Genomic DNA, 144,179 nt, shown 5'->3' with positions numbered 1-144,179 from the left:
GAAAAGTAGAACGTGGTCTATGCATGGCTGATAAATAATTGAATGCAGTGCCCAATACATGACAATGTGCATGCAGAAGGTGACAGGTCTGTGCTATGACACATAACCAGCCGGTTTATGTATGGTGTAGGCCCTGCATGTTTGTTTGTTATGGGAAAGGCCTCAATATAGGCCTAAAGCCTTTTGTTTATCTACTAAGTTATCTTGGTTGATTTATAAACTGCCTATCTTCTCTAGCGTATATTCAGTCTTGGTACTATATAAAGAGAATACCCTTTGACATATAATAATGTTTTTGATCCCCACCTTTCTTTTCACCCGCCAGTCTGTCCGATCAAATGTACGGTGGAAAGTTTGGGACACAATAACTCTTTATTCACAACACGTCTCCGCCATTTTGAATTTTGACATCACAGTGACGTCACAGTTCCGCCATTTTGTATTCTGACGTCACGGTGACGTCGTACATTACTTTTTACATCATTTCTGGAATCCTTGGTATCACTTTCCTATATGTTGATAATACATTTCTAGGATGTAAAATTGATATTTTTGAAGTTATAAATGGTTTTCAGTTTCATTATGTTGACCCAGGGGGTCAAAATTTCAAAATGCTGTAAAAAAAATTTGCTCAACTCCGGTCGGCGGGGAAAATTTTTCTCGAACACTAGGGACATAGTTGTTTCAGAAAATGAAGAAATCATTTGGGTAGGAATTTCTTCCCACAAAGCTGGATTTGTCACCTTCTCCAACCAGCCTATTATTCAAGAGCTGTATTCAATGACTGTATTCAATGATATTTGCTTGTCTTTGCATGTAGTTATATAATATAGTTGTTTACACTAATGTATATCAAATATTTATATTCTAAAATGTTTAATTATCATTCAGATAGTTAGTAAGTTGGCGATAGCGACTGGGTACAACAATATAGCCGAAGCAATACGGAGAATAACATTCATTCATTACTAAACCCAGCTCGACTTTTAAATAATTCTAGGTTTTATAAATGAGTTATAGTTTTTATTTTCGTCGCTTAGTAATTGATTATGCATATGACCTTTTTAAATACATACTATTATATTGTGAAATATGTTATTTATAATACCCCTGTTTATTATATTGGGAAATAGTTTAATAGTATGTATATGATTTTCTTTATGTATACTATTATAATGTAAAATAGTTAATTAGTAGTCTTGTTCAAATAATGTGTTTCTTTTATACAAAATACTATTATAATGTGAAATAGTTAATTAGTGCCCTTGTTCACATAATGTATGTGTTTCTTTTATGCATACTATTATAATGTAACATAGTTCATTAGAACTCTTGTTCACATAATCTATGTGTTTTTTAAATACATACTTTTATAATGGGAAATAGTTAATTAGTACTCTTGTTCACATAATCTATGTGGTTTTTTTATTCATACTATTATAATATGAAATAGTTGATTATATCTCTTGTTTACATAATCTATGTGTTTCTTTTAATACATAATATTATAATGTGAATAGTCAATTAGTACACTTGTTCACATTATACTTGCTAATATATTTTATATTCAATTATTAATTAATAGATATTTATATGTTATGTGTTAATTGTGATTTCAATGTATTCTGATGATCTGTTGGGTTTTTTTTTTTTAATAAACTCAGTTAATTATACTAATATTTCTTATACATGAACGCTATGATTTGACCTATTTCAAAACATATTCTTTGAATGGCGTTTAGTAATTGGAAAATAATCAAATAACGCACTATTTATAGATAACAATTACTATGGTTTATTTCACTGCGACGTTTTCACAAGTCGTTTTCAAGCATAAAACACAAAAAAAAAATGCTTATATGTTTGAAAACGACTTGTAAAATCTTGTTGAAACGTCGCAGTGAAATAAACCATAGTAATTTTTATCTATAAATAGTGTGTTATTTGACTATTTCAAAACAACAGCTCTAACGGAACGTCTGGTTCCTAATCCTGTTTCACTTCACGTAGGTGTTTACGGGCTGTCTGGTCTGAGATTCTACGCCGTCCAAGAATTGCTGCTGCAGTAGAGGTCGCTGTGGTGCAGCGTTTCCACAAATGACGTAACCGGATGTGGCGATCCAGGGCAGGTGGGTCACTCTTGTTTGGCCTGCACTTGGGCAGTCACGTGTTGAACTTCGCTGTCGGCACCTATCCCAAAGGCGAGAAATGGTACTCAGGAAAACATTCAGCAACTTGTCTGGGATTCACCTGCTCGTAACGTATGTTCTATATAGATCTATATAATCTTAGTAACCGGATAGAGCAATGCACAATAACACATAATTATGGAAAAACAGCTAGTTATTTATTTGGGCGAAGATTTGAAGAATATTCTCCCAACGTTATCAAGCTAATACAGTGATACAAAAATTGTGAGCAAAATATATATGCGGAAAGCTATAACAACAAAACTGTATGGCGTACGCCAGTCTTCATTTGCCCAGTTCGGAGTAGAACAGTAGGACGTTAAACCCCATTTCATTTTGAAGATCTTGTAACACAGGGCGGTGACCACATAATTATTGTCGGTAGTCCCACATACCCGTATATCTGTGGTAATATATGTAAATACACGATCATTCAGCTTTCCGCGAAAATATATTAACAGTAGAGTCACGTGATGCATATTATAGGTTCATATCTTTTCGGTCTATCGTTATGTCTATTATATAAATTGACGTGTATAAAATCGCCTTCAGTGAAATATATAGAGACATGTCTATTGTGAATCATAGTATACAGATATCAATGTGTTGTGTCATGGTGCCTTTACCCGTCAATCTACTAGAAATGTATTGATCCCTATGCTATTCCATTGTTAACGTGTTTTGACAACCATTCAAATATTGCATATACAGGTTACTGCTTATTACTAAGCGACGGGTTGACTTAGCTCATCTAGCCATTGTGAATTGTCAATCATTAATATTTATACCAGTAACGACGCCAGTTATTGAGCTGACAGAATATAAAACAGTTACAAATGACTGGTGGGTGATCGTGGACGATTGGGTTGCCGAGTGGAGCAAAATATTTGGTAAGAATAATACACTTTCATTAATTTTACATCACATGGAATCTGCAAAGATGTTCCCACGTGGTTTCATTGTCATTGGTGCAGGACGGATGGGACGAAAAACTGAGGTCCCATGTATATATTGGCATGCACGTAAAAGATCCTTTAACGAACTGGGCTAATAAAGACGGGCATATGTCATACAGTGTGCTATGAGGAGAATTTTGCCCTGACAATAGCACTATGGCCTACTCTTATATCGAGTTCCAACTGTGAAGGGATCTTTTACGTGCACGTCAATGTATACACGGGACCTCGGTTTTAAGTTCCCATCCGATCGACTAGACAGCTGACCTTGTCGGGCCCTCGGACTTGCTCGTACTAATATGTACTCCGCCCCCTTGACCGCCTGGGGCGTTTTGCTCCAGGCATTTTTTTAAATTAGGATTAATTTCAGTGCATCTGAGACAATTTAAGCAGCGATTTCCTGGGCCCCCGAAAATCTGTTGGTATCTAGCAGTCCCGGGAGCCCCTAATATCCCTTACTGCCCAGGGCCCCAATCCTCGCCCCCTCAGCCCAGGTACTGGTTGGCTCCGTCCGGGATAAAATATTAGTATGACCTAGAATTGTGGGGGGGGGGGCTAAATGTGGGGGGCCCGGGACCCCACTTTGCCCCCCTAGATCCGATACTGACACGAGCCACCTTTCTCTAATAAACAATAAGATCTGTCTTCCAAGAGACGAAATGAAATGAAATGGGGTTTAACGTTCTTATATTTTTCCACCAATCGGTTGTAGTTTTGACATTGCAACCAAAAATATTATTTCATTAAATTAAATATTTGTGGTGTCCGGTGAATAAAACCTCGGCCTATATTTCTATTTATATGAACAATATTTATTTAATAAATTGAAAGTGCTTTTAGCTAATCTAAAACAATTTTCTTAGAGAGAGAGAGAGGGGGGTTTAACGTCCACTCGACACAAACTAGGTCATTTCGGAACTAACATAGTTGCGAAAACACCGGAGGACCCGGACAAAACCCACGAGGTTGGACAGGCACCCCTAATCCTTGTCACGTACAACCGGGGATTCGAAACCACGCCCGTTGACTCAACCATTCGGCCATCCAACCCCCCATTCTTAGAATGAGTCTTCAAGATCATATTCAATAGAAGGCTTGATCTCACCTTAACTACGTACATCTTATCAAGCCCTTCACGTAATACCCCGCATATTTTAGTACTAATTTCGATTGGGTATAAGCACAGCTTGTGATTTTTCGTTAAAAATATGGTTACGATTATCAAGTCTCGCGCTTCTAGCTAAAATGTCTACATGTGACAATCGAGTTGCAAAGTTCAAGGTTCGATCAATGTCAAGGTTGCTGGAAATCATGGTTGATCAAAAAAAGTTGTAAACTTGTCTATTTCTTTTTCTATGGAGGCCGTCATATTTGTTTACAGTGTGTTATGTGCCACGACCTCTGATTGGACAATGCTAATTAGTCACGTGTAAACACAACGAGCACAAAAATTCGGGAATTGTTGAGTATTGAAGCAACGACTAGATGTCGTAAAACTCGCGGTCGTTGCTTCAGGAACATGCTTCAAGATATGCAACTGACAATCTTAAACATGCATTATGTAAGAGCTAAATCTGCCTATAGCAGGTCTTTCTTTAGGTCTGAAATGTTATATAAATTATTAATTAGACATTAATTACCATACCATAATCAACCCTCGATGACATCGCTAGCCTCCGATTTACTGCATAACTTTCCTTTGCGATTTAATCATTAAATGGATAATCGAGATTATGCTTTTTATCGTAGAGACTTTAGTAATAGTAATGATGATCGAGGCTAAGCGGAAATATCAATCGCTCAATTCTCGGTTCATAGTGGATCAATTTGAATGAAATTTTCAGCATATATCCTTTACATTATCTATATTTTTAACTATTATAGTGAGAACTGCCAACTCCTTATCTAATCTCCCATAATGTAGTTTTATATGAACACGTCAATTTAAATACATGTAGTATTGAACGTACAATTTAGATGGCCATCAGGCGCACATCAAGAGGTGGCGGGGGGGAGACCCTTCGCACGCCCCCCCCCCCACTTTTTTTGCGGTGGCGAATTGTTTGCCCCATATGGTCTCGCGGGAAAGGAGAACAAAAATACTTAAAAATGGTAGTGATCCCCGTCGTAATTTACTCCGAAACGAGTCGGTTGGTGATTTGGTTGATTGCCCGTCAGTCCGCTAACCGAGGGCCGGGCTTCGCACTCCCAAATGGGGGCAGCAAGCCCCGCCCCTTCTGAAAATCCTGGATCCGCCCCTGGCAATTTATATAGTATATAAGATATTAACAGTTCGTTCAGAATAAAGTAATTTGAATAGGGCGGGCCAATACCATATTTAGGTAAGTGTTTCATTGGGACACCCATTTACGTCAGTCTTATTTCATAGAATTGGGCTAATCTGTACTATACTAGATGGCCAGAGACCCCACCCTTGATGTCTGGCCATTAGCGTGATAGAATGTCATTTTTATCGACATGTGGCAACTGTAATCCACTTTCAGACATAGATGGTGGCAGGAAGTGTCAGTGAGTTAGTCCAAGAAAGTTGTAGAATAATACAAGTTACCTAATTAGCCTAAATAATACCTGTCGTTCATTTGTTGGTAATAGGTACCATTCGCAACGGTACGAAAACGAAAACTAAAACGAACATATGTTCGTTTACGTTTTCATTTTCGTATCCTCTAACACGCGGTTTCGCAATCCGACGTACGATAATAGCTAGATGGCGATAATTTCCACTTCATGAACTTCTCGGTCAAGGTAAAGTTTTCAATTGATTTTTTGGCAGATGTACAACAAATCAAGCAGAATATTGCTGTTGAGCACATTCTACGAACTCTATAAAATGAACAATATACACAAAGCCTCGAAAATGGTGGAAAATTCAATATATGAGACAAGAAACATATTCGTTTGCATACCTACGTAAATCCAGCTCCATACGCGTTACGTTTTTCACTGGCCTAACACTCATTACGGATTGACGTCACAAGTACACACGAATCGATGACGTTTTCGTTTTCGTATTCGTTTTTGTACCGATGCGAAAGGTCCCTATTGACCTTCCTATATTAAGACGAACACCAACATAGAACTTAAAGATACATTATGGGAGATCAGATAAATGGCTGGCAGTTCTCACTATAATAGTTAAAGACTAGATAATGTAAAGGGAATCTGCTAAAAAAAACAGTCAAATCGATCCACCCTGAATCGAGAATTAAGCGATTGAATTTTGGGCCTTGCCTCGATCATCATTACTAAAGTCGGCAGGATAAAAAAAACTTAGTCTCGGTTATCCATTTTTCGATTTAATCAGCAGCAGCAGACCGGGTTCTAATCCAGTAAAGTAGAGATGCCGTCGAGAGTTGATTATGGTCTGGATAAGTTAATTAATGTCAAATTAATCATTAAGATAACATTTAATGCCTAAAGAAAGACCTGCAGTTGGCGGATTTAGCTCTTGAATAATGTATGTTTAAATGACCTCTATAGCAAATATCTTCAAACAAGTAGGGGATATTCAGAAACAATACAAAACTGCGGAAATGCACTGCTGTTTTTATTAGAGGTAACCAGTGTTAATAACAGGCCAACTGCCTACACAAGGACATAAACAGTTCATATGGGCGGCTTATCTGACGGGCCATTTGACCCACGCCTCTTGCAGTGCCACGGCCAATTCTTGCACTGTTGTCGGTTAACGTAAGATACGCTAAACAGTAAATCTTATGCAAGAACCGATACGAAAGCAAACATGGATAGGATAAACCAGCAAGCGGCAGTTTTCATCAACCCTTCCTTGAAGTGTCAAATTTGACAATGAACCCCTCCCGCGTGTATGGCGCTATTGCGTGTCGCACATGCAGCTCAGTGCTTCTGTTGGAGCGATAAGTTCTTCATCTGTGAACATACTCTCAAAGCATGCCAAGTGTCTATGACTATTTATCATATGACAACCTGCATAGGTATTTGCATTTCTGAAGAGTATATTATACTTATTAACGCAGTGATTCCAGAACCGATAGCAGCATGGAAATAAGTTGGAATGTATTAATTGATCTTTTCGGTTTTTATTCTCAAAAATACTCGGCCAAATTAAAAACTTGACACTCGGGATTTTGGGGACTAGATTTTTAATATTTGGTTTAAGGCAACTATTTTAGTGTTATGTTGTGCACAGACGACCTTGACATCAACAGAAAGCAAGAATACGTCTCGCCGAAAGTCCTTGACATTGATAACGTTCGTGATGTCACAGTACCCCCCAAAATGAAATTCACAGACTTAATTGTCATACTTAATTTTTAATATTAACGAAGCAACATTTTTAATTATCATAATTAATCGTTAATTTTAACGAACAATATCTTAATTATCATAATTAATTGTTAATATTAACAAACCATATATTTAATTATCATAATTAATTGTTAATATTTACCCATCAAATCTTTAATTATCACAATTAACTGTTGATATTAACAAACTATATCTTTAATTATCATAATTAATCGTTAATATTAACAAACTAAATCTTTAATTATAATAATTAATTGTTAATATTAACAAACTGTTTCTTTAAAATTTAGTAATTCATCGTTAATATTAACAAACAACATCTTTAATTATCACAATTCACTGTTAATGTTAACGTAATTAATTGCTAATATTAACAAATTATAATTAATTGTTAATATTAGCAAACTAAATCTTTAATTATCATAATTAATCGTTAATATGAACAAACTATTTCTCTAATTATCATAATTGATTGTTAATATTAGCAAACTAAATCTTTAATTATCATAATTAATTAGTAATGTTAAAAACCTTTATCGTTAATTATCATGATTAATCGTTCATATTAACAAACTTTATCGTTAATTATCATAACAAACTATTTCTTTAATTATCATAATTAATTGTTAATATTAACAAATTATTTCTTTAATTATCATAATTAATTGTTAATATTAACAAATTATTTCTTTAATTATCATAATTAATCGTTAATATGAACAAACTTTATCGTTAATTATCATAATTAATCGTTCATATTAACAAACTTTATCGTTAATTATCATGATTAATCGTTCATATGAACAAACTTTATCGTTAATTATCATGATTAATCGTTCATATTAACAAACTATATTTTAAAAAATACTATATCATTCTCAACGTACTGAACTTTTTTCCTATGATTTTGTGGTGTGTATTTCAGCTTTGCATGGTCTAATTTCTTATATGTCTCGTTTTTGTAGCCTATTCTCATATACATACACACGCCCAAGAACGAAACATGGTTATATTTGAGACTTGATAATCGTTCCTGTGATCTAAACTATGTATCGTCAATGTTATATGAAGGACTGGATAATTGTTCCTATCGTATTATTAAATAAAAGTTAGTCTGACATGAGTTACGCATGAGTCGACAGAATATATTATATTATTATGATACAGCGAACAGATAACACAGGTAGACAGGATGTATTATATAACTATCTTGCCCTACTAATATTCACTGACATATTTTAAGTATCTCATTAAGTATCAAAAAATGCCTTATTATGAAGATGATGTGGGACTTGTTTACATCGTGTTGTATCTGAAGAAGTTTAACAGATATGTGTGTATATAGGTGTGGTTATTTTCCTGGTAGCTAAACACCCTAACGGGGATGCTTTACCTTGGCAGGTTGAAGTCTAGGACCTCGAGAGCTAGCAGGACTCCGGCCGAGGTGTAGAATATTTTTGACACTGTCATAAACCTGTCTTACAATCCCCGCAGTCTCAACCATAGCCCGTTTTTCGACATACGCCAGTATTAAGAAAATAAGGAGAAAGAGCAGTTTTTATGTGAATCCACTGCTCAGGCATCATCATTTATGATGTATTTAGTTCGTTTTAGAAAAGGTATTTAATCAAATGTGTTTTGGGGACATTTTGTAACTGTACGTCCATCAAATCTAGGGGTTTTTTTTAGATTCAAGTCTGAATATCGAAAAACAAGTAGCTGGTTTTTCGACATACGCCTATATAAAAAAAACAAGGTGAAAGAGCAGTTTTTATGTGAATCCACTGCCCAGGCATCCTCATTTATGATGTATTTACTGTGTGAACCATCGTAAATTTTAAACGGGATTTCTTCGATTATGAACAAACTACTTAACTTTAGTTATTATAAACTTACATGTGTGTTTGTAATCAACTCCCGTTCGATAAAATCCATTGCACAACTAATTATCACAACGATGAAAACAAGTTCTCTCTTGAAAAATTTGAAAATTTACTTGTACTTCTTTAAGTAGCATTTAGTAATTAAACAGTAAAACACTAACACTATTTATGGAATAACAATCACTGGTTTAGTAATTGAACAGTAACACACTAACACTATTTATGGAATAACAATCACTGGTTTATTAACATGCAACGTTTCCACGATCATACTCTCATCTTTATCAAGCAAACGATTCGTTCGTTCGTTTCTGGAGTTTTACGTCCACTTCCACCTAAGGTGATATCTTAGACAAGGATGTTTCCTAAGAAACTTACTGGAGGAAGTATAAATGATAACATATATGTAAAACATCAAGTATTTATATACAGTATAAAATGATAAGATATATGTAAAACATCAAGTATTTATATACAGTATAAATGATAAGATATATGTAAAACATCAAGTATTTATATACAGTATAAATGATAAGATATATGTAAAACATAAAGTATTTATATACAGTATAAATGATAAGATATATGTAAAACATAAAGTATTTATATACAGTATAAATGATAACATATATATAAAACATCAAGTATTTATATACAGTATAAATGATAACATATATGTAAAACATCAAGTATTTATATACAGTATAAAAAGAAGCCATAAATATAGATCTTATATATAACTAGCACTGATCAAAGCGATGATGATAAAACCCTAAGTGGTTACAATGTACCGAAGCCATAATTAATTACATATCTATAAAGCAGGAGTAAGCCTAATTACTGTCTGTTCCAAGAGATACTCTGACTCTCAAATTCCTTGCCATTTCTTCAGTTTTTAATTTAAACGGCCAAAAATTGGTGACATACCTGAAATTGTCACCCCGTTGCTCTCTTCGTCGAGCCCCAACGCCTAAAAGTTCGATAAGATCCACTCTCCTCTTGGAAATTTCACATATTTCGACATCGTTTCTTTCTCAAAACATCAACATTACGAGTGCGTCTGCGTAATGGGAGACTTGCATTTTGCGTATAGGGTAGACAGGTATCTCCTAATCGGGTACATTCGGTTAGAAATATATAGTGAAGGAAAATTCGCCCTTTCTTTTGCGGCAGTAATACTTAGGTTTCAGACTGTGGATCATGTTTTTTGGTCGGATTAATATTATGTTCTGTTTTAACCCGCTTATTTTGCAGAAACTGCGTATTAAGCCACTCGGTTTTTGGGAGTAAGGTCCAGAGATATGACATTTTTATAAACACTTTATTATTTTTCCAAGGTTCTGATTAGCTGTATATAAATATTCATAATATATTTGTCCAGATTATTTCCCTTTGGCCTTGCAGTTTTAGCCTATAAACTAAATAATAATTATCCGATTGACACAGAATCAACGGCATGGTATACATGTTGGCACTATCTATAATAATAATCAATACAAAATATTATCTTATCGCAAATTAGCTGATATATATCTGGATAGTCCTCGTAAATATGCAGAGCAAGGCGGGAATCGATTTTCGTACTCCGTTTTCCCGCAAATGTTATTTAACTTTTTTATTTTATAATATGTGTATTCTAATCATTTATCTACACGTAGGGTTGATATATAAGATCAACCAAATATCCATGAATCATTTTGAATTTTTGCTATTTCTGAGAAATAGGCAGTTTTGTTGGAGTCACTTTTCAAATGAATAAAATATTGTTCTATTTTAATGACATTTGCTCGATTTGATACTGCAACTGTTCATTATTGTAACATTCTTGTCATTAGAAATGGCATCATTTTGGCAAAATTGGTACTTTTAGCCCTTATTAAACAAACTTTAATTTCTTTTATACCTGTTTGTTCATAATTAAATTTTAAAACTTTAATTCCACATATCGAAAAGCACAAACCACTGCGAACATATGAATATATCAAAAGATAGTTTGTAACTTTATGCAATTGTCCAAAGTACCTTTTTACGTTGTTTGCCCAAACACATCTACAGTGATTTTGAAAAAAAACCCAACATATTTTCAACCCTTAAAGCAAACATGTTTTTTTTCTAAAGAGTGTTATTCAGTGCCATTTAATAATGATGTTTACTAATTACCTTTAAGTAATATTGTGTAGATATACGACCAAGCATTGGTCATTTTGTAAGGGTTCCACACGTTAACATGATATCATAAATGGCAATTTCGCCTAAATAGTTAACACGTGTAACATGCTCATGGGAATATGTTAAGTGACGTCCGTTAAAGGATTACGGGCACCGGTGAAACCCGTCATGACCGCATCGCAGTTAAAGTTTTCCAGAATTTTCTGAGCTCTTTCTAAACCCCCTTTTTGCAACATAAATACCGTTATTTTGATATTCCTCACAGTTCACTGCTGGATCTTAGATATTCATAGTATTGTTATTTGACAACAGTTCAGATCTATTTCAGATATTCAGTTAGAAAAGACCAAAAAAAACCGAATCTTCGAAAATATAACCCCTTGAATAATTGATTATTGTTATCTACAGTTTATTATTTGAAGATGAAAATTACGCGAGATGTCAAGGAATGAACCAAACTATTATGTAGTTATTTCGAGAAACAGAATTATTTACTCCTCGCAGTGTTTCATTTGAATAGATCTGATCCCACTTAACACTGCTGTGATGGAAGCAAATTTCTGTTCCAAATTATGACTGGTCAATAGTCCGATTAACAACCAATAGCTAACTGCGTAACAATTTCATTAGGCTTTAAACAGAGCTCCAAATTGGACCAAATATCTTTACATAACGTTACGTCATGACTCAAGAAATTTACGCCCAATTAACCAGTACATAGCCAAAATTGCAGAAAAACTTAATTATTTGCGTGACAAACGAGGCTCTCAAAACGGATACAATATAAACAATACTGTTTGGGGACGAATAATACTTTCGCCGTTTTTAATACCTTAAATCACTGTCCAAAGTTTCAGGGAAGACCCCAGATTAAACGAAGCGCTGCGATGTTGCTGTACGTGAACGGGAAGAATAGACACACTCTCGCAAAAGCTCAAGTATCAGAAGTCAATCCCGCAATGGCCAGAAATTGATTTCTCGAGACAATAGCTTCAGGAATATGTGTTCTGCGTTGCATAACCTTGATTGAAGATATGAAATGAAATGATGTAATTGATGTTTAATGGCACGCCAGCATCAACCGGGTGATAATACGCCAGACATAATTATTATATAAAAATCGTTTTACTTTTGTTGTAGGCTTCACGAGAAATTATGTTACATATACATTTAGTCTAATCATTACTCCAGCCTAAATCCAACTTTAAGTTGTCTAAAGGCAAAGTCGTAAGCAAGGGAATAACTTATATTAACTATGCAATCCGCGATTACTTTTGCATATTGTGTACGCCTATAGCACCCTTCAAAATTTCCATCACATGCAGTTCAGGGTAAAATTTGTACGCAGTTTATATGAATATCAAAACGCTACAGCCCTCGGGGCCAATTAAATATTCAACTCAGTTGGACAAACTGCGGTGGTCTTGGATTCCGTAAAAATAAAAGTTATATTCTACTGGGTCGAAACAACTTCCTTGACATCCAAGTAGACCGAAACGACTCGAGCCAAACCAACGCCCCCTCCCTCTTCGACTCTTCCGGATAGCTAGGTCAAACATGGCCGATGTTCAACAGCGGGATGTAAACAAACTATGATTTTTCACGAGAGAGAGGTTATATAGCTCGATCTGAATTTGGTTTCCTCGTGTAAGAAAGTAATGGGGTGGCAATTCCGGGTATGTCACTAAGTTTTAGTCGTCTAAATTAAAATTTGAAGAAATGGCAAGCAATTTTCGTGTCGTAGTGACACCTGGAACAGACAGTAGTGTTATTACAATGATACAAATAGGTGTGAAGCATTCATTAGGTGTGCAATAACACACATAGACTATTATTTTAATACCATTGATGTTTAATTTTTGATAATGGCGGATGTTAGATAGTATATGTAGCACTGGATCATATATATACTTAAATATTAAAGTAATAATTAATATTAAGGGCTAATCATTAAGCATGATTCTGAATGTTATGAATAATAATAATAATGAAAAAGTAATCAGTAACCAATCCGATATATAATAATATATTGAATACAATAAGTGAGAATGGAAAAACAATCCTGATAACAAAATGAATAACTGGAAAATTATTGTATCGTATGCGTGGGGAAGATAGACTCCTACATCTCTGTTAAGGGCCGGCTTGTGTCGTCGGATCTGAATACTTTCCATGATTTTCCTTGTCTTCTTAACATGTTGGTTCGCGTTCATCACATCTACTTTAGACCATTGAATTCTGTGTTTCTTATTGTTTCGCAAGTGTTCAGCGACTGCGGATTGGTTATCTTTGGATAGCGATTGGTGTTCCTTAATTCTAATGCTTAACGGTCTTTTAGTTTCTCCTATGTACTGGTTTTTACACGAGCAGGTCAGTTTGTATATGCATCCTGTTGGTAGTGGAGGGTTTGATGGGGGGGGGGGGTTCTTCCCGTTAGCCTTTAGCAGCTGTTTGATTGTGGGTGCCGTGGTATAACTAGCGTCAGTCCCTGCTCGGCTTAGTAATCTTCTTATTTCATATGATGTCTTGCCTATGAACGGAGGGGATCACGTGGCTAAGTGGGTAAGACGCCGAGCTAGCCTGGAGGTCGGGTGTTCGATCCCTGCATTGGCCGAGAAAGTTCATCCAGATTTTCCGGCGTGGTTCTCCCTTGTCAGTGATGCAGGACGGAGGGGCTGACAAGGAAAGCTGTCTAGTCGTTCGGATGGGACGAAAAACCGAGGTCCCGTGTACACATTGGCGTGCACGTAAAAGATCCCTTGGCAGTTGGAATTCGATATAAGAGTAGGCCGTAGTGCCGCTGTCCGGGCAAAATTTCCCTCATGGTAAACCGAGATGTTGGATCAAATTCGTTGGCTTAAATATGTTGTCATTAATGCATTTCCGACTAGGCTACAAACTGATAATGGGTCAACAATATGGTAATATTATCTGATGTACTGACACCAGTGTCTCCCCCCAAAAAGAATGAATGGTAGATGAGGGTTGTATTGTTTTTATAATTAAATGAAATGAAATGGGGTTTAACGTCCTACTGTTCTGCTCCTAAACTGGGCTAATGAAGACGGGCATACACCATACAGTGTGCTATGAGGGAAATTTTGCCCGGGCAGCGGCGCTACGGCCTACTCTTATATCGAATTCCAACTGCCTAGGGATCTTTTACGTGCACGCCAATGAACGATTAGACAGCTATCCTTGTCAGGCCCTCCGTCCTGCATCACTGACAAGGGGAAACATTCTCCGCCAATGCAGGGATCGAATACCAGACTAGCGAGCCAGCATCTTACCCACTGTGTCCCCCATATCGTTCTTATAGATCTGACAGATCATGGGGTTGATTTACCAACACAGTGGAGAGTATAAACTAAAACATCTTTAATTCCTTTTTAGCTCACCAAAGTGGTAATATATCCGATGTACTGGCAATATTAATGTTGTCACTCCAAGAACAAGAAATGAAAAAATCTATAATTAAAGCTGCTAGGAGTGGACAGTATAAAGTTCTTATAGATCTAATAGATCAAGATTTTCCGCTACAGTATATTGATCACAAGGGGAACAATTTATTACACTTGGTATTATTTGGTTATTCTTCACCTTACCGTGAAAGCAGAGATGAGTTGTTACAGTGTGTGATTAAATTGGTTGAAGCCGGTTTAGATGTGAATCATTTTAATCACGACCACCAAACACCTGTATATTTAGCCGCCGGTCAAGCATTGTATAAAGTTGTGATATATTTGTTAGAGCATGGTGCAGATTCCCATTACACCGATAAGTACCATGACAATCTACTACACACAGTTTTATTTTCATATGAAAAAGAGACGGATGAGGTGGCTGGGTTGCTACACTGTGTAAATAAACTAGTTGAAGCTGGTGTATATATCAACCAATTGAATAAACGGAAACAGACACCTATATTTATAGCTGCCTGTCAAGCATTGTATAAAATTGTGATATATTTGTTAGAGCATGGTGCTGAAGTACATTACATTGACGCGTACCAGTACAATCTACTACACAGAATTTTATATGGATATGTGAAGTATGATATTGATAATGAAACTGATGAGTTGTTGCACTGTATAACTAAATTAGTTGAAGCTGGTGTAGATATCAACCATCCGAATGAAGATGGACAGACTCCTATATTTATTGCTACGAGGACAGGGTCTTATAAAGTCGTGAAATATTTCTTAGAACATGGTTCACATGTACATGATAGTGATACAGAGAAGTGCAATCTACTACACAGAGTTATGTTGAATTTTAATAGTTTTCTTTGTGATTCCGATCCGGATGCTTTTGCAAACTGTATCTCTAAATTAGTTGAAGCTGGTGTAGATGTCAATCATTTGAATAAAGATAACCAGACACCAATATTTATAGCTGCTGGCAAATGTCAATATGACACTGTGAAATATCTATTAAATCATGGTGCTCATGTAAAGTACGTTGATGTTGAAGACCGGAACATTCTTCACATTTTATTATCTAATATATTCGATGTAGATCTTATTGACAATAGTGGCGAGGGATTTATAGATGGGTATTCAGCTGGTTATTTTGAGGCTGTTGAAAATGTGATAAACATGAAAGTAGATGTAAACAAGACCGACAAGCATGGTAACACACCGCTGTTCTACATAGTACGCCAAAAAACCGAGTCAGACTTATTTTCATTACAAAAATATAGTATATTGTTCAAATTACACTATAATTGTATCACTGCATTGGTCAAAGCTGGCTGTAATGTGAATCATCAAAATAAAGAAGGACAAACGGCTTTAATGTACTATACAAGAAACCAAGCTGATATCCGTATCTTAAAGTTGATGATTCAACATTCTGATGTAAATCTAACAGATAATAATGGCGATACAGTATGTAGCTATTGTGTTCAATATCACGCGTTTAATTGTACTAATATATTTAAACTTTATTCTCGCGGTGTACTGTTGTCACCTAACAACGGATTGAAATTATATCACCAGATCCTTGCTTGTAAGAGGTTGGGGCTGTTTAATTATTACATTGGATTAAAGTTGATTGTTAATGGTGTTACAACAGAAGGAGAAAATATGCTACATCTGTTAGCTAGAGTAAACTATGATTATTCTCTAAAGAAGTTTAACTGGTTATTTAATAAAGAGCTAGACATAAATCATCCATGTTTTAAAACCAATACACCTATTATGGTAGCTGCTCTGCTATTGAATAGTAAGTATTTAGAAGTATTCACACGCCATCCTAGAATAGACATCAATGCACAGAATAACCAAGGTCACACAGCGCTACATCTGTGTATCATTGGATTTACCATTGTTAAAGATGGCTTGCATAAGAGACTGGACAATCCGTTTGTTGGCTTGAATGAGAGACTGGAAAATGACGTTATTGAGAATTATTGTAGACGGATATATCCAATCTACATGGAGTGTGTTGATATTTTACTAGCTGCTGTTGGTATAGATGTAAATATTGCAGATGGAGGAGGTAAAACTGCTTTAATGATGGCGGCAATGAAAAACGATAGATTTCTTATTAGGAAATTACTTAATGCTGGTGCAATGGTTAATTACAATGGAAGATCTGCTTTACATCTTCTAGATATTTATGAGAGTGTGTTTGATCAAAGTTTTAAATTGCTTGCTTCTGCTGCAGATAATAGGCTTCTCAATTCACCATGTATTAATGGTAACACACTGATCCAAGCGGCATTGCGTTTCCCACGTTTTTGGGATCCACGTACAGCTGTTAGTTTTATTAAATACCTAGTCGGTGAAAACTGTTGTCTTCAGTCTCTTGTTACACCTTCAGTTGAAAGTAGTTATACTGAGATTGAGATGAGAGAACTTAGCAGTAACGAGAGAGATAAACTGAGAAAACTGTTATATCTCAGTGGAGCTCCAGAAAAAGAAATTGTAGCAACTTTAAATTTTGAGACGGAAGATTCAAATGTAGAGGGAGATGAAATGAAAAGACAAAGACTATTATATCTTAGAGGGGCATCAGATGAAGAAATAAATTTTCAGGATGAAGATAAAGGTGGTGCAGAAGACGGAATCCACTCACGACACCAAGCAATATTCACTAACTACTGCTGTAATATATCACTCAAGTCTCAGTGTAGGAGAATCATCAGACAGAAGCTAGGGTTGGGTATAAAGGAGAAGGTTATGGATCTAGAACTGCCTAGAGAATTAAACGACTTTCTTCTCTTAAAACATGTTCTTCATCCTAAAGATAACAGCATAGATAATATTGATGATGATTGTAATGATTTTGATGATGATGATGGTTATGGTGGATATGATATAGATAAAGATAAAGCTGTTGATTATAGTTTATATAACTACCAGTCATTTACACTCCTTACTGACGTTCAGATCCGACAGGAAATGGGTATAAAGGAGAGGGTTGTGAATCTAGATCTGCCTACACTCCTTACTGATGTTCAGACCCGACGGGTATCGATTGAAGAGGAGAGGGATGTGAATCTAGGCCGGTGTGTACTCATCACGGACTGCTTATGTAATACATTAAGCGGGTATTGAGTATAAAAGAGAGGATTGTGAATCTAGACCTAGCCCCAAGTTCACAAAACATTCTCAGATTTAAGTTAAGAATTTACTCAACTTTCAATCACTGTTTATGAGAGATATCTTTGATCCAGAAACACAAAACTTTGCACTTCGTTTCTTATTGATGTATTTGATACGTTAAAACAACAAAAGTTTTATAAAAGGCTGTATTTTAGTTAAAATAAGGTGAACAATTTTGAGTAAATTCTTAACTTAAGTCTGAGAATGCTTTGTGAACTTGGGGCCTGTTTACACTGATGGTATATTCAATACAGCCTAAATCTCTTCTCTACATGAGCAAATTTATACAAGCGAAACTATCAAAACATCCGAATTGCATGTTTTGCACACCCAATATAATTGAAGATTTGTATCATATATTCTTTGTGTGTAAGACATATCATAAACTATGAGTTCAATATTTAAGTGACTATATTAGCGAAGAGAATGGATTTTATAATTTACTATTAACATGCGATGAAAAACTTTTGTTACCACTATCCACGTATATAGATAAGATATTGGTATTATGAAACAAATTATTAAAACCCCTGTCCTAAATCCTTTTTATTGACCATCTTACTATAGAAGGATCTCTATACACCAAGGCCCTTGAAAAGTAGCCTACCTCCACGTATTATTTATTATATTGTTATAGTTATATATATTTATATGTAATATTATCAATCCATACCATACCAATGACTTACCTGACCACTTTATTGTATTATGATTTTGATCTATGGGTCTTTGACCTAAATCCTTAATAAACAATACCATTATTAGGCGGGTATTGGGTATAAAGGAGATGGATGTGCATCTACACCTGTTACACTCAACACTGATGGTTAATATAATGTTTTAAGTTGACAATTCAGTGGTTAATGAAAGATTATTTTACGCTCACGGGCTGGCAAAATTAGCTAAAATAAAACCATAACGCAAAATAAAATTGCACTGCAAAAGTTATCTTTAGATTTTCATTCAGTAGGATATTCTACGTGTGTGCACGAAAGTCGTCGGGAGGGCGGGGGTGGGGAGCAGTTGGCGCGCACTAAAGTCGTGGGCGGGGAGGGGGAGGGAGATAGTCACAACTTTCCGTCAATAAACAATCCGTGACGTCATTGTAGTCCTTCTGCTCATAGAAATGTAGAGATAATTACTTGCGTTATTTAAAAGAATTGAAGCTTTTCTGGTGGCCTTTACGCTCGTAAGATATTGAATTAGTAGGTATATATATATATTGATTCAGTAGTTAATATAGTTGTTTATAATAATGTATATCAGATATATTTATATTCTAAAATGTTTAACTATCATTTAAATAGTTAATAAGGTGGCGATAGCGACTAGTTAGGCAGTCATAGCGACTAGTTAGGTAGTCATAGCTATTAGTAAGGTAGTCATAGCGACTGGTAAGGTAGTCAAAGCGACTGGTAAGGTAGTCATAGCGACTAGTAAGGTAGTCATAGCGACTGGGTACAACAATATTACCGAAATAATACGGAGAATAACGTTCATTCGCTAATAAACCCAATTCGACCCAGTTTTATAGTCTAGTGGCTGAAGGAGGGGATGGGGATCGCCACCCGAGCTGTGAATTTATGAGACCAAGTTTTTCTAGACCAGTTTTTTTGCGTAGATTGCGAATCTGGGTGGTGATCAGGCGTTTGAGGGGGCGTTTTCGAGATATGTGGGGGGGGGGGGTCAAATGTCTACAATGGGGGTGGGGGATGTCATTATGATGACATAATATATTAATAAAGCATAAATTTCTAGGACCGTCCATCTATGAATAGGTGTTTATGATGCCCCTGGACAACTGTTTTGATTTGTGGGGAGGTGTGGTGGGGGTAGCAGGTGTGCGCGTGTGGAGGGGTAGGGTGGGGATAAAATTGGCGGGAAATGATGATTTTCTAAGAGCTTGGTGAAACATCTCTAAACATGTTTATGAGATTCCCATTGTGTAGGGTTGGACACCGGGGTGTGCGCCTGGGTGGGGGGGTGCCTGGGTGGGGGGGCGGGTGTGGGGGTGATGGCATGTGACAACATGTATTTTTGTCGACAGAAATCATTTCGTTCATAATTGAGCTTAAAGTGGTATCTCGTTAGCGTTTTCTTTCAAAATATTAAATTATAATGGTAATTTTCAAGAGATCTAGAAATGTAAATCAAAGACACAGTAACCCAGAGATATGTTAGTTTACTCTTAGTCTTCATCAGAAGATTCAAAATCAAAAGTTCATAATATGAGCGAGATAAATATTTTCTTGGTTGCTGGCCAACAGCTCGCATATCCTTTGAATATGCGTCAGAAACCAATTCACATTGTAAATCTTCATTCCAGCCATGCAGCAAAATAAGACCGCGTATCCGGCAAGGTGGTAATAAAGAACGGTCTGTGATTTTTTCACCCTGAAAATCTTTTTTGTAGCGTCATCTACTGATGTAAGTCGCCTAACGCGATATTTTCTACCTTTGCCCGTCCTATTATCGATCAAAATTTGTATATTTGGATCATCGTTTACGAAGAGAATGATTGGGATGTCTTTTTCGCCCGTGCAAGAACGCAAAATACAATTTGTTTCAGCACCTCCAATAATTTGCAATGTGAAGAGGAGTAGGTAAGATATTTAGGTGTGCCCCTGGTTGCTGTCAGTTCTAGGATATTCTCGACACTTTCAATACTACTCTTGATATTTTTGATCCAACCAAGATTAGCATTGAAAGTGTCGAGAATATCTCGGCCTACGGTACATGCTTTCAGTGGTAATGACTATCTGTCTTTCTTTTTCAAGATAATCCCAACTTTCTAACAATTTTTAAAGAGCTGGGATAGACAAATGATGTTTCTGATGACGTAATTGCTGGTTTAGAAAAAAAATTGTTTGTACATGCACCTTGTACAGTGAAAACCGACTTACATCAGTAGATGACACTAGAAGAAGGATCTTCTAGAGAAATTTTAATTGTGATGAAAAATAACAAAACTTTCTTTCTTTATTACCATCTTGCCTGAGTAGTTTTTTTGGTGTACATTAAATGCGGCAATTATGTTGCAACAATATGGAGACAAGCTACAAAACCAGTGATCGACGAGATGACTCTGCAATGCATGGATGGATATCAGAAGCATATCCAAAGTATATATACAAGCTGTTGATCAGCCATCAAGAAGATATCTATCCCGCTCAGAAGAATAAACTAATATCTAAACATGTGTTTTTTAGGTACATTTCCAGATATCTCGAAAAGAATTATAATGTGAAATAGGTTATTAGTAATCTTGTTCCCATAATCTATGTGTTTTTTAACACATACTATTATAATGTGAAATTGTTAATTAGCACACTTTTTACATAATCTATGGGTTTCCTTCATGCATACTATTATATAATGTTAAATAGTTGATTTGTACATTTTTTATACGCCCAGATTTTCCTGTGGACGTATATGGTCGTCGTCCCTGTCCGTCTGTCCGTCCGTCCACAATTGTTTGTGAACAGTCTACAGGTCACAATTTTTATCCGATTTCATGAAACTTGAAATAATGGTTTATCACCCTAAGATCTCGGTTCCTTTCGATATTGGCATGTATTGGACTGTAACTTCATGGATTATGACCCCTGATTGTACGAAAAATCACGTTTGTAGCTTGTGAACACTGTAGAGGTCACAATTTTTATCCGATTTAGTTTAAACTTGAAATGTATGATTATAACCCAAAGATCTTGGTTCCTTTCGATATTCGCGCATATCGGAACGTAACTTCCTGAATTATGGCCCCTGATTGTACGGGACAGCTGAGTTCGAATTTCGTAAAAATCGGCCCAAAACTGACTGACAAAATGGCCGCCCCTCTTTCTCAAATAGCGTAAAAATATGGTATATCAAGGTTGTGGACCCTATAGAGGTCACAATTTTTAGCCGATTTTGTTGAAACTTGAAATGTAAGTTTATAACCCAAAGTTCGTGGTTCCTTTCGATATTCGCTCATATCGGACCGTAACTTCCTGAATTAATGGCCCCTGATTGTACGAAAAATCGCGTTTTTAGCTTGTGGACCCTATAGAGGTCATAATTTTTATCCGATTTAAAAAAACATATTATTATATCACCGTTACACCCTAAGGACGACTGAGTTCGAATTTCGTGACAGACAAAATGGCCGCCCTTCGTTCTTAAATAGCGTAAAAATATGGTTGGTATATGAAGGTTGTGGACCCTATAGAGGTCACAATTTTAATCATATTTTGATGAAACTTGAAATGTAAGTTTATAACTGTCGATATTCGCGCATATCGGAACGTAAGTTCCTGAATTATGACCCCTGATTGTACGAAAAAATCGCGATTTTAGCTGGTGGAGCCCATAGAGGTCATAATTTTTATCCGATTTAAAAAAAAACGTATTATTATATCGAATTTCGTGAAAATCGGCCCAAAACTGACAGACAAAATGGCCGCCCTTCGTTCTCAAATAGCGTAAAAATATGGTTGGTATATGAAGGTTGTGGACCCTATAGAGGTCACAATTTTAATCCTATTTTGATGAAACTTGAAATGTAAGTTTATAACCCAAAGATCTCGGTATCGGAACGTAACTTCCTGAATTATGACCCCTGATTGTACGAAAAAAATCGCGATTTTAGCTTGTGGAGCCCATAGAGGTCATAATTTTTATCCGATTTAAAAAAAACGTATTATTATATCACCGTTAGACCCTAAGGACGACAGAGTTCGAAATTCCTGAAAGTCGGCCCAAAACTGACAGACAAAATGGCCGCCCTTCGTTCTCAAGTAGCGTAAAAATATGATATATCATGGTTGTGGACCCTATAGAGGTCACAATTTTTATCCGATTTTGTTGACACTTGAAATGTAAGTTTATAACCCAAAGATCTCGGTTCCTTTCGATATTCGCGCATATCGGATCCTAACTTCCTGAATAATGGCCCCTGATTGTACGAAAAATCACTTTCTTTTTAGCTTTAGCTTGTTCTCTACCCATCTCTCGAAAATGTGGGCGTATCCTGCCTGGCAGCCGCTGGTTATATAATCTATGTGTTTTTTTATGCATATTATTATAATGTGAAATAGATAATTAGTACACTTGTTCACAAAATATATGTGTTTCTTTTATGCATACTATTATAAAGTAAAATAGTTAATTATAATTACACTTGTACACTTGTATAATTACACTAGTACACTTGTTCAGATGTGTTTCTTTTGTGTATACCATTGTATGAAATGAAATGAAATGGGGTTTAACGTCCTACTGTTTTGCTCCGAACTGGGCTAATGAAGACGGGCATACGCCATACAGTGTGCTATGAGGGAAATTGTGCCCGGACAGCGGCACTACGGCCTACTCTTATATCGAATTCCAACTGTCAAGGGATCTTTTACGTGCACGCCAATGTGTACACGGGACCTCGGTTTTTCGTCTCATCCGAATGACTAGACAGCTGTCCTTGTCAGGCCCTCCGTCCTGCATCCCTGACAAGGGGGAACCACGCCGGAAAATCGGGATGAACTTTCTCGGCCAATGCAGGGATCGAACACCCGACCTCCAGGCTAGCGAGCCAGCGCCTTACCCACTAAGCCACCGTGATCCACCGTATACTATTGTTTACATAATGTATGTGTTTATAATGTGTTTTTAATGTGAAATAGGTTATTAGTACACTTTTTACATAATACATGTGTTTTGTTTATGCATATTATTATAATGTGAAATAGTTGATTAGTTCTAGGGGTGGGCAAATGGGGGTCCATTTTAGGTGACGAGTGTTTTCTTAGGCCATTTCGGCTGCTGAATCCGAATCCGATTAGATTTTTGATATGTGATGTCATTTTATGGACTTTTTTCGTCATTATAGTAAGGAAATATTGAAAATAGTCTTCGAAAATGTGCTAATGTATGTTTTTATAGGTCGGGCATACCGAATAAGACGAACTTAAATACAAAGGAATAATTGTCATACTACAATATGGTACCTTTTGTCATTTGTTTTCAGAAAAATCTGCATTTATGCAGAATAATCGCCCATAATTTGTTAATATCTGTGATGTCGGGTTATTCCCAACAGGGAAAGGCAACACCCTGAACATCAACCAACCTATTCCATCTTATGGCAAAACTGACCATGACATAGTTCTTCTAGATATGTACTCTACGGCTTAGTGACCAAAACCCATTCGCAGAAAGCTATACCTCTGAAAACGAGCAGACATACAAGTATCAAAGAGGATCTCACTGACCTTACCGATTCAGTTATAGTCCCGGAGAACGTTGACATAACATGGGAGAACCTCAAAGGGCAGACCATCGAGACCATCCCCAAAAGAGTCCCCTCCAAGATGATGACGTCTCGTTACACAAATCTCTGGATAAACACAGATATTAATAGAGCCATTAGACGGTAACTGAGGGTTTACAAGAAGTCACGCCTTACTAAGAAGAGTCAAGACAAGGACCTTTACAAGAAGCTACAGAATTACCTTGAAACCACGATCAGCAGCGACTATAAGGAAGACTCCAAGAAATTTTGGACTTACATCAAGAGTAAAGGCCAAGAAGCCACTGGAGTGACGCCCAGTAAAGAGCCAACATACTGAATTCACAGTTTGAATCAACTTTCACTGCAGTGTTCCCACCATGGCATCCATCAAACTTGATTGGAAAGTGTACATACACTTGAAACTTCTGATGAATTTGAAGCTCTATTATGCAACTGGACCAAACACAGTCCCCTCCTTCGTCATCAAAGCCGTAGTCACCAAATTAGCACCTGTTCATACACAACTCTTCCAGATGTCACTCGACTCAGGCATAGTCCCCAAGGATTGGAAAGAAGCCAATATTCAAGAAGAGAGACATACATCAGCCAGGGAACTACACACCTGTAAGATACTGGAGCATATATTGCATAACAGTATAATGCAGCACTTCGACAAGAACAACATCTTGTGTGATAGTAGGGTTTCTCTACCATACAGTAAACAGGCTCACCTGTAGCCAAGGGAAAACAATTGAATGTCATACTCCTGACCTCGCCAAAGCGTTTGACAAGTGCCCCATGAAAAGCTCCTTTATAAGTGTGAACGTTACGGAGTAAGAGGCACACTCACTGAAGTGGACCAGATCCTTCCTCAGTAAAAGACACCAACAAGTCCTACACGACAGAGCAACATCTGACATGGCTCAGGTTACACCACAGTTCCACGGTGCACTGTGCTTGTATTGGTCCATAGCCCCCATAAACGATCTTCCAGAATCCATAAAGTCGGGTCCGATTCCAAGCTTATTGTTGATGACAGTCTCTGGTAGTGGGAAACCAGACAGTTTCGGACCTTCTCCAGAAAGATATCGCTGCATTGGAAACATAGGAAAATACCTGACAGATCCATCCAAATGTACAGTCATCCGCATTGCTCCAAAGAACAAGAGGATACTATTCAGCACGGCTTAGTCCATATACCCCACCAGAAGTACTTACGAAACGGTGACTCTCGCACCCGAGACCAAGACAGATTCTACCAGGAGAGAATGTAAGACTTCCATTGAATTATTTATGGTCTGGTAAGATCCCAGTTCAGTATCAGTACAAAGAAATCTGAAATAGAATAACCCGACATCACAGATATGAACAATTATCTGAAAAAAATGCAGATTTTTCTGGAAGCAAACGACAGAAAGCACGATTGCTGTATAACCATTATTCCTTTGCTGATTACACTATTTTGCTTGAATACACTATTTTGCCTATAACGTTTTTTAGGACTTCGAATTCTGTCTTATAGTTTGGATTGTTCGTACTTGGTTTTATTTTATTTGTATCTAAGTTCGTCTTATTTTGTATCCCCGACCTATAAAAACATACATTTGCACATATTAGAGGACTAGTTTCAATATTTCCTTACTTTTACGATGAAAAAGGTCCATTTTTGGCGGCCATTTTGAAAATGGCCACTGAACCAACCTAAAATGACGTCACATACCAAAAATATCATAATGGCCTTAGAAAACACTCGTCACGTGGGATATCGATATATGTTGATGTCATTTGCCCACCCCTATTATTACTCTTGTTCACATAATCTATGTGGGTTTTTTTAAATACATACTATTATAATGTGAAATAATTAATTAGTACTCTTGTTCCCATAATCTATGTGTTTTTTTAACACATACTATTATAATGTGAAGTAATTAATTAGTACTCTTGTTCCCATAATCTATGTGTTTTTTTAACACATACTATTATAATTTGAAATAGGTTATTAGTACTCTTGTTTACATATTCTATGTGTTTTTTTATGCATACTATTATAATGTGAAATAGGTTATTAGTACTCCTGTTTACATATTCTATGTGGGGTTTTTATGCATACTATTATAATATGAAATAGGTTATTAGTACTCTTGTTCATATAATCTATGTGTTTCCTTCATGCATACTATTATGATGTGAAATAGTTGATTAGTACTCTTGTTCACATCTATATGTTTTTTAACCATACTATTATAATGTGAAATAGTTGATCAGTATTCTTGTTCTATTTGGGGTTTTTTTAATACATATTATTATGATGTGAAATAGTTGATTAGTACACTTGTTCACATAATGTGTTTTTTAAATACATACTTTTATAATGTGAAATTGTTAATTAGTATTCTTGTTCCCATAATGTATGTGTTTTTTATACATACTATTATAATGTGAAATAATTAATTAGTACTCTTGTTCACATAATCTATGTGTTTCTTTTGTGTATACCATTGTAATGTGAAATAGTTAATTAATACTATTGTTTACATATTCTATGTGTTTCTTTTATGCATACTATTATAATGTGAAATAGGTTATTAGTACACTTTTTACATAATCTATGTGTTTTTTTATGCATATTATTATAATGTGAAATAGTTTTTAGTACTCTTGTTCCCATAATATATGTGGGTTTTTTTATATAATATTATAATGTGAAATAGATCATTAGTAATCTTGTTCACATAATGTATGTGTTTATAATGTGAAATAGGTTATTAGTACACTTTTTACATAATCCATGTGGGTTTTTTTATGCATATTATTATAATGTGAAATGAAATGAAAATGAAATGAAATGGGGTTTAACGTCCTACTGTTTTGCTCCGAACTGGGCTAATGAAGACGGGCATACGCCATACAGTGTGCTATGAGGGAAATTTTGCCCGGACAGCGGCACTACGGCCTACTCTTATATCGAATTCCAACCGTCAAGGGATCTTTTACGTGCACGCCAATGTGTACACGGGACCTCGGTTTTTCGTCTCATCCGAATGACTAGACAGCTGTCCTTGCCAGGCCCTCCGTCCTGCATCACTGACACGGGGGAACCACGCCGGAAAATCTGGATGAACTTTCTCGGCCAATGCAGGGATCGAACACCCGACCTCCAGGCTAGCTAGCCAGCGCCTTACCCACTTAGCCATCGTGATCCCCATAATGTGAAATAGTTATTAGTACTCTTGTTCACATAATCTATGTGTTTTTCATGCATACTATTATAATGTGAAATAGTTGATTAGTAGTCATGTTTACATAATGTATGTGTTTCTTTTATGCATACTATTATAAAGTGAAATAGTTAATTAGGACACTTGTTCATACCATCTATGTGTTTCCTTCATGCACACTATTATAATATGGAATTGTTAATTAGTACTCTTGTTCACATTTTATATTCAATTATTAAACATACACTATGCAAGAGCTAAATCTGTCCATTGCAGGCCTTCCTTTGGGCGTGAAATATTATATAAACTATTAATTAGACATTTATTAACATGAAAAGACCTTAATCAACTCCCGATGCAATCTTATATGTCGGATTTACACTGGATTTGAATCTGATCTGCTGCTTAACGCTCTTTGATAATTATTTTCAAAAATGGATAACCGAGACTATTTTTTTTTTATCGTAGCCACTTTAGTTATGATGATTGAGGCTAGGCCTAAAATTCAATCGCTATTATCTCGGTTCAGAGTTTATCAATTTGACTGATATTCCCTTTACATTATCTAGTTTTTAACTATTATGGTGAGAACTGTCAGCTCTTTATCTAATATCCGATAATACGCCTTTAATTGATAAATGTTTTAATTGTGATTTTAATGTACATGTATTCTGATGATCTGTTTGTTTTGTTTTTTTTAATAAACTCAGTTAATTAGACTAATATTTCTTATATAAAAGCTTGTTAATTAATATTTTTTAGAAAGCTATAATTCGACGTATTTGAGCTGCACAGCCACAGCATTCGATAGTCCTAATGAAAATCCATCCACGCTTACGTCTTGAGTAGTATACGGAGGCCGGCCATCAATTCCGTCCACCTGGTGGGAGGTGGATGGCTGAATGGTTAGCTTGTGCACGCTGTATCATTGAGTCAGCTGGCGTGGTTTCGGTTCCCTTGTTATACGTGACAAGGAGTAGGGTCGCCTGTCCAACCTCCTGGGTTTTCTCCGGGTCCTCCGGTTTCCTCCCACTGCTAAAGACACCTACGTGCAAGCGAAATAATTGAAATAAAATTAAACCGTATATTAGTCCCGAAATGACCTGGTTTGTATCGAGTGGACGTTAAACCCCATTTCTCTCTCTCTCTCACCATACATCTATAGATGTATGGTATATATTACTTTAAAATACAGATGTGACGTCATCCTTTGATGTTGGAGTACCATTATTTCAAATAATCGTACGGGCAATGTGCCAAGCGTAACTTGGTAAAATATTGAACTCGAGTGACGTATTTCATTGCAAAGCACGTGCAAGTGTCTGTATTTTAAGTTGTTTAATGGTCTCGAGCTTAAGACATTGCGTAATATATTGTAAAAACATTCGGGCCTCACGGCCCTCATGTTGTTACAATATATTACTTAATGTCTCGCTCTCGACCATTAAACAATACATAGTATACACAGTTCTATACTGTGTCAATAGTCAAGTATTCAATACAATATATAGATCTATAAATACTTATAGAAAAACAGCTTTATATCGCTGTATTACATCATATAGAAATGTAAATAGTCACACCTCCACAGCGTGTAGTGGAAGGTGATTGCGGCGGCCTAGTAAATATTCACTGCTGATCAGTGTGTGGACAAACTAGCCGAATGATTCGGCCGAACCCATTGGCGTCGAGATTTGCCTAGTGTGTCTGTCCACTGTCATTCGGCCAAATTTCTATGAGTCGAATGGTTAACCCGAATGAAACAGGTTTGATTTTAATTCAGCAAAATTATATCCGCCTATTGTGCCGCTTCGCCGAAGCATTCGCCTGATTGTAGAATTCATTAGCCAATCACCACTCATCATCCAGTCATATCAAGAAGTCACGTAATTATTTGAAGACAAGGTCGCCGCCATGTTTAATCATAGGGTGATGCAATCGACTGGTAAAGCAGGCGGAAGATTCGCCTAGAGTGTCCACGCATTCGGCCGAATAAAATTCGGCGCCGATTGACTCGTTTTTCGACATTCGCCAATATCAAAATCATGGAGAAAGAGCAGTTTTTATGTGAATCCACTGCTCAGACATCCTCATTTATGATATTAATAGTTCGTTTTAGAAAACTTATTTAATCAAATGTGTTTTGGAGACATTCTTTGGATATACGCCCATCAAATCTTCTTGTTTTCCGTTGTTCGTTAATATTGTAAAACGTCGATATTCACCAATATCGAAAAACGAGCTAACTTCACACTGCCCCCGACCCCTGGTAGTTGTGATATATTAGTAAACCTAATAGACCTAAAGAGAATTCGGCGTTCGTGCCATCATAGGTCCCAGCACACGCAGCATACAAAAGCACTATTTAGGCCCGTAACTAATGGAGGGGGGGGGGGTCGGGGAACGAGTTTCGCTACAGCCCCCCTCCTCCCCCCTCCCCGTGTAAAAGTTGTCGACCATAGATATACATTGTCTGTCAATCTTACAGCACCCCCGAGAACACTTCCCCCACCCCCTACCCCCTCGTTGCTCTAAGCTAGTTACGGCCCTGGCACTATGCCACTCCGAACTCACCATTCATAATTACTGCCAAAGTTAAAATAAAGATTGGAGATGGGATGAATTGTATTATATATAGGTAATATTTTATTTACAGAGTTGCTTTTATACAGTTAAATTATATAACAAGTCATATGGCAACAATTTTATTTATACAATATATCAAGGCACGTGACTGGCATTAATGGATATATTAAAATACACGTGACAAGCTAGAATGTTGAATAAAAGAACAGCCCACAGAGAGCGAGATATCCAGATGGGGACAGGGTTTATGGTGTGTGTGAGAATGAAGAGGTGGAGAGAGAGAGAGAGAGAGAGAGAGAGCGAGCGAGAGAGAGAGAGAGATGGTGTAATCTTGTAGGACAAGTATGTTCTGTAATATTGTAAAAGCTGATACTGTGAATATAATTACATTTCATTTCGACACAATTAAATACAATTAATTAAAATTCAATACAATCAAGTACAATTAATCCAATTAAATATAATTAATCGTATTAAATAAAATTAATCGTATTAAATAAAATTAAATCAATCACATTTAAATAGAATTAAATTAATTACATTTAAATAGAATCAAATCAATTACATTTAAATACAATCTAATTACATTATATTATTTATATTTAAATACAATCATTTCAATTACATTGACATATAATTAATTACATTACATTGAGATAATTCAATTAAATACAAATAATTCAATTAAATACAAATAATTCAATTAAATACAAATAATTCAATTAATTATATATAATTCAATTAATTATATATAATTCAATTAATTATATATAATTCGATTACATTGAAATATAATCTAATTCAGTTACGTTTTATACCATCTAATAACATTATATTTACATGTAATTGAATCGTTTTCTTTGAATTCTAAATTGGGCCCCTGTGTTTGGATCAAGGCAATTATTGTCGAGGAGAGTAATACGTCCATTTTTTAAATACGTTGGTGAGAGAGAGAGAGAGAACTGGGGGTTAACGTCCACTCGACACAAACTAGGTCATTTCGGGACAAACATATGGTTTAATTTTATTTCAATAATTCGCTTGCGCGTAGGGGTCTTTAGCAGTGGGAGGAAACCGGAGGACCCGGAGAAAACCCACGTGGTTGGACAGGCGACCCTACTCCTTGCCACGTACAACCGGGGATTCGAAACCACGCCAGTTGACTCAATGACAGGCTTTATGATACAGCGCGCGCACGCTAACCATTCAGCCATCCAACCACCCAAATACGTTAAGTATAAGATATAGTCAAATACGTCAAGTTTAAGATATCGTTAGATATTACTGTAGTGTAAATATAACGATGTTGTTAGATCTTACATAAAGAAGTTGTTAAATCTTCCTGCAGTATAAATATAAAGATTGTGTAAATATCAACATTTTAACGATGTAATTAGCCTTACTATAGTATAAATAAATATCAACAACAGAAGAAAAGAAAAAGGGATTTTACCCAGAGGAGGTTAAGATAGATTCCATTACAATTTCGTTTCGTTAATTTTACAATCATTGTAAGACATATTAGAAATAAAACGAAACGATTATCTGATTCTAAAGCCATGTCAGTCGCCTCAAGATTATTTTCAAACTTAATGTCACAATTTGAATCTTTCGGTAAACATCAAAGGGTTCGATGAAATTGCATATACAATAATCAAGGAATTATGGAATGATATACTTGACATATTAGCAATCTATTGTACAAGAAAATTATGGCATGGTACAGCCGACAAATTATCAATCTGTCTTATAAAACAAATATATTATATCGGTATACAGTAATAACTAATAGTGAGTGCAGTAGGACCGCACTACACACAAAACAAAAACTTACAAGATAAACCCGTGAATAAGACAGAATATACAGACATTGCAAAAAATAACAAATATCAAATTAAATGAATGTATCCGGGGGTCAGCCGTAAGCGTCCACTGTGCTGTACAATCCTGGGCCCTTATTCACGAAAACTTAAACTAAGTTACAACTGAAATTTTAAGAAATACTGCAACTTCATTGGATATATGCAAGTTGATTTTACTGGTCAGCCAATCAAATTGCAGTATTTCTTAAAATTTCGATTGTATCTTAGTTTAAGTTTTCGTGAATAAGGGCCCTGGATCTGTAATGGTACTACTATCTTCTAATCTACAAGATAAACCAGTGGACAAGACAGAATGCAGAGATATTGTTACACAATAGGAGAATAGTATCTAAACGATATCATACCATTTTTGACCAATTACATGTAAATATCCGGTCATGTCAGCTGTCATGTATGACAGATACTTGATTCATTAAACACCAGGGCCCTGTTTCACGAAATTTTAACTAAAGATAAAATCCAAATTTTAGTAGATAGTTCAATTTTGATTGGCTAAGCACTAAAATCAATATAATATTATCCAATCAAATTACTAAAATTTGGATTTTATCTTAGTTAAAATTTCGTGAAACAGGCACCTGGCCAGTTAGTGTTATGTGACTTGTACGGAAAGCTAATCTAGCATTACGTAATAGCCAGTCTGTAACAATATTGCAAGAAATAAACAAATATCACATCAAGTGAATGGATCCGGTGGCCAGCCATAAGCGTCCACTGCGCTGTATAGTCCCGGGCCTGTTATGGTACAGGCTTCACTCAAATTGAAAAAAAAATAAATGATTTACAAAAAGACGTAACAGAAATAATGCGACCGATCTTGACAGCGGTCATCTCTTCAATGGCGATAGTCTGCCAGTTGACGTCATGAATTAGAACCTCAAAAAATTTCAACAATAAGGGAGATAACCGGATAGAAAACGCTAAAAAAAATAATAATAATTAAGTGTAGTGAGCAAACCGGAGTGTTGGGGCGGAGTGGAGGGTATACTTACTCCTTTCCAAATAACATAAATATATTTGACACATTATAATGTGTTTATATATTACTTATATACAATAAAACAAACCCTTCGTATCTACTCCATATGTAGGAAATTGACTCTTCGTGTCTACTCCATCTCGAGGAAATAATGACGTCGTTTGTATTCAACAATGATTAAAACGAGCGATAATGAAATAATGACATCGTTGGTATTCAACAATGACTAAAACGAGCGATAATGAAATAAAACGAAATGGGGTTTAACGTCGTACTGATCTGCTAATCAAGGTGGGGGCGATAGGGACTTCTTTTCCAATAACGTAAATAAAAGAAGAAATTAAAATCATTTTGAGCAGAGTGAGTGATTAACCTAACATTAGAACATTCCAAGTGGCACATTAGAACATTCCAAAGGGCACATTAGAACATTCCAAGTAGCACATCAGAACATTCCAAGTGACACATCAGAACATTCCAAGTGGTCCATTAGAACATTCCAAGTGGCACATTAGAACATTCAAAGTGGTACATTAGAACATTCCAAGTGGCACATTAGAACATTCCAAGTGGTACATTAGAACATTCCAAGTGGCACGTTAGAACATTCCAAGTGGTACATTAGAACATTCCAAGTGGTACATTAGAAAATTCAAAGGGCCCATTGCACCATTCTAACTGGCACTTCGTGCTTTTAGAATAAAAACCAGTGATTAATTTCCTATAAAAAATTGAGTTCTGTTTTAATAATATTGTTATTAATCATTGACCAGTCTTAATTCGATGTTTCAAACATGCATGCTGTACTAATTTTATGTTAAAATTGACGTTTAAAATAAATTACAAATACATGAACCTTTAATAATATTGTTAGTTTTACGGTTTTCGGTAAAGTTTTAATTTTTAAAAACTGACTGAGATTTTTGATAATGTTGCTATTAAACGTCAATCTGATTAAAACACAGATCCCATTTCGTTTCATATTTTATAGTTCAAAATTTCGTTTTACTTGTCTTGACAGCACTCGGATCTGGAAGAGTTGTTATATAACATGCGTTCTGGTTAATGTGAGGGATGAGCCAATGGGACGATCTGTTACGGCGAGTTATTGGCTTGCACGGAACTGTGGGTAAACCACTAGAAAGGTCAACGCTGGTTAATTAATCAATGTCACCTTAAACTACAACTGGTCAGATCTTCATGTAATGTAGACCCTCGAGAGTATTAAAAAAAAACGAAACGAAATATAGATCTGCTTTTTAATCATATTGACCAGCCTGGATTCGACATTTCAAATATACATACTATACTAGTTATTTGTTAAAATTTGACTTTATATAAAAAATAAAAATACGGGAGGTCCTTTAAAGGGACAATAACACTCTTGCTGGCTTGAAAGCTCCAGAAAATAAATATCTCTATCTAAGTACTAGATGTTTAAGTGTCCTACCTGTTGTGTAAATTATCCATTACATCCTATTTTACTTGTCCAGAGGGTTCGAAAATATTTTTAAATCGAAGTTTCATTTGAAAAGGTTTACGTTAGACGTTTCAAACCATTATGTTGAATATTTCAAAATTTTTAAATAAGGTGTGTTAAGATGAAATTTGTATCATCAATTAATTAAAATATTCTAAAATAGTACAATTTGTTGACCAGAATAAAGATTGGGACATATTATTCAGTTACAACAAGAGTGGTATTGAGCCTTTAAAAATGTTGTTATAAAGCTAGATATGTTAATCACTAGCGATAGACAACTTCCGTTTCTCTGTGGCGTCGATATCTATGGTACTATATTGGGTAGGTGGCGCTTTCTCTCCAATAATCGTCGTTTTATTAGACGGCTGTATGTCGACCTCAACATAGTTTAATGGCGGGTCCTACAACATAAAAATAAATACTCTTACATCACTTTATTTAAAAGAAATGAAATGAAATGTGGGTTTAACGTCCTACTGTTCTGCTCCTACTGGGCTAATCAAGACGGGCATACGCCATACAATGTGCTTGCTATGGGGGAACTTTTGCCCGGGCAGCGGCACTATGGACTACTCAAATATCGATTCCAACTGCCAAACCATCTTTTACGTGCATGCCAATATATACACGGGACCTTCCAACTGCCAATGTGTACACGGGACCTCGGTTTTTCGTCGCATCCGATCGACTAGACAGTTGCACATGGACGAGAGAGAGAAAGAGAGAGAGATGGGTTGAACGTCCGCTCGACACAATAATTCACTTGCGAGTAGGAGACATTAGCAGTGAGAAGAAACCGGAGGACCAGGAGAAAGCCCACGAGGTTGGACAGGCGACCCTACTCCTTGCCACGAACAACCGGGGAATCGAAACCACGCCAGTTGACCCATTGACAGACCTTATGATACAGCGCGCACGTGCTAACCATTCGTCCCCCCCCCCTCCAATGTTGCTCGAGACTCGAACAACAATTAAAATCCAACTGTTAAGTGTCCTTTATGTGGGTACCAACATGTTTACGGGACTCAAGATTTTTGTCCCATACAACCAGATGCTACACCGAACAGGGGCGGATCCAGGAATTTTTGAGAAATACATGGTCTCTATCGTGATTTTGGCCTATATACATACACACTGAGCTTTTTAAACAGAGAAATCAAACACCAAAAATTGTTATTATAAATTAATACGATGACATTAATTGTGATATCACATATGTCTATATCATTATCTCGCGCTTTGAGTGCCCATCCCGTCCCACCATCTGACGATAAAGGATAAAGCACACAACCGTCACACTTTTCTCATAAAAAGTGTTATTTTTTTATAGGACCTCTAAATTAGGGAGCCTCAGTAAAAACGACAACATATTATGAAGGCAGACAAGAAATGGGGTTTAACGTCCGACTGGGCTAATAAATACGGGCATACGCCATACAGTGTGCTATGAAGGAAATTTTGCCGGGACAGCATGTCCTATGCTTATATCGAATTCCAACTGCCATGGGTTCTATTACTTGCACAGCAATTTGTGCACGGGACCTCGGTTTTTCGTCCCGTCAACTCAGGGATCGAACACGTGGCCTCCAGGTTAGCGAGAGAGAGAGAGAGAGGTGGGGGGGGGCATAGAGAGAGAGGGGGACCTCCAGTTTAGCGAGAGACAGACAGAGACAGAGAGACAGACGGAGACAGGGGTGGGGAGACAGAGAGAGGGGATGTAACAATTGTCGTCTTGCCGTAGTGTTGCGATTGAATGAATGCATAGTCAAGTATAGACCGTATGACTTCCTAGAGGGGTATCTATTGGGAGCATCAATTGTTTACATTCTATGGTTTCCTAATTATATTTTATATCCGAAGTATAGATATGTTTATTAGTATATTCTATATATTAGAGTAAATATTAAATACGTACATAATTGTTCAGTTAATCAAATTATGATTATAAATATTTGGTTCGAATTTGTATGTGTACTTTATTAGTTACTCCTATAAATCGTGGTCTTTCGTCTGGGATCAAGCATGGCAGCCAAATTTGTGCGTTGCGGAAAGGGGTGAAGTCAAAAAGGTATTGTGTTATAAACATATATTTTTGGTTGTAATTATCAGTTAATATGTCCATCACATAACTAAGTATATGTCAGTATTCTTATTTGATATGTTATAATTGCGTTTTGGGTTTGAAATCTTGTGTATTGTATTAGCTGTCATGCAGGCACTGTCAAATGCCGTTTCCTAGCTAACAATATTACGTAGTTTGTACGTTGTGCTATAGTTAATATCGTATATCAATTAGTACCGTTTAGTAATTCTGTTAACTTTTGTTATTTCAGTTTTCACATATGTGTATGTGTGTGTATATTCAACTTGATATTCAACTTAGAATTGTCTGTCAATTAAATGATGATATAAAGATAATTCATTGAACCCTAAAACTTGTATGTTGAATTTGTTGATTATTCCTGTACACATTTAGTAAAAGATTTGCGACTTAATCCCAGAAGATTGGGCAGAGCATCACACCTCTGTTCATTTGTGTTTGGCTGCCTGCGTAACGAGGTGTGCTGTTACAGTGAAAACTTTATTCACATCTTTGCGAGTGATGGTATTTTTTGTGCGAACATTTTATTGTAAAACATTTGCGTGCGTAGGCCAATATATAAGCCTATTTATTTTGCGAACTCTTTGAATCTAGCCCTGTGTGTAAACTTGTTGCTGTTTCTCCTAATTTGCGTATATTGCGGTACAGAAAAGATTTTTGCGATGGAGTCAAGTCATTCAAGTAGAAGATCACACAGCCAATCAAAATCAAAGTCAAGTTCTTCGTATAGAACAAGAAGTTTTGCGTCAAGTTCATCAAGTTATTCTAAGAAGATAGATCTTGCTGCGGAGGCTGCTGCGTTAAAGTCAAAGTTGAAATTTATTGATGTACTTTCTCAAAAACAAATTGAATTGAATCAGAAACAGTCAGAATTAAACCGTTTAGAAACAATTAGAGATATTGAAATTGCTGAAGCCAAGTTAGATGCTATTGCGAAGATACAACATGAGAATGATAGATCAAGTCGTGTCATTGATTCTGCATTGTCTGCAGATAAAACTGAATACGTTCAAGATTATGTGAACACTTTGCACAATTCTGAGCCTGAACCGGTCAAATTGAATAACTCATCAAATCTACCTGTAACTCCAAGTGCTACCACTGCGACAAATTGCGATAACAGACCTACTAATTTTGCGTCAACACCTGTCTGCGAAGCTCAACATGACTTGGTGCGTGCGACCTCCAGCGATATTGAACATACAAAACGTGCGTCTGCGTTAGATAGAGATACTGACAAGAATAATTGTTCACCTGTAACTTGTGTTGAAGATAATAACTTTGCGTTTGCGAGAGTTTATGATACAGGAGTTAATAATTCTGCGTTTGCGTCATCCTGTAGCGTTGAACTTAGTCATTCTGTGTCTCATCCTCTTTATACCCCTTCAACACCTCAAATTAACCCTTATGCGTTGCGTTCTCAAGAAACCTGTTCAACAGTTTATTCAAGTCAACAACCGAATCCTGTAATGTCAACAAAGCCAGCTTATTACATTCCTACAAGGTCAACTAATGAAGATGATCCGTTAGTCAGAGTAGCACAAGTTTTTGCGGAACATGCGAGTTTCAGTCGTTTACCCCCTCCTGAGCCTGGTACATTCTCTGGAGACCTGTTAAAATACCCAAGTTGGAAAAGCGCGTTTCAAACTTTGATAGACCAGAAAGACATTCCTGTTTCAGAACGAATGTATTATCATAAGCGTTATTTAAGTGGATCTGCGAGAGAGTGCGTTGAGAATTATTTCCTGTTGTCGACAGAAGATGCGTACGATGAAGCCAAGAAACTTCTTGATGATAGATTTGGTAATTCATTTGTCATTGCCAATGCGTTTCACGATAAACTTGATGCTTGGCCTAAAATTCATTACAGAGATGGAATAGGTTTGCAGAAATTTTCTGATTTTTTGCGTCAGTGTGAAGTAGCGATGCGGACTACTAGAAGTATGTGTTTTGAACGATGATAGGGAAAATAAGAAATTACTTAAGAAACTTCCTGATTATTTAGTATCACGATGGGCACGTATTGTCCATGACTGGAGAATTGAGAGAATGACATTCCCTCCCTTTGTTGAATTTGCGAAATTTATTGATAAAGAATCAAACATTGCTTGCGATCCTGTAACGTCTTTACAACAACCTGGAAAGGAGTTGAATCAACCAGATTCGTTAAGGTACAATAATAAATCAAGCTGGTCATCAGATAAGTCACATTTTAGGAGACCTCCTGGAAATGTTGGTTCATTTGCAACAAACTCGTCAGAAAACTATATACCCTCAAGGTCGAAAGTTTATGAAAATGCGCCAAGGCAACCTGTTTGTTTCTTCTGTAAAGATCCACACATTTTGGATAGATGTTCTGTTTTTCTGAAGAAAAGAATTGATGATAGAAAAGACTTTCTAAGAAACAACAAATTATGTTTTAGTTGCTTAAATCCTGGACATTATTACAAGTTTTGTCGTAGAAGAAAAACATGCGATATATGTAACATGTATCATCCAACAGCTTTACACGGTGATGTGCATGGAAGAACTGATACATCAGAAAGGCCTGCAACTACAAGTCATAATTGTAAGTTGGACATTAGCGATAAATCAAATCATTGTTCGATGATTCTTCCTGTGTGGATTTCCCATATGTCAAATCCAGAATTAGAATGACTTGTATATGCCCTTTTAGATACTCAGACTCTAGTTTCATTTCAGATACGACTTGCGATCGGTTAGGTATCGATGGACACAAATACAGTTATCATTATCAACAATGTTTGCAAAAGATATGCGAGTAGATAGTCGTAAAATAACTGGTTTAATTATCAGAGGACATAACTGTGACATTAGAATTCCTTTGTCAACTGCGTATACAAGAAACGAAATACCTGCTAATCGTTCTCATATCCCTACACCTGAAATAGCAAATAGGTGGCCTCACCTTGAAACAATTGCGAATGAATTAATGTCACTGAACTCTTGTGAGATTGGTTTGCTTATTGGTTATAATTGTTCCTGTGCGTTATTACCTCGTGAAGTTATCCCCCCTGTATTGAATGAACCCTTTGGTCAGAAGACAGATCTTGGATGGGGAATTATTGGTAATGTTGATCCAGACATAAATAATGAACTTAAATGCGATGAGTTTATGTTTTGTAGTCATAAAACTGAGAGTAATGTTCAACCACTTCATTCGATTAGAGAAGTCTCCGATCAAAACATTCGAACACGACATGCGTTTATTTCATTTAAAACTCAAGTTAAAGAAATCGTAAGCCCTTTTAATATTCTCAAGATTTTAGAAACTGACTTTAGTGATCTCCACTCTTGCAGTAATCAAACATAATCACGTGAAGATAAACAGTTTTTGAATAAAATGTCAGAAAGTATACATTTAACATCTGATAATCACTATGAGATGCCCTTGCCATTTAGAGATAGGGAACCTACACTTCCTAACAACCGAACTCATGCGTTACAAAGACTTTTACCATTGCGTAATACATTTAAGAAGGATGAAAATTATCGACATGATTATCGTCAGTTTATGTCAGATATTATAAGTAAAGGATATGCAGAAAAAGTTCCTGCGGATGAACTTCATCAAGATATCGGTAGAGTATGGTATATCCCTCACCACGCGGTTTACCACCCGAAGAAGCCTAACAAAATACGTGTAGTATTTGATTGCAATGCCAGATTTAAAGAACAGTCAATAAACGACCATCTTCTTAAAGGCCCAGATCTTACTAACACGCTAACTGGTGTTCTCTGTAGATTTAGAAAAGAGTCCATAGCTGTGATTTGCGACATAGAACAGATGTTCTATCAGTTTGTGTAAATACAGAACATCAATGATGAGGAAGAGCCTACGGATTTAAGGATGACAGTACACTTATTTGGTGCTGGGTCATCACCTGGTTGCACAAACTTTGGTATGAAACAGGCTGCTATCGATAACAAAGAGGAATTCGGTTCTGAAGTAACAGATTTTTTGAAACGAGATTTCTACGTAGATGATGGTTTAAAGTCTCTTCCTACTGAAAGAGAAGCGATGAATCTAATAGATGGAAGTAGAAACTTGTTAGCTAAGTGCGGACTCCGATTACATAAGTTTGTATCAAATTCTAAAACAGTTGTTAATTCAATAGATCCAGAAGACCGAGCTAAGGAGATACGAGATCTCGATTTATTCAATGATGAACTTCCGATGGAACGTGTATTAGGTATACAATGGTGTATTGAGTCGGACTGTTTTCAATTTCATATAACTTTAAATGACAAGCCATTGACTAGACGTGGAATACTTTCCACAGTATGTTCTATATATGATCCATTAGGTTTTATTGCGCCGTTTTTACTATTAGGAAAACAGATACTCCAAGAACTTTGTAGAAGTCGTATTTAAATATTTAAATTCTGATGGAAAATGTGTAATTCCGCCTGTATATTTAGAACGTCCAGTACAGAAATTAGTTTTACTTCTTGGACTTGAAGACCAGGGAAATCCCCGCCAAGGAGCCAACTGAACTGTCTTTTTAAAATTAGAACTCTCTTTATTAAGTTCGTTGAAATATTGAATATGTAATAGTTAGGTTGTTATGTTTTTTGTTGAAAATTAGCATACTAATTTTGAGGAGCCATGTAACAATTGTCGTCTTGCCGTAGTGTTGCGATTGAATGAATGCATAGTCAAGTATAGACCGTATGACTTCCTAGAGGGGTATCTATTGGGAGCATCAATTGTTTACATTCTACGGTTTCCTAATTATATTTTATATCCGAAGTATAGATATGTTTATTAGTATATTCTATATATTAGAGTAAATATTAAATACGTACATAATTATTCAGTTAATCAAATTATGATTATAAATATTTGGTTCGAATTTGTATGTGTACTTTATTAGTTACTCCTATAAATCGTGGTCTTTCGTCTGGGATCAAGCATGGCAGCCAAATTTGTGCGTTGCGGAAAGGGGTGAAGTCAAAAAGGTATTGTGTTATAAACATATATTTTTGGTTGTAATTATCAGTTAATATGTCCATCACATAACTAAGTATATGTCAGTATTCTTATTTGATATGTATAATTGCGTTTTGGGTTTGAAATCTTGTGTATTGTATTAGCTGTCATGCAGGCACTGTCAAACGCTGTTTCCTAGCTAACAATATTACGTAGTTTGTACGTTGTGCTATAGTTATTATCGTATATCAATTAGTACCGTTTAGTAATTCTGTTAACTTTTGTTATTTCAGTTTTCACATATGTGTATGTGTGTGTATATTCAACTTGATATTCATCATATAATCAACTTAGAATTGTCTGTCAATTAAATGATGATATAAAGATAATTCATTGAACCCTAAAACTTGTGTGTTGAATTTGTTGATTATTCCTGTACACATTTAGTAAAAGACTTGCGACTTAATCCCAGAAGATTGCGCAGAGCATCACACCTCTGTTCATTTGTGTTTGGCTGCCTGCGTAACGAGGTGTCCTGTTACAGGGGGAGACCCCCAGGTTAGCGCGAGAAAGAGACCTCCAGGGGACGTATAGGTTGTATAATAGACATGAAATAATATGTTACAATAATTACCGATGTCATGTTATTGTCATGGTTTTCATGGTTTCCATCTTTATCTTTTAACTCTATTTCATCATATTCACGTGGACGTTTCACATAAACCATTGATGGCGCTGTGTTTTCCTCTTCTTTTTTCACTAAAACAAGAAATGAATAGCAAAATATTAACAACCGGACTTAAAGGGGAAGGGGATAAAGGAATATAAGATAGGTTGCCAGGCAACAAAACATTTTCCCACAGCAGCTAAATCTTCCGGCAAGTCGACAAGGGTTGTCGCATATTTATTCTTTTGCAGGTAATTAGGTGCATTTAATAGACAATTTCATACAGATGACATTATAATTTTCGTCGTTTGAGGGTTCACAAGGTTCTAAAAACTAAAACAAGGGCTAGAACTCTGGAAGTAATCTCCAGAAATTGTTGAAATTCGACAGGCTTTTTCGTTTTACTAATTCAAATGATGCATATAAATTCCATACAGACCGGATGATAACTTTTGTCATTCGAACGTTCACAAGGTTCAACAAAGTAAAACAAGGGCCATAACTCTAGAAGTAATTGATGGAAAATGCTGACATTCAATAGGCTTCTTCATTTCACTAATTTAAATGATGCATATGAATTTCATACAGATTGGGTGATAACTTTTGTCGTTCAAGCGTTCACAAGATTCAACAAAGTGAAACAAGGGACATAACTCTAGATGTAATTAACGGAAATTTGCTGAAACTAAATAGGCTTGTTCGTTTTACTAATTTAAACGATACATATAAATTCCATACAGATTGGATAATAACTTTTGTCGTTAAAGAATTCACAAGGTACAACAAAGTGAAACAAGGGCCATAACTCACGGCGTAATAAACGGAAATTACTGAAATTCAATAGGCTTCTTCGTTGCACTAATCTAAATGATGCATATCAATTTCAAACAGATCGGATGATAACTGTTGTCATTAGAGCGTTCACAAGATTCAACAAAGTGAAACAAGGGTCATAACTCTAGATGTAATTAACGGAAATTGCTGAAATTCAATAAGCTTCTCTGTTTTACTAATTTAAATGACGCATATAAATTTCTTATAGACGGGATAATAACTTTTGTCGTTAGAGCATTCACAAGGTACAACAAAGTGAAACAAGGGCTATAACTCACGGAGTAATTAACAGAAAGGCTAACAATAGGCTTCTTCGTTTCACTAATTTAAATGATGCTTATCAATTTCAAACAGATCGGATGATAACTGTTGTCATTAGAGCGTTCGCAAGATTCAACAAAGTGAAACAAGTGCCATAACTCACGGCGTAATTAACGGAAATTGCTGAAATTCAATAGGCTTGTTTGTGTTATTAATTTAAATGATGCATATAAATTTCATACAAATCGGATAATAACTTTTGTCGTTAGAGCATTCACAAGGTACAACAAAGTGAAACAAGGGAAATAACTCACAGCCTAATTAACGGAAATTGTTGAAATTCAATAGGCTTCTTTTTTTTACTAATAAAAATGATGCATATAAATTTCATACAGATCGGTTGATAACTTTTGTCGTTAGAACGTTCACAAGGTGCAACAAAGTGAAACAAGGGCCATAACTCCAGAAGAAAATAATGGAAGTCATTGAAATCAAATAGGCTTCTTCATCTCACTAATGCAAACAACATATATCAATTTTAAAAGTATCAGATGATAAATGTAGTCTGTAGAGTGTTCACAAGAAATTGTGGACGACGGACGGACCGACAGACGGACGGACGGGGCGACGACAATATACGACCACATTTCAATGTGGACGTATTAAAAGTAGGGGATATTCAGAAAGCATACGAAACTGCGGAAATGCACTGCTGTTTTTATTAGAGGTAACCAGTGTATGTTAATAACAGGCCAATTGCCTACACATGAAGATAAACAGTTCATATGGACGGCTTATCTGACGGCCCCATTTCACTCTCAAAGAGATACACCGTCAAAAGTGAAAATGGACGTTTTTGATTTTTGTCTTAATAATGAGTAATTGCTCCAACAATCCATAGACATTCAGCAATTCGTCGTGGCATGCTCCGAATCAACCGTCCAATCACGATTTGTGGCAATCTAACCCACTCCTCTCGCAGTGCACACGGCCCATTCGTGCATTGTTGTCCGTTGACGTCGACGAACACGTCTCCCGATCAAATTAAACGAAACACACTAAAGCAAAGATATGCTAAACAGTAAATCTTATGCAAGAACCGATAGGAAAGCAAACATGAATAGATAAACCAGCACGCGGCAGTTTTCATCAACCCTTCCCTGAAGTGTCAAATTTGACAATGAACCTCTACCACGTGTATGGTGCTATTGCGTGTCGCATGTGTAGCTTAGTGGTTCTGTTGAGGCGATAAGTTCATCTGTGAACATACTCTCAAAGCATGTCAAGTGTCCATGACTATTTATCATATCACAACCTGCATAGGTATTTGGGCGACGTTTCGAAGAGTATTCTCTCAACGTTATCAAGCTAATACAGTAATACAAGAATTATGAGATCAATATATACTATTCAAAAAAAGTAGGGGATATTTGATTTTTAAGTGTTATTAAAGTCACCTAATGAAACTGACGAAGAAACAAATGACAAAATGAAATGAAGCTCACATTCATCGATTTATTCCAAATGATCGTTAGACTAAGTAAGGCACAGACTGACCATTATAAGGGTAAAATGATACCCGGGGTCAAACAGCAAAGTTACCACAGCATCACAACCAAGTCAGTAACGGGTAAATCCTCCTCTGTTTGCCAAACAAGCATTGATCCGACGTGGCATACTCCTAATGAGACGTCTAAGGTCATTTTGGTCCAGATTGTCCCATTCCTGTTGCAACGCAGCAGCAAGTTCTTGGACATTGGCAGGACGTTGTTGACGTTGACGTAACCTCTGTCCAAGCATGTCCCACACATGCTTGATGGGGGAGAGGTCGGGACTCAGTGCTGGCCAAGGTAATGTGGTGATGTTCTGTTGTTGGAGGTAACCTGTAACGATCCTGGCCCTGTGACATCTTGCGTTGTCATCCTGGAAGATGAAACGGCGGCCATGACGTCGTGCGAACGGCACAACATGGACTGCCAAGATGTTGTCCCGGTAGTACTGGCCTGTAACACGCCCTGCAACAACATGTAAAGCCGTTCTTCCAGCAACAGTGATGCCTCCCCACACCATAACAGAACCACCCCCAAATCGATCATGTCTGATGACGTTAACGTCTTGGAAGCGCTCGTTTCGACGACGCCACACCCTCCTACGTCTGTCCAAAAAATCAACAGTGAACCTTGACTCATCTGAAAACATCACATTGCTCCAGCGTCAATTATCCCAGTGTTGACGATCCCTACACCAACGACGTCTTGCCTGAATGTGATGATCTCTCAAACAAGGGATCACGCGAGGACGTTGGGCGCGAAGGTGACCCCTATGCAGTCGATTCCGAATCGTCTGGCCACTCACTCTCACACCAGTGTCTGTTTGAAGACGAGCGCTGATCTGATTTGCTGTGATGACACGATTTCTCAAGGCCAAGGTACGGATAAATCGATCCTGGGCTTGAGTTGTCGCCCTTGGTCGACCTGAGCGTGGTCTGTCCTGTACAGATTGTGTATCACGGTATCTGGACCATAGCCTGCTTATGACAGACTGAGAAACATTCATCGTCCGCGCCACAACCGCCTGTGTTGTGCCGATCTGTAGCATGCCAAGGGCACGTAACCTTTCATTTTGGGTAAGCCGACGCATATCAAAATTTGTTTTCTGGTCACTAAAACAATTAAACTGATGTTTCCACCCTGGAATTCAATGCCACAATGACTGTAACATTCAAAGTCAGAGTCGTGCAAATCTTGGGTTGGACCCCCATGATGATCCCAAGCATCACCTGCATTCCATGCGGTAGCTATTGGTGCGTCTGGGCGTCACATGTAACTGGAAATGTTTCTTCTGTTAGGTTCTATAGTGACTATTTTCGTAGTCATTTGCATATTTTAGTATTATGCCCCCAAAATCAAATATCCCCTACTTTTTTTGAATAGTATATTATACAGAAAGACTACAACAACAATTCAGGAAATCATACAGGACAACAACAAGATCAAAGGGGGTTATTCTACAAATACTGAAATGAAATGGGGTTTAACGTCCGACTGTTCTGCTCCTATACTGGGCTAATGAAGACGGGCATACGCCATACAGTGAGCTATGAGGGAAATTTTGCCCGGGCAGCGGCACTATCGCCTACTCTTATATCGAATTCCAACTGCAAAGGGATCTTTTACGTGCATTCCAAAGTTTACACGGGAACTCGGTTTTTCGTCTCATCCGAAGGACTAGACAGCTGTCCTTGTCAGGCCATTCGTCCTGCATCACTGACAAGGGGAAACCACGTCGGAAAATCGGGATGAACTTTCTCGGCCAATGCAGGGATCGAACACCCGACCTCCAGGCTAGCGAGCCAGCGCCTTACCCACCTAGCCACCGTGGCGCTTCTACAAATACTAATTAACACCTAGGTTAAAGGTTAAGTGTATCCATGAGTAAAGTTAATCAAGTAGATTTGATAAATAGTTTTGAAAATCTTGCGGGGTGGGGAGAGAGAGAGAGGGGGGGGGGGAGAGAGAGAAAGGGGGGATTTAACGTCCACTGGACACAAACTAGGTCACTTCGGGACTAACATATTGGTTCAATTTTATTTCCATAATTCGCTTGCGCGTAGGGGTCTTTAGCCGTGGGATGTAACATCTAAAGTGAGAATGCGCTTGGTAAAACCAAAAACAATGATTTTTAGTGCACAGTTTATTTGATGATCATCACTCAACACTGCTGCAACGAAGGCAAATTTCTGTTCCATATTATGACTGGTCAATAATCCGATTAACAACTAATAGCTAACTGCGTAACAGAGCTCCAGATATGTTTACATAACGTTACGTCATGACTCACGAAATTTATTACGTCCAATTAATCAACACATGGCAGATTATTGCAGAAAAACTAATTCCGTGACAAACGAGGCTATCAATACCTTAAATCACTGTCCAAATTTTAGGAAAGACCCCATATTACACGAAAGGCTGTCATGTTGCTGTACTTAGTTGAGATTTGATTGAACGGGAAGAATAAACACACTACCTCAAAAGCTCAAGTATCAGAAGTCAATCCAGCAATGACCAGAGGGGGATTTATCGGGTCATTGCTTCGGGTATATGGGGTATCGGGTGGTCCCGGCGTTTATCACGTGCACGTGATTTACAACAGAATAAGCTAGTCTGTGTCAAGTGGACGTTAAACCCCATCTCTCTCGCTCTTTACCAACAAAACACAGTTCAGACCCGTAGATGAAAATCCTATGACAATAATAGAAGCTTTTTGTGTACAGGGTTTTAGATACAGATAATAGACGTTTGGTGTGACCAGGGCTTTAGATACGGTAACAATAATAACAGCATTATGTAACCAGGCCTTTAGATAACGATGATGTAACAATAATATAATCTTTCTGTGTGTAGGCCTTTACACAAATATAGGATGATAGCATCTTGGTGTGTGCAGGCCTTTAGATGGAGATCATCTAAGGATAATAGAATACTGGTGTAAGCAGGCCTTTAGATAAAGATCGTATAAAGATAATAAAATCTTGATGTGACCAGGCCTTTAGATAATAGACGCTTTATATATCCAGGTCTTCCTCCTATAAAGATAACGGCAATAGAAACTTCATATGACCAGAACCTTAAATAAAGATCGCACGACAATAATAGAAAATTGATGTGACCAGGCCCTTAGATAAAGATCGTATAACGGTAATATAGTATCTTGATGTGACCAGATCCTAAGATAAAGATCGTATAACGGTAATATAGTATCTTGATGTGACCAGACAGATCCTAAGATAAAGATCGTATAACGGTAATATAGTATCTTGATGTGACCAGATCCTAAGATAAAGATCGTATAACAATAATAGAAAATGTGATGTGACCAGGCCCTAAGATAAAGATCGCATAACAATAACAGCATCAAAGTGTGAGTAGGCCTTCAATATCATCACATGGAACAAACAGATTGAAATAGACATTGTATTGACAAAGTAGGTTGTTCGTGTCAAAATGACCCGTCTAGAAAACTGCTCATCATACACTCTCATTATGTTTATCCCGTTATCTCCCCAATATCCACTTGACCTGTGACCATTCACCTATGACGTTTCCTTCCTACCACAGCTAAGTAGATACATATCTCTAATGGTTAGTGCTAAATGACAAGACCAGCTCAATTTTTCGTCATAGGTCACGAGGTGTAAAAAGGGTAGCCCCAATGCTTACCCTAATCCTAACCTACAATCTCACCAACACAATCACGTGCCCTAACCTTATTTACATCTCAGCAACCTTGACAAAACTTGAGCCGGCCTTAACAAATAGATTTAGCCTATCTGTAATACAGACGCGTGTATTTACATCCTGATGAATTTTATGAAAAATCTTTTTTATTTTGAAAAACGTTTGGAGAAAGTTCCTCGGAATTTTCCACCCATATTTCCCCTTGTCGGTGGTGTAGAACTGAGGAAGAGAGAGAGAGAAATGGGGTTTAACGTCCACTCGACACAAACTAGGTCATTTCGGGACTAACATATGGTTTAATTTTATTTACATAATTCGCTTGCGCGTAGGGGTCTTTAGCAGTGGGAGGAAACCGGAGGATCCGGAGAAAACCCACGAGGTTGGACAGGCGACCATAATCCTTGTCACGTACAACCGGGGATTCGAAACCACGCCAGTTGACTCAATGACAGTGAACGGGGGGGGGGGGGGCCTGACAAGAAACAACGTCTAGTCGTTCGAATGGTGCCCTGACCCCGTTTTATTTCTCGGAAAATTATAGGAAAAAATATTGGCGTAATCGTATTGACAAATATAATCTAGCAATGTTTCGTCAAAATTTTGAGATTAACATATCGTGACAAGGACAGCTGTGTAGTCGTTCGGATAGGACGAAAACCCGGGGTCCCGTGTATACATTGGCGTGCACGTAAAATATCCCTTGGCAGTTAGAATTCGATATTAGAGTAGGCCATAGTGCCGCTGCCCGGGCAAGATTTCCCTCATACCACACTGTATGGCGTATGCCCGTCTTTATTAGCCCAGTCGGAGCAGAACAGTAGGACGTTAAACACCATTTCATTTCATTGATTTAATACGTGTGTACATGGGGATCTCGTTTTTTAACCCATCCGAACGACTAGACACTGTTTCTTCCGTCCTGCATCACTGAAGAGGGGAAATCAAGCAGGAATATACACAGGAACTTTCTAGGACAACACAGGGAGTGAGCCTTATACCTCCTGGTACAGAATAAAAAGAAATGAAATGGAGTTTAACATCCTACTGTTCTGCTTCGTCTTGGCTAATGAAGACTGACTATGCTATGAAGAAAATTATGCCCGAACAGCCTACTCTTATATTGAATTCCATTTCCAAGGGTTCGCTGACGCGTACGCCACGGATACGGCCCCGAGTTCACAAAGCATTCTCAAACTGTTTATGAGAAATATCTTTGATCCAGAAACACAAAACTTTGCACATAGTTTCTTATTGATGTATTTGATACATTAAAACAACAAAAGTTTTATAAAGGGCTATATTTTAGTTAAAATAAGTCTGAGAATGTTTTGTGAACTTGAGGGCTGGTTTACGTGTTTCAAAGAAGCAGAATAATTAGTAATTATTTTATGCTGTCAATTAGAGGGACGGGGCGTAATATACGTCATTACATTTAGTATAAAGAAACTTGAAAGATTAGGAAGATACCTGGGGGGGGGGGGGGGTGGATGGGGGATGGCCTAGTGGTCTAGAGTGCTGCGCTTCGACCTCTAGCTGGCCGGTCACCTCTGGCTTGCGGCTGTGGTTTTGATCCCTGGAGTGAGCGTATGTGACTTGGAGATAGGGGGCGCATTCTCAACCTCGTGGGTTTTACTCCAGGATCTCCGGTTTCCTCCCACAGGAAAGATAATAAAAAATAAGACTTGTCTGCGATATCACCTTCGATGGAAGCGGACGTTAAACACTAAGAAGAACAACAAGGATGTATACAATGTCTATAAAGATAATAGAGAGAGAAATGGGGTTTAACGTCCACTCGACACAAACTAGGTCATTTCGGGACTAACATATGGTTTAATTTTATTTCAATAATTCGCTTGCGCGTAGGGGTCTTTAGCAGTGGGAGGAAACCGGAGGACCCGGAGAAAACCCACGAGGTTGGACAGGCGACCCTACTCCTTGTCACGTACAACCGGGGATTCGAAACCACGCCAGTCGACTCAATGGCAGACTTTATGATACAGCGCGCGCACGCTAACCATTCAGCCTTCCAACCCCCCTATAAAGATAATAGAGTAACTGAGAACTGTTTATAATAATGTTACATTGAGTATTAAGAAATTAGGAAGATATCAAAATTCGAACATAAATGGCTATAAATACGAATAGTGCTAAATGACAAGGCCAGCTCAATTTTTCGTCATAGATCACGAGATGTAAACAGGGCTACCGCTAATCCCAACCCTAACATTTACAACTCAGCGACCTTGACAAAAATTGAGCTGGCCTTAACAAATAGACTAAGCCCTATGAGTACTGTGTCTATAAAGATGATAGTGTAACTGAAAACTGTTTATAATGTAAATAATCCACTTTGTTGATTTCTACGACAATAAAATCTTATAATAGGATCGGTTACTCAAATTTCTGAAAACAAGGTCGTGAGAAATTTATTTGTAGTCTTAAGCCATGTTTAAACTGTCGCTCAAAAATCAGGAGGAATCTTCTCGGCTAACTCCGGGAGTGAAGCCGGGATGGTTGTTATGAATTATTACTTCAAGGGTGTATATAAAGATGATAGTGTAACTGAAAACTGTTTATAATGTAAATAATCCACTTTGTTGATTTCTACGACAATAAAATCTTATAATAGGATCGGTTACTCAAATTTCTGAAAACAAGGTCGTGAGAAATTTATTTGTAGTCTTAAGCCATGTTTAAACTGTCGCTCAAAAATCAGGAGGAATCTTCTCGGCTAACTCCGGGAGTGAAGCCGGGATGGTTGTTATGAATTATTACTTCAAGGGTGTATATTATACACGATTTCAATAAACGAACTGGCAGTTCTTGCTGTAATACTTCAAAAATAGATAAAGAGCTGACCGTTCTTGCTATAATAGTTCACAAATGAAGAGCCCCGGGGAAGAACGATCTATTAGTAAGTGCAGGAGGACCGCACTACACGTAAAACAAAAATCTACAACATAAACCTGCGGACAAGACAGAAAATAGACATTGCACCAAATAAACAAATATCAAATTAAGTGAATGGATCCGGGGGCCAGCCGTAAGCTTTTCAACGAACCTCAGTTAATGGCGCCATCTGGTAGCAAATTGTATAAGCTTTCTGTGGTATAATCAATTTCAGGTAAAAACGATCGGAGTTACATCGAACCAAGGCCCTTCTGAAATGGCCTCCCGGACAAATACAAATCCATCGTATTTATTTGACCTTAATTTGGCTAAAAAGTTTAAGTCAGTTGTTGTACTGGTAATTATGATTCGTATTAAACATCATTTTGAAGTTGTAATTAAACCCACTCGTTGATCTGTTCGCATCAATCATTCTCGTCCAAAAGTCTGTTTTGCCTTTTATGAAGTTTAACAAGATTTAGCCTAAACAGTCTGGATTGTCAAGTATAATTACTACGATATTAATTGAAGTCTCGATTATCCAATTTAACATTAACCGAATATAAGGCGTGTGGTGGTCTGACCCGTTTAATATCTCAGTCATTCGTGCACCTCACGCCATGAACTCGCCGCAACATTGGATAATCCCTCACATCATCCAGAACGCGGGATATATAACAACTCTTCCAGATCCTAGTGTAGTAGGGGGGTTGGATGGCCGAATGGCTAGAACCTGCACGCTGTACCATAAGGCCTGTCATTGAGTCAACTGGCGTGGTTGCGATTTCCCGGTTGTACGTGACAAGAAGTAGGGTCGCCTGTCCAACCTCGTGGGTTTTCTCCAGGTCCTCCGGTTTCCTCCCACTGCTAAAGACCCTACGCGCAAACGAATTATTGAAATAAAATTAATCCATATGTTAGTCCCGAAATGACCTAGTTTGTGTCGAGTGGACGTTAAACCCCATAAAAAACGAAACCGGATTGGCGGTGTTGATTACAGTAATGGAGAACCAGGATGTGTGAGTATTACTGATAGGAGAGATAAAACACGACACAGAGTGTAATAATATTATGGCCTTGACTAATAGATGTTTATAAATGCTTGTTCCGGCAACACCTAAAATAGTAGAAATCTACATAAATTGAACTATAGGTTAATAAACACATTTGTCATATGACATCTTCATGGTCAAGAATGGAATGTGTCTATTTGGTAATAAGTCCCTCCCCAAAGTGCAATGTAGGGGGTATGCCTATTCCATATTTGGTAATAAGTCCCTCCCCAAAGTGCAATGTAGGGGGTATGCCTATTCCATATTTGGTAATAAGTCCCTCCCCAAAGTGCAATGTAGGGGGTATGCCTATTCCATATTTGTAAACTGGAACTATGGTCAGTCTATGACGTAAACAAATTAAGGTGTTGGCACTATAATCTCACTCAAAGCCCAGCTTAACCGGGACGGGGCCCTGGGCCTGACTAGAATCGCGGGGACCCTAACCGCAATGTGACGAAACGATTATTTTATATCCTTTTGAATAGCACGCATGGGTAACACACAATTAAACGGTCTATAATACAAGAATAATTATATAATATCTGATCACATACGAAATCTATTCAGTTCCGAATGAAACTTCACAGAGAAGGTTGAGGGAAAGATCAGTCTCCGCTCTTGCACCGCTAGATAGATTACCGTGAAACTTTCATCTGGAATTTGAATTTTGTTCTCTTTTTGCCATGAACCGCAGGGACCTGGGCCCATACCTAAGCTGGACTTTGCTCACACTGACTGACATATTAACCATCTACTGATTTGAGAGCGAAAGAGATTTGTGACAAATGCTAGAAGATTTTTTTATATAAATAAAAAACAGTAAGAAATAAAACCAGGGGCCTGTTTCACGAAATTTTAACTAAGATAAAATTCAAATTTTAGTAATTTGATTGGATAATATTAGATTGATTTTAGTGTTTAGCCAATCAAAATTGAAGTATCTACTAAAATTTGGATTTTATCTTTAGTTATAATTTCGTGAAACAGGGCCCTGAACTTTAGTTATAATTTTCATCACGGAGGTGTAGACAACATGAAGCTGAAAGATCGTATAGTACTACAAGAGTTAAATGACAGGGAAGTGATATCAGATGCTCTAGATTAAACATTAATTGATCAATTAATCATTAATTACGAACCAGGATTACAGTAGACCATTGGGTGGACGTTAAAGATCCCCCGATTCTATTATGCCACTAGTATTACCCCACCCCACCCCCCAAACACACATCCGCCTCCCTAGATTATGTCGCTTGTAACGTTATAAAATAAAATTGAACCGTATGTTAGCCCGAAATGACCTAGTTTGTTTCGAGTGGACAATTAAAACCTCATTTCTCTCCCTCTCTCTCTCTCACTCTCTCTCTCTCTGTCTCTCTCTCTCTCTCTCTCTCTCATTTCATTTGATAAACCCCGGTTGTAATATTTCAGTTTGTAGAAGTAGACATTAACAAAGCGGAAAGTACAACACAGTGAATCACAGACCATTATCAATGTGGTTTATTTCCGGTGCATTATAGCTCATTATAGTTGTACAATGAAATGAAATGGGGTGTAACGTCCTAATGTGTCTTCCAACTTGACTAATCACGGCGGAAGTTTATTTGTAGCCCAGGGGCTTGGTGACCTATGATTTTGCATCAGGAACAAGATCTCATCCGGGCCCCCCAAAAAACAATATTTATATGTGTGTGCTGGGGAGTGTGGAGGGGGGGGGGCTGAGTGGGGTGAGTCCCTCCCAGTGCCGCCGGGTAATATTGGGCTGTGTGGAACAAGCTAGGGTCGATTTGAAGCAAATTGCATTTCACTAGTAGACAGTCTTCCTACTTAGATTCAGTCCCAGTGACGGTGAACATTTAGACCTAGGACGTTTCGACCAGTGGACATTTCGGCTAGTGGACATTTCGGCCTAGAACGTATCGCAGACGGACGTTTCGGCCAGTTTTACCCCCCCAAAAATATTATTTTTATGAAAAAAAAATGTTTTGAAAGTGAGTAAAGTGAGGTTTTAAAGCATATATAGGGAACACCACGTCCAGAAGCTTGTAGATTCCGATGTTTGGTGCATGGACGGTAACTACGCAATGACACTCAGTAGTTCTATACAGTTTTATGTCATCCAGGGTCGTGTATCAAGGGTTTTTGTTTCATTAGTATACTTTTACAAGGAAAAACTCAGACAACTTATGTATTAAACAAACACTATTCAAGAGATAATTCTGCCTATTGCAGGTCTTTCTTTAGGCCTGAAATGTTGTATAAACTATTAATTAGACATTTTTTAACAAAACAACACCATAATCAACTCGAGATGGCATCGGATATTTGAGATTTTAACCAGATTAAAACGGTTCGCCATTTAAAAATTTAATTTAAAAATGGGAAAGCGAGGCTAAATCCCGATTATACCAATGCCTTGGTTATCACTGTGCACACATCTTGTCAAAACTACAAACAATGATAACTTGGCTGAGAATGAAGTATTTTGAATGAAATTTTCAATATTTTCTTTTTTCATCATCTATTTTTGAATTATTATAGCAAGACCTCGTGGGTTTTCTACGGGTCCTCCGGTTTCCTCCCACTGCTAAAGACCTCTACGCGCAAGCGAATTATTGAAATAAAATTAATCCATGTGTTAGTCCCGAAATGACCTAGTTTGTGTCGAGTGGAAATTAAACCCCATTTCTCTCTCTCTCTCTCTCTCTCTCTCTCTCTCTCTCTCTTTATAGCAAGAATGACCAACTCTTTATTAAACTCTTAACTAATGTGTCTTTAATAGTTCGTTTGTTAGAGAAGCATGTTTGTGACCCGTCAACTGTTTTAGTAAATTTTGAATGGGGCTGACCTTAAAAATATCTTTGTTTCACCAAACCCGACCCACAATCGAGGAGAAGGGTCCGTAGGTCGGTTTTTTTTTCAGATTTTTTTTTAAAGTCAGAGAAATCAATACAGAAAACTTATTAGCTGTATACTACAGATTCATTAATTTTGTTTAATGAATTTGGGGTCTGACGTAAAAAGTAACGAACTGAAAGTTTTTATTAACCTTATTAAACATTCGTCTTCTTTATTGGCAAACAAATCAATGACATCGGGATTTTTCGTGATGCCCGACTCGCACACGATTTGCCACGAACTTGAAGTGTGAAACTCCTTCAACACGTTTTTAACGATAGTGCGGGTTGTGTCTTCATTTTTCTCGAAAACGGATATTGAAAATATCGTCGTCATGTTTAAAACTACGCACCACAGACACAGAGGCAGAATCATTTCGTGGGAATGGACGTGTATTCGTCTGCAACCATTTTGTTGAGAAGCGACACCTATGACGCTTTCGTCTTGATCAACCAGTTTCAATAATGAATCAAACCATAGCCATAGTAAAGGGAAATAACTCTCATGATATATTTCACGTTGACACACAAAATAAAATAAAAAGATCGTGGAAAAGTGCAATAAAATAATTTAAGTCGGGGGTGGTTTTAGTTAGTCGGTCGCGTTAGGCGAAACAAAGATATTTTTAAGGTCAGCCTGGTCTGTAGATCTTGCTCTTCATGTCGTGTATGGAGCACAAGTACAGATTGTTTTTATCACAATCAACTTGGAGACTCATCCAGTCACTAGGACTTGCAAACATGTACAAAGATGACAACGAATTCAGACTTATTGAAAAACAAAAAAAATTAAGGGATTCCTGTATATCGCTCAAATCACGCTCCAAGATTAGGGGGTTCCTATATATCGCTCAAATCACGCTCAAAGATTTAAGGGATTGCTATATATCGCTCAAATCACGCTCAAAGATTTAAGAGATTCCTATATATCGCTTAGATCACGCTCAAAGAGTTATGGGATTTCTGCAGCACCCAAACTATGCTCAAAGATTTATGGGATACCTACAGGGCTCGAATTATACTCAAAGTTTTAAGGGATGCCTATGTATCGCTCAAATCACACTCAACAATATAGGGGTTTTCCTATATCGCTCAAATCACGCTCAAAGAGATTCCGATATATGGCTCAAAGATTTAGGGGATTCCTACAGCACCCAAACTATGCTTAAACATTGAGGGGATTCCTACAGCACCCAAACTATGCTCCAAGATTTAGGGGATTCCTACAGCACCCAAACTATGCTCAAAGATTTAGGGGATTCAAATGACTATCAGAGATATTCTTATGATTCATTTACTTTAAAATAAAAAAAATAAATATTTCCCGATTTGATCGATTGAGTGACTGATTCATTCATTCATTCTGATTTCTTCCGTGTCGGTTGTTATATTCACACTAAAGGTATTTAAAACATCTATTTATATCGATTATGATTGATTAATTGATTAACTAGTTTGATAGCCTGTGGCAATAGGTCAACATACCGAGGAACTCATTTATCCACTAATCTTAAATTAATTAAGTTAAACTGAATGAAAGGAAAATGAAATTTTTTTGCACCAAATGTAGGACGTTAAGCCCCATTCATTCATTCATTCATTCCACTCATTCATTCATTCATTCCACTCATTCATTCATTCATTCATTCTTTCAACTCATTCATTCATTCATTCCACTCATTCATTCATTCCTTCAACATTGGTTTTATCTATAAAATGAAAGTAAATGGGGTTTAACGCCCTTATGTTCTGTTTGTGTCGAGTGGACGTTAAACCTCATTTTTCTCTCTCTCTCTCTCCTCTCTCTCCCTACTGTTCTGCTCCTATACTGGGCTAATGAAGACGGGCATACGCCATCCAGTGTGCTATGAGGGAAATTGTCCCCGGGCAGCGGCACTATGGCCTACTCTTATATCGAATTTCAACTGCCAAGTGATTTTTTACGTCTACACGGATCCTCGGTTTTGCGTCCCACCCGAACAACTAGACAGCTGTCCTTGTCAGAATAGGAGAGAAAGAGAGACATCGGGTTTGGCTTCCACTCGACAGAAACTAGGTTATTTTAGAACTAACACATGATTCAATTGTATTTTAATAATTCGCTTGCGCGTAGGGGTCTTTAGCAGTAGGAGGAAACCGGGGGACCCGGAGAACCCCTCCCCCACCATCCGCTTTTCAAAAGAGAAATAATATAATCAACTACAGAAACACGTGATGTGATTGATACTAGATATCATACTAAACACTTAGGCTGTCTGTCTTCAGTTAGCCCCACTTGAGAGAGAGAGAGAGAGAGAGAGATGGGGTTTAACGTCCACTCGACACAAACCAGGTCATTTCGGGACTAACATATGGTTCAATTTTTCGCTTGCGCGTAGCAGTGGGAGGAAACCGGAGGACCCGGAGAAAACCCACGAAGTTGGACAGGCGACCCTACTCCGTGTCACGTACAACCGGGGATTCGAAACCACGCCAGTTGACCCAATGACAGACTTTATGATACAGCACGCACGTGCTAACCATTCAGCCATCTAACCCTCCAGCCCCACTTGAGAACAGACACTAAGATAGTTGACTGACATTTTAAGACCTAAATCGACGATTTTAATCGAAAACACTAAGAATATTTGGATAATTTTATGTATATATTTCTGCTTTCGTTTAATAAAATTGAAAATATTTATTTAGTTTTTCTGTGTATAGCAGATATGAACAGGAGTAGAACCGCATTACATTAATAGTATATTTATTATTAGATATGGCGACCATTCAAGGCGGAGATCTATTCTCGAAGTGTTGGCTCGCTAGGCTGGAGGTCGGGTGTTCGATCCCTGCATTGGATTAGAAATTTCATTGGATTTTCCGACGGAGGGCCTGACAAGGACAGCTGTCTAGTCCTACGGATGAGACGAAAAACCGAGGTCCCGTGTATACATTGGAATGCGCGTAAAAGATCCCTTGGTAGTTGGAATTCGATATAAGAATAGGCGATAGTGCCACTGCCCGGGAAAAAGTTCCCCCATAGCACACTGTATGGCGTATGGCCGTCTTCATTAGCCCAGTATAGGAGCAGAACAGTAGGACGTTAAACCCCATTTCATTTCATTTCTTCTCGAAGTAGACAGTTTTCTGTGTGCAGAATGCTCTGGACCCGAATAGAACAATACTAGTGACGGTATAACACTATATATGCGTAAAACATAGTGTTTGTCAGAGAGCACAGTGGAAGAGGGAGAGCCACCATAGACACCCTACCCCCGTCTGCCCGTCACCTCTCCCTGGCAATTCATTCAATATAAAATATATATTTACCTTTCCTAGGAAAACAGGAACACAATTTTCCGGCCATATTCAATGTTTATAATTTTAACACTACTTTCACTTTCAGATAACAGTACCAGGAGATACTCTGACAATTCTACTGTTATATTTCACTGCAATAACCTCCTGTAAAACTTCACTGCAATAACGTTATAATATCACACACCAATGTAATTCATTAATTCAAATTCACCAATAATGACTTCACAATGTCCAACGACTATACTGTCTCGAGGATTTCCCTTTGATAGTTCCTACCCAATGATAAACAATTTGATAAATAATTCAGCTAATACGTTGGTATGCTAAAACATGTAAACACGGTCTATTATCACAAATAGGTCACTGCTCCTCATAACATCATTATTGAAATCAACAGTTTATTGACGTAAGAATGTTAGTATTATATACACTCTGCCCACTTTGTATGATGTTATTTATAAACCGAACTATACTACAAACTGTGACAAACCTTCATACATAAACCGCCCAATATAGCATCAAACCACACAACTCATTTAGATCCACCGCACTATAATTTAAACTTTCATCAACTTTAATAATCCAGATGTTGTTTCACAGTTGAACTGAATGCCGTTCGGTGTCTGCAACGCGTCTGCAACTCTCCTGCGCTATATTAACGTTATAGAGCTAGTATGACTAGCTGTCTTCTAACCAAGTCAGTTTACTTCCGTGTTCATACTCCGTATTACTACTATCTCATCTTAAAGGGACATTCTGCCATATGATCAAGACATCAATTAAAAGCAACATTCCGTGTTCATACTCCATATCACTACAATCTCATCTTAAAGGGACATTTTGCCATATGATCTAGACATCAATTAAAAGCAACATTCCGGGTCCTGTCAGATATGATTTATTCACCAATTTAAAGGGACAATCCGGGTCGTGTCAGATATGATTTATATTTCACCAAATTAAAGGGACAATCCGGGATCTATCATGTAATCTATTCACCAATTTAAAGGGATAATCCGGGATCTATCATGTAATCTATTCATCAATTTAAAGCGACATTTCTAAAACTGGGCCTTACCTGATGTCTAACCCTGATGGGCGGATGGGCGTGGAGGAGGAGGGAGAGGGAGAGAGAGAGAGAGAGAGAGAGATGGGTTAAACGTCCACTCGACACAAGCCAGGTCATTTCGGGACAAACATATGGTTCAATTTCATATTAATAATTCTCTTCCGCATAAGGGTCTTTAGCAGTGGGAGAAAACCCACGAGGTTGGACAATCGACCCTACTCCATGTCACGTACAACCGGGGAATCGAAACCACGACAGCTGACTCAATGACAGACCTTATGATACAGCGCGCACGTGCTAACCATTCGGCCATCCAACCCCGCCCCCAACGTGGAGGAAGAAATCGAGGGAGAAGGGTGGATGGATGTGGGGCGAGTGCATCGAAGGGAGTGGGGGAAAGGGGGGATGGAAGTGGAGGGGTGGGCGAGTTTCTAGTCTCCTTCCACTTTAAATTATTATATTTTCATTTTGTTACCTTAAAGCGACAATAAATCTTTGCACACCATAAAAAATAATTAATCATGTTTTTATTATACTAAATGTCAAATGTATTAGTTTTTAATCTCCGGTACGGTTTTTTGACTAATGCCCTTTGTGGCTTGGTTTCGATTTCCCGCTTGAACGTGAAATTATTGAAGCGAATTATTGAAATAAAATTGAACAATGTGTTCGTCCCCAAATGGCCTACTTTGGACGTTAAACACGTCTCTAGGTTCTAGTGGACGTTTAACGCCCCTCTCTCTCTCTCTCTCTCTCTCTCTCTCTCTCTGTGAGAAACTAGTATATTTATAAGATTCACTATCTTTGTAGATGACCGTAATATAGTATGTTTTAACTACTAAACGCAAAATCTGGAAGTCTCGAATATACCACTACTGTGGTTACGATAATCAACAATCAGTGCACACATCTTGTCAAACCAAAACTACAATAAAGTAATTTTTGAACTATTATCTAATATATCTCAATCTTACATAATGTATCTTAAAATCAGTTAAAGCCATTAGTAATGATTATAGAGCTAGAACTGTACACAAGTAGGTTAAACTTCCGCGTGTATCTAAATCCACTGTTAACTCGTTAATTATTTATATACATGTATCACACATACCAGTCAAATATCTATATTACTGTGTTATATACCATATATATATAGTGTTACTATGTAAATATGTATAAAAAAATACTATACTGCCCAGCTTTATACAATGACATTATATATGAATAGTCCCAAGACGGACGAAAAGTACTTTAAAATGTTAAAATGTTATTAAACCGGTGTTGAAATCAGTTTGTGTCGGCATACCTTTTACTTTATCTTTTCATCATTTACCGTGAAACAAAGTAGTGCAGCTTTACGGTTGTTCTAATAAGTTTGGATATATCAAATTTGTGAGTTACTTGGTTGTATTTTATGTCCGCTTCCACTGAGGTGATATCGCAGAGAGTTTAACCATCCACCCCACCCTGTACATAATAGAAGACTACCTGTGTAACATGTCACCTTGAATATGTAAAATATTGCATTTATAAGACATTTGGTATTTTTAAAATCACGTTTGTGACATATCACCACGTGGGTGTTATTTATAGTAAAACATAATCTTGATAATTTCAACATAACTTCCATAATTGTCTGTCTACAGTTAGCTCCGGTTGAGAACAGACACTAATTACTAGTTGACCGACATTTAAAAAAGTAAATCGACGGGGGGGGGGGGGTATGGCTGAATGGTTCAATTTTATTTCAATAATTCGCTTGCGCGTAGGGGTCTTTAGCAGTGGGAGGAAACCGGAGGACCCGGAGAAAACCCACGAGGATGGACAGGCGACCCTACTCCTTGTCACGTACAATGTAAGCTGATAAAAGTGGATTATGAAACATTGTGTATTTTGATAACATTATACATTCCTATTTATCAACAATTCACACCCACTTTTCCATACTTAACTTACGCTGTCTGCCTACAATTAGCCCTGCTTGAGAACAGCCATTAAGCTAGTTGACCGACATTTTAAGTTCTAAATCGACGATTTTTGTAGCAATCACTAGTATAAAACTGAAAAGTTTATTCAGGCTTTGTGTTGTGTGTATGAAAGATGTGAAACGGGGAAGAAACGCATTAAACAATAGTATACTATTTTGGGGATATGGCGGCCGTTCAGGGCGGAGATCTGTTCCTGAAGTATGAAGTAGACGGATCTGTGTGCAGAATGCATGACGTCATCGAAATGGAAGGAATATAAATTAGTCATTTAAAGTTCGGCCGAATGACACTCTCTCGTCAAATGGCAACACCTAGTAACTCACGTTTTTCTTATTTTGAGAAAACAAAGGAAAACGTGAAATGAAATGAATATTAAATCCCAGCTTATCCACTGATTTGACTATTAAGTTATTGGGTTTTTCTGTGGCATACTAGGCAAATGAAGGAAGTTGCTAGATTGTGTCATGGGTGTAACTGCTTACAAAATCAAAAGATTAAAATATCTAGTACAACAACAGGAAGCACATACTCTAGAAACTACAAATTTGGTCCTAACTCAATTTTGATAAAAAAAAACGGCACACCTTGGAACACATGCAAAAAAAATAGCGGCACATCTGGCTAAATATATATGAAAAATATTTGAATTTTGCAAAATAAAAACATGGCAAGCCATAGGCGGCATACAACCGTAGACACAGACTAGTTATAGACACATAGAATGACTCAAACTAAATAAAGAAAAACACAGCTATTAATTTATTGCGGTGCTTCGCATTTCATCAGTCAAATAGCTGGCTTCTTTAGTGAGAAATTTTCTAAGTGTGCCGTTCAAAATGTCGCGGCACACTTAGGAAGTGGTACACCGGTTGAGAATCACTGGGCTAGCGTGTCCACCGCTTACATCGATAAGAAAAATAAACCGGAGAGAAGAGAGGTGTTGGTAAATAGATAGAGATAGAGAGATAGAGAGAGAGCGAGAGCGAGAGAGAGAGAGATAGAGAGAGAGAGGGAGGGGAGGTTTAACGTCCACTCGACACAAACTAGGTCGTTTCGGGACACTATAACATATGGTTCAATTTTACTTCAATAATTCGCTGGCGCATAAGGGTCGTTAGCAGTGGGAGGAAACCGGAGTACCCGGAGAAAACTCACGAGGTTGGACAGAGAGAGACAAACTAGGTCAATTCGGGAATATAAAATATGGTTAAATTTTCTTTCAGTATTTCGCTCGTGCGTAAGAATCTTTAGCAGTGTACATCTTGTCTTACTGGTCTAGTTACCTCGAGGCAGGGGGATCACGGTGGCTAAGTGGGTAAGACGCTGGCTCGCTAGCCTGGAGGTCGGGTGTTCGATCCCTGCAGAAAGTTCATCCAGATTTTCCGGCGTGATTCCCCCTTGTCAGTGATGCAGGACGGAGGGCCTGACAAGGACAGCTGTCTAGTCGTTCGGATGGGACGAAAAACCGAGGTCCCGTGTACACATTGGCGTGCGCGTAAAGAATCTCTTGGGCCTTGACAGATGGAATTCGATATAAGAGTAGGCCGTAGTGCCGCTGTCCGGGCAAAATTACCCGCATGGCACACTGTATGGCGTATACCCGTCTTCACTAGCCCAGTTCGGAGCAGAACAGTAGGACGTGAAACCCCATTTCATTTCATTTCATTTTTTTACCCCAGGACACTGTATTCGGCTTATTCGGTATAGGTGAAAATGAAAATCAATGGGCCAAATCTGTGGAGAGTACGGACTATCAGTAAACTGCGCACTGACAGTTGTGAACAAAATAGCCGAGATAATAATAATGAACTATTACACATAAAGCGGAGTTGCGCTATTTTTAGTAACCTTAAACAGATCGCGTGCTACTATTAACATAATTATAAAGCAGACGACACAAGTCAGGATTACAGCTTTCTACTGCAAATGACACAACGTGTTATTGTTCTTAAAGGGACAATAACACTCTTGCTGGCTTGACAGCTCCAGAAAATAAATAATAGCCTTATTATAAGTACTAGATGTTTAAGTGTCCTACCTGTTGTGTAAATTATCCATTACATCCTATTTTACTTGTCTAGAGGGTTCGAAAATATTTTTAAATCCAAGTCACATTTGAAAAGGTTTACGTTAGGCTTTTCAAATCATTTAGTTGAATTTTTCCAATTTTTTAAATTAGGTGTGTTAAGATGAAATTTGTATCATCAATTAATTGGAATATTGTAAAATAGTACAATTTGTTGACCAGAATAAAGATTGGGACATATTATTTAGTTACAACAAGAGTGGTAATGAGCCTTTAAGTGTTTAACGTCCGCTTCCACCGAAGGTGAAATCGCAGACAAGGTGTCTTATTTTCATCTCTATTATCTTTTCTGTGGGAGGAAACTGGAGTACCCGGAGTAAACCCACAAGGTTGAGAAGACGCCGCAATCTCCAAGCCACATACGCTCACACCAGGGATCGAAACCACACCCGCAATGAGGTGACCGGTCAGCTAGAGGTCGAAGCGCGACACCCTAGACCACTAGGGGCTATAGGAGCTTCACCATGGAAACTTACCACTTAAGTCATTTATCTTTCCGCCTCAAACTTATGACCTGTAGAACGACCATCGCCATCCCGGACCTTCCCTCGCCGAGTTGCTTGTCCAAGGATGTCCCTGTCTCGGGCCCTGACAGGAATATTGTTTTTCAGAGTTCTTTTTTTCTATTTTCAAATGCTATATAAATAAATATTTATTCATTTATTCACATAGCACCTCCCCCCACCCTGACTATCGGGAGGCTTAGATATTGGGTGTTTTAGACAACGTTTTCGATTCAAAAATAAAAATCGTATTATATTGCTGTTTTTACTGATGAGTGAGAGAGAGAGAGAGAAAGAGAGAGAGAGAGAGAGAGAGAGAGGGGGGGAGAGAGAGCGATGGGGTTTAACATCCACTGGACACAAACTATGTCATTACGGGACTAACATATGGTTTAATTTTATTTCAATAATTCGCTTTAGCGTAGGGTTCTTTAGCAGTGGGAGGAAACCGGAGGACCTGGAGAAAACCCACGAGGTTGGACAGGCGACCCTACTCCTTGTCACGTACAACCGGGGATTCGAAACCACGCCACGTGTATTGTTTATTTGTTTGGAAAGGGAGTAATGGTCTAACTTTGTTTTTATATAATTTGCAAACACAACCTTTAAGTTGAACATTACGGAGAATACGTAGATCACTGTTCTTTCACCGTTATTTCGTGACCCCGGAAGTGACGGGGTAGAAAATGGTTGATTAAAGACGTCATAAGTAGCATGATAGGCTAACGTAATGTAAGGTTTGTTGTTATGTGTATTTAAATGAAATGAAATGAACAAACAAACAGCCAGGGGTGGATGCAGGAATTTTTGCCTGGAAGGGTGAGGGGGGCGGGGCAGGTTCCTAAGACAATGTATCTTTGTAAGGGGCGGGGGGTCACTGAGCTTTTCAAAGACAGAAATCAAACACCCAGTTTGACGTCATTTATTTATTATGAATTAATATTATCACATTGTGATTCAATTTGATTGATGCAAAGCATTAATTATGATATCACATATGTCTATATCATTATCTCGCACTTTGAATGCCCATCTCATCCCACCATCTGATGATAAAGGATAAAGCACACTATCGTGACACCTTTCTCATAAAAAGTGTTGTTTTACAAAATTTTTATATAGCTTAGCAGGGGGTGGGATTGGACCCCAACCCCTCGCCCTCTTCTGGATCCGCCCCTGTACAGTACACGTACAATAAATCTGAAAGAAATGCTACTTTCTATTTGATGATAAGCGCACGTGCTAACCATTCGACCATCCACCCCACCCCACCCCCACCCCCACTCCTCTTAACTGGATAGAACAATAAATTATAACACATACTTAAGGAAAAACAGCTACGTATTCCCTCAACGTTATCAAGCTTATACAGTAATATATTAGCCTCATAATATTTGTATTACTGTATTAGCTTGATAACGTTGAGGGAATACTCTTTGAAACGTCGCCCAAATAAATCAGTAGCTGTTTTTCCATATGTGTTGGTGTGTATTGCATTTACTATTAGTAATACAAAAAGACTGGACCAAACTGCAGTCAAAGGGAGATAATTATTACTAATAGTATTTTGATGTCTTCTGCCCACAAACTTATATTTATTTTAGCAGTCTCGAAGGTTAAACAGAAAAGGGCGAAACGTTCACACGGCACAACCTAGATGATTTCAGGACTAACATATGGACATCTGAGGATCACTCCACTCGACACAGGGGGGGTTGGATGGCCGAATGGTTAGCACGTGCGTGCTGTATCGTACGGCCTGTCATTGTATTGAGTCAACTGGCGTGGTTTCGAATCCCCGGTTATACGTGACAAGGAGTAGGGTCGCCTGCCCAACCTCGTGGGTTTTCTCCGGGTCCTCCGGTTTCCTCTCACTGCTAAAGAACCCTACGCGCAAGCGAATTAATGAAATAACATTTAACAATATGTTATTCCCGAAATGACCTAGTTTGTGTCGAGTGGACGTTAAACCCCATTTCTCTCTCTCTCTCACTCGACACAAACTAGGCCATTTCGGGAATAACATATTGTTAAATGTTATTTCAATAATTCTTTTACGCGTAAGCGTCTTTAGCAGGTGCATGGGATGGGCGGAGGACCCACGAGGTTGGACAGACTACCATACTCCATGTCACGTATAAGCTGGGAATCGAAAGCACGCCACTTTACCCAATAACTCGCCTTATGATCTAAAGCGTACACATCAGGCCAACCGGAGAATCGAAAACTTATGACAGACCTTATAATACAGCGCGCACGTGCTAAATATTCGGCCATCCATCTCCCACCCCACCCCCTTAGATATATGCCACTGACAGTTTATACGTTAAAGTCGTTACTGAGCCGAGTGTCGTCTTCCTTTACATCGCAAGTCTTTATTTTAGAAATGGCGACCATAATGTGATTTGATTTTTCCACAAGAGAGACTGGTTGATAAAATATTACTACTTTAATTAGATCCAGCTAACTAAATATGTACCATTATAATAGTAAGTCAATGGTAGTCTAGGTCAATTTGTACATTTTAATAGTAGTCTAGATCAATATGTACATTTTTAATTGTAGTCTAGATCAATTTGTACATTTTTAATTGTAGTCTAGATCAATTTGTACATTATTATTACTAGCCTAGGTCAATTTGTACATTTTAATAATAGTCTAGATCAATTTTTACATTTTTAATGGAAATCGTGATCAATTTGTACATTTTTAATTGTAGTCTAGATCAGTTTGTACATTTTAATAGTAGTCTAGAACAATTTGTACATTTTTAATATAAGTCTAAGGCAATATGTACATTTTATTTACATAAACTAATAAATTGTTAATATTTTCATCTTATTGCTGGCAGAGGTCGACCTGTCTGTCCTAAATTTCTGTTTGGTGCCATCCCACCTCGTGAAAACTGGTTATCAAAATAATCTGTAATACAATTTAAAACATACACATAATATCTATTACTGGGGAGGAAACCTAATGACCAGTAGAAAACACACGAGGGTGGACATGCGACCCTACTCCTTGTCACGTACAAGTGGTGAATTGAAACCACGCTAGTTGACTCAATGACAGACCTTATGATACATCGCACACGTGCTAATCATTTGGCCATCCAACCCCCTGTTACTAAAAGAAACTATAGAGAATATGTAGCTCTAGGATGACTAGCTAAGTACAGGTAATATCCCAGGTAAAAAGGTGACTAGCTAAGTACAGGTAATATCCCAGGTAAAAAGGTGACTAGCTACTCTCTAGGTAATATCCCAGGTAAAAAGGTGACTAGCTAAGTACAGGTAATATCCCAGGTAAAAAGGTGACTAGCTAAGTACAGGTAATATCCCAGGTAAAAAGGTGACTAGCTAAGTACAGGTAATATCCCAGGTAAAAAGGTGACTAGCTACTCTCTAGGTAATATCCCAGGTAAAAGGGTGACTAGCTACTGTACTGGTGATATCCCAGGTAAAAAGGTGACTAGCTACTCTCTAGGTAATATCCCAGGTAAAAGGGTGACTAGCTACTCTACTGGTGATATCCCAGGTAAAAGGGTGACTAGCTACTGTACAGGTGATATCCCAGGTAAATGGGTGACCAGCTACTGTACAGGTGATATCCCAGGTAAATGGGTGACCAGCTACTGTACAGGTGATATCCCAGGTAAATGGGTGACTAGCTACTGTACAGGTGATATCCCAGGTAAAAGGGTGACTAGCTACTGTACTGGTAAAAACAAAGTTCCTATGGAGTACGGCTAGTTTTGGGATTTGTGTTAATTTTGTGTTTTTCATTTCGTTCATGGGGTAACAGTCTGTGCCCTGTACTTATGCTGGTCCATGTGAGCATGTAAGTGACAGTCTGTGGTTGTAGTTATCTTGGTCCATGTGGACACAGTCTGTGTTCTGTAGTTCCCCAGACGGACCTCAGATTTTGGGTCCAATGAAACGACTAGAAATGGATAGGTCATTTTGGGACTAGCATACATGCAATCATTTTCACTGCTATGGTCATGAGTCCAATGCATAGCCCCGCCCCATCCCACCCCACAGTCGTCACCCCTTGTCCATAAGTACCAACAGAATGAATATGTTATTGCTCCTGGTCTCTCGCGACTTTGTCAAACATATAAATATATATGCTTGGCGCCAGTGAGCCATATATGGTACATCATACCTGATTTGCCCCTATATCCATCATCGTAAGCCATGCACCCTGAATAATACTCACTGAAAATATTGTATATCCTACCTGATTTGCCCCTATATCCATCATCGTAAGCCATGGACCCTTCTCTCGAATAATACTCACTGAAAATGTTCAAATAAAATTAATGTATTTACTCAATGTGGTTTTCGTTTTGGTTTGAAGCGATCACAATCTCATTAAAATACAAATCTATATTTCATTTTGTTGTTTTTTTATACTTTCAATGGCCTACACTAGATGAAGATCTAGGAGATCGCGCCGGGGGTCGTACGAGCGGCTTTTGACCCTGTTTGTCAGTCATTGATTAATTAATGAGCGTTGATGTTTCTAGGGGTTTACCCACAATTCCATGCAGAGCACGCCAAGAACTCGCCGTAACAGACCGTTTCATTGGCTTATCCCCCACTTCAACCAGAACGCCGGTAATATAATAACACTTCCAGATCTTAGTGTAGTCAAGACCCGTTATACGTACTTTGAACTATAAAAAAAAACGATACGAAATTTTGAACTATAATAAAAACGAAACAAAATTTTGGACTATAAAGAAACGAAACGAAATTCTGAACTATGAAAAACGAAACGAAGTTTTGGACTATAAAGAAACGAAACGAAGTTTTGGACTATAAAGAAACGAAACTATAAAGAAACGAAACGAAATTTTGAACTATAAAAAACGAAACGAAACAGAAGCGATCAAATGGTTTACAAAAATAAAAATGAAATGAAATGGGATTTAACGTCCTACTGTTCTGCGCCGACCAGGATAATGAAGACGGGCGTACGCTATACAGTGCGTATTTGGGGAATCATATCAAATTCCAACTGTCAAGGTTTTTTTTACGTACACGCCAATGTGTGCACGGGACTTCGGTTTTTCGTCCCATCCGAACGACGTTGCCGCTTTCAAGGCCCTCGTTTTACGTTCTCGTTTAACCAAGCGATCGAACACTGGGCCTCCAGCAAGGCACTGAGCCACTGTGACTCCTAGGATAAATTAACTCACTAATACAGGTTTTAAGGGGGGGGGGTCGCGATTCGAGCTTTAGCTGGCCGGTCACGTCTGGCTTGCAATTGTGGCTTCGATCCCTAGTGTGAGCGTATGTGGCTTGGGGATAGGGGGCGCCTTCTCAATCCCTACGAATGCGCTAAGATAATAAAAATGAAAATAAGACAACTTGTCTGCGATATAACCGTGGGTGGAAGCGGACGTTAAGCAATAAGAACAACAACAAGTTACTTACTAATCATCTGATGGTTTGTCATTTCCTTCACTGAAATAAATTAAAATTATCATCAGTTAACTATTACCATGTAATCGGTGGCGTGTCCGTGGGAGGGATCGGAGAGTGGTTCCGTGGGAGAGGTCGGAGAGTGAAAATGTGGGAGGGATCGGAGAGTGATTCCGTGGGAGAGACGGAGAGTGATTCCGTGGGAGAGGTCGGAGAGTGATTCCGTGGGAGAGGTCGGAGAGTGAAACCGTGGGAGGGGCCGGAGAGTGATTCCGTGGGAGAGGTCGGAGAGTGAAACCGTAGGAGGGATCGGAGAGTGATTCCGTGGGAGAGGTCGGAGAGTGAAACCGTGGAAGGGGTCGGAGAGTGATTCCGTGGGAGGGGTCGGAGAGTGATTCCGTGGGAGAGACGGGGAGTGATTCCGTGGGAGGGGCCGGAGAGTGATTCCGTGGGAGAGACGGAGAGTGATTCCGTGGGAGAGGTCGGAGAGTGAAACCGTGGGAGGGGTCGGAGAGTGATTCCGTGGGAGAGACGGGGAGTGATTCCGTGGGAGGGGTTGGAGAGTGATTCCGTGGGAGAGACGGGGAGTGATTCCGTGGGAGAGGTCGGAGAGTGATTCCGTGGGAGAGACGGAGAGTGAAACCGTGGGAGAGACGGAGAGTGATTCCGTGGGAGAGACGGAGAGTGATTCCGTCGGAGGGGTCGGAGGGGTCGGGGAGTGATTCCGTGGGAGAGACGGAGAGTGATTCCGTTGGAGAGACGGAGAGTGAAACCGTGGGAGGGATCGGAGAGTGATTCCGTGGGAGAGGTCGGAGAGTGAAACCGTGGGAGGGGTCGGAGAGTGATTCCGTGGGAGAGACGGAGAGTGAAACCGTGGGAGAGACGGAGAGTGAAACCGTGGGAGGGATCGGAGAGTGATTCCGTGGGAGAGGTCGGAGAGTGAAACCGTGGGAGCGGTCGGAGAGTGATTCCGTGGGAGAGACGGAGAGTGAAACCGTGGGAGGGATCGGAGAGTGATTCCGTGGGAGAGGTCGGAGAGTGATTCCGTGGGAGAGACGGAGAGTGAAACCGTGGGAGGGGTCGGAGAGTGATTCCGTGGGAGAGACGGAGAGTGATTCCGTCGGAGGGGTCGGAGAGTAATTCCGTCGGAGGGGTCGGGGAGTGATTCCGTGGGAGGGGTCGGAGAGTGAAACCGTGGAAGGGGTCGGGGAGTGATGCCGTTGGAGGGTTCGGGAAGTAATTCCGTCGGAGGGGTCGGGGTGTGATTCCGTGGGAGGGGTTAGAGACTGAAACCGTGGGAGGGGTCGGAGAGTGATTGAAGATACTTGTTGATGATTTTTTCTGAGGTAACCCAAATATATATTAACAGGCCCTTAAACTACAGCGCGCGCGATAAACAACATATTCCCAGTACCATGACAACCCCCCTCCCTCCCACTTCCCCCTCCCGATCCCCATATGACGATATTTTATTTAGGTGACTTGGAACCTGTTGTTGTATTTACCTGGGTGAACAACAATATCCTAATGTCGTTAACCTCACACAGAAAAACAGAGCTACAAGTAAAGCTATAATCATGGCTATCAGAAAGGCTGAAAATAACACGATGTTCTCTGGATGGGCAAAAAAATTATACTCTGTAGTAGTTGTTGTAGCTACTGTGGTCGTAGTAGTAGGTGTAGTGGTAGTCGGGGTCGTTGTCATTGTGGTCGACGTTGTCGTAGTTGCAAGGAATGATACAGCAATGGTACCTGTTTAAGAAAGAATATGACTATCAATTCAGTATTCATATTGTAAATTATCAAGCTAACGAACACGTAGAGTGACATTTTCCCTAGTTTTCTTGGATTTTCAACTGCCGAGGGATATTTAACGCACACGCCCGATTTTACTATCTAGTCCCACCCGACCTATTACAAACACCAACAAGTTTCTTTTGAACCCACGCCCGGATTCTTTGTATTACGTCACAACAACCAGGCTCTTTTGAATATTATAACGTGACTGGTATGGTCAGAAAGGTACTACTACCAGCTAGGGATCTTACCTGTAGAAGATCGTCTAGGGCTACCTCTATCAACAGCTCGTATGGTCAGAAAGGTACTACTACCAGCTAGGGACCTTACCTGTAGAAGATCGTCTAGGGCTACCTCTATCAACAGCTGGTATGGTAAGAAAGGCACTACTACCAGCTAGGGACCTTACCTGTAGAAGATCGTCTAGGGCTACCTCTATCAACAGCTCGTATGGTCAGAAAGGCACTACTACCAGCTAGGGACCTTACCTGTAGAAGATCGTCTAGGGCTCCCTCTATCAACAGCTCGTATGGTAAGAAAGGCACTACTACCAGCTATAGTATCATCATATTGTTTAGCATATTGTATCTCACCATTACCTTTAAAATAAAATAATCATTTTATCAGAGAGAGGTAGACAGAGGGGGGGGGGGGTTAACGTCCACTTGGCACAAACTAGGTCATTTCGGGACTCACACATGGTTCAATTTTATTGCAATAATTTGCTTGCGCATATTGATCTTTAGCAGTGGGAGGAAACCGGAGGACCCGGAGAAAACCCACGAGGTTGGACAGACAACCCTACTCCTTGCCATGTACAACCAGGGAATCGAAACCACGTCAGTTGACTGAATGACAGACCTTATGATACAGCGCGCACGTGCTAACCATTCGGCCATCCAACCGCCAGGCTACTATCAGACATATTAGTATCCAAACCACTACCCATATCATCAACGTGTACACATTGGCGTGCACGTAAAAGATCCCTTGACAGTTCGAATTCGAAATAAGAGTAGGCCGTAGCGCCGCTGTCCGGGCAAAATTTCCCTCATAGCACACTCTATGGCGTATGCCCGTCTTCATTAGCCCAGTTTGGAGCAGAACAGTAGGACGTTAAACCCCATTTCATTTCATTTCATTTCGATTCATTTCATTAACCGCTTGTCTTCTGAACTAAAAGATACTAACCCAGTGCAAACACATACGTCACATAATTGGGCGGAATAACGTCAAGTAAAGTATAGTCTATTTCTCCATTTGTTCCTCTGTCTTTGTCTGTAGCTGTTATAGCACCAACAATTCCTGTATATAAAAATAAAACAGTCTATAGATCAACTTTCTATAACATCAGTTTACCTATGTATAATTTGGTATTGTAATCGACATTGGAGAGAGAGAGAAATGGGGTTTAACGTCCACTCGACACAAACTAGGTCATTTCGGGACTTACATATGGTTTAATTTTATTTCAATAATTCGCGTGCGCGTAGGGGTCTTTAGCAGTGGGAGGAAACCGGAGGACCCGGAGAAAACCCACGAGGTTGGACAGGCGACCCTACTCCTTGTCACGTACAACCGGGGATTCGAAACCATGCCAGTTGACTCAATGACAGGCCTTATGATACAGCGCGAGCGTGCTAGCCATTCGGCCATCCAACCCCCCAATCGACATTGGTGGTTGTAACATTACCTAATTTGGTAATGCAATTTACATCAGCGAGTTGTAATATTTACAATGAATAGTAATAATTACCTAATTTGGTATTGTAATTTGCCTGAATTGGTTGTAATAATTAGCTAATTTGGTATTGTAGTCTAAATGAATTGGTTGTAATAATTACGTATTTGGTATTGTAGTCTAAATGAATGGATTGTAATAATTAGCTAATTTGATATTGTAAACTGCATGAATGGGTTGTAATATTAACCTAAACGACATAAGTGGTTGTAATAATATTATCAAATTTGGAATTGTAATTTAGCCTACATGAAAGGTTTGTAATATTAACCTAATTTGGCAATGAAATCTACATGATTGGGTTGTAAACTTGTGACCAATGAATTAGTAACATGGGGCTTGTTTCACGAAATTTTAACTAAGATAAAATCCAAATTTTAGTAATTTGATTGGATAATATTAGATTGATTTTAGTGCTTAGCCAATCAAAATTGAAGTCTCTACTAAAATCTGGATTCTAACTTTAGTTAAAATTTTGTGAAACAGGGCCCTGGTTTGGAAGTGTAATTTACATCAGTGGTATTGTTATGAATAAATTATAATATTTACCTAATTTGGTAATGTAATGAATGAATTATACGGTACTATTTACCCAATTTTGTAATGTAATGAATGAATTATACCTATTATGGTAATGTAATGAATAAATCATAATATTTACCTAATTTGGTAATGTGATAAATAGATTATAATATTTACCTTATTTGGTAATGTAATAAATAGATTATAATATTTACCTAATTTGGTATTGCAATGAATAAATTGTAATATTTACCTAATTTTGCAATGTTATGAATGAATTACAATATGGTATTGTAATCTACATATGTACCTAATTTGGTAATGTAGTCTACATATTTACCTAATTGGGTATTGTAATCTACATATTTACCTAATATGGTAATGTAATCTACATATTTACCTAATATGGTAATGTAATTTAGATATTTACCTAATTTGGTAATGTAATTTATATATTTACCTAATATGGTAATGTAATCTACATATTTACCTATTTTGGTATTGTAATCTACATCAAGTGAGGCTAGAACCGTGCTAAATGTAGGCGAGTTATCATTGGCATCAGCAATACTTATAGAAATCCTGGCAGTACCAGTAGCGCCAATTGTATCAATCGCTGCCACGGTTAAAAGCACACTGGTCGGTAACTGGGCTTCATCTACGTCATAATCAATGTTAAAGGTCAACCTCTGGTTGCTGTTAAGGAAGCCATTGTTGTTATTGTTGCTGTTGCTCAGCGCAAAACGATTACTATTGTTACCAGGCAACAGAGTAATGGAGTAAGCATTTGATTCCGGGTCACGAATGTTGAACCCCAAGTCACACGATGAGTCGCCTGCCTGAAAAACAAAATATTGGTGGACAAATTGACATTCGTATTGATAAAAATCATCGGTTTCTAAATTGTCGAACAAGGTGACGTCAAAACGAGGTCGTAAATCATGCATAAAGAAAATATCTGGCATCGAGCTCTCTCTATGTCCAATGATATGAAATCATGTCCAATGATATGAAATCATGTCCAATGATATGAAATCAATTTGGAATCGGGTCAACTTTCTAAAACAGTAAAGACATATTATGAAATCATTTTGGAATCAGGTCAACTTTCCAAAATAGTCGTGACAAGTCCAACCTCGTGGGTTTTCTCCGGTTTCCTCCCACTGTTGTTAAAGACCCCTACGCGCAAGCGAATTATTGAAATAAAACTGAACCATATGTTAGTCCCGAAATGACCTATTTTGTGTCGAGTGGATGTTAAACCCCATCCCTCTCTCTCTCTCTTCCAAAATAGTAAAGATATATATATGACTACAAAGTAAAATGGATATTGACTTACCTTAGATTCTACCAAATTACAGTAATATATAATCTCATTAAAGACTGGAGGTTCGTTCACATTAGAAATATTAACCAGTATCCATTCATTAACGGAAGACAGGAAGCCATCGGTTACAGAACATGATATATTATAAGATCGGGTCTCCTCAAAATCAAAGATATCTTGTTCAGGGGTGAAACTGGTCGTTCGTATAACATTACCTTAAAAAATGAAATGACCTTAAAAATGAAATGAAATGGGGTTTAACGTCCTACTGTTCTACTCCGACCGGGCTAATGAAGACGGGCATACGCCACACAGTGTGCTATGACGGAAATTTTTCCCGGACACCGGCGCTACGGTCTACTATTATATCAAATTCCAATTGCCAAGATATGTTTTACGTGCATGCCAATGTGTATACGGACCTCAGTTTTTCGTCACATCCGAAAGACTAGACAGCTGTCCTTGTTTGGACCTCTAACAAGGGGAAACCACGCCGGAAAATCCCGATAAACATTCTCGGTCAACACCGGGAGGGAACCCGCGACCTCCAGGCTAGCGAGCCAGCGTCTTATAAAACTTAGCCACCGTGGCTCCCGCGTTACCTTAAAATAAATGATTTCTATATAATATACTACTACCGACTATCATTTAAACGTTGCATTTGAATAAACCTGTAATTGTTATTCTATAAATAGTTTTTAGTGTCTTGCTGTTCAATTACTAAATGTCACTCAAAGAAATATCCAGATAATCTGGATGAGGGGTTGTATGGGTGAATGGTTAGCGCGTGCACGCTGCATCATAAGGTCTGTCATTGAGTCAACTGGCGTGGTTTCGATTCCCCGGTTGTGCGTGACAACGAGTAGGGTATACTGTAAAACCTTGTGGGTTTCCCCCAGGGCCTCCGGTTTCCTCCCACTGCTAAAGACACCCTACGCGCAATGCGAATGATTGAAATAAAATTAAACCATATGTTAGTCCCTGGTTGTACGTGACAAGGAGTAGGGTTGCCTGACTAACCTCGTGAGTTTTCTCCGGTGTCTCCGGTTTCCTCCCACTGCTAAAGACCTCTAAACGCAAGCGAATTATTAAACTATATTTACCTTTTTGGTCAAACTTTGACTGTCCAGATAATGGTGAGACGGAACAGACTGGAGTAAGGGCAGATTGACTGGTTGAGAAGACATCCGGGTCACTGACAGTTAGGGCACTAACAATAACACCTCCGACAGCATCCTCTCTTATTTCAACTGATGTGGGTAGATTTACAATATCAGGTCTCGTGTTAAGATCTTTGAATAGAGAAGATATAATTCACTGAATTAGCTGTGGTCCCCGTAATAAAATTCAACTGAATTAAAAGTGGCCCTCGTAATAAAATACAATTAGCTGTGGTCCCCGTAATGAAATGCAATTGAATTAGCCGTGGTCCCCGTAATAAAAAACACACGAACCGAATTAACTGTGGTCCTTATGATAAAATTGTATTAATGAATTTGGCTGTCACACGAATGCAATCTTCACCCTCATTTACCAGCCAGATTGACGTAGGGTTACTAGGGTGATTAAATATGCGTTGATGGCATTGATATTCATAGTTTAGTTGATACCGACCAATCAGACCGAGATATATTAAATGTTACTGGATAATCTAACTGTTATAACGAATGGACCGATTACGTTATATCAGGTCGTAATATATTAAATGTTAATTGATATAACGTACTGGATACTCTAACTGTTATGGTGAATGGACGGATATATTAAATTTAAATAGATATAACTTACTGGATAATCTAACAGTTATAGAGAATGGTCCGACCGTGTTATAGCCATCCGTAACGTTTACTCGTACAAATATGGGTGTTTGTGTCGCCGTCCTTAAATCTACAGCTGTTCTTATCTCCCCGTTACCTGAAATACATGTATACATATTGCTAGTCTTACTAAAGAAATCTGACGTATACTACTTTGTGACGTCATGATTTTACGTGAATAAACACAAAGTTCTTTACCTGTTTACATAAACATATAAACAATATTTTATTCTGTATATGAGATTAAAAATAATATAGGCGGTAGAGATGATACTAATGAAAATAATGACGTCATTTATCGCCAAGTAAAGCAAAATTTGATTCAATATGTTAATTTATCAGTATTATAGAATTCACAAGCATACCATGCCCTGTGCACAACATCTGTGGGACACACATTTTGTTTTATATGAAGCCATTGTCAAACGTATAGCCCCTGTCACCCGGTACATACTTGTAATAAGATTGAAGTTATAGCCCCGGTCACCGATACTTACATTCATCAAGATCGAAGTTATAGCCCCGGTCATCCGGTACTTACTTGTATCAAAATCTAAGTTATAGTCCCGGTCATCCGGTACTTACTTTTATCAAGATAGAAGGTATAGTCCCGGTTACCCGGTACTTACTTGTATCAAGATCGAAGTAGTTAACACTAGGTTCTGTAGATAGTGAGTACGATATGAAATCATTCTCCGAATCGTCGACAGTCAGGGTGTAGAACACTACACCTTTACCAGTAGCTTTAGCATCCATATTAACTTCAGCTAAAAATAGAATATAACATGATATACTACAGCTAAAAATAGAATATAACATGATTTATTACAGCTAAAAATAGAACATATATGATTTATTGTATATGCCATGATTTATTGTAGCTAAATATAGAATATAACATGATTTATTGTAGCTAAATATAGAATATATCACGATTTATCGCTGCTAATTATAGAATATAACATGATTTATTGTATTTAAATTGTATTTAGCATGATTTATGGTATATAACATGATTTACCACAGCTTAACATACAATATAACATATATTGTCGCTAAATACAGAATATAACATGATTTACTATAGCTAAATATAAGATATAACATGATTTATTGTAGCTAAATATAGAATACTAGCAGGATACCCGGCTTCGCTCGGGGGTCATAACTCCGAAACCGGAAGTGGTAGACTAACGCCACCTGGCCTATGTTACTCCCCGGTCCGAGCTACCCCTATACCCCAAATTTCAGACTCGGGGCAGACGTAGTGTAGCCGCCAACCCCGAACAGACCGGCTTCGCTCGGGGTCATAACTCCAAAACCGGAAGTGGTAGACTAACGCCACCTGGCCTATGTTACTCCCCGGTCCGAGCTAACCCTATACCCCAAATTTCAGACTCGGGGCAGACCTAGTGTAGCCGCCAACCCCGCACAGACAGACTGACAGACAAACGACAGTCACAAATATATATATAGATAACATAATTTATTGTCGCTATATACAGAATATAACATGATTTATTACACCTAAATTTAGGACGTAATACAGGCTATGTTTGATAATGTTAAAACAGATGCAGAGTATTATGGTCTGTGGTTGATTTCATTTTAAAGAAATGTTTATCCCCATAACTGATAACTGGCCACTACTATAAAGTTTACAGACACTTTCAATTGCTCAAGTTGATATTTAAGCTCGGGTCTGGATGTTGAATTCGAAATAAAACTATTCTTCTGATCAACTTATAATTAATATTAGAATATCAGAATTACTATAACTAATCTTTTATAATAAACGGGTTGTTTAAATATAAATATTGTAGTGTATAAATGAAATGGGGTTTAACGTCCTATTGTTGTGTATAACACTGATATATGTCTGAACATCATGTGGTTGGGTTGGGTTTTTTTATTTCCAGCTGTGAAGTTAAGAGGAGTGTTAGTTAATACTATTAAAAAGTGTTTTCTATTTTCTGGCCGGTGTTGGAAGGGTTTGGGGGGGGGGGGCATTTACATACCGAAATTATCCAACTCTTGTGGTGTCTGAATCTGGTTAAAATAGAGATCTATATTTCGTTTCGTTTTTTTTTTATACTTTCGATGGCCTCTACTACATGAAGTCTGTCCGGTTGTAGTGGAAGGTCGCGTCAGGGTCATACGAGCGGATTTTGACCTATTATTATTATTGACGTCAGACAGTTATTAATCAATCACACCAAAAACACCCAGAATGCGGATTGTATAACAACTCTTCCAGATCTTAGTGTAATAAAGACAAGTAAAACGAAATTTTGAACTCTAAAAAACGAAACGAAATAGGATCTGTGTTTTAATCAGATTGTTGGTGTCTAACCCGGTTTGGAAGAATTTCGCCCTCCCCCAATAAGTTTGACAATAGACTTCCCCAACAACAAATACAACAGGATTTACTTACCGCCAGGCGAGTTGAATATAGTAGGAGGTAAGTTAGGTGTGATGGTAACGAAGAGAAATTGAAAAACTGATTGACTTGAGAAGATATCCGTAGCATCACGACAAGTAATTCTCACCCTGTACTGTGTACCAACAACAGATTGAAGATTAAATGAACTCGCCGAATTAAATATCACTCGCCAATCTGAAGACAAAATGAAATAAAAGGGAGTCAATGTCCTTTTGTGTATCAACCAGGCTAATGAAGAAATACGTGACGTAGGCACGTCTTCCTTAGAACAGCACTGGCCCCGAGTTCACAAAGCATTCTCAGACTTAAGTTAAGAATTTACTCAACTTTCAATCACTATTTATGAGAAATATTTTTGATTCAGAAACACAAAACTTTGCACAGTTTCTTATTGATGTATTTGATACATTAAAACAACAACAGTTTTATAAGGGACTACATTTTCGTTAAAAAAAAGGTGAACAATTTTGATTAAATTCTTGACTAAAGTCTGAGAATGCTTTGTGAACTCGGTGCCAGGCCTCTATAAACCCCATTTAAAAGATATTGGATTATAAATGTGCAGAATTACTGGTCCATATAGTTTAGAGGGACTAAGACACGTAATTATCCCCCCGTTACAACCATGCCCTTCCGTGGACTATAAAATAATAGAGAACGAGGTGAAGTCGTCGTCGTTCTCGGAAGACGTGACGCATTTTCACGGTTCAGAAAAATCCGCATTCTTGACAAAACGCGATAGTCACACCATAAATCAAAAAGTGTCTATTCATTCTATCATTTAGCTTAACAGTGCTTAACAACTTACTGTCAAGGGACAGTGTACACGGAACCTTGGTTTTTCGTCGCACCGAACGACTACACAGCTGTCCTGCATCACTGACAAGCGGGGACCACGTCGGAAAATCTGAATGAACTTTCTCGGCCAATACAGGGATCGAACACCCTACCTCCAGACTAGCGAGCCAGCATCTTACCCACTTAGCCACCGTGACTCCCCTAGTCTAATACAAGAAACGGTCTTACCTCCCACGGTATCCAGTAACAGAGTATTAGAGTCTCGTGCAGTAGTAAACAATCCAGTTTGACTCGTACTAGTCACATCAACGTTACAATAATACGACTCGGCCGCAACGTCCGTCGCTGCCGTTCCGTTACTGGAACATTTTATAGACGCTAGAGGTCTACTAACTGTTTCTGTTACAACTAAGTTAGCACTATTTGGTGATAATCGTAAAAATCTGCACTGAAAAATAATGAAAAAACTAGTTTTATTACAAATATTGATGACGTTTAGTTTCAAATTAATTTGACATTAAATAGATGAATATTGATAACTTTAAGCATCATATTGATGACGTTAAGCACTACATTAATGACGTTACACCCCGTATTGATGACGTTAAGCATAGTGTTGATGACGTTAAACCCCGTATTCATGACGTCAAGCACCATATTGCTGACGCTAATTTAGCCACGATATGCATTATGTTGAGTATGCATTGTTGGTGTTATACACTTTACTGATGACGTATAGGATCTGTCGCAAAATGATATTTACTTTTTTTGTGGTCATTGTAATTGTTTGAAATTAGAGCATGGACATATTTTATCTTAAATAAAAGTAGGGTTATCACATTAATGAACTTGCTTTTATTTGAGGAAAACACATTGGAAGTCTTGGAAACACCTTGGGATTTCATAAGAATATTTACCTGCGAGTGAACATTTTGTATTAAAAGTAGTAGGGCCGTAGGTAATAGAATTGAATACATCATTTTATTCTCTGGTTTGTAGCTGTTCTCTTATCTTTCAATAATCTAGTTAATATTTCAAAGATAAACAATATAAAATTAAAGAATTATTTGAATTGGTCTACGGATATTGCTTTCATTCTTTCATTCTACACCACCTTAACGGCAATGTCCATTTTTGCTGCATGTAAAGGATTCAATTCTTTGTATTTCTTGTTGTTCTAAATGAACGCAAAAAGTAATTTAACGTCCAAATAACTATGAAATATAATATTATAGAGAATCCAGTATTTCCAATCACGGATCAACTTATTGTCATTAGGTTTGGGGGGGGGGGGGGTCTTGCAGGTGACCGAATAGTTTAGTCTGCCATGGAAATCAAGTGGCATGATTTGGATTCCCCACTTGTACCTGATAGGAAGAAGGGGCACCTGTCCAACCTCGTGGGCTTTCTCGTGGTCCTCCAATTTCCTCCCACTGTTAAAGACCATGTGTTAGTCCTCAAATGATCTAATGACCTAGTTTGTGGGCATTAACATCTCTCTCACCCTTTCTCTCACCCCTTCTCTCACCCCTCTTTCTCTCTATATATATATGAAACATGGTGAATAAACATAATGTGTACAAATATAGTTTAAACAAGTTGAATGCTTGAATGTATTGAAACTTTACATGTCATAAACCAAGTTGTGTTATTATGAATAGTATACCTCTAAAGTCAATTCAGGATAATAAGTTGAATGGATATAAATATTGTCTAAGTACATAGATTTCTACACCCGTATCTAAACATCATTACCTACCTCGTTTTACATTTTCTTACATTTTCAATCGTAACCTTTCGGTCAACACTGAAACACTGAAAATTGATATCAATATTATTAAAACTTATTAAACAAAATGGCGACAATCGTAATAAGTATTCAGTCATATTCCAATGTATACAATTCTAGTAGTCCAGTGGTTAAAGTTCGTATAAAGATTTATTAATGTTTATATGTGTTGCTTATTGAATAGAAGATAATAACAATATATTTCTATAACCATTGTGGCTTTATTGTCGGCCATATTGTCACGAGCAGACATTGACGCGCGCTCTTCTTTCAAACGTGGTTGCTATTTGAATGGAATGCACAGCAAGGGAGATAACTCTTGGGGCAAAGTTAAAGGCACAACATTTTAACGTGTGATATATTTGAACGATCTGGGTGATTGTGTCTTTAGTTACTTGAAATTAAACTAAAAGTTTTGTCAGTAAAAGAGAGACATTATAGATCCTAGCCAGGAGACAAACTCAAATAATATTGACAAATTTGTATTACACCCTCGTTATAAGAAATGACATACTCTATACAGTGTGCTATGAGGGACATTTTGCCCGGACAGCGGTTCTATGGCCTACTCTTATATCGAATTCCAACTGCGAAGGGATCTTGTATACATTGGACCTCGGTCTTGCGAAAATCCCGATAAACTTTCTCAGACATGACCGGGATCCCCCATATAGACTTCAAGCGACCCCTGCGGCCTGTTTAATAGAAGTAAGAACATCAGAGTTATCTGTGCTTACACTCCAAGCTATACATGAACATAACTGCCCATAATTTCTATCTTACCCCCTCCGACCCCGAGTCTCCCATCGGTCCGCACCAACCCACACCCACCCCATTCATATAGGTTCCCTAATATCGACTGTCGAATTTCATTGGTGTACAGCTTGGGTTTAATGGTTAGAACAAGATTCCAATAGATATATTACGATGAATGGGTCACGTGTGTTTTGTACAGTGCAAAATATCATCTTATAGGCTTACTGTAATAATAATATATATATATTTATATACACTCTCTCGAGTCCTCTTATAATATACATACATACATATATATACAAAACATACAACAAAACTGGCGCGTCATTGAAACGTGTTAAATACGTATACACAAATCGCCCTATACCTTTCTTCGCATTGTTACGATAACAATTCAAACAAGACAATCATAACAATAACATATTGAATTAATATCAATAATAACACGAATATCGCTAACGTCTATCACTTGATGAAGAGACAGTGCGTCGAGTTAAATTAATCCGAAACTAGTCATTTACCTATATGAACAAATCAAGACAGAGATAGGGGAAATGGTGTTTAGCGTCCACCGGAAACAAAATCGGTAATTTCAGGACTAACATATGGATCATTTTTATTTAATAATTCGCTTGTGCTTAGGTTTTTTGGGGTTTTTTTTATTTTTTTTTATTTTGAAGTGTGTGGAAACCAGAGGACCTGGAGAAGGTCCACGAGCTTGGACAATCCACCCTACTACATAGAGGCTGGAAACCGGAACCACCCCACTTGAATCAATGACAGACCTTATGATCTAAAGAGCCTCCCCCACCCCCACCCCACCCCGTGAACTATTCAACTGTAAAACAGAGAGCCAGGGTGCTTTGGTTTTGTAACCAGGAGATCAAGAGTTCATTCCCAGTTTTTGCTAAGAAAGTTCCCGGGAGTTTTTGCTAAGAAAGTTCCCCGAGGTTTTTGCTAAGAAAGCTCCCCGAGGTTTTTGCTAAGAAAGTTCCACCGGAGTTTTTGCTAAGAAATTTCCCCGAGGTTTTTGCTAAGAAAGTTCCCCTGGGGTTTTTGATAAGAAAGTTCCCTTGGGTTTTTGATAAGAAAGTTTCCTTGGGTTTTTTGCTAAGAAAGTCCCCCGAGGTTTTTGCTAAGAAAGTTTCCCCCGGTTTTTGCAGTTTCCCTGCGGTTTTTGCTAAGAAACTTCACGGCAGTTTTTGCAAAGAAAGTTCCCCGCGGTTTTTGTTAAGAAAGTCCCCCGAGGTTTTTGCTAAGAAGGTTTCACTCGGTTTTTGCTAAGAAAGTTCCCCGCAGTTTTTTTCTAAGAATGTTTCCCCGGGACCTTTGCTCTGGCCATATTTCCCACAAACGTTCGATAAAATTTTTGATAACTATTACTATTCGTAATTAAAAAAAAGGCCAAACGGGTTTGCCTCGCATCCAATGTAACTGCATAAGCAGACCCCGCCTAACTGCTGAAACTATTCCTTACTTGAAAGTCCAATCACGTACATCTCCTGGTCGACGGCTAGTCAGACTTTTCACAAATTTGACAAGCTGTCCGGGTAAAATTTCCCCCATAGCGCACTGTATCGCGTATGCCCGTCTTCATTAGCCCAGTTGGACGTTAAACCCCATTTCATTTCATTTCACTTCTAATCAAAAATCATTTCTTTAAAAACAGCCGAAAGTATCCAAGATGTTCCCTTTAACGGTAAAATTAATGAATATCTTAAGAAGTGTTTTAAAGAAAGATGCCATGAATTAAATGTAAAATCACCCCTTTAATGGCAAAAAATAACGAATAACTGAAGATGTTTTTTTTTAAGCGAGATGTCCCTTTTATTCAATATGTAATAAATTTGTAACTAGTCAATCCGCCATCTTGTATTTCACTCTTGAAGGGCAATTCTGATCTTGGTATTGATCGTGTTATTTTGACAGTTTTTTGGAAAATTGTTATTATTGTTTAAATATGTGATTCGAGTGTGATTCCGATAAGAAATATTTAGAACAAATTTCTGTTTCTGTGAGTACAAAGAAAAAGTTTCAAATATTAGAAAGATATACATGTTGTTCCAAATTGTTTGTTGACGAGGATTTTCTCGTAGTTTGAATTGTTGACTGTGTTTTTGTAACGTTACGTGAATTGATATTATAAATATTGATTGTGTTTTTATAACGTTACATGAAATGATATTTTTGTAACGTTATGTGAAGTGATATTATAAATACTAAGAGACTGCATTTTTGAAGTGATATTAAAGAGAAGAAGAATGGGTTTAATGAATATAATACACGTGTTATTATTGGCTATAATAACTGTACACGCTGTGAGTATTACTTTATTTTAACTTTGAATTGACGAAAAATCTCTGATTTAAGTCAAAATTAAAATTCTCGATATCATATGCGAGTTTGTTTTATGGAAAAAATGGGGTTTAACGTCCATTCGACACAAACTAGGTTATTTCAGGACTAACATGTGGTTCAATTCCATTTCATTAATTCGCTTGTGAATGAGAGGAAACTGCAGGACCCGGAGAAATCCCACAAAGTTGGACAGGCGTAAAATACACCTTGTTACGTACAAGCGGCGGGAAATCGAAAGCACGCCACTTGACTTAATGATAGACCTTCTTATGATGTAACGCACACGCGCTAACCATTCGGCCACCCAACCATAGAATGACAGTCGGTGTTTGTTGAAAATTGTACGTCAGAAAAGTAGGACGTTAAACCGTCTTCTTTCACCCGGTTGATTCTGAAAATTAGGATTGTAAACCTCACTGTTGGTTTTTTCTTCTTTCACCCGATTGAGTGGACATTAAACCCCCATCTCCCTCCCTCTCTCTCTCTCTCTCTCTCTCTCAGTTTAAATACATTCATTATTATATGCGTTCCAAACCAGTTGTGTCCATTTCTAGCACACTGATCCGCAGTGAATATTTGCTTGGGCGCGACAATCACTGATAAGGATGACATTGATGTCGCTAGAAATATTAACTTTTTTCCTGCGACAAATTAAATTCTAAAACATTTTTTGTATATATTAGAAAAATAAATAAAGGTGTTTGACGTAAAACATATGTAGGTAAAAATTATTTCCGATTTAGTGTAAATGGGTATTAAATTGACTAAAATGCAGCATTCTCTCCGAAGCAGTTATGTCTTATGTAAACAATGCACGCGCCATTCAGCCAATGATTCACACCGCGTGCTGTGACAGCACGTGTTAAGGCAGTCATCTATTACAGAGATATTATACGAGACTCGTAATTCTCTGTGAAACAGATTGCATTTCTAGGGGCCAGAGAATAGCGATTTATTTCCTTTAAGCTGTGGGAGAAAACCGGAGGAGAACCCAGAAATAACCCATGTCAGTTCCTTTAATACTGAGCCTAACCATCTCATTTTTGTAAAAGCGTTTGATCAATATATCCAGGGCCACGGTGGCTAAGTGGGTAAGACGCTGACTCGCTAGCCTGGAGGTCGGGTGTTCAATCCCTTTGGCCGAGAAAGTTCATCCAGATTATCCGGCGTGGTTTTCCTATGTCGGTGATGCAGGACGGAGGGCCTGACAAGGACAGCTGTCTAGTCGTTCGGATGGGACGAAAACCCGAGGTCCCGTGTACACATTGGCGTGCACGTAAAAGATCCCTTGGCAGTTGGAATTCGTTTTAAGCAAAATTTCTCTCATAGCACACTATATGGCGTATGCCCGTCTTCATTAGCCAAGTTCGGAGCAGAACAGTGGACGTTAAACCCCATTTCATTTCATTTCGTTTGATCAATATATAAGGATTAGGTTTTTATATTTTTATTTACAGTTCGAGATCAGCGTCGTACCCACATCGTTTTTTATCGTCGAAACTCAGAGTACGGATACGATTGTAGCAACAATAGGACAATCGACAACATCTACCACAAATTCATTGAATTGTAGAATTGGTAGAACGACCATTACGACTTCCGGTGGGCAGACAAGTACCAGTACATTCGGTGGTTCTCCGTTTCTTGTTGGTACCACGGATAGTTCGAGTAATTTTGGTTTTGTGGGTGAGTAGATAATTATGCCTGTACGGTTAATCAATGTTTCGTTTCGTTTTAGTTTTCAGTTGTTTACCCCGCTCCAGCTTCCTGCATGTCACAATTTCCCCCATAGAACACACATTCAGATAATACCACAGTATCTATTGTCGATTCAGATAATACCACAGTATCTAATCTCGATTGTTGATTCAGATAATACCACAGTATTTAAAGTCGATTCAGATAATATCATGGTATTAAATAATGATTCACTGTTCGTTTCAGATATTTCCATAGTGTTTAATGTTGATACACTATTTCGTTTCAGATAATTCTACAGTCTAATGTTGATATACTGTTTCGTTTCAGATGATGTTAATCCACTATTTCGTTTCAATTAATAAAACAGTGTCAAATGTTGATACACTATTTCGTTTCAGATAATACCATAGTATTTAATGTTGATTCACCATTTAAATTAGACGCAACTCGTGTGTCGAGATATGAACTCTTCCCTACTTGTACCGATCCAGCTAATACTGCGAACACACAGACCAACAGCGCTTCTGTTATTGTTCACGTTTTCTCCAACGCTAAACCCTCTTTTAGACGACCGTTTGGTAAGTTCAGTCTTTTGTTAAAGGCCACTCGTTATCTAGTCGACCATTATTAATTTTCCCCACCTCTTTTAGGCGCCCACTTTGTCTTTCGACCTTATTTAGACGACCATGCCTACATAAACGAATATTTTGTGGGGATGTATCTTTAAACAACTATGACGTAAGCCCAATCATCATTTATTTATTTATTTAATATTTTACTCATTTAAATTTACAAAATTTATATAATAAATATAGAATACGATAACAAGCTTTATCAGCTTACATGTATATAAAATCGCTTCCTTAAAATGGATCTTTAACACATTTGCGACTGGCAGTCATAATATTAACACAAATACTAAGTATAAAACATATTATGTACAATTTAGATGGTAATTTTGGATTTCATTTAGACGTTACTTTTGTCGGCCCAACTCCTTCTTTAGATGATAAAGCCAGTTTGATAAAGCCAGTTCTTTTTCAGGCTATTGTTTTGGAAATCCAAACCGATTATTTGAAATTAATGGTAAAAAAAACAACTCTCATTAATATCATTTTAAATGATCTAAATATTTGAAATAATATTGTGAGGGGGCGGGGGTAATGAGCCAGTTGACATGGCCCGTAGGGGTCTTTAGCAGTGGGAGGAAACTGGAGGTCCCAGAGAAAACCCACGAGGTTGGACAGGTGACCCTACTCTTTGTCACGTACACAGGGCGGTAACTAGCTCAGAGCAACGAGGGGGGGGGGGCGTGGCGGGAAGTGTTCTCAGGGGTGCTGTAAAATTGACGGCCAATGTATATCTATAGGTTTCATGATCGACAATTTTTTCCCAGGGGTGGGGGGGGGCGAAACTTTTTGCAAGAGTATTTTTTTTCTCCAGTACATTCATGGAAGTAATGTTGAAAAAACTAGCGTGCGAAGTATTGCCGCTGTTTTGGCTCACTTCAGTGTAATCCTATAATCCTATACAGTCTCAAAGGTTCGCGAGTAATTCCCTAACACCAAACTGATGAAATTCCTGGACAAGCCCCCCTGGCGTTGTCTCCGGCTTGGACACGCCCCTTCGATTGAAAGGGCACATATTATTTATATAAATTAATGAATTATTTTAGATACAGCGACAGTGAATGTGGCCTTAAACTCGTCAGCAGTGGTTGGTGCACGTGTTTATAACGCTACAGCTAATGTTATAAATGACCAGCCAACAGACGTCCTAGCGTTCAGTGTTAGAAATATCGATCCCAATGTGGATTATTTTACTCTAAATACGGGTGAGTACATATAGTATAGTAGTTCTTTCCTTCAATCACAACGCGCTGGACTTGTGGTACAGAGGCTAGTCTTTCGGATTGTACGAAAAACTGAAGTACTGTGTATGTTCCAAGTCCATAAATTGGACTATTGGGAGTTCTCTCCCTCTATTATGTACAAAACATGGCTGAATAATAAAACATGTGTTCACTATTATATAACAGTGTACACCTTGTCAAATTTGACCTCATAGGCGTTTGCCTGTCCTCAATAGACCTGTTGGGCAGTAGGGCGGTAAATCCGATTTTATTTCATTTTATTCATTATTCAGTGACAATTATATCATGTCCTATGCCCGACGTCAATCGGTATGACGTACACGTGACGTCAGCCAATCAAATTACGTTCATTTTCTTAACAGTATAACGTATAAACACGACGTCAACCAATCAGATTATGTCGTCTCTCTTATGTCGTAATAGTGACGTCATTTTCTCCGACAATCTAAGTTCAGCTTTTCTTATTATTATAACTTTTCTTTTAGAATTAAAAAGGTGGTAGAAATGTTAAAACATTCCACCAGATGAATATATCAACTGTCTGTAAAAACTGATATTTTAAACATACATTATGCAAGAGCTAAATCGGCCTATTACAGGTCTTTCTTTAGGCCTGAAATGTTATCTAAATTATTAAATAGACATTTATTAACTTATCCAGACCATAATAAACTCTCGATGGCATCGCTAGACTGCGATGTTTATTGGGTTAGGTTCCAAATTGCTGTGCGACTTTCATTTATAATTAAATCATGAAATGGATAATCGAGACTTGTGTTGGTTTTTTTTTATATCCTACCGACTTTAGTAATGATGATCGAGGCTAGGCCGACCGAAAAAATTCAATCGCTAAAATCTCGGTTCATAGTGGATCAATTTGACTGAAATTTTCAGCAAATTCCCTTTACATTATCTAGTTTTTTAACTATTATAGTGAGAACTTCCAGCTTTTAATCTAATCTCCCATAATTTTCAGGATATTCTCTTTGCATTATCTAGTTTTTAACTATTATAGCAAGAACTGCCAACTCTTTATCTAATCTCCCATAATTTTCAGCAAATTGCCTTTACACTATCTAGTTTTTAACTATTATAGTGAGAACTGCCAGCTCCTTATCGGATCTCCCATAATGTATCTTTAAAGACATAGTTTATCTGAGAAAGATAAACTTCTGGGGAAAAGTTTATTATTATTTTAATATTTTAAACTTGCTAGAAAACTTTATGCTCCGAAATTTCGGTGAATTTAAATCTAGGGGAAGTTGGACTAAAAACACGTTTTTGTCAAAGATTGAAACTTTCATAACTTCGCACAGAATAAAGTAATTTGAATGAAATTTTCAATATTTTCATTTTTCATTATCCATTTTTGAACTATTATAGCAAGAAATGTCAGCTCTCTATTTAATTCTTACATACAGTATCTTTAATAAATGTGCGATATTTGATTTTATTTTTAGCAAGTGGTATTTTGACCAATAAAGTTGATTTGAGAACAGCGACACAGAGCCCAATAGAATTAACTATTGACGTCACAGATGGTTTTAATGCTGCAGACAGATCATTGACCCTTACAGTCACATTGATAAGTAAACAATTTAGAGTTACCTATCCACATACTCCTCGCAGTGTTTCGTTTGTTTAGACCTAATCCCACTTAACATTGCTGTAATGGAAGCAAATTTCTGTTCCAAATTATGACTGGTCAATAATCCGATTAACAACCAATAGCTTACTGCGTAACAATATAATTCAGCTTTAAACAGAGTGCATAGCAGAATATTGCAGAAAAACTAATTGGGTGACAAACGAGGCTATCAAAACGCCAACAATGTAAACAATACTGTTTTAATACCATAAATCACTATCCAAAGTTTAAGGGGAGACCCCCCCAGATTAAACGAAGGGCTGTCATGTTGCTGTACTTGGGATAGATTTGATTGAACGGGAAGAATAGACACACTCCCTCAAAAGCTCGTGTATCAGTAGTCAGAACGACAACAACAAACGCCCTTATCCCTCTATAACATGACATCTTGGTCTCCCCTATGTTCATTAGAGTTACCACCCCATGGCAATAAACATATAATTTATAATAAATAACGGCAAAAGAAACCCGATTTCCCTTATTTGACTGGATAACTAGCTCTAAATGGTGCCAGACGTGTCAATACGTCACTTTGCTATTCTGACTACATTATATCCACGTCAGAAAAGAGGTAACGTCGGAGCAAGTGACGTAGGGGGCTGACGTATTAGAGCCGGTTATCCAGTCTACGTATCACTCTATAATATGCCAGAATGGTCTTCCCCAAGGTTCGTTGAGCACTCTTTGTAGAAATGGGGCCATATGAAAATTATTAATGATTTATAATAATACATATTATATAAAACACAAAACAGGTCTGGGTGTTCTAGAAAACGGAGCCACTTTTCATTTTGCTGTAGGAAACCAAACAATTGAACAGATTTATTGTTATAATAATTACAGAACCCACTAAGACGCTAAACCCAATTTCAGTTCATTTCCTTACTAAATATATTTGCTATAATTTTATTTTTCTAGATATGAATCAACGACCAGATATACTCGGTTTACCAGTTACGATAAATAGAGATGAGAATACCCAGACGTTAAGTATTGTTGATCTCAGTGTAAACGACGAGGGGGTCCCTACCAACCTAATACCTGTCTGTACCGTCCAGCCCACAGGTGGAAATGAGGTGTTTGATTTAGGTATGTAACCTGCCATACGGTCCGGCTCACCGGTTCGAAGGGGGTGTTCGGTTTACGTACGTGGCCTGTCTATACGACCCAGTCAAACGTTTTAATGACATTACATAACCTGTCTATACGGACCAACCAACAGGTGACAATGGGGTGTACAATTCAGGTAAGTAACCTGTCAATACAGCCCAGCCTTGGGGTGAAATGGGGAGGGGGGGGGGTATAATTCAGGTAGGTAACCCGAATATACGGACCAGTCCACGGGTGAAATGGGGGGTGTATACTTCAAGTAGATAACCTGTCTATACAGTCCAGCCCACGTGTGGAATGCGGGGTATATGAATCTAGGTCCTGATAAACTTTCATCTTTAATGCAGGGATCGAACACTCTGGCTGGTGAGCCAGTGTCTACTTACTGAGCCACCGTGGCCCGGATAGAGATTATAATAATCAATTTGTGTATTTTGTTTTTTACAGTAACTCGGCCAATATCTTTAAAATCTAGAGGCAATCAGTTTGGAAGTACGTTTTTAGATTTTGAGACGACCCCACGTTATACCGTATCTTGTTCTGTATCAGACGGCTTCCTGCAATCCCAGAACGAGGTTCTTATATTTAATGTAAATAACGTGAACGAGGCCCCGGTGTTCAGCGAGAATTTGGTGAACTGCATCATGGACGAATCACAGGTAACCTTAATTTATTCAGACGGGCAGACGGGAGAAGAAGGGAGACAGACTGGGGACGGGCAGACGGCCAAGGGGAGAGGGGAAGGACAGTTTGGGACAGGTATATGGACGAGAAAACGGACGGACGGGCGGACAGACGGACGATAGAGAGAAAGGGGGGAATGGGACAGATGGTCAGGTAACCATAATTTATTCAGACAGGTAGACGGACAGAAGGAGAGGCGAAAGGGGATTTGATGTCCTATTTTTCTGCATCGAGTTAATGAAGACGTCACACAGTTTGATATGAGATATTGGGTTTTGCGTCTACTCAATAATTATTGAATTTTTACATCAATTGTCTCGGCGTGGTTCAAAGTTTGGTATTATCGATGGCAGCGCCTGCGAGGTTAACAATGTTGCAGGATCTCTTGACAGTTAGTTGACGATAGAGAGAAGGCAGAATCTTCTCCGTAGTAGTAGGCCTAAATCATAATATACACTAGACACGATTCTATGAAATACAATTACAATTTATAATGTTTATTGCAACAACTGTTTATTACAATAATAACTGGTTATTACAATTATTGTTTATTCCATCTATTGTTTTATTACAATTACTGTTTATTTCAATAACTATTTATTGCAATAAATGTTTATTACAGTTACCGTTTATTGAAATTACTGCTTATTTCAATAACTGTTTATTGCAGAACTGTGTATTATAATAACTGTTTATTACAATTACCGTTTACTACAATTACTCTGTGTGTTTTGGTTTTTTTTTCAATAACTGTTTATTACAATTACTGGTTATTAAAATTACTCTATTATAATAACTGTTTATTATAATAACTGTTTATTTCAATTACTGTTTATTACAATTACTGTTTATTACAATTAATTGTGTTGATACACAAAGGACACGATTATATAGGGCGCAATGCGGATTTACGTATAGGCATGGCCGACTGAAGCCTATGGCCTCAAAATTCATGGGACCTCGGGCCAAGGTGTTTCATAAGCCTTTCTTACATGCACTGTGGTCTTAAGCAACAGTCATCATAACTTTTAACATCCTCTAGTCGTTAGGGCGGGGGAATGGGAGCAGCGCCATAAGTGGAATGGACTAGGCCTTCTCTTCATCTAATCCGACCCGGGAAGGCCTATTGTGTTGACAACGGCGTTTTGTGTTGACAACGGCGTTTTAGGCTTTCTACCGCAATGACATGTTTTTATTTTTACAGGCAGGAGTGTCGGCGTGTAACCTTGGTTTTAGTATTAGAGATCCAGAAGGCAACAGATTTATAACTCGACTATTTCAAGATGAAAACAGCAACCGCTTCGCTCTGACGGCAAACTCTAATAATAATAATCAAAACAATAATTTCTTCACAGAGGATGACCGCTTGACGTTTAACGTAGATTATGACGTAGATCAAGGTCGTATGCCAGAACGTGTAAGTACTTGAAAATACCCACTTCTCCGTTTATCAACAACAAAGAGTGGACTTAACAATCGTTCCCACTGACTCAATCGGATTAATATCAAAAAGTGTTGTCTCAATGGCCTTTTTGTCTTATATTAGTGCTGTGCAATTACAGATTGTTACACAGTTACCTCCCCTGAACCACTATACCATTTTGCGGAGTCAAGTGGCGTGGTTTCGGAGTAGGGTCGCCTGTCCAACAGCGTGCGTTTTCTCCGGATCCTCCGGTTTCCTCCCACTCCTAAAGACCCATACGCGCAAGTGAATTATTGAAATAAAATTGAACCATATAATGTTAGTCCCGAAATGACTTAGGTTGTGTCAAGTGGACGTTAAACCCCGTCTACCTTTTTTGGCGCTACAGTTTATTACACAGTTACCTCCCCTGGCCCACTATATTATTTTAAGGCCTACTCCTATATTCTTTGACATATGATTCTTTTACGTGCACGCAAATGTCTACACTGTATCCTACAACTTATTACAACATGTAGACGTTGCTACACTGCTTTGCAATTCGCGAACTTATAGCTACGTTATCTCCCTTTACCACAGGCACGTGAAGGGTAGCGTCTAATCAGTTTGTGACACAAACAAACTCAAATCAAACATGGCGACCACCATGGAAACCTTGACATTAAACGAACTTCGCAATATCTATATCTACAGCCACTGTATCTGTTGTTATATATTGTAGGTAACGTTAGTGTATATAGTACAGTAGAGTTGGGCTATTAAGATGTTGTATATAACGTTATATGTTGTAGGTAACGTTATTTGTAAATGTAGATGAATTTGGCGCTATATCTACAGCCACTGTATCTGTTGATATATATTGTAGGTAACGTTAGTGTGTATAGTACAGTAGAGTTTGGCTATAATGGCGATGTTGTATATAACGTATATTATATTGTAGGTAACGTTATTTGTAAATGCTGTAGATGAGTTTGGTGCTATATCTACAGCCACTGTATCTGTTGTTGTAAGAGATGTAAATGATAATATACCGGAATTTAATATAATAAATACCGCTGTAGACGTCACGTATCAGACTAGTACAGGTAATATATCTATATAGAGCATGTTGACGTCACTTACCACGTAATAGCTTGTTGACGTCAGTTACCACGTAATATAGCTATATATAGCATGTTGTCGTCACTTGCCATGTAATACATAAATATATGTAATAAATCGATATATAGCATGTTGACGTTACTTACCATGAAATAAATCTATATATAGCATGTGGACGTCACTTGCCATCTAAAATATCTATACATAGCATGTTGGCGTCACTTACCATGTAATATTCCTGTAGTAGGTCACGTGGACATACCCAGTAATAAAACTGATATAACAAGTATTGTTATAACAAGTTGGAATAACCACGTGGTTTAAAGTGAGCTTTGTCAAGATGCGGCCATAATCGCAAGGGGTAACGCAGCGTATTCTCGCTGGCGAAAAGCGGACATGAAAAGCGGATCTACGTGTGTTTGCGATAGAAGAGTCTGTGATTTTTTTAAATATTACTTGATAGCGACTTGATTCCGTATAATGCAAGCAACGCGGAGTACAAATACTCACCCAAAATATCCTACTTGAAGGTGATCTATTTATGTTTAGGCAAGTCTGTGGTTGTAATAACAAGATTGCTATCTTGTAAAAACGAGATAATTATCTGGTAATAACGAGATAATTATCTTATAATAACGAGATAGTTATCTTGTAAAAACAAGATAATTATTTAAAATTGTTATCTTTTAATAACAAGATAGCTATCTTGTAACAAAGAGATCGCTATCTTGTAATAACAAGATTTTTTTTTTTTTTTCATTTGATTGACCCTAATGGTCATCCATAATAACATGAGATTAAACTAATATCATTTAATTTATACGTCGTGGTGTTCAAATACTCGCCCAAAACAAATGTTTTACTTGAGGTGTATTTTGGGGGTTAGTACATGTATATGACACGATATAAAATTCGTTAACAATTAAATTTTTTTTTTTTTTTTTTTTTTTTTTTACACCGGGTTATAGCGTGTTTCTTATTTCTCCGCCAGGTTTGTTGGGTTCTATAAAAGCTACAGATGACGATGCTGGTACAAATGGTGACATAGACTATAGATTAGTACAAGTTGTTCCTCCTAATGCAATCAATTTCGTTTCCGTCCTTGGTAAGTTCAAATATAGACAACACGTGACAAACACGTGATCACCATACTTGATTCGAATCTCCGAGCTCGGCCAGGCGCTTAGGTTGGTTGACTTGGTTTAAAAATCCATCGATCGTTAAACCAGTTTTATTTTTTCGTCTGATCGCGAAGGTTGGACAAATGAGGCTGATCTTGCCCTGCCAGGAGTATTTTCATCGAAATTATACAACGTGGTTTCCTCTTGTCAGGGCCTGGCAAGGATAGTGTCTTGTCGTCCGGTGTACACATTGAAGTGTATGTTAAAAAAAACCTTGACATTGGGATTCGACATAAGAGTAGGCCGTAGTGCCACTGCTCGGGCAAAATTTTTTCACAACACACGGCATGGCGTATGCCTAGTCGGTGCAGAATAGCAGGACGTTAAACACTATTTCAGTCATCCTTTCTCCTCTCTACACATGGGGGATCACGGTGGCTAAGTGGGTAAGACGCTGGCTAGCTAGCCTGGAGGTCGGGTGTTCTATCCCTGCATTGGCCGAGAAAGTTCATCCAGATTTTCCGCCGTGGTTTCCCCTTGTCAGTGATGCAGGATGGGGGGCCTGACAAGGACAGCTGTCTAGTCGTTCGGATGGGACGAAAACCCGAGGTCCCGTGTATATATTGGCGTGCACGTAAAATATCCCTTGGCAGTTGGAATTCGATATAAGAGCAGGCCGTAGCGCCGCTGCCCGGGCAAAATTTCCCTCATAGCACACTGTATGGCGTATGCCTATCTTCATTAGCCCAGTTTAGGAGCAGAACAGTAGGACGTTAAACCCCATTTCATTTCATTTCATTTCTCTCTACACATTTATACTTTTTTATACAGGTAATGGAGATATACAATACATACGTCAATATCCAGAAAATCTGGCTGGTTCCAGTGTTTACCTGTCTGTAGAAGCTAAGGATAGGGGCACCCCGGCTCGTTCTTCAACCGGTACCGTAGTCATAACGCTAGAAGCTACAACTACTACGTCAACGACAGTGACAACTACAACTTCTACTACGACCATACCAACAACTATCATTCCGACCACGACTCCGGAGCCGGGATTCTTCGAGAAAGCGGAGAACGTAGCTATATTTAGTATCTTGATGATTCTACTGTTACTGGCGTTCTTAATTGGTCTCTACTTCCTGTTCCGGTGGTGTATTACCGGAAGTTGTTGTGGTGGGGGAGCTGGTCAAGGTGGTGTTTGTGACAACTGCTGTAGACCACCTCCACCGAGACGTGTTCAGCCGTCACCTATGGCATACGAAGACTTGTAAGTCCTATCTTTGTTAAACACTCTCCCTGAACAACCATGCCCCGAGTTCACAAAGCATTTTCAGAGTTAAGTTAAGAAATTACTCAACTTTCAATCACTGTTTATGAGAAATATCTTAAATCCAGAAACACAAAACTTTGCATGTAGTTTCTTATTGATGTATTTGATACATTCAAACAACAACAAGTTTTATAAAGGGCTATATTTTAGATAAAATAAGGTGAACAATTCTGAGTAAATTCTTAACTTAAGTCTGAGAATGTTTTGTGAACTCGGGGACAGGTCTCAGAAATACTAATTAGAATGACAATAAAATTCATTCTCGAGTTTGAAATTCCATGGACCTTTTAATACATGGACTGGCAACGGCTTAATAATCTAACCAGAGATGTTTTTCGCGCTGTTATTTGAGACACGTCACGGTAATTTGAGACGTGTCAATCACGACCAAGGGGAAGTTGTTAACGAGTTATGTCCCTTCGCGGCGTCTTAAGTTACCTGGCATGCGTACTGCTCCATTATGAGTATAATGGCTTATGAGTATTATAAGGCCCATGGAAATACTGTCCAGACTGACAATATAGGAAATATTTAACTCATTCTTCCATTAATCCTTATAAGACATATATAAGTAGATTTCACAAATTAAAAACACTCATATGGATATATTACTTCTGAATTTATAAACATGCTACGTTTCGATACACATACAGATATCGACATCAAGCAAATAATGATTAATTAACAAAAATGTGGTGCAATATATAGATAACAATTGGGAACCATATAACAGATTAATCATTAATTAACGATATCTGTATGTGTATCGAAACGTAGCATGTTTAATCCATTTGTAAAATAAATTTAAAATGGCATATTATTACAACTCAGGCAGCCCCGGGAATAAATTGTTTATTTTATATTTTGCTAGACAGGGAGAGTACAATAAGTTTTGTAAAGTCTGTGAACAATCATACTCCGCGCAGTGTTTCATTTGATTAGACCTAATCCCACTCAACACTGATGTAATGGAAGCAAATGTCTGTTCCAAATTTGACTGGTCAATAGCCCGATTAACAACCAATACATAACTGCATAACAATATCATTCGGCTTTAAACAGAGCTCCAGATATGTTTACGTAACGTTACGTCACAACGCCCAATCAACCAGTGCATAGCAGAATATTGCAGAAAAACTAATTGTGTGACAAACGAGGTTATCAAACGGCTACAATGTAAACAATACTGTTTGAGGACGAACAACACTTTCATCGTTTCTAATACCTTAAAACACTGTCCAAAGTTTTCGGGAAGACCCCAGAATAAACGAAGGGTTGTCATGCTGCTGTACTTAGGAGAGATTAGATTGAACGGGGAGAATAGCCACACTCTCTCAAAAACTCAAGTATCAGAAGTCAATCAAGCAATGGTCAGAGGGGATTTCTCGGGTCATTGCTTCAGGAATATGACAGACAATACGTTTTGTAAAGTCGGGATACAATAAGTTTTATCAAGCCAGGATACAGTAAGTTTGTAAAGTCTAGAGACAATAAGTTTGTAAAGTCTACAGACAATAAGTTGTAAAGTCTACAGACAATTATTTGTGGGGTAATAAATTGTTGTTGTTTATATTTACAGTGATATGCCACCAGTAACAGCCAGTGATTATAAAGGTGATTTCTGGCATACAGGTAAATTATTACACTATTAACTTTATATCCGTGGTGTTCGTTTGGTCTGCCTAACTGATAGCCTTGGGGGTTATTTGATGACTCTTACTCTTTATAGTTTATATTTGAAATGAAATGGGGTTTAACGTCCTACTGTTCTACTTCTATACTGGGCTAATGAAGACGAACATACGCCATACAGTGTGCTATAAGGGAAATTTTGTCCGGACAGCAGCACTTTGGCCTAGTCTTATATCGAATTCCAACTGCACGCTCTCCTTCCTGCACCACTGACAAGGGGAAACCACGTCGGAAAAATCCCGATGAACTTTCTCGGCCAGTGGAGAGATAGAAGTTTATATTTGAAGTGAATAACACATTTGAAGCGAATAACACATGTTTATTATTTGAAGTGAATAACACACACATGTTTATAATTGAAGCGAATAACACGTTTGAAATGAATAACACATGTTTGAAGTGAATAACACATATTTATATTTGAAATGAATAACACATGTTTAAAGTGAATAGCACGTGTTTATATTTGAAGTGATTAACACATGTTTAAAGTGAATAACACATGTTTAAAGTGAATAACACATATTTATATTTGAAGTGAATAACACATGTTTAAAGTGAATAACACGTGTTTATATTTGAAGTGAATAACACGTGTTTATATTGAATAACACGTGTTTATATTTGAAGTGAATAACACATGTTTATATTTGAAGTGAATAACACATGTTTATATTTGAAGTAAATAACACATGTTTATATTCAGCTACTGTCTGTTATGTCTTTAGGGGCTCGATTTTCAACGTTTCGGACTGCTTTATATATAGAATTTCACTATGGCAACATAGCTCGTATCGTTATAGGATACAATATTTATTTATAAATTTTTTTTTTTTTATAATTACAGGAGATTACTATGCCCATGGTAGACCGTATTGATGATACACTGGTTTTATAAACTGTATATAATAAGACTCTACATATGGGTGGGACGATCTACCCAATACCACCCCAATATTTCAAATGCGATATCCATGTCTGGCTGTTCCATTTGCCTCCCTATATCACCCCAAACAAGCCTATAATAACCCAATAAATCGTCCCGCTACATATTATGTGTATATATATATATATATATTTATAAATAAAAATGGCATGAAGATATTCAGTACGAATTGAAAGCGCTATCCGTAAAATTATATTTTGGTGTCTTTCTTTAATTAAATATATATTAAAGTAGATAAGTTACAAGTACTTCTATGTTTACGGTAGATAAATAAAAGAATAGTCCAGGTAAAAAAATTCACCACTTTACTACATTCTGACATACATTAAATCATATAGTTTGTTCCATGTCTGTTGATTATCTGATTTGAATTTATGGACTTCCTTCTTGAATTCGGCTTGTTATATCATATGTATATGTTTATCTGACTGATGCATTAAAGGGGCATTATGTATTGTTTACTGGTCGAGAGCGAGACATTGCGTAATATATTGTATCAACAAGAGGGCTGTAGGCCGAGTTTTTTTGTCCCCCGCCTTTCAAAGAAAGCAGGGGACTATTAAAATGAGTCTGTCCGTCCGTCCGTCCGTCTGTCTGTCTGTCCGTCACACTTTTTGGGACACAGTAACTCTCTTCTAATTGCGCTAAAATGGTCAAACCTGGTGTAGGTGTTTATTAGGTTACTACCTTGATGGAGTTCGAAGATGAGCATTTTCCGCTTAGGGTAAGCGGAGATAAGCAATTTGATTGGTTGATGCTTTGGGACACGATAACTTTAGTTCTAATTAAGTGAGCGTGATGAAACTTGGTGTATAGTTTCATTACATCAATACCTTGACTAAGTTCGATAATGAGCATTTTCTTCTGCTTAGGGTAAGCAGAGGGATAATCAAATTGATTTGCCAAGATTTTGGAACACAATAACTCTCCTTCTAATTGAGCTAGAATGTTCAAACTTGGTGTAGGTGTTTATTGGGTCAATGCCGTGATGGAGTTCGAAGATGAGCATTTTCTGCTTTTGGGTCAATGCCGTAATGGAGTTCGAAGATGAGCATTTTCTGCTTAGGGTAAGCAGAGATAAGCAATTTGATCGGTTGATGCTTTGGGACAGGATAACTTTAGTTCTAATTAAGTAAGAGTGAGGACACTTAGTGTATAGATTTATTACATCGATACCTTGACTAAGTTCGATAATGCACATTTTCTGCTGAGGGTAAGCAGAGCGATAAGCAATTTGATTAGTCGGGACTTTGGAACACAATAACTCTCCTTCTAATTGAGGTAGAATGTTCAATTTTAGTGTAGGCATTCATTAGGTGAATCCCTGAATGGAGATCGATGATGAACATTGTCTGCTTACGGTAGGCAGAGATAAGCAATCTGATTGGTTGATGCTTTAGGGGCATGATAACTTTGGTTATAATGAAGTGAGAGCGATGAAACTCTGAATATAGATTCGTTATATCATTACCTTGACTAAGTTCGATTGTGCGTATTTTCTGCCTCGGCTAAGGAGCGATAAGTAATTTGATTGGTCAAGACTTTGGAACATAAAAGCTCTGCTTTTAATTGAGGTAGAATGTTTAAACCTGATGTACGTACATGTAGATGTTCATTAGGTGAATGTCTTGACTGATTTCAATGATTGACATTTCAACCTAAAGCTAAGCAGAGTTAATCAATTTCATTGGTCGATGCTTTGGGACAAGATAATCTTGATTGTATCTCATAGAGAGTGATGAAACTTAGTGTGTAGTTTGATTGCTCGATACTTTTGAAAAAAATAAATGTGCGATTAATTACTATGTGTCATCTATTTATTTTGGGATTTCGGCGGGGGACATGAGCCTCACTGTTGGCTTGTTACATTATATTACGCAAACCTCGGCAGAGTCCGGTACCCTACATCTAGCCTCGGCTGTATGACAGTAAGTGATATGTACTTATAATAGAAACTTGCCCGCGTTTAGAAAGAAGTTCTCAAAATTGCGTCGTTCGAAGAGTGTGTAGAATTTTCAGTGCAAATTTGTCCTTGTCTAAAGAAAATCGGATAAAATTGAAAGAAAAACAGCTTCAAACTTTGAAAATTTTGTAAGATAAAACATTCTTCAAATACGTCATCAATGACGTCATTGGTCGTCATGGACAACGCCATTGTAATCCGGGAACTTGAAAGTAGTTCTAATGGCGGACTTTGTCATACAGCCGAGATTAGATGTAGGGTACTGGAATCTGTTGAGGTTTGCCGAGTGGCTCGAGACCATTAAACGTCTTAAAATACAAACACTCCGCACGTGTTTTTACAGTGAAATACGTCACTCAAGTCCAATATTTCACTAGAATAAATAATGTACGATTGGCAAGTTGCCCGTACGATTATTTTAAGTAAGATTACATAATACCTAGGGCAGACGGGAGTATTTTTAAAATCGCTCGAAAAGATCGCCCGTGTGCCCGTTCACGGCGACGACGATTTTGCTCGGCGAACCATTCGCCCAATCGATCGCCTGTATCTAACATGTTAGATATTTACGGCCGAATATTTTACGCCGGCGATCGATTTGTCGGCATATCAGCTCGTTTGCCCGTTTCCAGCCTATATTGTCGAACGAACCATTTTCATAAGCCAATCAAAAACATCATTGGATATCACATGCTCTCAAAACGGTTTGCCGAAGAGTGTGGAGTCTGAAGAAATAAGAAGAATTTGCGATTCTTTGATCAGAAATGCCTTGCCTGTTTGACGTTACGATTCAAGAATTTTAGGAGCAAATGAATAGCAGCTACCCCAGCAATCTTACGTTCTCTTCGATTCGCCATTTTGTACAAGTCACGTGATCGACGTAATTCACTCGCAGAGTGGCATACGCTCTCAAGACGATCGCTACGTGTCCCCGTTCGTAATCGGCCGTTAAAAATCGCTGGTGAATTTCAATCGCCGCGATCAAGCGAAAAAAACCGCTCGTCTGACCATAGCTTGAAGAGCTGACAGTTCTCGCTAAAAATAGATAATGAAAAGGAAATATGTTGAAAATATCAGTCAAATTACTTCACTCTGAGTCGAGATATCGGCTATAAAATTACAGCGTAGCCCCGATTGTCTACGCTGCCGTTGTTAGGATAATAAACCAAGTCTCGATTATCAATTTTCAATTTTTACGTTAAATCATCAGCCGCCAAACGTATTTAAATCTACTTGAAATCGAAGCCATCCAATGGCATGGAGAGTTGATTATGGTCTGGATAAGTTAATTAATGTCTAATTAATAATTTAGATAACATTTCAGACCTAAAGAAAGAACTGCAATAGGCAAATTTATCTCTGGCAATATGCCCTTTTAAACAATATTTCTACATTAAGAAATTACTGGCTATGTCATCATAAACCTGGCATATCACTATAGCAAAACAAAATACACGTTTGAAAAACATACCCGCAATATAATCGGAGTTATTGTGTTCCAAACGGTCTGAAGAAGGTACAAACGAAGAAACCCATCCACTAACGAACAAGCCTGAAAATTTTACCAACATTAGAAGCTAGTCGTTCTGCTGGGACGAAAAACCGGGGTTCCGTGCAGACATTGACAGTTGGAATTCGATATAATAAGAGTAGTTCGTAATGCCTCTGTATGGCGTAAGCCCGACTTCTTTATCCCAGTCGAAGCAGAACAGTAAGACGTTAAACCACATTTCATTTCATTTAAAAGCAGAGTGACGGGCAGACAAACCCACCAAAAATCCATTAACAAAGTACATAGACGAAACTTTCATATTGTGAACCGGACGATACATCTACTGGTCGGCGTATGCCTGACAACGGACCTTTGTTGTTGACGGATCAATTCTTGTTCAGTTAAATTGTCGGTGCGTGCATGAGTTGGGGTGGGTTAAATACAACATGTGCGAGGATGGGCCGGGTGGGTTGAATAACGAATAACGAGACGGAATGTGTTTCGTTATTCGGGATTCAAATAAAATTAATAATATTTTCTTTAAAATTTCGTACCATTATTGTACATTTGTCCAATAAATTTTTATTCATATTTAATTGAGTTATAAGAAGGATGCTTTAGCAGTAAAAAAAACATTTCTTCACTTACATGCCATAAAATAATCCATTTTGCTTTCGAGCTTGAATAACTAATAATGCGACGTGTTTCGTTATTCGGGATTCATATTTTTGATAACGAATAACGAGACAGAACGTGCAAATCCTAGCGACACTCGCTACATGTGTCTGACAAGGACAGTTCGGATGGGACCAAAAACCGAGGTCCCGTGTACCCATTGGCGTGCACATTAAAAATCCATTGACAGTTGCAATTCGATATAAGAGTAGGCCGTACGGCCGCTGTCTGGGCACACTGTATGGCGTAGGCCCGTCTTCATTAGCCCAGTTTAGGAGCAGAACAGTAGGACGTTAAACACCATTTCATTTCATATCATTTCAGTTAAACAATTGGGTGACCGCGAGAACTGGGCGAACTGGATACCCTGCATTAGACTGACTTATTGACAGTTTTGGCACTATCCATTTGTGGAAGTGGGTTACGGTTGTCCTGCAATCTGATCCTGGTGCACAGATTAGTCCAATCATATAAAACAAGGTTGATGAAAACGGGCCTGAATATAAAACACCTACCTAAATATGGTAATGGTCCGTCATAATAGATGACGTATCTAAACGCTTTATATAAATTTGCTTCAGACATCATGTGGGTTTCTTAGAAGGGTGTCCCCAAAGCCTCCTCGTGTTAGAGGCCGGGAAACAGACATCATGCGGGGGTGATGGAGGAGTGTGGTGGGGGGGGGCTAGAGAGACATACCCTTACTCGTAACGGCTTAGAGGCTGGCATATAGACATCATGCGGTGGTGGGATGTGGGGAGGGGTCCTAGAGAGACATACCTTTGTTATTCCCAACGGCTTAGAGGCTGTGTTCGAGGGGGGGGGGGGGTAACGTCCACTCCACACAAATTAGGTCATTTTGGGACTAACACATGGGGGTCTTTAGCAGTGGGAGGAAATCGGAGGACTCGGAGAAAACTCACGAGGTTGGACAGACGACCATACTCCTTGTCTCGTACAACCGGGGAATCGAAACCACGCTAGCTGAGTCAATGACAGACATTATGAGGCAACGCGCACGCGCTAACCATTCGTCCATTAGAGCATTGCGGGACTAACATATGATTGAATTTTATTTCAATAATTCGCTTGCGCGTAGAGGTCTTTAGCAGTGGGAGGAAACCAGATGACACGGAGAAAACGCACGAGGTTGGACAGGCGACCCTACTCCTTGTCACGTACAACCGGGTACGTGACGTACAGCCACGCTTGATCAGGCCAGTTGACTACATGACAGACCTTATGATACAGCAGGCACACGCTAACCATTCTGCCATCCGATCCTCCTTATAACAAAATAACGTTTCCTTTAAACAAATTAATTATTTCGTTCAAACGAATTATTTCTTTTAAACGAATCAAACATTTCGTTATAACGAATTAATTTTTTCCTTTAAACGAATTAATTATTTCCTTTAAACGAATTAATTATTTCCTTTAAACGAATTAATTATTTCCTTTAAACGAATTAAATATTTCGTTATAACGAATTATTTATTTCCTTTAAACGAATTAATTATTTCGTTAAAACGAATTAATTATTTCGTTAATACGAATTAATAATTTCTTTTAAACGAATTAATTATTTTGTTTAAGCGAATATAGATCTAAATACTCATATTAAAAATATCATTACGTACCTAGTAATCGTTGATACGCCTGTTCTTATATTTGTCTCGATGTAACGCTGTTCTTACTATATAGTCTCGGCTATCACTACAGACGGGGCGTAACGCTGTTCTTACATTAGTCTCGACTATCACTACAGGCGGCGTGTAAAGCTGTTCTTACATTAGTCTCGACTATCACTACAGACGGAGTGTAACGCTGTTCTTACATTAGTCTCAACTATCACTACAGACGGGGTGTAGCGCTGTTCTTACATTAGTCTCGACTAACACTACAGACGAGGTGTAACGCTGTTCTTACATTAGTCTCGGCTATCACTACAGGCGGCGTGTAATGCTGTTCTTATATTAGTCTCGACTATCACGTCAGACGGGGTGGAACGCTGTTCTTACATTAGTCTCGACTATCACTACAGGCGGAGTGTAATGCTGTTCTTACATTAGGGTTGTAATGCGTAGATAGATATTTCAATAGATATAATATAGTGAATGGGGCACGTGTGTAATACAAAATAAGTTTACTGATCTATATGAACTTCCTCTTTCTCTTATATATATATATATATATATATATATATATATATATAAAACACTTATATAACAAAACGGGCGTGTCGTCAAAACGTGTTAATTACGTTTACACATATCACCCTATACCTTTCTTCACATTTTTATGATAGCAATTAAAAGACAATTATAGCAATAATATTTCAATTTAATATCCATAATTACTTGAATATCTCTTACGTCTAACACGTTAGTAGTGCCATCAAGAGACAGTGGAACGAGATAAATAAACTTAAGCTAGTCATCTATATGAATTATTCAATCGTAAAGCAGGTGCCTGGTAGCCACGGTGCCTCAATTAGTAAGGACCCATGCTCTATCCCGTGAGGGGATCACGGTGGCTAAGTGGACAGGCCTGGAGGTCGGGTGTTCGATCCCTGCATCGGGCGAGAAAGTTCCGGCGTCGTTCCCCCTTGTCAGTGATGCAGGACGGAGGTACTGACAAGGACAGCTGTCTAGTCGTTCGGATGGAACGAAAAACCGAGAACCCGTATACACATTGACGTGCACGTAGAAGATCCCTTGACACTTAGAATTCGAAATAAGAGTAAGCCGTAGTGTCGCTGTCCTGGCAAAATTCCCCTCGTAGCACACTGTATGGCGTTTGCCCGTCTTCATTAGCCCAGTCGGAGCAGAACAGTAGGACGTTAAACCCCATTTCATTTCATTTCGATCCCGTGATCATCGTGATTTTCCGATGCGGTCCCTCCTTGTCCGTTTGTGCAGGACGGACGGTCTGACACATGTACACACTGGCGTGCACATAAAGGAACCTTTGGCAGTTCGGATTCGATATAAGAGTAGGTCGTAGCGCCGCTGTCAGGTCAAACTCCCAACTACCTTTAACTACTCGTTCCACCCCAGGTCGCTGCATTAACTTCCGCGCTACACGTAACCACCACATATAAACAGTCTATTCTCTTTCTACCATTTCATACTGGAATAATCTCACAGATTGATGTTAAACAAAGTTCAAACTTGAAACAGTTTAAAGGTCTTCTACACCTAAACAAAAATGACAAAGTTATACTTAGTACCTCTTGATTGGTGATGATACTTATCATAGATATAGTGATATTTATAGAGTGATATTTAGTACCTCCTGATAGGTGTCGATACTGATATTTATAGAGTGATATTTATAGAGTAATATTAAGTACCTCCTGATAGGTGTTGATACTTATCATAGATATAGTGATATTTATAGAGTGATACTTAGTACCTCTTGATAGGTGTTGATACTGATATGTATAGAGTGAGACTTAGTACCTCTTGATAGGTGTTCCCCGGTTGTACGTGACAAGGACGTAATACGCTGACTCTGCAAAAAAGACGCTGACTCGCTAATCATGTTTCGGTTGTTGGGCAAGAAGGTTTATCGGGATTTCCCCGTCTTGTTTCCCAGTGCCACCCATGTTCCTAAAGCTGTCATTGAGTCGACTGGCGTGGTTTCGGATCCCCGGTTGTACGTGACAAGGAGTAGGGTCGCCTGTCCAACCTCGTGGGTTTTCTAGGGGTCCTCCGGTTTCCTCCCACTGCTAAAGACCCCTACGCGCAAGCGAATTAAGGAAATAAAATTGAACCATGTGTTAGTCCCGAAATGACCTAGTTTGTGTTGTGTGGACGTTAAACCCCATTGCTCTCGCTCTCGTTTTGATAGATGATGATACTTATCATCTTCTACTTTAGGTTCCCACTATCATGATTTGAGTTACGATTGAAATCGTGGTTTTAATCGCGGAGTTATCGTGGTGATGAATGTATATAATTGAGAGTAAACATTTTTACTTTGTATTTTTTTTATATCAGAACATAATTTATGATTACAATTTTAAATAATGTATTTATATCGCTGTAAATAATTTCTTACTGTGGATAAATTTATATAAGCTCTGGCATGTTTTTAAATATAGTATACTTTATACTGAATAAATAGTGTTAGAAACAAGAGAAAAAGTCTGGACGGATAAGGCCTGTCATTAAGTCAACTGGCGTGGTTTCGAATCCCCGGTTGTACGTGACAAGGAGTAGGATCACCTGTCCAACCTCGTGCGTTTTTCTATGGGGCCTCCGGTTTCCTCCCATTGCTAAAGATCCCTACGCGCAAGCGAATTATTGAAATAAAATTAAATCATATGTTGGTCTCGAAATGACCTAGTTTATGTCGAGTGGACGTTAAACCCCATTTCTCTCTCTCGCGCGCGCGATATCTACTGTAGATTGTGTTATTGGGTAATAAAGTAAGATCTCCCCTTTAATGTCGAACTAACGACTAACGTGAAAATGTTGGGGGTTTTTTTTAACAAGCGAGATGTCCCTTTTATTCAATATGTAATAAATTTATAACTAGCCAATCCGCCATCTTGTATTTTAATTTGTAAAGGCAAGTTGTGTGGAGACGGAATTCTCGGAACACATTTCAGTTTCTGTGAAGACTAATGTACAAAGAAAAAGTTCCAAATATTAGAAATAGATAGTTCTAAATAATTGTTTGGTGACGGGGATTTCCTGGATAAGAGAAATATTTAATTTTCTGTGTGTAAGAAATTACGAATCATTAACATAAATATAGTTTCAATTGTTGACAAAGTGATTGTTGGTATACTGAAATTGTGTTAACTTTCATCGTGTTTTTGTAACGTTACGTGAAGTGATATTATATATTGAACGTGTTTTTGGAACGTTACGTCAAGGGATATTATAAATATTGATCGGGTTTTTGTAACGTTACGTGAAGTGATATTATAAATATTGGTCGTGGTTTTGTAACGTTATGTGAAGTGATATTATAAATATTGAAAAATTGAGTTTTTGAAGTGATATTAAAGAGGAGAAGAATGGGTTTAATGAATATAATACACGTGTTATTATTGGTTATAATAACTGCACAAGCCGTTAGTATTACTTTATTTAAATTTAAATTGACAAAAAATATCTGATTTAAGTCAAAATTAAAATTCTCATTGAATATTCTGTTGATTTGTCTGTATTGAAAACTATAGATAATGCCAAGGTTGCAGTGATTGGCTTTGATCCCGGGCTTCTACGTGACAATCATTAGTATTTTTCTGTACATCTCCCGTTCTCCGGTTTCCTCCCACTGCTAAAGACCCCTGCGCGCGAGCAAATTATTAAGGTAACTATGTTAGTCCTAAAATGACGTAATTTGGATAGAGTGGAATTTAATATTTAATACTCACGTGCAGTATGTTTAGGGGAGTCGTAGTGGTGGGGGAGGGTTGGGGTGAAAGAGGGCTCGACCCCTGTTTTAACCTTTATAAGCGTGTTTTTATCTCTTGTTAGCGGTACTGGACGGAGATCGAGCAAGTAAAAGTGTTTAGTCGTTCTGTCAAGGCGTTGAAAGAGAAAGTTCATAGGACCCTAAACCCCTTTTCATTATTTCATTTGTAATTTTTGTTTTTTTTATGTTTTTGTACTGTTATTTACAGTTTGAAATCAGTGTCAAGCCAACATTGGATTTTATCGTCGAGACTCAGAGTGAGGATATTGTTGTAGCAAGAATAGAAACGACCATCAATCCATTGAGTTGTAGAATCAGTAGAATTATCATAATGACTTCCGGTGGGCAGACATATACCAGTATAGTCGGTGGTTCCCCGTTTATTATTGTTGGTTCAAGTAACGAGTGTTTAGCCAGTAAGTAGACTTATATTGATACCACAGTTCAATCTAATTAAAGACACATTATGGGAGATTCGATAACGAGTTGGCAGTTCTCACTATAGTAGTTAAAAACTAGATAATGTAAAGGCAATTTGCTTAAAATTTCAGTAACATTCATCCACTATGATCATCATTACTAAAGTCAGTACGATAAACAGCATAGTCTCGATTATCCATTTAATCGTTAAATCGTGAAGGAAAGTTATGCAGTAAATCGGCTCATAATCCACTAAAGATCGCAGGTTAGCGATGCCATCAAGAGTTGATTATGGTCTTGATAAGTTAATTAATGTGTAATTAATAATTTAGATAACATTTCTGGCCTAAAGAGAGACCTGCAATAGACAGATTTAGCTCTTGCATAATGTATGTTTAATAGCTCGTTTCCTTTTATTCTCCATCTTTACATTGGTGTATGGGTAAAACAATCCTTGGCAGTTGGAATTCCATGAAAGAGTAGACGGAGCACAACAAGCATGACTAAATTTCCCTTATGTCCGTCTTTATGCAATGCATTACGCATGTCCGTCTTTATTAGCGCGGTCGATGTAGACAAATAAAGCGATAAACCATTTCATTTTATTTCATTTCCCATCGACAAATATGTCCTTCTGGTCGGTTCAAACCGAATTTTCTACGACCGAGTCTGTTGACAATTTCTTCTTTCGTGTCGTTGTTGTGCCGTTTCGTTTCAGACATTACCACAATATTCAATATCGATTCACTATTTCGTTTCAGATATTACCATGGAATTTAATGTTGATTCGCTATTTCGTTTCAGATAATTGCATAAGATTTAATGCTAATTCGCCGATTAAATTAGACGCAACTCGTATAGCGAGCTATCAACTCTTCACTAATTGTACGGATCCAGCTGATGCTACCAACACCCAGACCAACACCGTTTTTGTTACTGTTCACGTCTCCTCCAATACTAAACCCTCTTTTAAACCATCGTTTGGTAAGTCCAACCCTATTTTAAACGATCATTTGGCAAGTCCAGCCCTCTTTTAAACAACCCTTTTTTAGACGATCATTTGGTAAGTCCAGCCCTCTTTTAAACTACCCTATTTTAGACGATCGTTTGGTAAGTCCAGCCCTCTTTTAGAAGACCGTTTTGTAAGTCCAGCCCTCTTTTAGACGACCGTTTTTTAAGTCCAGTCCTCTTTTAGACGACCGTTTTGTAAGTCCAATCCACATTTAGACGACCGGTTTTTTTGAGGGGACGACCATTTATTGATACTTCCCGCACCCTTTACATTTGATATGTCAACTCTTTTTTTTAGACGAACATCTTTTACGACAATTTTTTTATTCCATTCCTATTTTAGACGACCCCAACCCCACCTGCCCACCCCTGATTTAATTAAATACACCATCATACCCCACTGTCACTATACACGTACATCAAAATCTTTAAATCTACCAACCAATATAGAATGATTAAAAAATTAATTAATCATTTTAGTAACGAAGACAGTAAACGTAACTTTAAAGGCGTCAGCGGTGATTGGCGCACGTGTTTGGAACGTTATGGCTTATGTCATAAATGACCAGGCTACAGACGTCCTAGCTTTCAGTGTTACGAATATCAAACCCAATGTGGATTATTTTACTCTAAATACGGGTGAGTACATAATTTTTCTGTCATTCACAATAATTAACATATTAAAAGTGTAGTCTCCCGCTAGAAGGATTAATGAACCTATACATGGCGTAAATCAGTATGACGTACACACATGACGTCAACTAATCAGAGTATGTCGTCGTTATGACGTATAAACAGGGCGTTGTTAGATCTCCAATCTGATTAAAACACAGATCCTATTTCGTTTCGTTTTTTATAGTTCAAAATTTCGTTTTACTTGTCTTTACTACACTAGGATGTGGAATAGTTGTTATCATTGACGTGTTCTGGATGGTGTGGGGGATTATCCTATGAAACGGTCTGTTACAGCGAGCTTTAGGCGTGTTTTGCACGGAACTGTGGGTAATCCACTTGAAACATCAATGCTGATTGGTTAATCAAATGTCTGACATAAGTCAAAAGCCGCTCGCATGACCTCTGACGCGACCTATCGCTACAACTTGTCAGATCTTCATGTAATGTCGGCCATCGAAAGTATAAAAAAACGAAACGAAATATAGATCTGTATTTTAATCAGATTGAAGGTTCACGTAACATGGCGCTGTTTTCTCCGACAATATAAATCCATGTTTTCTTATTAAATATAGAATGAAAAAGATGGCAGTAAGGTTTAAATAATAATAATTGATTTATATAGCGCCAACAATTCAACTCAGCGAACTGCTCACAGGCGCTTTACATAAGTACAACTAATATAAAATTACAACAATTACAACACATTAATCCATACAAAAAGACATAAACAAAAAACGGAGAAAATTATTTAGTATACATGGCAAAAGTCTGACACAAAAATAGTTAGAACCGTATTAAATCAGTTGTATATATATTTTATGTATATATATATTTCTTTGCTAAAAATGTGTACTTTCCGAAATGTCAGTCAATTAAAATGCAGCCAACGTAATTTTAAAGAACGAAGGGCACGCGATTTTCCGTGAATGGGCCGGAACCGGAGGCGTGGCTCTTTACTCTAGCTAGAAAATAGACTTTTTAAAAGACTAGTGTCTGGTCCTTTGGGTGGAGCGATAAACCATGGTCCAGTGTGCACGTCGGTGAGTTCGTGAAAGAATCGTCGACACTGAATAGTCGGACGTTAATCCCCATTCCATTACGTATCCTAGCGACACTCGCTACATGTGCCTGACAAGGACAGCTGTCTATTCGTTCGGATGGGACGAAAAACTGAGGTCCCGTGTACATATTGGCGTGCACGTAAAAGATCCCTTGGCAGTTGAAATTCGATATAAGAGTAGGCCGTAGCACCGCTGGCCGGGCAAAATTCCCCTCATAGCACACTGTATGGCGTATGCCCGTCTTCATTAGCCCAGTTTAGGAGCAAAACAGTAGGACGTAAAACCCTATTTCATTTCCTGTCATTTCGCTACATGTGAGGCCTGTTTAACACTCGGCAAACCTCAGCAGATTCCAGTAGCCTAAATCTAGCGTCGGCTGTATGACGAAGTCCGTCATTGAACTATTTTTAAGTTCCCGGATTACTAACGGCGTTGCCCATAACGACACCTTTGAAGAATGTTTTATCATACAAATATTTCAAATTTTATCCAATTTTCTTCAAACAAGGACAACTTTGCACTGTAAATTCTACACACGCTTCCAACGACGCAATTTTGATAACTTCTTTTTAAAAGCGGCAAGTGTTTCTAATAAGTAAACCGGTGCCGCATCGCAGTTGTATAGGCGTAGGTACATATCACTTACCGTCATACAGCCGAGGCTAGCTGTAGTGTAACGGAATCTGCCGAAGTTTGCCGAGTGGCCTGTTTAATATATTGTGTAATGTTTGGTTGTATTTTTAGCAAGTGGTATTTTGACCAATAAGGTTGATTTGAGAACAGCTACACGGAGCTCAATAGTATTAACCATTAACGTCACAGATGGATTTAATGCTGCAGACAGACCATTGACCCTTACAATCAATTTGACAAGTAAATAATTTATAACAATTAAACCCCCGAATCCCTCTAATGAAATATTTTAAGATTAACTTTTTAACTTTCTCGTTTCTCCAGACTCAGAGGCCAAAGGAGATGGGTTTGAGGAGGGGGGGGGGTGCCCGAATGGTTAGCATCAAGCGTGGTTGTACGTCACGTACCCGGTTGTACGTGACAAGGAGTAGGGTCGCCTGTCCAACCTCGTGCGTTTTCTCCGTGTCCTCTGGTTTCCTCCCACTGCTAAAGACCCCTACGCGCAAGCGAATTATTGAAATAAAATTAAACTATATGTTAGTCCCGAAATGATCACGTTTAATCCAGTTTCTCCCCCCCCCCCCCCCAGGAGTACATCGCTCCAGGTTGTTGTTGTTTATTACAAATTTAACGTTCAACAGCCATCAGGGGCAACTTGGGACTATCTATTTAATTTATATTTACCTTCGGCATGGTCGGTATTTATTGCGCGAAACCCTTGGTGCGATCTCGGGTAATTAGATTGGATAATATTAGATATATTTCAGTGCTTAGCCAATCAAAATTAAAGTATCTACTAAAAAGAAAAATTTGGATTTTATCTTTAGTTAAGATTTCGAGAAACAGGGTCATAGATGTATTATTGTGTATTTTATGGTCTAAACGTCCTTGCACAGGTGTGGGTGGAAGGGGGTCGCGAAATTTATTTGGCTCCAGCACATGAAAATTAAATTGGTGGCCCTGTACAGATTACAGCCGAGTAAGCCTTGGTGTGCCATATGACAGTATTGGTTCTTTATATCATGTTCAGATGACAAGACTAGTTTAACATCTTTTAAAATACAGATGTGACGTCACCCTTTGATGTTGGCGTACCATTATTTCAAATAATCGTACGGGCAACTTGCCTATCGTACCTTGTCAAATATTAGACTCGAGTGACGTATTTCACTGTAAACGCACGTGCGGAGTGTCTGTATTTTAAGATGTTTAATGGTCTCGAGCTGAGACATTGCGTAATATATTGTAAAAACACTCGGACCTGACGGTCCTCTTGTTGTTACAATATATTACTTAATGTCTCGCTCTCGACCATTAAACAATACATAATATATTTATTCTCTGCTTCTTCTAACATATTATGTACAAAACTTAAAGACTCCATAACTAACTTGTATTGAGGGAGTCATATCCTAGCTTGGCTAGGCACGAGTGTGCCAACTCCAATACGCTTTCCTCATTCCGTCTCGTCTGTGCCAAGGCGCCCATGGTCTCCGCTCTCGTGTCCTGTCCGGACCTCTCTGAGTTTTCGTTTGTTAATCTGGGTTTATAAACCATTCCAGACAAAGGAATCTTATTAGACATCTGGCTGATGTATCATGTATCATATCAGGTTTAACACTCGATACATGCTAATCAGACAAAGAAAGTTTAAATAAGACATGCCATCAAGGTAAGGTTACATAATCACATAGAACAAAAACTCCCGGGATGTCGATATCGAACTGGTGTCAAGTTGGCAGGAAGCGCCTATAACGTCAGATAATCTGTGATTATGTAACACCATGGCAATAAGCAGATCACTTATCGTTCTGTGTATATAAATACGCTTTGTTGCTGCCATCCACCCCCACATATGTGGTAGCAAATTAACCAGCATGATCCCGTGAATGTTTTAGGCCATGATTTATGAAGTTCAAGGTCACTGACCACGTGAATGTTTTAGGCCATGATTTATGAAGGCTAAGGTCACTGACCACGTGAATGTTTTAGGCCATGATTTATGAAGGCTAAGGTCACTGACCACGTGAATGTTTTAGGCCATGATTTATGAAGGCTAAGGTCACGGATCTTGGGCCCATGGCGAAGCAAGGTATCCTGCTAGTATTATATTGAAGACAAAACTGGTCTGTGTGTTCGCTATAGGAAACGGAGCCACTCTTGAACTGATTTATAGTTATAATAACTACATAACGAAATGAAATGAAATGAAATGGGGTTTAACGTCCTACTGTTCCGCTCCGAACTGGGCTAATAAAGACAGGAACTACGGCCTACTCTTATATCGAATTCTAACTGTCAAGGAATCTTTTACGTGCACGCCAATGTGTACACGGGATCTCGTTTTTTCGTCCCATCCGAACGACTAGACAGCTATACTTGTCAGGCCCTCCGTCCTGCATCACTGAGGGGTTCCACGCCGGAAAATCTGGATGAACTTTCTCGGCCAATGCAGGGATCAAACACCCGACCTCCAGGCTAGCGAGCCAGCGTCTTACCCACTTAGCCACCGTGACCACTAACTACATATCTCGGTAAACTCCATTTCGTTTCATTTCCTTGCTAAATATATTTGCTATAATTTTATTTTTCTAGATTTGAATCAACGACCAGATATAGTCAATTTACCAGATACGATAAACATAAACGAGACTATCCAGCCGCTAAGTATTGTTGATATCTATGTAAACGATGATGGTGTCCTTACCACCCTAAAACCTGTCTGTACCGTCCAGCCCACAGGTGGAAATGAAGTGTTTGATTTCGGTATGTAATCTGTTATAAGGTCCAGCTCACCGGTGGGTAGGGCTTGTTGTTTTTTTATTGTGATCTGTCTATACGTCCAGCCCACAGGTGGAAGGGGGTGTTTCGTTTTTGTATGTCATAGAGGTCAAGCTCACAGATGGCATGAGGGCGGGAGTGTATAATTCAGTTAGGTAACCTGTCTATACGGACCAGCCAAGGATGTAATAGTGGTGTATAATTCAGTTAGGTAACCTGTCTATACGGACCAGACCAGGGTGTAATAGTAGTGTATAATTAGTTGCTAACCTGCCTATACGGACCAGCCCCGGGTGTAATAGTAGTGTATAATTAGTTAGGTAACCTGTCTATACGGACCAGCCCAGGGTGTAATAGTGGTGTATAATTCAGTTAGGTAACCTGTCTATACGGACCATCCCAGGGTGTAATAGTGGTGTATAATTCAGATAGGTAACCTGCCTATACGGACCATCCCGGGTGTAATAGTAGTGTATAATTAGTTAGGTAACCTGTCTATACGGACCAGCCCAGGGTGTAATAGTGGTGTATAATTCAGTTAGGTAACCTGTCTATACGGACCATCCCCGGGTGTAATAGTGGTGTATAATTCAGATAGGTAACCTGCCTATACGGACCAGCCCCGGGTGTAATAGTAGTGTATAATTAGTGAGGTAACCTGTCAATACGGACCAGCCTGCTCCTGAGGTACGGGGGGGGGGGGAATGTCCAACCTCGTGGATTTTCTCCGGGTTCTCCGGTTTCCCCCACTGGTAAAAGACCCCTACGCGCAAGCGAATTATTGAAATAAAATTGAACCACGTGTTAGTCCCGAAATGACCTAGTTTGTGTCGAGTGGAAGTTAAACCCCATTTCTCTCTCTCTCTCTCTCTCTCTCTCTCTCTCTCTTCTCTGATAGTTTGGAGGGGGTGGGTGGTCTATTGGTCTAACGTGTCTATAGACGCAGCAGATACAGTGGACCTCCCATCAAGAGCGTATTGGAGTTACCATATGTTGAACCATATGTTAGTCCCCAAATGACCTAGTTTGTGACTCTCTCTCTCTCTCTCTCTCTCTCTCTCTCTCTCCTGAGTAACCGAGCCACCGTGGCTCCCGATTGTATCAAACTCTCTCTCTCTCTCTCCTGACTAACCGAGCCACCTCTCTCTCTCTCTCTCTTTCTCTCCTGACTAACCGAGCCGCCGCAGCTTCAGACGGACATTGTATCAAACGTAATAATAAGTTTGTTTATTTTGTTTTTACAGTAGATCGACCAATATCACTAAAACCTAGAGATAATGCGAATGTAAGAACATTTTTAGATTTTGAGACAACCCGACGTTATACCATATCTTGTTCTGTGTCAGATGGTTTCCTACAATCTCAGAACGAGGTTCTTATAGTGAATGTAAATAACGTGAATGAGCCTCCGGTGTTCAGCGATAATCCGGTGTACTGTACCATGGACGAATCAAAGGTAACCATAATTTATTGAGAGAGAGAGAGAGAGAGGAGAGAGAGAGAGTTTAACGTCCACTCGACACAAACTAGGTCATTTCGGGACTAACATATGGATTTAATTTTATTTCAATAATTCGCTTGCGCTTAGGGGTCTTTACAAGTGTGAAGAAACCGGAGGACCCGGAGAAAACCCGCGAGGTTAGACAGACGACCCTACTCCTTGTCACGTACAACCGGGGATTCGAAACCACGCCAGTTTACTCAATGACATGTCTTATGATACAGCGCGCACATGCTAACCAGAGAGAGAGAGAGAGAGAGAGGGGACTACCTGTATCATAGATGTTGAGGAGGCAGTAACATCCATCTCGCCCCCGTAGTGTATAAAAATGACGGCACAGGGCACGATCCTGTTTATTACAATTAATGTTTATTACAATTAATGTTTATTACAATTATTTTTTATTACATTTATTACAATTATATTGTCTATTACAATAAAAGATACATTATGGGAGATTCGATAACGAGGTTAAAGATACATTATGGAAGATTAGATAAAGAACTAGATAATGTAAAGGCAATTTGCTGAACATTTCATTCAAATTGATCCACTATGAACCGAGAACTAAGCGATTGAAATTTCCGCCTAGCCTCGATCATCATTACTAAAGTCAGTACGATAAACAGCATAGTCTCGATTATCCATTGAATCGTTAAATCGTGAAGGAGAGTTATGCAGTAAATCGGGTCATAATCCACTAAAGATCGCAGGCTAGCGATGCCATCTAGAGTTGATTACGGTCTGGATAAGTTAATTAATGTCTAATTAATAATTTAGATAACATTTCAGGCCTAAAGAAAGACCTGCAATAGACAGATTTAGCTCTTGCATTATGTATGTTTAATATGATTAATACAATGACGTCATTATTAATGTGACGTCATAATGTATGTTTAATTGTGCTAAGATACAGAGGACACGATTATCTGGGATGCAATGCCGGATTTACCTGAAGGGTTGACCATTCTGGGGGCGGGGGATTCCTGCCAAGGTTTATAATATTTTTTTGACATTGTCATAAGCCTTTCGTACAGGCACCGTGGTCTTCAACACCCGTCCTCATACTGGACTTTGTTCAATCCTGTTTAAATTAGCTAAAGCGCCCATATTTGGGACCTAGAAATTAACACAAATAGGTTACAACGCATATAATAATGTAATATAAATGTATATAAACTGAATTACATTCAATCATTTCTGTTTTTACTATAATTTCTAATCAGTTATGTTCGGCGGAATAATCCAGAAGTCTCAATCGAATGGCAATCTCTAGCGTTGGTTATTCCAGTCTACACCGATAGTATTTATTGCGCATGCTCTCCAGATAAGAAAATGGCGTCACCGTTTGACTGAAACGCATTGTACCAATGGTAAAATGTTTATTTTGTCTTAAATATTGGACATCTGAAGCCCATCGTTTCCCGGGCAGATCACAACATCACTGTTGATCTAAATTGACAAATAATTGACGTTTTCAATGTCGAAGTCTTTGGATGATATTGAGTAAGAGAATTAGTTACTTTAAATACACTTTCATTTTCATCTAGTCGTGAGGGTGGGAGGAGGGAGGGGGGGATCATAAGACCTTCTCTTCATCTAAGTTGGATTCTGGTATTGTGTTGACAACGGTGTTTTAGGCTTTCTATCGCAATGACATGTTTTTATCTTTACAGGCAGGAGTGTCGGCGTGTAACCTTGGTTTTAGTATTAGAGATCCAGAAGGCAACAGATTTATAACTCGACTATTTCAAGATGAAAACAGCAAACATTTCGCTCTGACATCAAACTCAAATAATAATAATTTCAACTATTATTTGTTCAGAGAGAGTCACCGCTTGACATTTAACGTAGATTATGACGTAGATGAAGGTCGTATGCCCGAACGAGTAAGTACTTGACAATATCCACTTCTCCGTTTATCAACAACAGGAGGCAGACCACCATTAAATTTCAACAACAGGAGGCAGACCACCATTAAATTTCACCATCTCGGTACCCACAAATTGTTGTTCGTCTATTTATAGCAATTCTCTCTCCGTCTCTTTTCTCCCCTTTTGCATGCCCATTTTTGTTGATTTTTTGGTCTAGAATGGACGAAGAGGGTTTGAATTAATATTTTCTGCCAGGTTTTGGTAAATATTCATGATTTTGTGGCGGAAGGATAACGGAGTTATCAGGTTGGCTACGGTGATATGTACGGCAACTAGTTACATGTTTTTGATATGCGTCTTCAAGTTTGTGTATCTCAAAATTTTGGTGGTCAACCTCATACAAATTTTAATGCAAAGACATGGTCATTTGTTCATCTGTCCATAGTGAAAAGCATTCAGTCCAACGAAAATTTGGGGAAAAGTTGGAGGTGCTTAAAGAGGCCAGAATTAACATTGAAGTCAATGGGGAAATTAATGGTGGTCTGCCTCCATCAGAGAGTACGTAATAATCTTTCCCATTAACCCCGCTAGTGTCTACCAAGCAGGGGCTAAGTGAAAGGGACGCAATGACGACCTTTGCGTCATGGTTTTGAGTTTTTGCACCCCTTTGTGCCCTCACAAATGGCAAAAAATTGATTTTCAATATTATATTCATAATCATAATGCTCAACCAGTATCAAGCATATACCGAGAGTCAGATATGCTACAGATCGCATGTTCCACACAGCCCAATATCACTCGTCGGCACTGAGAGGGGACCCCCTCCCTCCCATCCCTCGAACACATCTTGTAACATATAACACATACAGCTATATATATAGGCAACTTTCTCGGTCAACACTGGGATGGAACACGGGCGTCCAGTTTAGTGAGCCAATTTTCTACTTACAGTGGCTCCCTCTGTTAAAGATACATTATGGAAGATTCGATAACGAGTTGGCAGTTCTCACTATAATAGTTAAAAACTAGATAACGTAAAGGCAATTTGCTGAAAATTTCATTCAAATTGATCCACTATGAGAGAGAGAAAGAGAAATGGGGTTTAACGTCCACTCGACACAAACTAGGTCATTTCGGGACTAACATATGGTTTAATTTTATTTACATAATCCGCTTGCGCGTAGGGGTCTTTAGCAGTGGGAGGAAACCGGAGGACCCGGAGAAAACCCACGAGGTTGGACAGGCGACCCTACTCCTTGTCACGTACAACCGGGGATTCGAAACCACGCCAGTCAACTCAATGACAGACTTTATGATACAGCGCGCGCACGCTAACCATTCAGCCATCCAACCCCCCTGATCCACTATGAACCAAGAACTAAGCGATTGAAATTTCCGCCTAGCCTCGATCATCATTACTAAAGTCAGTACGATAAACAGCATAGTCTCAGTTATCCATTTAATTGTTAAATCATGAAGGAAAGTTATGAAGTAAATCGGCTCGTAATCCACTAAAAACGCAGGCTAGCGATGCCATCTAGAGTTGATTATGGTCTGGATAGGTTAATTAATGTCTAATTAATAATTTAAATAACATTTCAGGCCTAACGAAAGACCTGCAATAGAAAGATTTAGCTCTTGCATACTGTATGTTTAAGCAAACACGTCAAGAGAGTGACGTCACCTGATTATCAAAAACTGCTCAATTTGGGCTAAAGTAAACGAGAGTAAATGACACGTGACTGAAAAAAAAACTCCATTTTCTCTCGCTAGTTTATATTGTACAGCAGAATTAGGCTATAACGATGTTATATAAAGTTATATATTTTAGTGTGACGCGCCGTTACGGGGATGTAGATCGTGAACAGGCATTACAACACTCAAAGATTTTAAAGACATTTTGTTTTACGGGTCCATTGGCAAGCATACCCGTAACAGTAGGTAACGTTATATGTAAATGCTTTGGATGAGTTTGGAGCTTTATCTACAGCGACTGTATCTGTTGGTGCATATTATAGGTAACGTTATATGTAAATGCTGTAGATGAGTTTGGTGTTATATCTACAGCCACTGTATCTGTTGTTATATATTGTAGGCAACGTTAGTGTATATAGTACAGTAGAGTTGGGCTATAACGATGTTGTATATAACGTTATATATTGTAGGTAACGTTATTTGTAAATGCTATAGACGAGGGTGGTGCTATATCTACAGCCACTGTATCTGTTGTTGTAAGAGATGTAAATGATAATATACCACATTTCAATAATATAATAAACACCGTACCAATTGACATCACGTATCAGAAAAGTCCAGGTAATATATCTATAAATAGCATGTTGACGTCACTTACCAGGTACTATATCAATGTTTAGCATGTTGACGTCACTTGCCATGTAATATATCTATATATAGCATGTTAACGTCACGTACCATGTAATATACATAGATATAGCATGTTGACGTCATTTACCAGGTAATACATCTATATATAGCATATTGACGTGACTTACCAGGTAATATACCTATATATAGCGTAAGGACGTCACTTACAGATAATATATCTATATATAGCACGTTGACGTTACTTACCATGTAATACATCTATATATAGTAGGTTGACGTCACATACCAGCTAATAAATCAATATAATATAGCATGTTGACGTCACTTACCATGTAATATATCTATATATAGCATGTTGACGTCACTTACCAGGTAATATATCAATGTATAGCATGTTGGCGTCACTTACCAGGTAATAAATCTATATATAGCATGTTGATATGAAATGCGTGCTATGTGTAATTTCGATGTTTAGGGGAGTCTGAAGTTATTGAATATGACACATATAAAATTCGTAACAGTTAATTTCTACGTGTTGTTTCTTATTTCTCCGCAGGTTTGTTGCGTCCTTTTAAAGCTACAGATGACGATGCTGGTACAAATGGTGACATAGACTATAGATTAGTACAAGTTGTTCCTCCTAATGCAATCAATTTCGTTTCCGTCCTTGGTAAGTTCAAATATAGACAACACGTGACAAACACGTGATCACCATACTTGATGCAAATCTCCTAGGTCGTTCAGACGCTTAAAGAAGCGAAGTCTTTAACTCAGTATGATCCGCAGTCTTCGATATTGCAAACACAACTTATTGGTCAAATTAAATCAACATTGATGTTGTTATCTTACCGTGAAAATGTTAAACTTGGCATACGAATCGCGTGCCATTTGTAATGTAGTGACTGTATAAACGAGGCTAAACATATCCCACAAGGGAAGACTACCGGAATAGACTGGAATAACCAGACGCCGAAGACTACCATTCAATTTGCACTCTTCGTGTATTTCACCTAACATAGCTGATTAGAAACAGAAACGGTTGAATGTAAATCAACTGGGGTGGTTTCGATTCTTGGGTCGCCTGTCTAACCTCGTGGGTTTTCTCCAGGTCTTCCGCTTTCCTCCCACTGCTAAAGACTACCTACGCTCAAGCGAAATATTGAAATAATGTTGAACCTTATGTTAGTCCGGAAATGACCTAGTTTGTGTCTGGTGGACGTTAACCCCCCCCCCCCCCCCCTCTCTATCTCTCTCATGATCTAATATATACAGGTAATGGAGATATACACTACATGCGTCAATACCCAGAAAATCTGGCTGGTTCCAGTGTTTACCTGTCTGTAGAAGCTAAGGATAGGGGCTCTCCGGCTCTTTCTTCAACCGGTACCGTAGTCATAACGCTAGAAGCTACAACTACTACGTCAACGACAGTGACAACTACAACTTCTACTACGACCATACCTACAACTATTATTCCAACCACGACTCCGGATCCGGGATTCTTCGAGAAAGCGGAGAACGTAGCTATATTTAGTATCTTGATGATTCTACTGTTACTGGCGTTCTTAATTGGTCTCTACTTCCTGTTCCGATGGTGTATTACCGGAAGTTGTTGTGGTGGGGGAGGTGGCCAAGATGGTATTTGTGACAACTGCTGTAGACCACCTCCACCTAGACGTGTTCAACCGTCACCTATGACATACGAAGACTTGTAAGTCCTATCTTTGTTAAACACTTACTCGGAACAACCAGGTCTCGGAAATAATGGTTAGAATGACAAAAAAATATATTGAAAAATTTGAAATTACCTATTCTAAGTAAGTCATGCCAGGAATAAATTGTTTATTCTTTGTTTTGCTAGACAGAAACAGTTTTGTATCTGCAGACAATAAGTTTCATCTGGGTACAATAAGTTTCAACTGGGTACAATAAGTTTCGTCTGGGTACAATAAATTTCGTCTGGGCATAATAAGTTTCGTCAGGGTACAATAAGTTTTGTTTGGGTACAATAAGTTTCGTCAAGTGACAATAAGTTTCGTCTGGGTACAATAAGTTTCGTCTGGGTGAAATAAGTTTTGTCTGGGTATTATAAGTTTTGTCTGGGCACAATAAGTTTCGTCTGGGTACAATAAATTTTGTCTGGGTATTATAAATTTTGGGTAATAAATTGTTATTGTTTATATTTACAGTGATATGCCACCAGTAACAGCCAGTGACTATAAAAGTGATTTCTGGCATACAGGTAAATTATTACACTTACTATCTGGGAATGCCTAACTGATATCCTTGGGGTTGTTTAATTTTAACGAACGAATAAATTTTTCATTAATCATTACAATGAGAAGCGATTTACGTCCAAGACCTTTTTTTATATCTGTATACCTTACTGATCTTTATAGTCTTCTGATTATATTCGGGGGTTTTTCGGTTTGTATTTTCTTTCTTTACTTTTTTATCCACTTAGTATTTCTTTCTTTACTTACTTAGTATTTCTTTACTTACTTACTTACTTACTTACTTAGTATTTCTTTCTTTACTTATGTATCTACTTAGTATTTCTTTCTTTACTTATGTATCTACTTAGTATTTCTTTCTTTACTTATGTATCTACTTAGTATTTCTTTATTTACTTACTTAGTATTTCGTTCTTTACTTATTTACTTAGTATTTTGTTCTTTACTTACTTAGTATTTCTTTCTTTACTTATTTACTTAGTATTTCTTTCTTTACCTGTTTTTTTAGTACTTAGTATTTTTTTTTCTTTACTTTTTTACTTACTTAGTATTTCTTTCTTTACTTATTTGTCTACTTAGTGTTTCTTTCTTTCTTATTTACTTAGTGTTTCTTTATTTACTTATTCACTTACTTATTATTTCTTTATTTACTTACTTACTTAGTATTTATGTATTTACTTATCCACTTACTTAGTATTTCTTTTTTTACTTATTTATTTACTTGGTATTTACTTATTTCCTTAGTATTTCTTTCTTTACTTATTTCCTTACTTAGTATTTCTTTCTTTACTTATTTAGTTACTTATGTATCTACTTAGCATTTCGTTTTTAATTATTTATACTTACTATCTCTATCTACGTGTATTTGTATTTATATATTTGTTCTTTTTGTATAATTACAGGATATCACTATGCCCATGGTAGACCATATTGATGATAATATACACTGGTTATATAACTGTATATTATATACACTGGTTATATAAACTGTATATACACTGGTTTATAACTGTATATTTTATATACTGGGTTTTATATAACTGTATGTACTATACACTGGATTTTATATAACTGTATATAATATACACTGGGATACATTGGCACTGGTTATATAACTGTATATAATATACACAGGTAATAAACTGTATATAATATACGCTGGTTATATAAACTGTATATAATATAATATACACTGGGTTTGATAAACTGTATATAATATACAATAGGTTGATATATATTATTATGTTTGTGTACTTTGATGCATTAAACAATATTACTACATTCATACAGTACAGGTATTTGTCATCATAGACTGGAAATTTCGCTGTAGAAAAATCAAGTTTGAACATTATACCCCATTATTGTGTTCCAAACGGTCTGCTATTGTACTCAAAATGGCTTGTCAGGCAGACAAACTCACCCATATCCCTTAACAAAGTAAAGGTCATAATCAAAACTCTTATCTTTTTGACCTACTCCAAGATGTTGATGACGGATCAACTCTTTTTCAGTTTAATTTCAGGTGAGTGGACGGGATGGGTTGGGTTTATTACAGCAGGTGCGTGGGTGGGTTGGGTTAGGTTTAATACAACAGGTGCGTGGATGGGGTGGGTTAAGTTTAATACAACAGGTGCGTGGATGGGGTTAGGTTGGGTTTAATACAACAGGTTGGTGAATGGGTTGGGTTGGGTTTTAAATTCAACAGGTGCGTGGATGGGTTGGGTTGGGTTTATTACAACAGGTGCGTGGATTGGTTGGGTTGGGTTTATTACAACAGGTGCGTGTTTTTAAAAAAATCAAATCGGAACCGAATACACTGTATAAGACAGGCAATGCACATGAAAAAAAATTATTTAACATTTTTTTGAACACTTGATAAGCATAATTATGAAGGTTTTATATTTTGCCAACAGTCAGCTTTGCTCTACTCAATGTCTGTTACATAATATTATTAGTGTTTCAGATTGGTCAACAATTACTACTTCCGGTATATGGTGTATAATTGGTAAAGTAATCATTCTCCCAAGCAGTATGGATTTATATTTCTATCAACCGTTACTACTTCCGGTAGAATAATCATTCTCCTAAGCAGTATGGATTTATAATTCTGTCTAGAACATTCCTATCTACCGTCACTACTTCCTGTGCCCTGGTAATAATAATAAAATCAATGCATTTGTCCCGCTATAATAATAATATCAACTATGGCTACATCCGGTGCCGCGGCATTAACGTATTTTTCTGGCTAGAACAGTCCTGTCATCCGTCATTACTTCCGATGTCGAGCTGAACTAATATTAATGTATTTTTCTGGCTAGAACAGTCCTATCTACAACTCCTCTTGGATCCTGCAATCTGACCAGACCAGTCGACCACGGTCGGCCATCTTCAAAATGATCACCTGTAATAGATAAAGATTGAATCACATCCTACGATAACCAGTAGCACATGGGGTCGGTTGGGTGGAACAGTCTTCGACACATCATAAGGGCTAGGACTGATAACCCCAAACAGAGAGAGGGAGAGGTCTTTGGCCTTGGGAAGAAACTGGAGGACCCGGAGAAAACCCAAGAGTCTTGGAAGCCGCCCTACTCTTGTCACGTACAACCGGCGAATCGAAACCCCAAACAATCACCACGGGAAGCTGTATATAGGAAGATCAATCAGTATTAAAATCTGTGTTATACATACAAAATATGACTTTCTATTTCTATTGGGGGTGGGGGAGGGGGGGGGGGGCTAGTGCTTGAAAGCGTGCGCGTTGGATCATAAGGTCTGTCTTTGAGCCATGTGGTGTGGTTTCGATTTTCCGCTTTTACGTGACAAAAGTAGATTCGCCTGACAAAACTCGTGGATTTTCTTCGGGTCCTCCGGTTTCCTCCCACTGCCAAAGACCCCCTAGGCGCAAGCCGAATTATTGAAATAAAATTGAACTATATGTTAGTCCCGAAATGACCTAGTTTGTATCAATTGGACGTTAAGCTCCATTTCTTTCTCTCTCTCTTTATACTGGCTTTCCGGGAAAACTGCGACATTTAATTACAGAGAATCAATCATTATAAATTTGTACCAACCTTTGTTCCAGAAATCTTCACGGTAATCCGCTGATGCTACAGATGGTTCGTGTGAAGGATAACTGTATAAAATAAATAGTTAGAAATTGACCTGACCTGACCATTCATCTAGCCAATGAGCACAGGCTTTAACTTGGGCAATGATAATTTTAGCCAATCACACAATCTGATTAAAACACAGATCCTATTTCGTTTCGTTTTTTATAGTTCAAAATTTCGTTTTATTTGTCTTAATTACACTAGGATCTGGAATAGTTGTTATCATTGACGTGTTCCGGATGATGTGAGGGATTGACCAATGGAACAGTTGGTTACGGTTAGCTTTTGGCGTGAGGTGCACGGAACTGTGGGTAATCCACTAGAAACATCAATGCTGATTGGTTAATCAAATGTCTGACGTCATAGGGTCGAAAGCCGCTCGTATGACTTCTGATGCAACCTCCTAAAACAACTGGCCAGATCTTCATGTAGTGTAGGCCATTGAGAGTATAAAAAAAAACGAAACGAAATATAGATCTGTATTGTAATCAGATTGCCATTTATACAGTGACTTAAATCAGAAAACTGAGAATTAGAGAAATTGTCTCAACCAAAATAAAAAATGGAGCGGAATATATATAGGACTAATCTGAATTAGAATGATATACAATTTTAATTGTTAAATGAAATCAAATACGGTCTACGAAGAAAGCCTAAGCCTCCGCCAAATCAACCGTGATTGACATAAAACTTGGTACACTTGTTCCTTAGATAATTGTTGTACTTTGATATGATGTCACAATTCCTCAAAGATGGCTGCGATGACGTCACAGTTCAAAGAATGTTGTGATGACGTATAAATTCCAAGATGGCTGTGATGACGTCTAAATTCCAAGATGGTGGTGACGACGTCATAGCTCCAAGATGGCTGTAATGACGTCTAAATTCAAAGATGGTTAGTGTGGCCCCATATTTAATAATTAAAAATGATGACTTACTAATCTTCGTAGATTGGTTGAACTCTTCTTACGTGAACTTCTCTAAAATACACAGAGTGGATTGATTTAAACATACGGGGCAGCCCACACCACCCCTATCAACAAATATTGTGTCCCCCTAAAAAGGAGAGAGAGAGAGAGAGAGGGGGGGGGGATTTAACATCCACTTGACACAAACTACGTCATTTCGGGACTAACATATGGTTCAATTTCATTTCAATAATTCGCTTGCCCAAAGGGGTCTTTAGCAGTGGGGGGAAACCGGAGGACCCGGAGAAAACCCCCGAGGTTGGACAAATGACCCTACTCCTTGTGACGTACAACCGTGCAATCGAAACTACGCCAGTTGGCTCAATGACAGACCTTATGATACCCCCACCCCACCCCACCACCGAAAGAAAAAGATGCGTGCCCCCTGAAATCACTATGATTCATAGTCACGTTAACAACACTTCGTCAGTTTAGATACAAACTATAACAAGTTTTGTATTGTACAATTGGTAACTGAATGTGGTCCATTTATATGGGTCATTGTTTCGATAGAAAGGGTTTTTTTTTGGGGGGGGGGGGGGGTTTCAATTTTGAAAAGCGATAGTCGACCGTTACAAGAATCAGTAGACTATAGGATTCCAGGACACAGTGGTACATGTTAGTTTCTTACAAGATAACGGTGCACAAACCGTGAAGACAAATGACTGCGATTTATGCATTTTTTTTTTTTTTTTTTTTACGTGGAACGAAAAATCGAGGTATGTTGACGTGTACCTAAACGATCTCTTGACAGTTGGAATTCGATATGAGAGTAGGCCGTAGCGCCGCTGTCCGGACAGAATTTCTCTCACAGCACAGTGCATGGCGTATGCCCGTCTTCATTCACAGGCAATTGAAGGGATTAAAATACTCTCTCTCTCTCTCTCTCTCACTCTCTCTCTCTCTCTCTCTCTCTCTCTCTCTCAAATGAGCTTTAATAAAATATACATACACAACGTAAAATGTATTTATAAAATGACTATTATATTAGTGGTGAAATATTTATTTTAAAGGAAGAATAATTTTGATTAATACATGAAAAAAAAAAGAACTCACTGTCTGGGACAACATCCATCACAATCCCAACGTCTTCTTCTTGATCTTGAACCACAGCACGAACCGGACAGATACAAACAGGCCCCAATAATACACCCCAAAACCAATAACGTCATCAACAGAGCAAACAAGATCAAATTTTCACTGTGTTCCCAGAAATTATACGTTCGTGTTACCGTAGTCGTAACCACTGTCGTTGTCGCAGATGTAGTTGTAGTGGTTGTAGTAGTTGTAGTGAAGGTTATAGCTACGGTGCCTGTTGAAGATCTAGGCGGCTCGCCATTATCTCGCGCTTCAACAAAGAGGAGATAACTGCCACTGGCTGAATCAGGGAAGAGACTGGTATATCTGACGTCACCATTACCAGTGACGTGAACGTAATTAGTTGTAGAAGATGGCTGTGCTCCTGTAATAATACAGTAAAGATTGTTACGAAAATAAAAAAAAAACACGTCTATTTACATGTAAATCGAATTGTTTGACTTTTTCCCTGTCGTTTTGTTGTCGATCTTTAAGGGGGCTAAATCGCTATTCTTTGGCAACTATAAAATGGACACAAATGGTTCGCAAATCACAACGCATATAATAATGTAATATGAAAGTATATAAACTGATTTAAATTCGATCGTTTCTGTTTTACTGTACGTTTGACGAAATACGCGAAGCGTGCACATTGAATGGCAGATTTTAGCGTCTGGTTATTCCAGTCTACTCCGGTAGTCGTTTCTTGTGGGATATGTTTAGCCTCGTTTATCGAGTCGCTTCATTACAAATGGCTCCGCGAAATCATTCTGGCACGCGATTCGTGAGCCAAGTTTAAAATATGCACGGTGACTTAAATATTGGATACCAGAAGTCCTACTTTTCACAGTAAGATAACATCAATGTTGATTTAAATTAACCTATGAGTCGTGTTTGCAATGACGAAGACTGTGGATGATACTGATTTAAAGACTTGCCTACTTTAAGAGAGTAGTATATCTGGGCGTTATGGCCCGTATCTCTATAGAAGTGTTACTTAGTGTTCTAGATGATGTAATCATATTAAGAAAGCATAGTATATCTGGGGTTTACGGCCTGTATCTCTAGAGTGTTTTGGAATGAGTAATCATACCTTTAAGAGTAGTATATTTGGGAGTTATGACCAATATCTCTGTTTCTAACGTTAATAGATCCTAGAAGTGCTATCGTGTGTTTTAGAGGGAGTAGGCATACCTTTACGAGTAGTATGTTTGGGAATAATGACCAGTATCTCTGCCTCTAGCGTTAATAGAACCTAGACGTGTTATCGAATGTTCTAGACGGAGTAATCATACCTTTTAGAAAGTATAATATAATTGGCGTAATGACCTGTATAATTCGAGTGTCCTAGAAATGTTATTGGGTGTTTTAGAAGGTGTAATCATACCTATAAGAAAGTATAATATATTGAGCTGTAATGACCTGTATATCTCGTATGTTCTAGAGGGTGTAATCATACCTTTAAGAGTTGAGTATAATTGAGCGTTATGGCCTGTATCTCTCTCTATAGAAGTGTTATCGAGTGTTCTAGAACGATTAATCATGCCTTTCATAGAGTAGTATATTTGAGCATTATGGCCTGTACCTGTATAAAAGTGTTATCATCATACCTTTCATAGAGTAGTATATTTGAGCGTTATGGCCTGTATCTCTGTCTGTAGCGTTGATTGATCCGAGTATACCTGGCAGTGTTCTTTGATCTACGTTATAATCCAATCTACCTGTATTAAACTCAGGTCTATTATCATTTACATCTTGTACGGTTATAGATATCTTTGCACTACCTGTAATATTAATATCATTACGTTTTGTATCCATGTGAGTCTGACGGACAATGGTCAGAAAATGGTCCCTTATTCACGGTTGATGCAAGGTCCCTGGCGAAATTTTCAGCCAGGGGCATCATGCAAGCTTAACCCGTCCCTGATAAAGTCTGTTAAGTCTTGATGGGCCACAATGGACTTCTATGTACAGCACGTGGGGTTGATATACAACACAAGCTGACCGGAACTAAGACTACTTTATTATAAGAACAATAGATAATATTGGCACGGACGGCAAGGATATAACAAAGGCTGTCTAAACCGGAACAGCCTGGAAATACAGACGTCACAGGGTATTTTACATCATATATTTAGTAACTGGGCCAGATGTCGGATGTCGATTGTCTGCGATAACGCCCTAGGTGCCGGGAGGGGGGGGGGGGGGCGCTGGGAATGTTGGTGGGCTTAAGGCCTCCGAACGAGCGAACAAACAAAATGTCGACCGGATGTCACCCGTGTCCTCAAATTCAATGGATGTAATGACAAAAGTAAGGCTATAATGAAATACTACATACAACTAACTTGATAATCGAGTATTTTACCTGTTAAACCTAAACTATCAACAGCTCCTAGTGTCAACAGTGCATGCCGAGGCATCGCGCTATCGTCTACGTCATAGTCAACATTAAACGTCATCCGGGTATTCTGGTTCACGGAAGTTAGTGAAAACCGTTGACTGTTGTTGCCATGGAGAAGATCTGTGGTGAAGAAATCCCCATCCGGGTCTTTAACAGATATAGTCATTTCACAAACAGACACACCAGCCTATAATATGCAAATACATGATGGATGAACAGTCCACGCTGATGAAGATGATATTAACCCAGACTGATGAAGATGGTATTAATTCAGGCTGATTTAGATGATGTTAAACCAGGCTGAAATAGATGGTGTTAAACCAGGCTGACGAAGATGATGTTAAACCAGGGTGATGAAGATGATGTTAAACAAGACTGATGAAGATGAGATGAACTCAGGCTGATGAAGATGATATTAATTCGGGCTGATGTAGATGATGATAAACTAGGCTGATGAAGATGATGTTAAACCAGGCTGATGAAGATGATATTCAGACTGATGAAGATGGTGTCAAACAAAGCTGATGACGATTGTGTTGGCCCGTCTTAAAGCTGTGTAGTTTCCCGGGGAATCCACGGGTGAAGGGGCCCAGTGCTAATACATGTATGTTGTGACTTGTGGTTTAAACACTGATGTTTCGGGGAAGTACCAATACAATAAATGTATGTGATTGATCGACCATTTACAGTTTTTCAATTCCTATGAGTGATTGTGTAGGTAGGGGTCCCAGCGTGCTGCTGTTAGAAGGAATTATGATTGACCAGAAATTCGCCCGTGTACCTGTTATCGCTCATTAGTTCAGTCAGTTATATAGAAGGATAACTCGTGTTTTTCTATTGATTACGCATCTATTGTAGCAATGATCTCTGTGATAAAATTATATTTGGAACGCATTTAACCAGTTCTGTAATATATGTGATAATGGCTGACACCAATATTGTCCTTTAACCAAGTTGATGATTTAGACTTACATTAGATTCGTACAGATTACAGTAATATATATCCGAGTTAAATTCAGGTGCTTCATTGACATTGACGACATGCAGTATGATGTTCCCGTCTATAGACCCGAGATAGCCATCATTAACCAGACATGTTATATTATACAGTCTGGTACCCTCGTAGTCTAGAACACTATGACCAGTTCCTGTGTTGCTTAACCGTAGGTGGCGACCTGAAATGATTTTATAATATAATAATATATAAAATACGATTAGAAAGTTGCCTGAATATGGATTTCTGGATCATTCGATACTTAACCTGCTAAGAACAGATAAATTACGATCGCTTACATTAATTCCCACTTCGGTGGCCCAGAAAATAAATCGCAGACTCAGAAAATAAATCGCAGACTCAGCAAGTAAAACGCTGGTTCAGCAATTAAAACGCTGACTCAGCAACTAAGACGCTGACTCCGCAAGAAAAACGCCGATTCAGCAACCAAGACGCTGAATCAGCAAATAATACGCTGACTCTGCAAATAAGACGCTGACTCGCTAATCATGTTTCGATTGTTGGGCAAGAAGGTTTATCGGGATTTCCCCGTCTTGTTTCCCAGTGCCACCCATGTTCCTAAAGCTGTCATTGAGTCGACTGGCGTGGTTTCGAATCCCCGGTTGTACGTGACAAGGAGTAGGGTCGCCTGTCCAACCTCGTGGGTTTTCTCCGGGTCCTCTGGTTTCCTCCCACTGTTAAAGACCCCTATGCGCCAGCGAATTATTGAAATAAAAATAAACCATTATTATGTTAGTCCCGAAATGACCTAGTTTGTGTCGAGTGGAGGTTAAACCCCATTTCTCTCCCTCTCTCTACAACATCTAGCCTTGATGTGTCCCCTGGCGTTAAATGACACACGACGTAATTTGTTTATTGACGTGAAATAATAAACGTGTTCGAAAAAATGCCACTGCCTAGGCAGAATTCTCCAACTTCAATTTTTCTTGTCTTGGAGTGCACTTTCTTATAGTAATGAGATGCGCGCACAGGTGAAAAGTCGGGCCAAGATGGATAATAAACCAGAACACACTAAATCTATTTGTTAAGGCCAGCTCAAGTTTCGTCAAGGTCGCTGAGATGTAAAGGTTAGAGCACGTGGTTGTTGGCGAGATTATAGGTTAGGGTTAGGATAAGCATTAGGGCTAGGTCCAGGGTTAGGGTTGGGATTAGCGCTAGCCCTGTTTACATCACTTATCTTTGAGCAAACTTGAAGTTGGCCTTATCAAATAGTTTTAACCCTAAATATACTTACTACCCTTCTCATAATCAAATTTAAAACTCTCTGATATAGGATCAACTGTACATGTGGGTTGGAGAGTATGTTCTATGTCGTCATTAAAGGTCAAGGTTATTATTGTTGTACCCGCTGCAGCGTCTTCATGAATGTACAAGGTGGTTGGCAAGTTGGTGAAATATGGCCGTCCATTTAAATCTATACATAAAATATAACTATTGTCTTAAACTTGATTATTCAAAATGTTTACAATCCAGGACATCGTCTGTGGTGATAACATGATAACAGGCCTAGTATTTATGTAGGAATTAAAGACGATGTATTTCTAATCTTAGAAATAAATTCTGTTGCATTTATCAACATGTATAATTGACAATCGGAAAAGAGGGCCTTGCATGATCAGCACTAAATCGTGCATTATCCAACAGAAATTTTTTAGAGAAACTTGCCATCATCAATGTGATTAAATATCTTGAATGTAACTACATATTTAAAATTGAATATAAGGAATTTGCCCTTGCGGTTTAGTATCCGACCTCTTCTTCAAACTTGATTTGACCACCAAAATGTTGACTTTGTGGAGGACATATTATTTAGGCTGACTCCGCCCCATTTCAAATCGACAACTGGTTATTAACGTCAAAAAGGCATTATTTACCAGCGTTACCAACATGACATCTCTGTGTGAAAAATAAAAGAATGCACTGTTATTCATCCATCATCTCCATGGGAACAACGCAAGAATGTACGATTACCCACCATTGGGAACAATGGAAGAAAACGCTGCTGTACTCACCAGTCATCTCCATGGCAATAATGGAAGAACGCTGCTTTACCCACCAGTCATCTCCATGGGAACAATAAAAGAACGTACGATTATCCACCAGTCATCTCCATGGCAACAATGGAAGAACGGTGCTTTACTCACCAGTCATCTCCATGGAAACATTGAAAGAACGTACTCTTACTTACCAGCCATCTCCATGGCAACAATGAAAGAACATACTCTTACTTACCAGCCATCTCCATGGGAACAATGAAAGAACGCAGCGTTACCCACCAGCCATGTCCATGGAAACAATGAAAGAACGTAGCGCTACTCACCGGTCATCTCTATGCGAATGGTAAAAGGACCGACGATATTTTTACCATCCGATACATTGACTTTTACTGAAACGATAGATTCTATTGATGTTCTTAAATCAACCACTGTCTTCAACACTCCATTATCTGTAGGAAGAGGAGGGAGATAGATGGTAACACCCGTTCAACACAAACTAGGGGATCTTTAGCAGTGTGGGTGTGGGGAGAGGGGGGGGGGCTACCAAGTTGGGGAGGTGACCCAAGTCCTTGTCACACACAAAGATGAGAATGAAACCATGACATTTAACTCAATGACATTATCACAGACCTCGTGATCTGACGAGCAGGTTTTGGGTTGCGGGGAGTGAGTGTTGTCACATTTGGCTTACTGGCCGAACGTAGCCGCGAGTGCAGTGCAAGTCACCAGTTAACCAACCATCGAGTCTCCTTACAATACAATAACTAGGCAATTGCTGAAATGAAAATCACTTACTTTTATCTAAGCTAAAATAGTTGACATGTGGCTCTGTCGTCATACTATATGTTATGACGTCATTCTCAGGGTCCGTAACTGTCACACTGTAAATATTGACACCAGACGGTGTTGCACTCGCATTGAGAACCAAGTTCGCTAAATATAAGAACATATAAATTTTTAATAGATTAAGGGATTTTTTCCGCATTTAAATAAAAGATTTCGTGAAGATCTTTTGTTCAATGAAATTTTATAACTGTTTGGAATCATTTAAATTTCCTTTAGTGATTAAATATTCGTTGTATCATACCATGGTAAGGATTGTGCCTGTGTCACCAGGGCCGTAACTAGCTCAGAGCAACCGGGGGGGGGGGGCGAGAAGTGTTCTCAGGGGTGCTGTAAAATTGACGGACAATGTATATCAATTGTTTTTATGGTCGAAAATTTTTTCACGGGGGGGGGAGGGGGCGAAACTTTTTGAAGGGTCTATGTGTAACTGTAGTTGGTTTAACCGTCGAGTTCTTTCCGTTGGTTAATTTCGTATTAGCGAGCCAATGTTGCTATTGCAGGTCGTTGCTAGGGAAAATAGTCTTTGTGGGCTGGATTGTATCGGAATAAATGTCAATCGTTAATGTTTCCCCCCAAAGATTTTATTTCTATTTCTTCGGTTCATTTTATGACAATATGACGAAACCCGAACAAATTAGTAGAGTATTGTGGCATAACTAGTAGGGCTATTTACACGTTTTGAACAGAACAGTTAGCTATACATGTATTTAGTTTTGGAGCGATAGTACTGTTTCGTATGGCATTTACATAGAATGTAGGTGGTCTGGGGCAGCCTAATCTAATCGGACTCTTCAAGACGTTTCCCCAAACGTATACTTTTTGAATAGAGACTTGAGTAACCAGACTTACAACCAGGGTAGTCGTTGATATCCGGTGCTTTATTTGGTAAGACATCTACCTCTAGTTTAGCTGTGATAGAATTATCTCGTTCTGTACAGACTATAGTCAGTATATAGGACGGGGTTCTACTGTAACTTAACCTGATACCACTAGCTGATGTATAATATACTTTATATTCTACAATATACAAATATACAAACATGAACATATAACCTAATACCACTAGCTGATGTAGAATATATTTTATATTCCCCAATATACAAATATACAATCATGGACACATAACCTGATACGACCAGCTGATGTATAATATACTTTATATTCTACAATATATATATAATAAGCAATTTAGAAAAACAAGTGAGCGCAATGGGATCAAATATGGGGCCACTGTGGCTAAGTGGATAAGACACTGGCTTGCTAGCCTGGTGGTAGCGTGTTCGATCCCTGCATTGGCCGAGAAAATTCATCGGGATTTTCCAACGTGGTTTCCCCCTTGTCAATGGTGCTGGACGGAGTGCCTGACAATGACAGCTATCTAGTCGCCGGTCGGATGGGACGAAAAACTGATGTCCCGTGTATAGATCGCTTGGCAGTTGGGATTCGATATAAGGGTAGGCCATAGTGCCGCTGCCCGGGCAAAATGTCCCTTATAGCACACTGTATGTGGCGTGTGCTCGTCTTCATTAGCTCAGTTCGGAGTAGATCAGTAGTACGTTAAACCCCATTTCATTTCATTTTGCTATCAAATAGGCCGTGTCGGATTTAGCACCTCAAGATTCTATGAGAATATAAACCATCATATCAATACGCCAGTGAATTAGTACCTTAATTTGATTTACCAGGTGTTAATCAAATATCAATACGCCAATAATGAAATAGTACTTACCTCGATCACCTGGTTTTAACCAAACATCAAAGGGCGCGACAATAGGTTGTGTATGTTGTATATTACAGGTAACTGTGTCAATATCCCCGCCCACTAATATCACATCAGTAATAACACTGTCTATATATACATCTTCATGTATCGTCTTCACTGGATGATCGAATCGTACTTCCGTTAACTGAAATATAACATTATAATGTCTTACTGGATGATCGAATCGTACTTCCGTTAACTGAAATATAACATTATAATGTCTTACTGGATGATCGAATCGTACTTCCGTTAACTGAAATATAACATTATAATGTCTTACTGGATGATCGAATCGTACTTCCGTTAACTGAAATATAACATTATAATGTCTTACTGGATGATCGAATCGTACTTCCGTTAACTGAAATATAACATTATAATGTCTTACTGGATGAACAGATCTTATTTCCTGAAATATAACATTATAATGTCTTACTGGATGAATAAATCTTATTTCTGATCTGTCAGCTGAAATATAACATTATAATGTCTTACTGGATGAGCAAATCTTACTTCTGGCAAGGGCGGATCTAGAGACCATGGAGGCGAAATTGCACGTTGTGAGCACAGGGGGTCCAGGTGGCCTTCCACGGAAAATTTCGAAAACTTGAAAATCAGAAATGCCATTTCCAGTGATCCGAGACAAGAATATGGTTCTAAAGTGAGCCCACTGGATCGAGTTAGGGGGCGGGGACGTGCGTGCGCCGTATTAATAATCCCCCCCCACACACACACACACACAAAAACCCACCCTTGTCTGTTTACTGAAATATAACAGGGCCCCTGTCTTGTCTCTATCAAACTGCAGAAATTCGATATAAGAGTAGGCCATAGCGCCGTTGTCCGAGCAAAAATAGCACACTGTATGGCGTCTGCCCGTCTTCATTATCCCAGTCGGAGCAGAATAGTAGGACGTTTAACCCCATTTCATTTCAGGTGTTACATAATTCACCTTTAAATTAATATTCTAAACTAATTCTTACCTGTGAATCGGCCATCTTTAATACCATTAATATGACGTAATAAAATAAAATCAAACACGTGGTCATCTTGAATTCAGTAAAAAAAAAAAAACCTTATTAATTTACATCCGATGCAGGAGAGAGGTAATAGGGGTCTAGTTGTTCCCCAATCCTGTTCTGAGAACGAAATACTGTTTATACCAATAACATGGTATAACTAAGTAAAGCCGTAGTTACCGCTTCTATCTCAAATGAAATTTCTTAACTACTTTCTCACGACGTGGTCAGACACGCCCATTTTGCTTGACAAGCTCAATAAGAATAATTTTTCCCACGTGTTCGGTCATTACCCAATAAAATAGATCAATACATCATTGATAAATATATAACAGGGTAGCATTGTTATCTTAAATTCTATTGGATTAAACGGATATGCAGAATTTGTAAAATATAATTTATTGAACTTAAATCGTCAACAGGTCTATACAAACCATTATAATCTATCATCATTATTCGACTTTTTAGCATTCCAAGCGTTTTATATGCTTTAATTAATTTATCAATTTTAATAGTTTTTCGTCCCATCCGAACGACTACTATACGTTGTCCTTTGGTTGTGGAACATGATAGAGTCAATGTGGAGCGTATCTGAGACACTGGTTGAATTGAAATGAAATGAACTGAAATGAGAGAAAGAGAGAGAGAGAGAGAAAGAGAGAGAGAGAGAAATAGAGAGAGAGAGAGAGTTTAACGTTCACTTGACACAAATTAGGTCATTTCGGGAATAATATATGGTTCATTTTTATTTCAATAATTCGCTTGCGCGTAGGGTTCTTTAGTAGTGGGAGGAAACCGGAGGACTCCTTGTCACGTACAACCGTAGAATCGAAATTACGCCAGTTGACTCTATGACAGACCTTATGATATAGCGCGCACGTGCTAACCATTCGGCCATCCAAACCCCGAAATGAAATAAAATGGGGTTTAACGTCCTGTTGTTCTATCTGCTCTTACTGGGCTAATGAAGACGGGAACACTGATTGAATAATCTTCTCTTTATCTACATTATACATAATGCACCTTTAATTGATGCTGTTCAATTTTATCTAAATCTTACATAATGCATCTTTATTAGATATGTTAGTGCAACACGGGCTAAGTGAAGAAGAGGAAATGACGTCATGGATTTGAAGTTTTTGTGTCCCCACTTGAGTTTTTGACATAAAGATCAGAATCTGAACATAAAATTCTTGTCAAAAACTCAAGTGGGGACACAAAAACTTCAAATCCATGACGTCATTTCCTCTTCTTCACTTAGCCCGTGTTGTACTAACATATCTAATAAAGATGCATTATGTAAGATTTAGATAAAATTGAACAGCATCAATTAAAGGTGCATTATGTATAATGTAGATAAAGAGAAGACAGTTCGCGCTATAATTGTTCAAAAATGGATAATTCAAAATTGATAATGATAAAGGAATATATTGAATATTTTAGTCAATTTACTTTATTCTGAGCAAAGTTACGAATGTTTGAAGTTTTGTTTAATCCACTCAATGTCTTAGCCATTAACCACCCAGCGGGATAGAAAGTTGAGTATGGGCTTAGTCATCCGGTGGAATAGAGAGTTGAGGAGAGGCTTGCCATGTTAATAAAAATCCAAATAATATTTTGAAGCCAGAAAAAAACATCTGCTATAGACATATTCATCTCTTACCTAATGTATCTTTAATGACGTACATTTAGACAGAATCACTTACCGGTCAAGGACGGGTTTAGATTCAAATCAGCGTTTAAAATTATGTAGTCGATCCGCAGCGTTGCAGGGACGGATCCAGGAATGTTTGCAGGAGGGGGTTTGCCAGGCTCCTATTAAGGAGATTTGACAGTTGACAATACATGATGCCATAATCGTCTCTAAATTACGTAGGAATGCATACACACTGAGCTTTTCAATGAGAGAAATCCAACACCCTGTTTGATGTCAATTTTTATTATGAATTAATACGATCACATTGTGATTCAATTTCATTGATGCAAAGCATTAATTATGATATCACATATGTCTATATCATTATCTCGTGCTCTGAATACCTATCCCATCCCACCATCTGATGATAAAGGATAAAGCACACGACCGTGACACTTTTCTTATAAAACGTGTTGTTTTACAATTTTTATTTTGTAGCTGAGCAGGGTGCCCCCCCTCCCTCCTTTGGATCCGCTTCTGCGTTGAAGGCCGAAACATCGTACATCCCACTTCTCCACACTAAGCAATAAGAAATGAAATGAAATGGGGTTTAACGTCCTACTGTTCTGCTCCAACTGGGTTAATGAAGGCGGGCATAATTTTGCCCAGACAGCGGCACTATGGCCTACTCTTATATCGAATTCCAACAGTTAAGGGACCTTTTACGGCATGCCAATGTGTACACGGGACCTCGGTTTTTCGTCCAATTCGAACGACTAGACAGCTGTCCTTGTCAGGCCCTCCGTCCTATCAAGCAAGATGAATAAACCTGTACAATGTATAGCCTTGTATTTTATTATAATACACGTGTATTAGACTGTATAATAATAGACGATTTATATGCACCAATAGGCTTTAAAGATCCCTTATGATTAACAAAGATGTTCAATTGTTGTCCGATTGCACTAACGACTTGTTTAAATTCAATCGGTATTCCTCGATTTCGGTTTGAATAATAATAATAATAATAAAAACTTTATTTAATGAGGCAAATTATTTAGTTTGCAAAATAACTATTCTTCCATAAGTCCCTCCTAAGCGAATAAGCTTTACAAAATGAATGGGTTTAACGTCCTACTTTTCTGCACCGACTGGACAAAGAATGCGTACACGTCAGTCAAAGTACTACAGTCTACTCTTATATTCTTCAATAAAACTGGCAATGCTTCTTTTTTGTCTTCACGGGTCCTGGGTTTTTCATTCCATTCGATAGTGGTTCGGATGGGACGTAAATCTGAGGTACATCGGCGTGGATGTAAAGGAAGTATTGGCAGTTAATAATTCGATATGAGAGTAGGACATGGCGCCGCTGTCCGGGGTGGGGGTGGAGGGGGTGTATATGGCCGAATGGTTAACGCGTGCGCGCTGTATCATAAGGTCTGTCATTGAGTCAACTGGTTTGGTTTGGATTCTCCGGTTGTACGTGACAAGGAGTAGGGTCGTCTGTCCAGCCTCGTGGGTTTTCTCCGGTTTCCTCCCACTGCTAAAGACCCCTACGCGCAAGTGAATTATTGAAATGAAATTGAACCATAATGTTAGTCCCGAAATGACCTAGTTTTTTTTCGAGTGGACGTTAAACCCCATTTCTCTCTTTCTATCTCTCCGCTGCCCGGGCATATTTCCCTCATAGCATACTATATGCCCGTCTTCATTAGCCCAGGTTAGGAGCAGAACAGTAGGACGTTAAACCCCATTTCATTTCATTTTCTAGATCATTGGATGGCCGTGATTTAAATGGATGTTAACTTTTTTTAAACTATTATAGCAAGACCTGTCAGCTCTTTATCTAAATCTTACATAATGTATCTTTAAAAAGGATCAACTTGATTCACTCAGACGATCAGTAACAAATTCCTATTTTTAAAATCCATGCAAACGAAGATCGCAGGTCCGATCATGCTATTAATGTTTCCTATTGCACTGTACTCACTGAAGGCTGGTTCGAGACTTATTCTTCATCGCCACTGCCGACATCAGCATTTTCTCGTTGTCACTGCCGCCATCGGCATCGTCTGTTAATATTTTCGCGTCGTCACTGCCGCCATCGGCATCGCCTCCTAACATTTTCTCGTCGTCAAAATGGTCGTAAAATGGTCGTAAAATGACAATCGTATGGTTGTAATAATCAGCTAGCTTAGCGTTACTTTAATTGTGAGCGTCTTGGCGAATTAGGCGTAAGCATGTCCTGCCATTTGTATTCCAACCACCTGTTCAATTATTAATGTCCTTAAAGCGAGAATTTCATATTTTCTAAGAAAGTCAAAACATAATTATTTCTATGTCTTTTGCTCACTACGTTGTCAACTCACTATTATACGATCATAGGTATCATTCTCACACTTTAAAATCATTGTCCCCGGAAATAATAACACAATTACCTCCCTTGTTATTTTATTCCCCCTCCCTCCCTCCCCCCATGGAATAGCTATCATCAAACGTTTGAATTTGAAGTTGAAAATGATATTTTTGCCAATTTCTCAACTTGCAATAGTGAATTATAGGATTATTCTTTAACAGGGTGGGACTGTTATAGATACCATCTATTTTAAGGCTTTATTTTAATAGATTTTAAAAATATAACTTAAATTATGAAATTATCGCTTTAAAGCGGCACATATACCCACGTGTTTTTATTATAACCCCATGTTTTATCATAACCACGTGTTTTATTATACCCATGTGTTTTTATCATAACCACGTGTTTTTATCATAACCACGTGTTTTTATCATAACCACGGGTTTTATCATAACCACGGGTTTTATTATACCCATGTGTTTTTATCATATGCACGTGTTTTTATCATAACCACGTATTTTTTTTATCATAACCATGTGTTTCATTATTCCTACGTGTTTTTAGTATACCCATCTGTTTATATTACACCCACGTGTTTTAATTCTACCCACGTGTTTTTTCCACCCACGTGTTTTATTATAACCACGTGTTTTATTATAATAACGTGATTTATTACAGTGTTTTATTATAACCACGTGTATTATTATAACCACCCCATGTTTTATTATAACCACATGTTTTATTATAATCACCTGTTTTATTATAATCACCTGTTTTATTATAACCACGTGTTTTATTATAACCACGTGTTTTTATTCACTTCAGGCACCAGATTTATATTTCCGGAAATTAGAGAATGATTTAAATTTGAAATATCTGACAGATTTAGCCAAGTTTGACGCTGCCACGGATGAATTACCCTAGCAACACATGCGTCCCTGGATACGTTATCGAACAGAGCATTCATAGTTAATTTTATAAAATGAAACTTGTACTCACGTTTCTCCTTAGCTATCACGTCACGCTTATCTAGTTTTCATGCCTTATAACGCGTACGTAAATAACGTACGAAACTTAAACGGTAGCTAGCTCTGCAGGTAGGGTGGCTCGGCCCATACTTTTAGCCAACATCATCTCAGGTCAATACTTCCATCCATGGTTTATTTGAATTAAAAGGACACAAGTTTTATGGCAATTAATCACTGGTTTTATTCTCGACAAGTATCCTCTTATGCTTGTCAATCACAATGTATAGATACTTTTCGCCTTGCCAGGTCCTCTGTCCTGCATCACGGATCTACAAAAACTGGATTGTGACCCTATCCAATCAGGACTTCCACGCTGTGTATTTTTTTTATTCAATGATCAATTAACTCCGGAACACTTTGTGGTTATAACTATATTTATATAACTTTATAGGCTACAAAGGTTATATATAGGAAACTATACACACAGCTATGACATTAAATATAAGCTAAATATAAGTTACCATCACTTAGCGTGTGTTCTGTGGCATTACGCTTATTTTCTAAGTCTACATGCCCCCCCCACCCCCTAAACCGAAGCCGGCGGCTAAAGGTGTGTCTAAGAACACTGCATGTCCCCCCAAGGAACACGTAATGATGTACAAATATAACTTAGTGTCCTAAAGGTGTCGAGAGCCTACGTTTCTTGATAAATCTATCTACATGATGTCTCATCTCAGCCCCGAGCCAAAGGCTGTGGGGACATCCACTCGACACAAACTAGGTCATTTCGGGACTAACATATAGTTTAATTTTATTTCAATAAATCGCTTGCGCGTAGGGGTCTGTAGCAGTGGGAGGAAACCGGAGGACCCGGAGAAAACCCACATCCTTCTAAGAACCCCGCATGATTTCTGAAGCAAATTTAATTGCGCTCTTTAATTTATATAATACATTTAGATACGTCAACTATTAGGGCTCTATTAAGGCGGGCCATTGCCATATTTAGGTAACTGTTTCATTCGAACACCCATTTACTCAAACGTATTGCATATAATTGGAAATGAAATGAAATGAGGTTTAACGTCCTACTGTTCTGCTCTGAACTGGGCTAATGAAGACGGGCA

General features: G+C 38.2%; 3 protein-coding genes and 2 long non-coding RNA genes across 5 annotated transcripts; 2 read left to right on the top strand and 3 right to left on the bottom strand.

The window, feature by feature from the left end:
• Nucleotides 1-30,221: 30,221 nt before the first annotated feature.
• On the bottom strand, nt 30,222-59,440 carry LOC126810584 (uncharacterized). The gene is made up of 3 exons (XR_007675265.2): nt 58,747-59,440; nt 42,223-42,347; nt 30,222-34,934 (listed from the first exon to the last, which is right to left on the bottom strand). It is a non-coding gene; the product is annotated as an uncharacterized LOC126810584 (long non-coding RNA).
• A 7,575-nt stretch (nt 59,441-67,015) lies between these two features.
• On the bottom strand, nt 67,016-82,176 carry LOC126810320 (protocadherin alpha-11). Its single transcript, XM_050535323.2, has 15 exons — nt 82,020-82,176; nt 81,178-81,282; nt 80,489-80,708; nt 79,454-79,636; nt 77,649-77,786; nt 76,991-77,116; nt 76,306-76,494; nt 75,215-75,417; nt 74,366-74,714; nt 72,804-72,917; nt 72,101-72,211; nt 71,321-71,567; nt 69,828-69,857; nt 68,626-68,684; nt 67,016-67,305 (listed from the first exon to the last, which is right to left on the bottom strand). The coding sequence occupies exons 2-15, from the start codon at nt 81,238-81,240 to the stop codon at nt 67,217-67,219; spliced, it is 2,121 nt and encodes a 706-aa protein (XP_050391280.1). The 5' UTR covers nt 81,241-81,282; nt 82,020-82,176; the 3' UTR covers nt 67,016-67,216.
• Nucleotides 82,177-84,677: 2,501 nt separating this feature from the next.
• Nucleotides 84,678-94,471, top strand: LOC126832118 (protocadherin Fat 2). Its single transcript, XM_056099126.1, has 9 exons — nt 84,678-85,123; nt 86,621-86,849; nt 87,263-87,442; nt 88,540-88,698; nt 90,198-90,326; nt 91,304-91,474; nt 91,943-92,154; nt 93,384-93,596; nt 94,394-94,471. The coding sequence occupies exons 1-9, from the start codon at nt 85,067-85,069 to the stop codon at nt 94,469-94,471; spliced, it is 1,428 nt and encodes a 475-aa protein (XP_055955101.1). The 5' UTR covers nt 84,678-85,066.
• An 18,815-nt stretch (nt 94,472-113,286) lies between these two features.
• On the top strand, nt 113,287-125,082 carry LOC130013967 (protocadherin alpha-11-like). The gene is made up of 9 exons (XM_056102613.1): nt 113,287-113,401; nt 115,757-115,927; nt 117,187-117,398; nt 119,120-119,332; nt 121,483-121,633; nt 122,220-122,333; nt 122,936-123,374; nt 123,853-123,905; nt 124,800-125,082. Exons 3-9 carry the CDS (start codon nt 117,384-117,386, stop codon nt 124,829-124,831), a joined length of 1,017 nt encoding a protein of 338 aa, XP_055958588.1. The 5' UTR covers nt 113,287-113,401; nt 115,757-115,927; nt 117,187-117,383; the 3' UTR covers nt 124,832-125,082.
• Nucleotides 125,083-126,112: 1,030 nt separating this feature from the next.
• LOC126810635 (uncharacterized) lies at nt 126,113-130,824 on the bottom strand. The gene is made up of 5 exons (XR_007675274.2): nt 130,666-130,824; nt 129,035-129,440; nt 127,949-127,990; nt 126,972-127,033; nt 126,113-126,298 (listed from the first exon to the last, which is right to left on the bottom strand). It is a non-coding gene; the product is annotated as an uncharacterized LOC126810635 (long non-coding RNA).
• Between the last annotated feature and the right edge of the window lie 13,355 nt (nt 130,825-144,179).

Source organism: Patella vulgata, chromosome 1 (genome assembly GCF_932274485.2).
Source record: "Patella vulgata chromosome 1, xgPatVulg1.2, whole genome shotgun sequence".
In the NCBI taxonomy this organism is placed as follows: Eukaryota; Metazoa; Mollusca; class Gastropoda; family Patellidae; genus Patella; species Patella vulgata.
The sequence above is the reverse complement of the archived record's forward strand: the minus strand, read 5'-3'. Positions and strand labels throughout refer to the sequence as shown.

Excerpts from the sequence above, each read along its gene's own strand:
- LOC126810320 (XM_050535323.2), bottom strand. The coding sequence starts at position 81,240 with ATGATGTATTCAATTCTATTACCTACGGCCCTACTACTTTTAATACAA. Across the intron at positions 71,568-72,100 it reads CCCTAGACGATCTTCTACAG|GTACCATTGCTGTATCATTC; the intron begins GTAAGGTCCCTA and ends TTTCTTAAACAG. Across the intron at positions 67,306-68,625 it reads TGGATATAGGGGCAAATCAG|ATTATTTTGATAACCAGTTT; the intron begins GTAGGATATACA and ends ATTGTATTACAG.
- LOC126832118 (XM_056099126.1), top strand. The coding sequence starts at position 85,067 with ATGGGTTTAATGAATATAATACACGTGTTATTATTGGCTATAATAACT. Across the intron at positions 86,850-87,262 it reads GAGTAATTTTGGTTTTGTGG|ATAATACCATAGTATTTAAT; the intron begins GTGAGTAGATAA and ends ATTTCGTTTCAG. Across the intron at positions 91,475-91,942 it reads AAATGAGGTGTTTGATTTAG|TAACTCGGCCAATATCTTTA; the intron begins GTATGTAACCTG and ends TGTTTTTTACAG.
- LOC130013967 (XM_056102613.1), top strand. Across the intron at positions 122,334-122,935 it reads CAATTTCGTTTCCGTCCTTG|GTAATGGAGATATACACTAC; the intron begins GTAAGTTCAAAT and ends TAATATATACAG. Across the intron at positions 123,906-124,799 it reads AAGTGATTTCTGGCATACAG|GATATCACTATGCCCATGGT; the intron begins GTAAATTATTAC and ends GTATAATTACAG.